Here is a 132574-nt window from a genome sequence, read left to right as displayed (position 1 = left end):
GAAAGAAAGAAAGAAAGAAAGAAAGAAAGAAAGAAAGAAAGAAAGAAAGAAAGAAAGAAAGAAAGAAAGAGAAAGAAAGAAAGAGAAAATTGCTTTCTTCAAGAAGCACATGGTGTTTGATTATCTTTCTTTTTGTGATGTTAGCATCTTTGGTTGATCAGTACCTCTGTCCATTATTCATCGGATTTGTAGAGTGATGGTATTTTGTTTGATTTTACCATTTACTAGGTTGCTCTCAAATCCATATTCAGCTTCCATTGTTATATAGATCAGGCCTACTTGCCTAGGAATGGCATCATTCACAGTGGGTTAGGCCATTTCATTTATTAACTGGAATGATTTTTTTAAGGCCACTTCATTTATTAAGCAGAATGATATTTTTCAGATTTATTTATTTTTATTTTTGTGTATTAGTATTTTATCTGCATATATGTGTGTACATCATGTGTATGACTGGTACCCTCAGAGGCCAGAAGAAGAATCAGATTCTCTAGAACTGGAGTTAGAGACGGCTGTGAGCCTCTTTGTGGGTGCTCAGATTCAAACCCAGATCCTCTAGAAAAACTGCTAGTGCTCTTAACTACTGAGCCGTTTCTCCAGTTCCTAGAATGATTCTTTAAAGATAAATATTAGATCTTTCCCTTGATTTACAAGTGCTGTTTTATTTTTTATTGTGTTTTACAGTACTGACATGGAATCCAGGGTCTCACACATGCTGACAACTGCTTTGTCATAGAGCATCTGCACCCTAGCTCAGATTTTCACTGTTGGTTTACTAGCTTTCTTCAGTGCTAACAACTGACATTTGTTTGGTTTGATACTATTTAAAAATCGTGAATCGAGCTGGTTGTAATCGTGCACACCTTTAATCTGAGCACTCTCGAGGCAGAGGCAGGTAGTTCTCTCTATGAGTTCAATTACAGCTTGGTCTACATAGTGAGTTCCAGGACAGCTGGAGCTATATATTGAGACCCTGTCCTGAAAAAATAAATGCGAATCTAGACATATTTTATGTGTGTTAAGCCTATTCTAGTTATTTTTTTCTTTATGATGTACATATTTATCCTATATTTTGGCCAACAGGAACCTCGGTTCCTAAGTTCTTTTCCTAGGTCCTTGATAACTTCATTAACTTCCTTGCTAGTAAAAGATATTGCTAAGCCTAGCTTTGCATTTTATGCCTCAGATTTGGAAACAGTAATTTCTCCAGTAATTCTTGGTTCTGTTATTTTAGATGCTACTTTCTGATTTCTAGTGGAGGAGTATTGTTATTGGTGATAAGTTTCTCTAAATTGTCAGAGCTAGGAACATAGACTTGTAATGTGAATTGGGTCATGGTGTTTTGTTTTGTTTTTTACTTAACTTTCTTTGTCTTTTTCTCTTGTTTAACGAGAATACATGCTCTCTAGGACAGCAGTAAAAGAAACTAAGAATATTAAAAGTACTCTTCTGTTTTATCACACATTGCCTATCATAGTTTCAAAATGGCAATGCTGGCACTGCATTTACAGTATGATTATGAAGCGTTCTTGGGTTCCCACAGTTCTCTTTGAGCTTTGAATGTGACTCCAAATATAGTCAATTATTGTCTTAAAATCCATGCAAGTAACTGATTGGTGTGGTTATGCTATCAGATAGATACACGCATGTTGATTTGTTTTAAGATATTGTTAAGTTTTATATTTTAAATCTATAAAAGAAGAAAGATAGAGAATGAGAGATGACTCAGTGGTTAAAGAGCAATGGCTGCTCTTCTAAAGGACCGAGGTTCAACTCCCAGAACCCACATGGCAGCTCACAAATTTACAATTCCAATTCCTGGGGTATAACACCCTCACACAGACAACAACAATGCACAGAAAAATAAAAAATAAAAATAAATTTTTAGAAAAAAGTAGCAGAAGAAGAAGAAAAGAAGAAAGGTTTATTTGATGGAGTCTGATCTCTGTTCGTCTCTGCTCCTTTTTCCCTCCATTCTTTCATAAAAATACTTTAAAGAGTTACCATTTTCTTCCTTTAAGGTTACACTAGCAATGTGGTGGTGGTGCATACCTTTAATTCCAGCACTCAGAGGCAGAGGCCAGAGGGATCTCTGAGTTCAAGGCCAACTTGGTCTACGGAGTGAATTCCAGGACAGCCAAGGCTACACAGAGAAGCCTAGTCTTGAAAAACCAAACAAATAAAAATAAACAGTAAAATTTAAATATATACTTAAAATTTTCTTTTTATAAATGTTATACAAACTTCTTATCCCCCGCCTTTTAATATTTTTATGTGACAGAGAGACAGACAGACAAAGACAGAGATTAAATGTGCAAGTATGTATATGGAGGCAAAAGGAAGATACAGGTTGTTTTGTTTTGTTTTGTTTGTTTGTTTGTTTGTTTGGGGTGTGTGTGTGTGTGTGTCACTCTCTACTTGATTCTCTTGAGAAAGGGTCTTTTACTGTACCCGGAACTGAGTTAGCAGCCAGTAAATCCTAATGATATCCTGTTCCTTCCCTGACACACTGTTGGGTGTACAACATACCCAGAAATGCCCAGGTTTTTATTTTTGTTTTAAACATGGGTGATGGAGCTATGAATCCAAGTTGTCAGGCTTGTTCAGCAAGTACTCTCACCTGATGAGCCATCCCCCACCCCCTCCTTGCCTGTCTTTTTTGGGGGGTCCAGGGATGTTTTTATATTGCCTTATCTTCTTGAAACAGGCAGGTTTGGTATTCATTATGTAGCTTATGCTAGACTTTAATTTATGGAACTCTTTCTTCAGTCTTCCAAGTGTTAATATATGTGTAAGCCACTCTGCCCGAAATACTTTGCTTGTTTTCACTTAGCAGAATATTCTGATACTTATGGTATACATGTCTTTAATCTTAGCACTCAGTACTCAGTGACAGGAGGATCTCTGTCCATTTAAGACCAGCTTTATTTGTATAGCAAATTGATGTCAACTTAAATGTTACAAGAAGTGAATATAATATATACATATATTCATCTTTATTCAGTTTCTTTTCTAGTTTATCTTTTGAAATAAGTTTCTTGGATGTGAGATTGCTTGGTCCAAAGGTAAAATAATACCACTTTATTAGGTACTTTAAATTTTTTCTTTATAGTTTGACTATTTTAACATTCCTACCAGCAGTGTCTTGAGTTTTGCCAACAAAGTATTATGTGAGCTTCTCCCTCCCCCCCCCTTCTGTTGGTAAAAAAAAAGTATCTCTGTGCTGTTTTACTTTTCAGGTTTTGGTTTTTTTTTTTTTGTTTTTTTTTTTCTTCACAAACAAGACAAGTGAGATGTTTTTGGTTTTCTGGATTATCTAGTGATTCTGTTTTTTCTATTTTTGTTTTTCAGAGTCAATACAGATTTGTATGTGAAGCTATATTGAAAGTTTATGAAGAAGGTTTTGTTAAACCCTTAACAACATCATCAAATAAATAAGAAAACAAAAAGGTTGGGCTAAGTATTGGAAAAATGTCTTTTGTTAAATTCACTGTGCCATAATACTGCTTGCAGGAAATGGCCTCATACAAAAAAGTGAAGAACTCAGAAAAACTTCGAAAACTTCAGCACTATTGCACTTTATGTTTTAAAAAGTCACTTAAAACCTATAACTCATTTGTTTAACTGTTTTGTGCTTTGCTCTGAACAAATAGTGGAAACTGAATATGTTCAGGGTTATGGAATTTTGAGGTGGTGCCATGTAGTCCCCTCTTGTAGAATTGCCACAGACAAGGCTCAGCATTCTCATCTCTTGAAAGCAAAAACTTGTACCTTGAAAGCAAAAAGAAGTAAACATGAGGAGTCTGCTCTGGTCTTTCCCAGTGGTTCGTGTACTTACTCTGCTGATGAGCAGATTTTCTTTTTCAAGCGTTAGCAATACCATTCTCAACATTAGCCAGTGCACTGCCTGTGGATGCAGCACATCTCCCTGACATCCCAGTCGGGACCTGCTGTTGAGAAGAGAAGTGGAACTTGCTGTTCCCCGGAAATGCTGCACAGTGTCCATTTACCAGCATCTTACAGAAATTATAACTATGAATCTACAGATTTTCTTGGGTTTAATAATGTGACTTATATTTATCATAAGGTTGGCTTATTCCAAATCATGTGATTTCACATTCTTGATGTAAAGGAATGCATGCATTGTGTCTTAACCCCTTAAGTGCCTTGAGATATCTTTGTCTAATGAAAAGGCACTCATTTGACCCCATAGAAGGTATGTATGTATACTGTACATTCTTATAGTTTTATGAATTTTTAATAAGTTCACAATGTAAAAAAAAAAAAACTTCTTATGTTGAGAGTTATACAGACAGAGAGGGGTAAGGAAATTTCTGTTTCTTACTCAGTGCTTGCTTGTACTTTGCCATAAAAGCCAAGATATCTGTATTCTGCTGAGAGTGCATCTGCTGCTATAGAATTGTTCACAATCTGTACATTCCTTTACTGAGGGACAGGGGTTAAAGTTCAGCAGCTTAACTTTAAAAGATGATTTATTCTTCAAATTTTATATTTACTTTATCCCTAACTTAAAAAGTGATGTTTAACATGTACACTAGAGATAAACATATTGACACTCTAAGTTACAGTTACAAAGTTAATTAGTTGGAGATATATATGTAATCTATAATTGAAGTGTTGCCCTCCAGCACTCATTCCAGTTCATATTGGGCTGTCTTCACACTGGTCTTTTCATTGGGATTCTTCAGATAAGGAATTAAGTACTATTAGCTTTTACTAAATGTGACCCCATAATAGTAAAATGCCAGTTTTCTTGTCATTTTTATACAATTACATTATCTGGTTTATAGATGCCCATTAAATGATAGGCATTACAGATGTGTTTATTTTTCTTGTCAGCTTCATTTGTTTGTAAGTCTATGAAGACATCTTTAAAATTGCCCAATTTAATGTAAGCATTTGTTCAGCTACTCAAATGTTATTTTATATGGATATGGTTAAAATACATATATTTGCTAGTGATTTCATATTATTTCTGTAGTCTTGATAAAACATAGGTTCCAATGGTAGATATTTTGGAATGCTCTTTAGTGGGGTGGGGGGATTGCATACATTTAAAAATCTTTACTAAAATCTAAATTACTGTTTAACATATTCAGAATCTATAATAGTAAAATTCAGAAGTTAAGCTCCTAAACATTAGTGGCCAGGGTACCAAATAAGTTGTCACTTATAAATATTTATTGTCTTATTTTTTAAAGAGAAAAATAAATATAATCTTTATGTCAAATAGAAGTTCTATTCTGATTTGACATGTAAGACAGTAATTTAAGCTGGCTAGTGAACTATAGTTTCACTCAAACATTCCATTCTCTACCCAGAGGCAAATGTAATATAGGTTGGTAGGATATCATTGCAAGTTAAAAAAGGAAACCAAGTTGGAGATCTATACATTATAGAGTTATTCTATTGGTGGATTTTAGCCTAAATTTTAAATCTGTCCTCGCCATGTGGATAGAATGTGGCAACCATAGACAAAAAGAGAAAAACTGTGTAGAAGTTACGAGGCAATGTCATGATTCACTTGCTTTTTAATGTAAAGCTTTGTTTATACCTCTGTAGTTAGTACTGATGTTGGCAGTGAGCATTGTTGCTTTTTAAATCATCAGTGCTTGTTTTTAAGTGACAAGTGTAGAACTAAATTTAAATTTCTCATTGCAATTTATTATCTGAAAACTATGCTCCAGGAATATTTCACATGTGAAAACAGCTCTTTTAGAACATTCATTAGGATCTTAAGCTAAAAAGGATAAATTGTTATTATGGACATGCTAATTAAACTTTCCTAGTTATCTAACATACAACACTGTCCTTTACACCTAAGCATTTAATCAGCTTATTAATTTAAATATATTTCTAGAAACAGTGCTAGTTTTCATAGCCAGGTAGTGGTATACTGCATACACATCAATGTAATATTGTGTAACAAAAAACAAATTTATTAAATTAAACTACTTTTCCATTTCACTAGCCACCCTTACACCCACACCCCCACAAACTCAAGAAAGAATGCATTTATTCTGACAAGTGAAAAAAAAAATCAGTAGTGGTGAATCAGGGGCTTTTGTACATGTTAAAGGTAAATGTGAAAAACTTCCCTCTCTGAGTTCAGATGGTTTTTCTGTGAGCATCTGGTTTCCATCAGTACCGCCTGGATGCTTGTTAGTAATATTTTGGAATAGACTTTGCCTTCACCCAAAGAATTAAGTTGTATTTGTTAAACTGATCTGTTTATTCAAAAGTGAGGCAGAATAAACAGCCCAAGAAAAGCTTTTGTGTAACTTGCTGGGTCAAGTAACTGGAAAAGGGCAATGATTGATCATTTTAACTTAAGAATAAAGGTAACATTGTGTGAAAATTGACTCAAATGCAGTTATGCTAAACTGTTAGGACAGTTACTTGAAGGTTTGGGGTACTACTGTACGTGCCTTCATAGAGAAACATCGGTGCATTGGTTTGCATGTGTGCTTCAGAGACATGTCCAAAGACTATATGGACTTTTAATCATGGGGCTTTATATCTCTTGATAGCTCTAACCAAGTGTAATTAGTTGTTTGAGCAAAAAAAAAAAAAAAAAAAAAAAAAATCTCTTGTCTCACTAGAAGTAGTACTACAGCTTGAAAGCTAAGAATTTGAAAGATTTTGTCCAATCTCTACATCGTTATTATTATAAGAAGGACCAGATGCCCAGCAATTAGTTTATCAGAATCTGGTCATCTTCAAGTTTTCTAATTCTTAATTTAGTGTCTCTGTATTAGACTATAACTTCGCATATTGTGAATATGATGAATGCTTGTAAATTTTATCTGTTTCTACTTAGGAAGCACGCTTAGTTTTGTCACTTTGAAACGTTGACACCTTAGAAGTTTGAAAGTAGACGTCAAAAGTGAGGCCAATTAGGACTTGGACTCAGTTTGCTAGTGCTTTCCTGACAGATGAGTTGTTGTGAAGTATTTAGGTCGATGCACATGCAGTAGGAAAACTGAGCTACAAATAGGAAAGCATTTTTAAAGCACTTAAGACATAGAACTGAGATGTAGAACTTATATCTGCTTACAAAATAATTTATATTCATAATGTGAACATGTGATAAAATTGAAGTATGGCTTGAATATCAAGAAGAGAGACGGAAACATGAACTTATAGCAATACGCTATATAATGTCTGTGTTTTGAATATTTAAAATATTCTGATGGTAAAGTTGCCAAAGTAGTTTTGAATTCGTGTAAGTTGTTTATATTACAACAATGTGGGACATGTTTACAGGCTTTTTATTGTACTTACTTTGTAGTTCTGATGAACTTGTATTTAAGTCATTTATAGTAAATATATGATGATAAATATTTGCTGGAATAAACATCTCAGTAATATAGCAAATCATACCTAAATGACCCCACAGTCTGCTTTCATACAAGGTGCTGCATCCACAAAGCAAGCACTTCGTGTTAATCTTGCTCACATCTCACATTTGCACCAACCATCCAACTGCCATTCCTGGATCCATTTGTGGTGCTTCCTCCAAGTAAAACAATGTGTTATTACAATTCAGTGGATTGAGTTTATCAAATATTAGGATTACTGATTTGTTGACAGATCTCAGTGTGATCAGCAATTGTAACAACTTTTATGAAATTCCTTGAGAATTATTATATACATGCAAAGATATTTACATAATTCTAAAACATTTTGAGGGCTCATTTGCTAATAGATAATTTCATCAATTTTAAGAGTACAAGAAGTCAATCCCAAAATTATGTTTGGGGTTCTGTTTCTTACCAAAATTCTTAGTTTGCATGGATTTCATTTACTCTTAGCAGTTACTATAATAAACTTCTCTCTGTTAACAGAAACAACATGCCATGTATTTCAGCCCATAATTATTTTATTTTTATGCCTTATTGAATTGTTTTGGTAGATGCCATAAAGTTACTTTCTGTTTTCATATATAAATTTGCTGCTACTTATTTTACGTTTTTCTACTATAGTATACTGTTGATTTCTTAAGTCATTGTTTATCTTTTTTAGTCCTTCAAAGCTAAATAGGTAGCCATTAGTCATAGCTGCATGACAGCAGTGCATCTATATTGGCTAGGTGTGGTTCAGTACATAAACAAGTAAGCCAGTGTACTTTTAATTTGCTGAAAGTGATTAGCAATATTGCAAGTTTAAAACTACACTGTTAAGGAAGAGTTCAAACATTTAACTTCCTGGAGCCTTGTAAAATTTTCAGTATAAGGATGAAAAAGAAAGCCTTGTTAAAGTCATAGAAGTTTTAATTAAATACTGTAGAGTTTTCCTATTATAATGTAAATGATATACAGAAAATATTTTTCTATGAGCAGAAAGTTAAAACTGTTAACTTTATTTCATCGCTTAAAAGGGATAAAACAATATTTGTATGTCTTTCATGCTGTAAAGAAAATGAATGTATCTTTCAAATGTTAGTTATTACTTGATTGTATGTGTTTGTTAAAAAGAGAGATCTGCAAAGGATTGAAGAGTATTACAAGTCATTATGTAAAATGCAATGTTGGAAGAAATGGAATTGCATTTCAAAGCATATTTCAGATATAGTGTATATTCGTTTTCACATTGCTTTCTTTTGGCTCTAGAAAATTTTCTTCAAAATTGTATATACTATTTTGAGTGTAAAATATTTGAATTATACACTTGTGGGGTGTAGAAGACTGTGTGTTAGGCTGTGTGTGCTGCTGCGTGCGTCTACCATGGAGGAAAGTAAGTTCCCAAGTTCTGTCAGTGTCGCAGCCACCAGTGGGGACAGCAGCATGAGATATGAAGCCAGAAACCCATGCCTGAGGGCCAGTGCAGTAACACTGCAAAGGCCTCTGTCCATGCTAAGGAGTTTCCCTCTTTCCCTTCAGTGATGTGCATAGAATACTACTGGGCCCTATTCCTGTGACTTAGAACGTGGTGGCTTGTATGCTTACAAGTTTATCCAGCTGGATGAGAACCCTTCACTTGAAACCAATGCCTATAGGCATGACTAATTTGTTCAAGAGCTCCTTTAAATCTAGCACTTATCAAGTATTAAACTTGATGAAATTGGGAATTCATTGTTTTGACAAATTTTCTAGCCTTCCATACTAATTTTAACTCATCACGATGTAGCCTGAACAACCAAAAAGTGACCCAGGGTTAGTGTCAGATTTCCTCTACCCAGCACTGCTAAATAACTGATGACTTAGAAGTTTCATTGTTACATAAAGTTACTGCCAAGGATCATGAAGAAGATAGCTTTCTTCAACATTTGGCCCAAATAGTTGCTGCTTCCCGGTTTCCCTAGATCTATATTATATCAACTATATGTTATCATATCCATTGTAGTCACAATAAGGCCTAGTTTACCTTTTTTTTTTTTTTTTTTAATATTTGTTTTCTGCTCATATAGTATTCTAGTTATTTGCCTTCCTGGGAAAGGAAGTTTCAGCCCAATTCTGTGATTCTCTGAATTCATCTTTCCCAATCCTTCAGTGAGTTAGTAAGATTCTTCATTCCTCAGTCCTGTAGAGTGGGTCATATTTCAGTGCTAGAATTAATTTCAAATAGCACTTTATTTTATGCTTACTACTGACTTAATTTATGCATTAAAAATATCTATCCTAGGAGTTTTGTAAATACAGAAAAACAGTTGATTAGTATTAGAGTTTATTAGATTGGCCCCAAGTTTAAACGCTTTATAATGATCTCTTAATAGCGTTCGTTGATATTTAAGAGATAACATGTGACTTTAGCTCTGCTGTTTTTCTGTAACTTGTATAATAACAATAGAGGCTTCCCAGCTGACTCTTGCTGGACTCAGTTCTCTCAGCTAGTATCAGCCAAGCTTGGTTTACTAAAATTGTTTTTGTGCTCTGCATTTTGTGAACATCACATGAATACTGGGAAATCTGTTTGTTTCAGTGTAGTACCTCGAGGTTAAATAGATACTGCACCACAAGTATGATGCTATAACAGTTTATATTAAGCTGTTTTCATATTCTGTCGGTACAGTATATCTGCTATACAAAATGAAAGTTGTCTATCCCAGTGCTCTTCAGCATCAGAACACACCAATTATAAACTATGCTGTGAGCTTTTCAAATAGAAAGGCTAGTGTAGGTTTAACTTTAGGACTGATAGCTTATCCTTATCAGAACTATTTTTAAACAGTAGTTTTTAAATTATTTCTATGTAGAGGATATTTTAATTTGGGAACTTTCTTTTCTTGTAATAGGTGCTATATGTAAATATGTAGTGAGAAGTTTGTTTGGTTAAAGGTCTAGTTTATTTCCTTATTAAAATATCTTTCATTTCTGTTTCCAATTCATGTTTTGTACTGAACTAATTGCAGAATGGATTTAATTCCTTAATATTGTAGACTACCTTTTCTCCCAGTTGCACAAAAATATCTCCATATGGTTTGGTCTCAGATTAAGATGCAAAGAAGCTAACAGTGAAAATTTAAAACACATAAACTTGAATTTGGTCAACACTGGACTATTTGAAATGATCACTGTGCACACGTCACTGCAGCTTGCTGTGTGTTTGAAAAGCCTTGTTTGCTTGTCTTAATTTCAGTGAAAATTAGAATTCCTGCCATTCTACACATAGCAACATTGAACAGGATAAAAATGTTGGTTTATATTGAAACTTTTAGTCTTAACATCAATTTATGTTATGTGAAACACTGTTACACATATTTTGTTGGCTATATTTTATTTTGACTGAGTAGTTGTTCAAGTACAAATGTGAAAAAAAGAACACCTCTAGCTGTTAATGTTCAATTGAAAAATAAAGGTGTGCTTTAGTAATCTCATGACTTCAGGATTATTTTAATGGGGATTTAGTGTTAGATTCTGCTGACAGTGATTTATTATTCATTAATGAGTGATCATTTAGAAGGATGGCTGAATGCTAAACATGACGTTTATTTTTATAATCAGTAGTGCCACAGGTGGCTTTTCTTAAGGGAAGGAGGAGACTCGAGATTTAAAGAGAATTTAGAAAATTAAAGAATGTGTGTGTGGGGGGGGATATGTGTGTGGGGGATATCTGCATGTATGTAGCTGCCTATGCTCATATTTGGGGAGAGCATCTGGTATTTCCTCTATCAATCTCCACCTTATTCTCTTGAGACAAGGTCTCTCACTGAACTCGATCTTACCAGCTTTTGTTTTTTTGTTTGTTTTGCTTTTTTCCTAGCTAGACTGTCTGGCTAGCAAGCCTGGGTTCTTCCAACTCTAACCCCCACAGCATAGGGTTGCAGGCACACACACCTGTGCTCAGCTTTTCACATGTGTTCTGGGAATCCCAACTAAGGTCCTCACACTTGAGCAGTAAGTATTCTTGCCAATCAAGCCATCCTTGAAGTCAGCCGGAATCTCACCTTCCCAGGTGCAGTCAAGCATGCTCTTTTGCATCTTAAAGGAAGTAAAGAAGTAAAGACTCCTAGCTCTGGTTTTGGTTGGGGTTTTTTTAGTTTGTTTTGTTTTTAGGTAGCTTTGGCTTGTCTTAAACTCAGATCTGCCTGCTTCTGCCTTTCAAGTGCTGAGATAAAAGGGCTGTACCGCCATACCCAGCACCAGTAACTTTGTTTTAGGTACATATGTGAAAACTCATTATGGCAAAGGAAGGTAAAATGACATAGTGATATATGCCTGAATATACATTTATGGTTGTAGGATTGTGTGATATAGCCTGAAACTTTGTTCTTCTTTTTTTGTTTGTTTGTTTTTTGAGACAGGGTTTTTCTGTGTGCCTTGGCTTTCCTGGACTCACTTTGTAGACCAGGTTGGCCTCTAACGCACAGCAATCCTCCCACCTCTGCTGGGAAAAAAGGCATGCACCACCATAGCTGGCTGCAACTTTGTTTTTCATAATGGGATGTTTTCTTATTAGCCTATTCCCATCTATCACATTCTTTATTTTAGGGTTGAGGGACATGAATGACTATATATATGCACAGCACTCATGTAGAAGTCAGAGGAAAACTTAACAGGGGTCAGTTTTCTCCACCATGTGAGTCCTGAGTATCAAGCTCAGGTCATCAGGTTTGGCGTTGTGTCTACCTGCAGAGCCATCTCACCAGCCCTATCTCATTCTTTTTAATCATGTCATCATATGTTGCATAATTTCATTTTACACTAATTATTTTTGTATGTGTGTACATCTGCCAGGTGAGCTAAATCCCAGGCCTACCCTACCTTTTTGAAACTAGTCTTGTTTTAAAAACCTGTACCAGATAGCAGAAATGACCCTGGTTTCCTGGTATTATTCCAATTCAGCCAGGAGTTTTTAGTCTCTCCATCCCAAAGGCCCTGCTATAGGTAGGGCTATGTGCAGTACTTAGCTGTTGCTCCTTTGGCCTGCGCTGAGGTGCCACACAGGTGATTGACAATATTCTGGCAACACCACTGGAGCAGAAAGAGCTGTTCTGCCAGGCCTGACCACAACTGGGTTGGGTTGGTGTAGGCGTGGACGGTGCCAAATTCCCAGAGACTGCCTTCTCGTTTCAGTGAGCTGGGCCCTCCCACTATACACAGTAATTTCCTGGCAAAAAAACGTGAGGCCCAGGTTCCATACCCATTCTGTTTTCCATGACACCTCCTATCTTGAGGCTTCAGTTTCACTATAGTCCTTGAACAGGTCCACAGTCCTCTGCCCTTGCTGTTTCTTCTGTTCTTCAGGGCTATCTACTGGCCTATTTCCTCACCTACTTTAGGTGAATAGTCTTAAGAGGCCTTCCTCCTTGCTTAAATTGCAACCCTTCATTCCATTTCCCCACTCCCTGCTGTTATGACAGCTTCACCGTGTAGTCTAAGCTGGCCCTGAACTCAGGCACTCCAGAGGCTTTTGACACAGTGGTTGCCTTGAGGGACTTTTGTCTTTCTTCCTTATCTTTCCTATCTCCAGGGCCTCCAGCCCAGGAGGCATTTTGATAAATTCTCTGAAGAATGAATGAATGGAATGTTGCCTTGCCACTAAGGACCTTCCTAACCACAGTACCCAAATCACAGGTCTGCTATTTCCCTTTCTTTGCTTTGTTTCCTCCAGTATACTAATCACTACTTGACACATATTTGTTTACTCTTTCTCCGTTATAGACTAAAAGTTAATTTTAACAGTAAAGGCTTAAATCAATTTTAATCTCGAAGATTTGGGGGTAGGGAGCAAGAAAATAAATATCAAATCAATTAATGAACAGTTGTGTAAGAGAAAAATAGATATACCAGACTACATTAAAAATAGAAACATCTGGGTTATCTATTTTTCCTGCGCCAGGGTTGGATCCAGGGCCTTGAATGTGCTAGTCTAACAACCCACCACTGAACTGTATCGAAACCCAACATTTGATTTAAATTATATAATCAAGAAAGTGAAAATTCAAAACATACAAGAGTCATCGAGATGCTCGGTGGGTAAAAGTGCTTGCTGCCAAGTGTGATGACCTGAGTTTAGTTCCCCACACTCACAGATAGGAGAGAACCAACTTTTGCAAGTTCTTAGACAAGTACTGTGGCATACATGCACCCTTCCTTACCTACCCCCCCCCCCAAGTCGAAAAAAGTAAATGTATTTTTTGTTTGTTTTTTAAAGACAGGATCTTAACAGTCCTGGCTGGTCTGGAACTCACTAAGACCAGGGCTGGCCTCGAACTCACCAGAGATCCTCCTGCTTCTGCCTCCCAAATTGCAGGGATTAAACATGTGCCCCAGCGTGCCAGCTGCCCTTTGTTGTCTTATTTAATTAATGAACAAATGAATCAGGATGGCAGTCACGTTTCCATGCACCTGCCTTTGGGATAGAACTAAATTTTAGACAAGCGCAGCAGGTACCCTCTTAGATTACAGGTTTTGTGTTTGTTTTGTGTCTCCCCATACCCCAGACAGGTTTTTAGCTCTGCCTGTCTAGGAACTCGCCCTGTAGACCAAGCTGGCCTCGATCTCCCAAAGATTCATCTGCCTCTGCCTCCCCAGTGCTGGCGTGCCACCAACTCCAGGTTTTAGACACCAGTTTCTTATTCCTGTCGGTCCCACCTGGCGTTGCCAGCCTAAACTCAGCCTCAGGAGGCCGATTTCCGGGGCGGCGCCATTGCCCCTTTAAGAGCAGAGCACCCCACCCCTCGGGGCGGAGCTTGGCCGGGGCTTTAAGGGGCGTGCCCGCGGGCGGCCGGGGTCCTCGGGAGATTAGTGCAGGGTGGGCTCGCGCCTCGCGCCGCCATTTCTCGGCGTCTCCGGAGACCTGTCCTCGCGTCGGGCCGCCTCGGCGTCTTTCCCCAAGAGCCGCGCGCGCCAGTCGTCGCGGTCTCCGTTGTCGCACGGTCCTCACCGCCCCCCGGTCCAGGTAAGAGTGTGGCCGCGGGTGTCCAGTGGCTCCGCTCGGCGGGCGGGGACGCTCGGCCGCGCCGGGTGGGCGGCCCGGCTCCCGAGGCGACGCCGCGGGCTGGGAGGGGAGTGGCGGCGGCGGCCAATCGGGCGGCCCGCTGAGTTTCGGTCGATACCGCGCGGCGGCCGCCGAGGGCCGGGCGCGTCGCCGGGGTCCCGCGCGGCGTGGAGAAGCCCGTCGCCGCCGACCTCCGTGGAGCCGCGAGGTTCGGGGAGGTCCCCAGGGTCACCTGGTGGGCTCGCGGGCGCACACCCGCCGGGACGAGCCCGCGCGCGGCTCTGGGAAGCTTGGGGTCGGGTGAGGCAGGTGCGTCCCCGGGCGCTCCCCGCCCCCGCGCGTGGCGCGCGGCCGTGATGCTGGGCCCTCGGGTGGGTAGGAGGTAATTGTGTCGCTCTCTGTGGCGACTGTAGTCTCCCGGGTCCGAAGTTGTTTGGCAGTAGTGTAAAGTTACTAGTAGTGTTTGTTTTTGTTTTTCTCAATAATTAGAGGCAAGCCCACCGATACGTTATTAATGTAACTCACAACTGCGCTGACCCCAGCTGAGCTTAAATTTACGCTGAGCACCACGCACCGCCGTGGGTTATTTGTATGTGTCTTGCTGAACGCTTCAGGATCGTTCTTTTTCTTTTTCTTTTTTTTTTTTTTTTTTTTTTTTTCTCCCCAAATCCACTCCCACTTCGTTCTTTTTTTTCTTCCTTTCGATACTGAGAACCTAACCCGAGTTCTGGAACGCCCTAGGCTGAGCTGAATCCTCAAACAGGGGGTTTTCTTTTGTTTTGTTTTGGTAGCACACTGTGTTTGGGAAGCGATGTGCGTAAAAAGTTATATTTTCTTTTGCGGGAGTAACTGGGATGAATGAAAAAGATACTGATAACTTTAGGAAATTTTCTATAGTTTTCAGTATTTCTGTTTTAAAAAATCAGTGCCTTAGTTGAAAAGTCCGTACGTCGTATTTGATGCCCTTGCCCCGGGTTCAATTTCCAGCACTGCAACAAGAACCAAACCGGGAGGAGGTGCAGTTGGTTTCAGTAATGCATGAACTTGGGGTGGGGGTTAAAGCATCTATCGGTTAAGTAGGAAATAGATTACTTCAGTTTGCATTTCTGTGATTGAAGAGGAACCTTGTTGAAAACTCAGAAAGTTTATTTATTTGAAAACTGTAACTCCCAACACTCATATTTTCAGTTGTTTTTAGAGACAGTCTTTCCCTATGCAGTCCAAGCTAGCTTGGGAATTTGCTATACAATATATAGGCTTGGATTCTAGGCTTGGAACCTAGAATTCTGCTTCTGCCTTCCAGGGGCTGGGGTTATTTTTCAAGTCTCTTTTAGTATTTGCTTCTTTAGTGCCAGTTTTTAATGTAACGTTTTACTTTATCGGGTTAGTTTTTTATTGATTGTCTAATATGTAGTGTGGTTTGCGGCAACCCTGCCATAGTAGCAGTTTGATCATTCATCACAGTAAGCAAGTCAGGCTCGGTCCTTGTCCTTGGGGTTGGGATGGGAGGGAGGCTAGCCATAAAAAAAAAAAAAAAAAAAAAAGTCAATTAAATATTTAATTACAGTTTCTTTCCATGTCATAAAGAAAAGCCTGTGCACTGACAGGGACATCTAATCCAGCCTCAGGATCTGAGGGTGCTTTTCTGAAGAAGTAACATTTTATGTGTAAATATAGAGCTAACTATCTGACAAGAAGAATGGGAGATAGAGCCACTAATGAAGAAAGTTCTGGAACCAGAAAGACACTTAAGTGGAGCAAAGCACTGGAGCAGAGAGAGCAGGCTGCTAGACAGAGAGGCCCAGGAGGAGGAGCCACGGCAGTTAAAGATTTAGAAAGGAATCAGATTTGTGGAGGCCAGTAATCCACTGATCCCTAGCTGCAGCACCCAGAGTGGGATTGAGGGCAGGTGGGATGAGGGAACAGAGGTAGGGCACACTTTTTAAATTTCTTTGTCTGATCCTTATTTTTTAATTTTTTTTAGTATTTAAAAACTTAAACAACACATATTCTTATGACCTCTGGATTAACTCTCTACAGAGAGAACCTCCCTTAAACCATCTGCACTTTGTAGTTTCTATGTACGCGTATATGTATATGGATTATATTTCAAAGTGGAATATTTTCAATTTTCTATTTGATTTTTTTTTCACTTAAATTTTATTTGATTTTCACTCTAAGACAGGTTTGGTTTGTTTAAGACAAGGTATCACTATGCAGCATGGCTGACCTGGAACTGTGTGTGTGCACACATACAGCTGATTTATGTGAGTAGGTAGGTGTGAGCGAGCATGTGGATGTCAGAGACAACCCATAGGAGCTGGTTCTCTCACCACGGTTCAGCCTTTCATGCACTACCGGACAGGCAAACAGGGAGGAGCCACTTTTCTGGACTTTGTGCAGTGCTAGAGGTCTGATGTAAATCTTTGAAACTATTAGGTGCATCTCACATATCTATCTTTTTGTTTTTGCTTTTTTGGAGGTTTATTTGTTTGTTTGCGACAGTGTCTCATGTTACCTGGCTTGGCCTACAACTTGCTATGTGGCCAGGAATGATCTTGATGTTCTGCTTCCATTTCCCCAGTGCTGGGATTACTGGGTGTGTTGCCATGCCTGGCTTTTATCTTGTTTTTTAGGTTAGATTTTCTTGGCTGCTATTGGACTCTGTTTCAGTCATGGTGCGGGGTGGGTACGCTTGCATGCCAATTGCAGAGTTCTCTCCTTCTGCCTTTATGTGGGTTCTGGGATCAAGTTAGGCTTTACATCAAGGACCTTTACTCACTTTAAACCATCTTATCTTTTTTGTGTTTTTGTTGTTATTTGGTTTTGAGACAGGACTTCCATATGTAGCTCACCCTAGCATGCAACTGGCACATTTATAGACCAGGTTAGTCTAGAACTCAGAACTCTCCTGTTTTGGCCTTCTAAGTGCTAGAATTTTTTATGAGGCATCCTTACTATTCTCACTTGGGATGTCCTTTTCCATGTCACCCATTTTCTTCTATTTGGCTGTTTATCTCTCTGCTGGAATTCTGCTGCCTCCTCTCCCAGGCAGTGCCTTCCTGTGTTCCTAATGCTGCTTTTCACTCTAAGCTATTTGATGAACTGCTGTGTGGTGATTGAGAACCGCTCTCTTCCGCACTTGTCCTGTCTCTGGCGTAGGTACTGTAGAGCTGTGCTGGAGTATGAGGACAACTTGAGCTATTTGCTGCGGAGCCCGTGTATGCTGTGGCTGTTCTTCATTTTCTACACTTTTTTTCCCCTGGAATTAATAATTGTCTTTATGTGTACCTAGTTGATGTTTACTTTTCTTGGAGTCTCTTAGTTGTAAAACTAAGATTTATGAAGGAACCTGGTGTAGCTTTTGCATTGTTTCCATTCTTGTATTTAGTGTTTTTAATCATAATGTACAATATTTTAAATAACTAGTAGCTATTTTAACTTTAATGTTCTTGGTAGAACATTAAGCAGTAAAACAGTTCAATTGTATTTGTACTTTGCTGAAATAGTAGTTATTTTTATTTTGAATGCTCAGTTTAGGAAAAAAAACAAAGCTCAGAGTCGACCTCAGTGGTGTCTGGCACTGTTACGTAATATCTGTAAGGCTATCAGCTTCCTTAGGTACCACTTACTGATTCAGAACACTTGGGGAACGGCATGAATTGTTGCTTTCTCCTGTCAGATCAGCTCCTTATAAAATAAGACAGTAAGTTTAACAGGTTGCAAGCAGTGCTCTATTTTAATGTGTTTTAAATTTTTATGTTAAAAATCTAGCTTTAAAGATGGTTTTTGAAATGAAAATTGAACGTATATGCACCATTTTGAATTATGTTTAAAAAGCAGTATTTCAACTTTTTCAAATTAACATCTATAAGCCTTTACTAAATACTACCATTAATTTGACTACAAGTTGTTGGGAGTTTCTTTTCCTTGCTGTCATTTTCACCACTGGTTTTGTAAAGGCAGAAATGCTGAGTTTCCTGCGGAGAACGCTTGGCCGCCGGTCTATGCGCAAACATGCTGAGAAGGAGCGACTCCGAGAGGCACAGCGTGCTGCCACACACATTCCTGCAGCTGGGGATGCCAAGTCCGTTATCACATGCAGGGTGTCCCTTCTGGATGGCACAGACGTTAGTGTGGATTTGCCGGTAAGTACGCCTTCCTCAGCTGCCAGTCTGTACTTCCTGGGCTCAGTGAGGTGGGTGAGTATGGATCACGCACTAGCGTATTTATGAGCATGGACGAGTACCTGTAGGCTGAGCAGACCTGGAATTGATGGCAGCTGCAGGACACATTGAATGATAGGGCAGTTATTAGTGTGAATTAACTCTGTTTGTGTCTTTGCATGTAGACACCAGTGTGTTTGTAGACAGGATCACACTGAAGCTCAGGTTGGCCTTGTATTTGTAGCCATCCTGCTTTGACTGCAGAGTGTGTGTATGTGTGTGTGTGTGTGTGTGTGAGTGCGCGCGTGCTGCCATGCCAGGTTTGAGTTTCAGAACGTTTTGTAGATACCAAAGCTCTTACATCTTTGTTCTTTTTTAGAAACTTCACGAAACTCTAAATTATGTGATTTTTAACATAAGTTTCATTGGATATTTCTTGATAGCTGCTGTTTCTATAGACATTTTTTTTTATTTTTTATATTAATTATAGTTTATTTACTTTGTATCCCATCTATAGCTCCTTCCTTCATTCCCTCCCAGTCCCATCCTCCCTCCCTCATCTCCTCCCTGCCCCTCTCTAAGTCCACTGATAGGGGAGGTCCTCCTCCCCTTCCATCTAACCCTAGTTTATCAGATCTCATCAGAACTGGCTGCAGTGTCCTCCTCTGTGGCCTAGCAAGGCTGCTCATCCCTCAGGGGTTTGGGGAAGCTCAAAGAGCCCACCACTGAGTTCATGTCAGAGACAGTCTCTGTTCCCCTTACTAGGGAATCCACTTGGATGCTGAGCTGCCATGGGCTACATCAGAGCAGAGGTTCTAGGTTATATCCATGTATGGTCCTTGGTTGGAGAATCAGTCTCAGAAAAGACCCTTGTGCCCAGATATATTTGGTCCTGTGGCACTTTCTGTCCTCTCCAGGTCTTACTAACTCCGCCTTCTTTCATGTGATTCCCTGCACTCTGCCTAAGATGTCCCTCAACGGAGGAATGGATACAGAAACATTTATACAATGGAATACTACTCAGCAATTAAAAACAAGGAAATCATGAAATTTGCAGGCAAATGGTGGGATCTAGAACAGAACATCCTGAGTGAGGTATCCCAGGAGCAGAAAGACACACATGGTATATACTCACTTATAAGTAGGATAAACATACTAAAATCTGTACACCTAAAGAAGCTAAACAAGAAGGAGGTCCCGGGGTAAGATGATCAACCCTCAGTTAGAAAGACAAATGGGATGGACATTGGAAGTAGAAGAAAACAAGAAACAGGACAGGAGTCTACCATAGAGGGCCTCTGAAAGACTCTGCCTAGCAGTGTATCAAAGCAGATACTAAGACTCCTATAGACATTTTACTAAAATTCATTTTGAAAAGTATGGCAGATTGATAGCTATATGTGATATATAGTTGAATAAACTCTGAAAGGCCTCAAATATATAAGTTTACTCTGAAGAATTGCATGGTTTGTTCAGGCTCAAGTTTTCTTGGTATTTATTGTTGTTGGGTTTTTTTGTTTGTTTGTTGGTTGGTTGGTTGGTTGGTTGGTTTTTTTCAAGACAGAGTTTCTCTATCTTTGGCTGTCCTGGAACTCACATTGTAGACCAGGCTGGCCTCATAAAGATTTGCCAGCCTCTGCCTCCCAAATGCTGAGATTAAAGGCATTCATCACCACCTCCCAGCTTTGTTTTATTATTATTATTTGTTTATTTTTTTGGTTTTTCAAGACAAGGTTTCTTTGTGTAGCCTTGGCTGTCCTGGACTCACTTTGTAGGCCAGGCTGGCCTCAAACTCACAGCAGTCCACCTGCCTCTGCTCCTTGAGTGCTGGGATTACAGGCTTGCACCACCATGCTCAGCTTTTGTTTTATCTATCTGTGTATTTATCTATTTTGAGGTATGCATTCCAGGCTTTCATGAAATTTCTGCCTCAGCCTCCTGAGTACTGGATAACAGCTGTGTACACCACACCCAACTCTCTAGAAGTGTTTGCAAGTCCTCATTGTATGTGCTTGTTGTCAGCATGCACATTGGACTGCACATTTTTAGAGTTTTTGATTTTGTAAACTTTAAGGCATCTAGATTTTCTGTAAGGGCTTGTTGAGGGCTTGTAGCTGTTCCAACATGAGATCCTTAGTAAGGATAATTTTCATTTTTATTTTTATTTGATAAGAATCTTGAAGAGTTTTGTGTATTAGTCCAATTAAAATATTATTAGATATGTAGTGAAAAGCATGAGATTGCCATGGGAGAGCCTGGAAAATTTTATTACCTAATGTTTGAAGTATGACATCTTAGGCTGTTGATGGGTAGGCTGATACTGAGTTTGTAGAGAAGCGCATTTAAAGGGCAGTGTGATATGGAGGAGAAAGGTCTCAGGCGCTGAAACAAGAATAGCAACAAGTGTTTAGTGACTGTTCAAAATGGTGCTGCTTTGATCAGGTTCTACATATGTTAGGAAACAGTGCAATAACACAGCACAATTTTAGATTAACTTTTTGGAACAAAAACTGTGGCCTTTAAAAATGTTTTTTTTTTTAGATTTATTTATTTTTGTATGTTTGGGTGTTTTGCCTACATTTGTGATCCAGTTGACTCTTGCTAAGGATACCAAGACTGTTCAACAGAGAATAGGGTTTTTTTGTTTTTTTTTTTCCTCTAACACATACCTACATGCAGAAGAATAAATTGGGAGGGGAGTAGAGAAATGGCTCAGAGGTTAAGAGCACTGGCTGCTCTACTAAAGGTCCTGAGTTCAATTTCCAGCAACCACATGGTGGCTCACAACCATCTATAATATGATCTGATGCTATTTTCTGGAGCACTCATGTACATAAAATAAAGAAATCTTAAAAAAAAAAAAAAAAGAATAAACTTGAGACCTTTCCTCATTCTGCATATAAAGATTAAATATAAATAAAATAAATAAATAAATAATATAAATCAAAGATATAAACATAAGAACTAAAACTATAAAATCTTTAGAAGAAAATGTAGGAATATTTTCTTAGATAATGACATCAACAAAAAAGAAAACAACAACAAAAAAGAAAAATCAGGTAAACTAATCAGAATTAAAAGTGTGTGCCCTTCAAAGGGAACCACTTAGAAAGGTAAAAGACTGTACAATATCATAACAAAAAATACTTCAAAATTCTATATCTAATGAAGGATTGTATCTAGAATATATAAAGAACTGTTGCAAACCATAAAAAGACAGCTTGATTTAAAAATAAGCAAAAGATCTAAGTACAAATTGTTAGGACATACAAAATAGATGAGGACAAATACATGAGAATTCAGAGTCAGGTTGGTCATAGTTTAGTGGTCAAGTGTGCCTGCATGTGTGAGGCCCTGGCTTTAAAATCCAGCGCGTGCGCACACACACACACACACACACACAAACCACAAAAAAGTATTCCTTCACACTCATGTGAGAAGGCTGAAAAGTCAGATAATAGCAAGTATTGGAGAGAATGTAGAGAAATCAGGATCATATTAACACTGAGATTGGAATGTAAAACAGCTACTTTGGAAAACAATCTTAGTTATTGAAAGGATAGAACACTGTTAGCTTGTGACTAAGTGTTTCCACTTTTCAAGATTTATCCAAGAAAAACAAAAATATGCTTGCATAAAATGTTCACAGCAGCATTGTTTCTAATAGCAGGAAGGTGGGAATGACTGAGGACATCAGGATGTATAGGGAAAGTCAAGTTACTACCCATGAAAGAAATTAAACACTGATACCTGTAACATAGATGATGTTAAATATGCTAGTGAAAGAAACCAGTCACTGGGCTGGAGAGATGGCTCAGTGGTTAAGAGCACTGACTGTTCTTCCAGAGAACCCTGCCTGGTTCAATTCCCAGCACTCACATGGTGGCTCATAACTGTCTTAACTTCATATCTAGGGGATCTCACACCCTCACGCAGACATACATGCAGGCAGAACACCAATGCACATTTAAAAAGTAATAAATAAGAAAAAAGAAACCAGTCACAAAGAACCACACATTTTGTTTTGTGAGAGCCTAGAACAAGAAGAGCTGTAGAAATGAAAAATAGATTAGTGATTGCTTAGGGCAGATGCCTGGGAACCTTCAGAGAAGTGGTAAAAAGTAATAGCTAAAGGATACAGAATTTCTTTTAGAGGTAATGAAAATATTCTGCAATCAACTAATGATTATCTATACCTGTTGTGTGCTAGAACCCCTTGAATTACATTTTTGTGTTGATTTTGAGGCAGTCTCTCACTGTAATGCTAGCTGGCTTGAAACCTAGCCTTGAACAGACACTGTCTGCCTCTGTGCTCCTGCATCCAGCCTTCTAATGGGTGAATGGGGTATGAGTTACATTTCAACTAAGCTTTTCTGTTGGTTTTTTTTTTTTTTTAATTTCCACCCCTTAAAAAATGAACAGAACATTTTTTTGTGTGTATATGTCACTTTTGGGGGTTTGTTGTTGCTTTTGTCTTGTTTTTGTAGCCAGGAAATATGTTTAAAATGACACTTACTTGTAGTTATAGATGGTAGACTTGATTTGGAGAAGGGGGAAATACTGGAAACCTAAAGCAATGCAGGTGCAAGGGCACGTGAGTGTGCAGAGAAGAAATGGCTAGCACCCGAATGTGGTGAGGGGAAGGAACAAGGATGAGTAATGAGCATATAGGCTTAGACTGGGCCATATCATGGTGTGGAACATTATGAAAGAAGACTTAGCTGTCACAGAGAGGGTAAATAGTGGATATGGAGGAAGGCATTGTGCTAGGCAAGTATGTTTGGTAGCCAGGTTTTAGAAAGTAAAAGTAATTTTCAGCAGTAGTTATGTTTTTCTGAATTTTCTGTAGTCCCTTGAACATAGTAGCTGCTTTTAGCATACTAGTTGTCTGAGCAATAAGTTACCATGAAGTTTAGAAGAGAAGAAATACCACAACAGCTAGAAAATGGCTGTGTAGGGAAACTCTTGAGTTTGTTTCAAGGGGTAGGAAAAATGTTCTTTGGGGATTGGCTCTACATACATAGGCAGAGGAAGAACATTCTGGGAGAGATGCGTTCTGAGGAAAAAGAGGGCTTATAAAAGATAATGCCCTGGTGGTCTTAATCTTCTGGAGTAGAATGTGAAGGGAGGACTGGTCCCACTGAGAGAGTGATCTGGGCTCATTTGTTGGGGGAAAGAAACTAAGTAGTAGGTTAAGGCTACTGGCAGCTCACATGGGATTTGCCCTGGCTAGAACTGCGTGGGCCTGTGCTTCCTGCCCTTTCTACTTGGTGCTAGCTTAGGTTTCCTATTGCTCTGATTAAAACAGCATGACCAAAAGCAGCTTGGAGAGGAAAGGGATTATTTGCCATACACCTTAGAGTCCTTCATCAGGGAAATTCAAGGCCGGAACCTGGAGGCAGAAACTGAAGCAGAGGCCTGCTTACTAACTTGCTCTTCCCGGCTTTCTCAGCTTCCTTTCTTACACAAATACAACACATCTGCCCCCAGTATTAACTGGGCCCTCCCATATTAACATTAATCTGGAGGATCAGTGCCTTGTTCAGTCCTCATCAGAGAAGCTTCTTTTTTGCAGTAGATAGAAATTAATACAGAGAATCACAACTGGACAGTGTACAGAGAGTGAAACTTTGCAGCCCTCAGTCCTACATGGGATGCCTTCACCAGACCCCTTCCCCCCAAGGCTCAGGGATCTATGCAGGAAAGAGGAGGCGGTGGAAAGAGGGGTAGTGGATGACTCCCAAGTAAACAGTATATTCCAGACACAACAGGACTGATAGGGATGCATATATGAACTCAGAGACTGTGGCAGCATGCATAAGACCTGCACTGGTTCAAGCCAGTCAGGCTCCCAGCACTGGGAGGGGCCGGTGGACATGAGGGCACACCCCTAATCAAAAAGCTATTTGAAACTGGAGACAGCTGACAAAGAGAAAATAAGGTTTTCCGATGGAATGTCATTGGGCATATCCACCACACTCCAGAGCATATCCTGCGTCCAGACATAGGGAGCCAACACCAAACTCCACAGGGTTTTGTTTCATTTTGCCTTTTTTTTTTCTCCTTGTTTGTTTGTTGACTCAGAGAGAGCTGGGTGAGGAGGGAATATTTTGGTTGTTGGTTTTGTTTTTTGCAACATGGTTTCTCTGTACAACCCCGGTTGTCCTGGAGCTTACTCTTTAGTGTTAGCCTATCTCTAACTCACAGAGATCAGTCTATCTCCACTCTTCCCCCAATCCTCCCACCAGTGCTGGGATCAAAGGCTTGCGCCATCACTACCCAGCCATCAAAATACATTGTATGAAAGTTTAAAAAATAAATAAAATGGAATTAAGAGATTTAAAAGAAAGTCCTGCAGACTTGCCTATAGGGAACATTTTCTCAATCAAGATTCCTCTTCCCAGGTATGTCTAGGTTTGTGTCAGGTTGACAGAAACCAACAGCCAGCATGAATGTATTCATTTCTGAGTAGCCAGAACCAAGAATTGATGAGGTGCAAATAAGACATTGTAAGGAGAAAGAAAGGCATGCTCTGATGTCTCAGTGTTACAGCATACTGGTCAAATTACAGACAACACTTCCTGACAAAGAAACAGTTTTAAGAGTGAGCGAGGTGTACTTAGGAAAGATTTTTTTATATAGGAATTATTTTTATTTATGTGTGTGTCTGTGTGTACCTGTTTGTGCATATGTGTATCGGGTTCACATTGGGGCCAGAAGAGGGCATTAGATCCCTGGAGCTGGAATTTGCCCTGTGAGTGGCCTGATATGGGCGCTGGAAACCAAGTCCATGACCTCTGCAAGAACAGCAGGGCTCTTACCCGCTAGGCCATCTCACCAGCCCATGAAAGATTTTTTCAAATTCCAGTTTGTACTCTAACCTGTAAATAATGACTAGTAAGGTATTTTGAAGAATGCTGATAATTCTATTTAATAAGTTACATTCCATGGGCAGCTTTGTCACTCCATCTTCTGACTCTTGCTTGTCTCCAGACTGTTTCTTTCCTCCATACCACCAAAGACTATTATGACCTTCCTCCTATCTTCATTTGTTTTCACCTAGGCTAGCAGGGCTGCATTTATTCTTTGAGGCTCAAGTTGAAACATAAAGCCAGCTTGTTGGTACTTTCAGGCAGAACTAACAAACTGTAGTCATTTCCTTTATTGCAAAAATAATACTTTGTGGCACATTTGTTCTGTTTAAACTAGTGTTCTTGGCTAAGAATCTGATTATTCTTATGAATGAAAGTTTTTAGAATGTCCGTGCTGTTCCAGCAGCCAGATTGTTTTAATAAATTCTCTTTTAGATGTAGAGATTTAGTTTGGGCATCACTAACTTAAGGAATTTGAAAATGCCATGTGTTCACTTTTGGATGGCTTAGATTGACTTCTTAGTAAAGAAGGTAAAATACAATACCTTGAAAAGACTTTTGTTCTGTCCATCTTGCAGAAGCCCATTTTCTCCTCTAGAACACAGCTACTATATTTCAGAAGGCTGGGAATGCTGCATAGGCAAGAGGAAGTGAATTTCATCTTTAAAAGGCCATGTTTGATTTTTTTTTTTGTTTGTTTCTGGAACAAATATAGAATGTTGATGGAATGTGAAATTAAATCTAGAAGTGTACCTTAGAATTAGAATTAATGTAATAGAAGTTGGATACTGGTGTATTGAAAAGTAGGGAGGGTAATCAGGAGTTGAGTATTCTGTGTTCCCTTTTTGATGATGACACTTAGCGGAATTATTACTTACCTAGCTAGCGGAATTATTACTTACCTAGCTAGATTTCCTTCCCTACTGAGCTGGGTGAGTTATAGCTAAAGCAGTATCTCCTCTGGGGAGTGAGTATTAATTGCTGTCCTTAGGAATTGTTCAAAGTATTAACTGGTTTTTGGTTCTTGGGCCTCTCTTCTCTAGGATCCTACCCAGCCCCCATGAAGCAGTCATAGACTTTAGAGTTAATTTTTTTTCTTGTTATATTTAATCTGGAAAGAGTAACTTACCTTCCTAAAATACAAAGACAAAATACAGAAGTATCTCAAAAGTCAAAGATAATAGAAACTACTACATTACAGAGAATACTTAGGCAATGGCAGATGAAATAAAAAATCGGGAAGGTTAACAGTGTGAAATAAGAATGATAGCTTGCTTGAAAGGGCCCAGTGGAAACAGGAGGTAGGGAGAGTACAATTAAATAAAAATACAGTGGATAACACTGGGATCACTTAACATCAAGAAGAAATTGATGAGGACATATTTGGGAATCTTCCCATTGGAGGAAAACAAGCATTAAAGCAAATTTAGAAATGAGCAGAAAACTAAAAGAAATAACTTTCTCCCTAAGATCAGAAATTAGGACAGTGACGCTGGTCAAGCCACTTACTAATTCATCTTATTGCTGTTTCAGAAAAAAGCCAAAGGACAAGAGCTGTTTGATCAAATTATGTATCACCTGGACTTGATTGAAAGTGACTACTTTGGTCTGAGGTTCATGGATTCAGCCCAAGTTGCAGTGAGTATCTTTTGGAGGTTCTATTATGACTACAGAAATGGCAATGTTCAGATCATGGACTAAGTGAAGGCTAAAATATACTTAATGCATTCTTTATTTTTTGTCATTTCTTGTGGCCTGAAACACTCCTTATCTTATTTCGCTTGTTGTGGGTTAAAATAAGGTCTGGCTGTAAGCCTGGGCTGGCCTGGAGCTGCCAATCTTACCTTCCCTAAACCTTAGGATTATAGTTGGGTATCACAGAAGTTGGCTGCTCTTTGCTTTACAGTCACCTGAAATACTTTTTAAAAAAATACCCACTCTTAACCTGAATTACAAAAGTAGCATTTTTAAAAATGGGGTTTAGAAATATGTTTTTAACAAATACTATCTAGGGTATTATGAACCACTATGTAACAGAAAGAATGCTAATACTAGAGTTTTATGTGCTGTTAGATAAATGATGTTAATTTCTAAACAAACACTGTCCTTGATCTATCATGCTTATTATTCATCAAATATCAATTTATTTTATTCTGGAACTGAGTGTGTCAGCTAAGCAAGTAACTGAAAGTAACTATGCTTACTGTGCTATAAAATCAAATGAAATAAAATTTAAGTTTTAAAGTATTATCTAGAGACACGAAGAGTTCTGGGGTGTGTGTGTGTGTGCACATGTGTCAGAGAGAGGGGGGCCCTCAAGATACAAGGCTCTCTCGCTCTCTCTCTGGCACGTACACATGCACACCCCAGAACTCTTCATGTATACATATTGAGATTTTCCAAAAAATAGAAAAATTATACTGAACTCTAGATAATACTTTAAAGCTTAAATTTTAACCCATGATTTCCTTATGTCCTTGTCATATTTACTGTTTTGACACACCATAATCCAAAGTAGGAGGACAAAATATAAAGGATCCAAGGTATTAACATAGTTTAGTCTTGAAAGTGTGCCATGCACATATATCTAAAACTAATGTACCAAAGTTTAATTCATTGGTCATTATCAAGTAGTTCAAAATGTGTATGATGCTTGTATTTTGTACTCATTATGGAAATAACCAAAATTAATAAGAAAATCAATTAAAATTTTATTTTTCTGTCATATGTACAGATAATCTTAGTTTGGTCTTACTATTTTTGAGGCAAAGGTTCACCTCTGTCTGTCTTGGAACTCTATGTAGACCAGGCTGGCCTTGAATTCACAGAGATGTACCTACCTCTGCCTCCTGCATGTCAGGATTAAAGGCTTATGTTTTGTATTTCATTCAGTCATTTTATAGTTGCATACATATGTAGCAATTTTATAGTTGAAACAATCTCATAAGCAAAGAACAGCCATAAGAATGGTACAAATACCTTTCTGAGTGTTAAGATGTCTCATCACTCTTAAACTCTTCAGTGTATGCTTTCTGTAAACAAGCATGGTTCACAATTTTATGCAACCAGCAAACCAGCAAATTATCATTTAGAAATCATCATCGTCTAATCTACATACTACTGAAGTCATTTTAGTTTGACTAGAGTGTCCCTAGAATGCCCCCTGTAGCCACCAAGGTGCAGTTCACAATGTGTTTTACTTAGTTGTCTTGTTTCTTTAGTTGCTTTAATCTGAGAGATTGTGGTTCTGTGGTGATTTTAAAAAATTTTCATGACTTTGAAACTTTTGAAGAAACAGGCCAGTTACTTCGTATGCTGTCCCTTTCTGTGATTTATTGTTACCTCCTGAAGTGCGTTCATTTTAAAAAGTAATCCTGTGTTCCATTCTGTACTACTAGCTGTCAATGTAACTTCATTGTACCCCTAATTAGTGTACCCTTAATGACAGTGTGACTTCCAATCCTCATTTCTAAGTTCTCTTTCCCCTTTGTATTTTTTCATATATCCAAACTTACTATGTAGCTGAGCCACCCTTGAATTGGTGATATTGTTGCCTCCATCTCTTAAGTACCCTGCTTTTTACTTTTCCTTATGTAGTTGTTTGATAAGTTTTTCTGAGACTGTTCCCTATCCAGCTATGTATAAATAAATTGATTCCTGTGTTACTCAGTATGCTGTTACTCTCATTTATTTTGATGCTCACATTTTCCCAAGTTTGGCCAAATAGTAGCTGCTTCAAAATGCTTTCATGTTCATTTAACATGAGTGTATCATTCTTTGTGCTAACTTACTTTCTGCCCAAGTAAATGTTCAGGTTTGTCTGGTATTTCCATCTTAGTCCTGGAATTAACAAATTGTTTAGTAAGCTTTGTGATAAGATTTGAGAACTTAAGCTCACAGTTATTTCTATGAATAGATATATAGTAGATGCCGAAGTTTAATTTGAGTCTGATACTACAAAGGTTATTATAGTGTTTTCATCCTACCATATTTGTGGTAATAGTTCTCATCCATAGATGTGCCTATCAATATTCCTTGACTTTAAGATGTGGTATATCTGAATAAATCTGTTGTAAATTGTAAATGCTGTAAGTTCAGAATGCATCTATCTCTAGCATATCATAACCGAGCACTGCAGTTAATGCTAGAGTCTTGGTTGTTTGTCACACAATAAACAATTCTGGGTCTTAATGGAAGCCGTGACTCACTGCCACTGTCTCTCATCACAAAAGATAATTATACTTGTATATTAGTTTGAGGAAAAATAAAAATAGAATGGTTTCTGTTAAATATGTGTTGCTTTCACAGTATTGTAAACCTAAAACATTGTGGAGATCTAACTATACCTAATCAGTCATTCCATTTCTCCTGGGCAAATGCTGACTGTATTTAAGCCACTGAATTATTCTTGGACTTTTTGGGGGGAGGAGGTGGGGCTTATAAACTGTAGTGTTTGATTATCTTATATAGTATACCACAGTGTATAGAGAACTCCTTTGAAGTTGTATACTCTGCATATGTGTTCCGACAAGGAGGATTATAGAGCAAAGAGAAGGCATGCGTAAGGAAAACAGTTGACTTCAGCTAGCCTAGCCATAGCATTTTTATTTCTTTGGAAAAAAAACTTTATTTGATTTTCATATGTGTGGGGTTTTTGTTTTTTTATATTCTTTTAATATAATTTTTTATTTACTCACTTTGTATCCCAGCTGTAGCCCTCCCTCCCTCATCCTCCCACGCCCCTTTCCCAGTCTATCTCCTCCCCTTCACCTGACCCTAGCGTATGCATTTTTATTTCAAAAAGAGACCACTTTGAAAAATCAAGATACATTTTTTTTGTACTATAAAATTTGCCACTTTAGATTATGTAATTTCTTTTAGTATATTCGGAATTTTCTAAGTATTATCACTAATTTCAGAACACTCCATCATTCCTTAAAGGAACCCTGGATATATTACCACTTGGTCCTCATTAACCCTCTCCAACATTATACTCTGACAAGTACTATATTTCTATCCATATTGATTTGCTTATTTTGAAAGTTTTATATAAATGATAATCTAATTACAGCCTTTCTTGTCAATGTTTTCAAACTTAATATTTATTGTACGTGAATTTTTCAATATTTGATTCCTTCCTGTGGCTGAATGTGACTATGCCACGTTTTGCTTATTCAGCAATTGGTGGGCATTTTGTTTAGTTTTATTTGACTGTTCTTTTTTTATATAATTTTTATTTTATTTGACTGTTCTTGATGGTGCTCTGAACATCTTTGAACTTAAGAAAGTTTCAGATCTTGGAGTACCTAGATAGAGAACAGGGTGACGTAGTAACTGATGAAATTTTACAGAATGCACAAACTTTTCTATAGCAGATACAGTATCCTACAGCTCACTAGCAGTTCGTGAGATTGTAGTGTTCCATAGTGGCCAGAGTACATCACATTCCCACAACAATGTACAAGGGTTTCTTTCTCCCCCACATTTTCCTCAGCATTTGTTGCTTTTTGTTTTCGTGCTGATAGCCATTCTAAGTGGGATGAGACGGTTTCAGTGGTAGCTTTGATGTGTCTTTTCCTGATGAGCCTCAAGAGGGTAGCTTTTCAGTTAATTACTGGCAAGCTGTACTTCATTTGAGAAGCGCATTTTCAGTTTATTTGCTTGTTTACTGTGTAGTCTGTATTCTCTCAGGAGTTCAATCTTTTATGTCCTACATACTGATCCTCTTTAAAATGGATAGTTGGCAAGATTCCCTACCATCATATAGACTGTCTTTTGACTCTGTTGATAGTTTTCTTTCACTTTACAGGAACTTTTTATTTTATTGTTATTATTTTGTTTGTTTGTTTTGTTTTTCGAGACAGGGTTTCTCTATGTAGCCTTGAGCTGTCCTGGATTCACTTTGTAGACCAAGCTGGCCTCAAACTCACAGAGATCCGCCTGCCTCTGCCTCCTGAGCGCTGGGACTCAGGCCTGTGCCGCCGCGCCTGGCTTGGTACATGTGCATGCACATGACTTGCAGCATGTACAGCGTTCAGTGGACGATTTGGGGAGTTGGTTCTTACCTTCCACCTTGTTGAAGTGGCATCTCTTTTTTTCTGCCACTGAATCTCAGACATACTTGGAGCTAGTTGGTTGGCTTTTAAGTCATCCAGTTTTCTTATCTCCCAACTCCCATTTCCCCATAGAAGTTCTAGTATTACAGATATACACAGTGGTGCACGCCTGTAATCCCAGCACTCTGGGAGGCAGAGATGGGTGGATCTCTGTGAGTTCGAGGCCAGTCTGCTCTACAAAGTGAATTCCAGGACAGCTAAGGCTGTTACACAGAGAAACCTTGTCTTTAAAAAAAAAAAAATTCAGAAATCAGAGAGATCAATAACCTAATGGTATGCCTTAAGGTCTTAAAAAACGAAAAACCCAAACCTAAACAGGGAAGATGAAAATACACAGTACAAACAAAAGCAGAGATTAATGAAATAGTAATCAAAAGAATATGAAATACTGACATAACAAAAAGATGGCTCTTGGAAAGCATAAACAATGTTGGTGAGCCATGGACCTAACTGATCATGGTCATGATAGACAAGTTATATTTATAAAACCAGAGACAAAGAAGTTACAAAAAATAATACACAAGTCCAGATGGTTGTAAGAAACCATTAGGAGAACTTAGAAGTTGTAAAAATAAGAATAAACTCCCAGACAGATAACCTACCGAAATTAAACTAAGAGAACTTAACAAGAAAAATATTGAGGGGCTGGAGAGATGGCTCAGCAGTTTTAAGAGCACTAACTGGGATTAAAGGCATGAGCCACTCCCACCCACCTCTTAAACACTTTTTTAAAAGATATATTTCATTTTATGTATCTGAGTACCTGCATTAATGTATGTGCACATGTATGCCTGGAACCCCTGGAATCCAAAAATGGGCATCAGATCTACTGCGAACTGAAGTGTAGTCCTGAACTTGCACGAAGCTGACTCAACACCTGAACCATCTCTTTAGCGCCAGTGTTGCTGTGACAAAATATCTTAGAAAAGCACCTTATGGAAGATCTGTACCCTCTTCTGACCTCCACAGGTACCAGGCATGCACACAGTGCATACACATATACAAGACAAAACACAAAAAGAATATATTGGTTTTTAATTTAACAGTAATTTACATACTTAAACTTAGATCGCCTCCGTATCAGCCATGAATTTGACCTTTTAAAAAATTTTAACAAAGATACCTTGAAAATATTTTGTAATGGTTGGTCTAAGTCTTCTTTTGAAATTACTGTTAACCTAAGGAAAGCAGTTGCTCATCTAGACTAAACAGAAGTAGTTTTGTTCGATTACAAATCCTGTGTTCTTCGAATATATTTTTTTAACAACTTCTAAAATAGTTTAAAATGTTAAAAAAATGCCTCTGCTCACAGAGATACTTGGAGAGGCTGTTTTGAAAGATAGTTAGCATTTTTGTGATTTAGGCTCTGCCCTTTGAGCAGTAGGGGTGAGTTTCTTCAGATTCTCAGAGCTGAACTCACTGAAAGGCTGTTTGCGCACTATTTGGCTGGAGGGCTTTGGATAAGGGTGTATGTGTTGATGTTTTAGAAGCTTCCTAGGTGATTCTTTGTTAGTTATGTCTGTTATGTTTGTGATTATATTTTTTCTGTTAAGATACATGAGCAAATTGTTCTTCCATAACCACTGTTGAGAGTAAAAGGAAATAACAGCTTTCTGCGTTTTGTAAAAAATATCAACTAAACTTTAAAAATAGAAAGTCAGGGGGAATTTATTTACTTTTTAAGATATAAGCTTTCAGTTTAAGCACCTAAGAATCTGTACCTGCATGCTTTCCATCTTTATCTTCTTAGCAATTTAAACATAACTGTTTGAGACCCTGATTTTAGGAAAGTACATCAGCGCCTGTCTCTGAGCTCTGAATTTTCCAGTCTCTAGTCATGGAATGTGGAGGAGATGAAAGAAAACAGACTTGAGAATCCACAAACATGAGCTCAGACCTTCCTCAAAAGAATGGTGACCCAGGACTCCCCCAGCTCCTAAATTGCACTTTAAAATGTGTTTGTTTGGGTTGTCTTACTGGAGTGGAGAAACAAGAATCTGTAAAGAAGATTGAACTTACTGCTTGGTGTCTGCCTCCAACCCCTCTGCTGGGATAACTTTGTTTTATGGTAGGGCATTGCTAAGAGTAGAAAGTGTAAGCATTCAGGGTTTTTTGTTTGTTTGTTTTTACAGTTTGTGTTTGTGTGTTTGCCTACATGGGATACATATGTGGAACTCAAGGACAGCTTGGGGGAGTCTGTTCTTTCTTCCACTCTTGGTCCCAGAGAGCTGAGTCATCAAACTTGGCTGCAAGTGCCCTCCCCTGCTGAGCCATCTTAATGGTTCCCAAACTAGTCTTGAATAGATCCAACCAGGAAGAGATTTCTTAGAGCTCAGTATGATTTTAGTAAGTACTCTATTTCCTTCTCAAATTTCCTCAAAATTTATAAGTAATTGGCCAAGTGTGGTAGTGTACTCCTTTCATTCCAGCACTCAGGAAACAGCAGGTGGATCTCTAGGAAATCTAGGACAGCCAGGGCTATACAGTGAGAGACTGTTGGAAAAAAGAGGGGGGAGGGTGGGGCCCTATAATTAGCCTATTGATTTTTCAGCTTGCTGTTAAATGCTCTTCAAATATAGACACCTAAGATGATTCTTCCATCTGAAGAAAGTTGAGAAGGAATCAAGAGAAACCATTCATATTTTGGGGAAATGCATGCAGTTTATAAGGGACAGATCTTGGTGGGGGTGACACTGTTGGCTTTTTGTGTATCTGTGTGTACATGTGTACAGGTGCCCATGGAGGATAGAGAGGGCATTGGATCCCTGGAGCTGGAGATAACAGCTACACCTCCTGACACGGGTGCTGGGAACTGAATTCAGGTTCTCTGAAAGAGAAACAAGTGCTCATTACTACCGAGTCATTGCTCTAGTCCCTGCTTTTTAACAGTACTTTTCCCAAAAACATGACTATGTTATCCATATCAAATATTATAATAAAGGATTCTGTTATTCTCTGCAACAAATTGTATTCGTTGCAGAGGAAGTTAAAATATGAGAAAAAGGTCATTAGTAACCTTCTTGTAAATATTTTTTGCAGTTCAATTTTTCAATAGTTTAAGTACTATTTTATTGTTCTCAGTCTAAAAAAACATACACATTTTCATATGTTCACATTTATATATTTTAATGAAACAATTTGTAATACTTTACAGTGTGTCCTTTAAATCAGAGCAGTGTGACCAGGTGTCCTGGCACACACCTTTAATCTTTAAGAAGGAAGACTCATAAAACAATAAATAAATTTTAAAAAAAGTAAAACAACAAGTACCAAAAGAAATTTGAAAATCTGAGTTATTTTCAGAAAATGCAGAAGTCAAAACAAGAAACAGTACCATGGATGAAGAAGGGAAATATGCCAAGAACCCAAGGGGGGAAAAATTATCTCAGAGAATTAAAGATTTTTCAGATGTTAACATCCTTACAGCTAACAGCACAGTATCAAAGTGTATGTGTCACAATCTGAAAAGCAAAGTAAAAATAAATATATCCATAAATATATCTTTCAATTACAAAAAAAAAAAAAAAAAAAAAGGGAAGAAGCGGAAGTTCAAGGTCAGCCTAAAAAACAGAGTTTCAGACAGCCAGGGCCACATAGCCCTGTGGCTTTAGACACATACACACACACCCGATGGCAGGATCTGTTTTATATCTTTAAGTATTTTCTTTCGCTTTTTAATTGCTATATTATGCTTTTGTCGTATTTAAATGTTTTGACCAGTCCATTATTGGATAGTTGTCTTGGATTTATCTAATGGAATTCCTTGTAGGGAAATCTGTTTCATTTATTTCTGAGTGAGACATGAGTTCTTAAGGCATTGGCTACTCTCCACTCATAAAGATTGCTGCCTAGGAGGAATGTGCTCATTTGTACTCAGTGTCATATATACAAGGGCTCCCTGAAACAATACCCAGGTTACCAGATAAAGCGTTTTGGGTTTGTTTGTGTGTGTGTGTGTTTTGTTTTGTTTTGTTTCTGCTTTTTGCTTTTTTCCCCTAACTATATTAAGAGTTAAAACTTGAGCAACATACAGGTCTGTCTTCTGAAAACAAACAATCTGGACACAAAAAGTATTTTTATTTCATGTTTAACATGTAATAGTATTAGGTCGTTGCAAGTCTGATTGGGTTTCTGAACCAGGGAACACTGCTTACTGTTTCAGGTAGAGGGGTTTGGGATTTGTACAACTAAGCGGTTTCCATGCTGAAAAATATTTAAAAGGGGCATGTCCAACAATTTATTAGATGAAAGATGGCTAAGTAGCCTACACGACTTGGAATCCAGAAGAAACAATTGTATAGACTGGGATGTGACTCGGCTGCCGAACTCTTGTCTGGGTTATTTGAGGTCTTGGGTTCAATTATTACCAGAAACTAGGCAGAAAACTTTGCACAGTTGCTGCCTGACATGTTTACAAAGTATCTTATTGGACAGTAGAAGGGCACTCTGCTGCCACTGAAAGAGCACTGTAAGTTTTGCTTCTGGATCTTAGGGAAGAAAGGAGAGAAGCCAGGCAAATAATTGGTAGGGAAAGCAGACAGAGCCCCCGTAACAATGCAGCCTTATTCACTCTTTTCTTAGCAGGATTGTTGAAACTGCATCTTTGGCTCTGTGGACTAGTTAACACAGAACCCTCCCTTCTTTTGGTGCTTGGGATTGAAAGCATGCTGACGTGAGCTCACCCATGTGTATTGTGGTTGAACCAGTGCAGCCTGTCGCTGAGAGGGGCTGATGGGTTTGTAAGGCAAGCTGAGCTGGGAATGCTTTGTCAGTGTGAGCATCTGGAACCATTTCAGGCTTTTGTGTTACAAGCATTTCCCAGTGAAGAGGCTATAGAAATTAAAAAGTTGTTACTGTTGAAAACAGAACTGTCAGGTGTAAACATTTTTATTTGTAAAATAGGAGAACAGTGACTGCTTCATTTGATAATTTCATAATTTGAGAAAAATCTCACTTTTTAAAACCTTTAGGCTCTTTGAGTGAGTAGTGAATAGCCACTGTTTTGCAATTTTTGGGTGATATTCTCTCCTCCTTGTTAAATTTTGCCAGTGAATCTTATAAAGGAATGGCCAGGCCTTGATACTTCTAATTTTCATCTGTTCGTGTATATATTTATAGAAATACTGGAAAGCTCTCTATAGCTGAGCTATATCTCCAGCCCTTTTCTCTCTCACATTCTTAAGAGAGCCATTTCTTTGGGAACTGGGGAAAATTAAGGTTATAGTTTAAGCTGTAAGAGCCACTCTTTCAAATTCCGTCCCCTTGCTTTTTCCTTTGTAAAATATTGCATTGTGGTTGTCAACAAAGCAGTAAGTCTTGTTAAACATGAAAGTTCTACCGTTTGCATAAGTACTCAACTTTATTTTTCTGTTTACAGCATTGGTTGGATGGTACAAAAAGCATCAAAAAGCAAGTAAAAAGTAAGTGTTGGGAAATCATTTGTGAAAATAGTCCAAATAAGACATATCAAAAACACTGATTTCTTAATAATAAGGACATTAAAAATCATGTTTCCTGTGAGTTTCCTTACCAACTGCTCTAGCATGATAGGTGAGTCTCAGTCAAGAGACTCAAGGTGTAGCCTAGGCTGGACTCATGCTCAAAAGCCTTCCGAGGACTCCTAAGTGCTGCTAGGATTTTTGATGTGTTCTACTGTGCCTGGCTAACACATCTACCTTCTAAACTTTGTTTTGTAATATACCAACTCAGTGCCTGGTTTATATAGGTTTAACATTAATCTAGACTCAAGAGTCTTATAATTTGAGTATATAGAAGAAATATTTGCAGCTTACAAATTGGATTGACTTCTTAAAATATTTGACTTTTAAGTAATTACTTGCGTTGAAGTTTTTCAGGGTGGGTGGGTTGGTTGGTTGGTTTTGGGGGGTTTTGTTGTTGTTGTTTTCCCCGAGACAGGTTATCTCCGTGTAGCCCTGCCTGTTCTGGCACTCTGTAGACCAGGCTAGCCTTGAACACAGATCCGCCTGTCTCTGCCTCTGAGTACTGGTATTAAAGGAGTGCACCACTACTGCCCAGCTGTGTTGAAGTTTCCTTGGCCTTTTGTTGTGGTTGGTTGGTTGATTTGGGGGATGCTACCTGACTCTAGAAAACATTTTTAGACCTTAATGCTGTAATAAGTTTCTCCCTTTGTCTTTCTGGGGATTCATGATACAGACTAGGCACAGTAGACTTTGTTAAGAAATACATGGTAAATTTGCTCTGTCTCCTGTTTCAGTAGTCACCTCACGTAGCCTGTGGTAAGCACCAGAGACATGTCATTCTTCTCTAAAGTTTTTTTTTTTTTTTTTTAAGTTTATTTATTTCAGGTATATGAGTGTTCTGCTTGCATGTATATGTATGGCCCATATGTATGCCTAGTGACCTGGAAGGTCAGGAAAGAGCATTGGATCTCCAGGAACTGGAGTTAAAGATTCCCACGTGGTACTGGGAATCAAAGCCAGCTTCTTTGCAAGAGCAGCAACTACTCTTAACCATTGAGCTGTCTCTAGTCCTTATCTATATATACTTCTTTTAAAAGAGGAGGAATGAAACGGTGCTGTAGTGCTCAGCAGTTAAGAGTACATAATGGTCTTGTAGAAGACCCACCTTGAATTCCTCACACCAGCATCCTCTTCACAGCTTCTTGTAACTTCAACTCAAGGGAATGCGAGCACAAGTAATTAACCGCACAAGCACACACACACAATTAAAAAATAACGTGTTAGAAATAATGACATGAGGTAATTCACATAAAATGGAGTATTATTAACTTGGCAGAACTTGGGAAAATACCAGTGTTTATTTGCCCACAGTCTGGCTTGTCAATCTAGGGTCATATTTCAGGACAGCTTAATTGCTGTCTTTATAAAATATTTTATATTAAAATATAAAATAATATAGCAGTTAGAATCCACTGGACTGAATTTGAAAGTGTGGGATGCTTGGCCTTGAGCAGTTACTCATGTTGGTGGTCCTTGGTGTTCTCTAGATGAACAGCTCAGCAGGTTTTCCAGGCTGTTTGATTGCACCACTAAGATTATGCATTTGACCCTGCACTGTTGTACTTAATATGTGACAGATGAATATAGTACTGCTGTGTCATGCTTGGTAAACTGTAAAACTCTTCTTGTTAAATCTCAGCCTATATTCTATTTTTAAGTAATGACACAATAGTCTGTCCTCTTCTTTTATACTGAAAATTATTAGTAAATCAATTAAATTAAAGCTCTTTTCTTTTTTAATGGCAGTTGGTTCACCCTATTGTCTTCATCTTCGGGTTAAGTTTTATTCCTCGGAACCAAATAATCTTCGTGAGGAGCTAACCCGGTAAGACCACTCACTATTAAGGATCGTGTCAGAGGCGCTGGGACTTCTAGAAGACCGCTTTTAGGGTTCCTCAAGCCCAGCAGTAAGGTCTCAGATAAGTTTTTATTCTAGAACAGGATGTTTAAGATGTCATATTCTAGCCAAGTAAAATAGCCTGTAATCCCAGCACTCGGAAACTAAGGCAGGAGGATTACTTTGAGTTCAAGGCTAGTTTGGACCCCAAAGTGAATTTCAGGCTAGCCCAATCTACAGTATGAGACTTTGTCTTAAAATATTAAAAATAACTGAAAGTATAAGATTCTTCACTTGTTGATTTTCATGTATCCAGTAGGGGTGACTAGTGACTCAGTTCATGGATTTTAAATAGAACTGATAATATCTTAATAAATTACAATCTTATGCTTATTGACATTCACCATAATCTGTTTTTTGCTACTGATTTCATGTAGGTTGGCTCAAGACTTCTTTACTTCTTAAAATGCCTTTGATTCATGACAGTTTTAGATCCTGAGTTGAGTAATTTGAATACAGCTTTAGGGTGTATCCATTCTTCATTTTACCCTTCCTCCTTATTGCATATGCATTGCTTTTTGGTGAGGAAGCAGGGTTGCTAATGAATTCAGTGTTCACTAAGTGAAGAAGCTGAGCTGATGGGTATCTTTGGAAGGAGTTCTCTGGCCGTGAGGTTGCTGCTGTTAGCCTTACACCCCTCATGTAGAAGGTCAAGTTGGATCACAGGGCTCATTTACACAACATGCTTCCGATACTTTCTCTGAAGGTTCCTCTGCTCTGTTCTACTCTCAGGCCTGTTCTTCTCTTAATCTTCAGGCATGCTTCCTTTCTTTCTCCTTTCAGTATCCCTTTTGTCTGTATTATTTTTCCCTTACACATTTTTTTTTTTTGCATTGAAATTCTTTATTCAAGAATGTTCTCTCAGACAGACAATGTTGGCACACACCTTTAATCCCAGCTGTCAAGAGGCAGAGGCAGATAGGTCTCAGAGTTTGAAGCTAGGCTAGTCTATAGAGCAAGTACCAAGACAGCTGGGGCTACATAGAGAGACCCTGTCTTGGAAAAAAAGAAAAAGGGGGGGGGGGAGAGTGTTCTCTCAGGGTGTGGTTGTGTGCACCTTTAATCCCAGCACTTTGGGGGCAGAGTCAAGAGGATCTCTGAGTTGCTAGGTATCCAGGGCTATATACTGAAATCCTTTCTCACAAAAAAGAAGAGTGTTCTTAAGCTAAAATGGTAAGATCTTTTTTTCTGTAGTGAATTGTTTTATTTAGTTAATTTGTGTGTTTTATTTTTCTTAGGTATTTATTTGTTCTTCAGTTAAAACAAGATATTCTCAGTGGGAAGTGAGTATTAAGTTATTTAGTACATAACTGCAAAATTCTTGGGTAACAGAAAAAATAATTTAAAAAATAGGTTCAGTGCAGGGCTGACGAGCTGATGGCTCAACAAGTACAGGACCTGAATTTGCATCACCAGCACCTGTGGGACCCAGGAGCAGTGGGAGCATCTGTGGCAACAGGGCTAGGGGCTCACTGGCAAGCACTGGAGCAAAACAGTGAACTCCAGGGTCAGTAAGAAATAGTGTGCAAAATAGTACGGTGGAGAGTAACTAAGGAAGATTCTGGATATGGCCCTTGGGCCTCCACATTCACACACACAGTCAAGTGTACTTGCACACAAATGAACACAAATAAGTTCAGAGTTGTATAAAATGCTCAGGCTGCAATATGTATGTTGTTGTTATTCATCTTAAAAGATGATGAATTGACTTAGTAAATTTGTATTTTGATCCCAGATTAGAGTGTCCCTTTGAAACAGCAGTTCAGTTGGCAGCTTATAATCTGCAAGGTAAGTGATTTTTGTGCTTGATTGTTAAAGCTGAAGCATAATTCTTTTGTGTGATGCATGTTTATGGAATTAAAAAAAAAAAATCAGATGACAGGCTAGAGAAGATTGGTTTCTTTATAAAACTGTACCAGTGTCCAACTCTTGACTTCTGCTTGATGTTAAAATGCCTCTTCAAAAAGTTATTGTCTTCATATCTTTTCCTCTCTTTCTTTGCTCTTTTTCTTTTTTAAAAAATTATTTTACTTTGCATGTATAGATATTTTGCCTGCAACTTTGTACACCATGTTTGTGCCTGGTGTCCCTGGAGAGCAGAAGAGGGCATTGATTCCCTGGAACTAGAGTTACAGACAGGTGTGAGCTGCCACTCAGGTGCAGAGAATTAAGCCCAGGTCCTGTGGGAGAGCATCATTGCTCTTAACTGATGAGCCTTCGCTCTTTTTGCCTCTGTAGTATTTTAGAACAGTTTGCAGCCTACCTGATAATTAAGTAAGTGTTAACATTCGACCCAAAACGGATTTCTTTTCCATAAAGAGAGTGCAGTTAGCATAAAAGTGAGTTATCATAGTTGTTGCATGGCTTGCTTTCTTAGGTCATCGTCTTAAAAATGAGTCAGTGAAGAATCAGAGCATGCTTAAACCACATCAAGCCAGTACATAATGAAGAGTCAGAGCATACTTAGACCAGATCAGGCCAGTACATATTTAAAAGTCCCTGCTGGGCACTTTGAAGTACTTTTTAGTAAATCAAAAACTTAAAATGTTTAAATTGCTTATTGCTACAATTAAGGATTTTCTCATAAAAGTTGACATTTTAAAGGAAAACTATGATTTGAGTCCTTGTTCATCCATTGAAAGGAAGCATTTTTCTGGAACTTATATACTGTGTGTGTGTGTGTGTGTGTGTGTGTGTGTGTGTGTGTGTGTGTGTGTGTGTATGTGTGTATGTGTGTGTGTGTTGTATATATACATATATGTATTATAACTAAAGTTATATTTAATGATGCTCAAGACTTTAGATTTTTGCCTTTCTACTGGTTGTACATATATCCCCATCATTCTAAGATCATAACTGTTTCTCACTGTGTAGATAATAAAACTACATTTGCATGTTTTATGGTAAACCTAATTTTCTGCTTATTTTTGATATTCATTATTAAAGCATATTTTCCTGGTGATGAGAATTTTTATCTATGTGATTTTTTTTTTCACTATTGTTATCTGTCTCCAGATTAAAACATGTTTTCTATCTGTGTAATGAGGGGGGAACATTAATTTGAAAATACTATCTGCATTCTGTTTGTACCCCATGACAGCCAAAGTATGTGCTTAAAAATAGGGTTTACATGGCACTGGTAGAAAGTAAGTGAGGCTCAGCATCTGCTTTGATTCCCTGCTGGGTAGAGTCTTTCAGAGGCCCTCTTTAATAGGCTCCTGTCCTGTTCCCTGTTTTTTCCCTCTTCCAATATCTGTCCTATTTGCCTTTCTGAGTGAGGGTTGATCGTCTTACCTGGGGTCCTCCTTCTTGCTTAGCTTCTTTAGGTGTACAGATTTTAGTATGAGTATCCTATGTTAATTATATGGCTAATATCCACTTATAAGTGAGTTTATACCATGTGTGTTTTTCTGCTTCTGGGATACCTCACTCAGGATGATCTTTTCTAGATCCCACCATTTGCCTGCAGATTTCATGATTTCCTTGTTTTTAATTGCTGAGTAGTATTCCATTGTGTAAATGTACCACAATTTCTATATCCATTCCTCAGCTGAAGAACATCTGGGTTGTTTCCAGGTTCTGGCTATTACGAATAAAGCTGCTATGAACATGGTTGAGCAAATGTCCTTGTTGTGTACTCGAGCATATTTTGGATGTATGCCTAGAAGTGGTATAGCTGGATCTTGAGATAGCATTATTCCCAATTATCTGAGAAAGCGCCAGATTGATTTCCAAAGTAGTTGTACAAGTTTACATTCCCACCAGCAATGGAGGAGGATTCCCTGTTCTCCACATCCTCTCCAGCATGTCCTGTCACTTGAGTTTTTGATCTTAGCCATTTTGATGGGTATAAGGTGAAATCTCAGGGTTGTTTTGATTTGCATTTCCCTGATGACTAAGGACATTGAACATTTCTTTAAGTGTGTCTCTGCCATTTGATATTCCTCTATAGAGAATTCTCTGTTTAGCTCTGTACCCCATTTTTTAATTGGATTACTTGATTTGTTGCTTTTTGACTTCTTTAGTTCTTTGTATAGTCTGGATATTAGCCCTCTGTCAGATATAGGGTTTTGAAGATCCTTTCCCAGTCTGTAGGCTGTTGTTTTGTTCTGATGACAGTATTTTTTGCATTTTCAGAAGCTTTTCAGTTTCATGAGTTCTCATTTATTGATTGTTGATCTAAGAGCCTGTGCTGTTGGTGTTCTGTTCAGTAAATTGTCTCCTGTGCCAATGAGTTCCCCACTTTTTCTTCTAATAGATTTAGTGTGTCTGGTTTTATGATGAGGTCTTTGATCCACTTGGACTTTATTTTGTACAGGGTGATAAATGTGAATCTATTTGTATTTTTCTACATGTAGACATCCAGTTAGACCAGCACCATTTGTTGAAGATACTGCCTTTTTTCCATTGTATGGTTTGGGCAGAGTGCAGGGAATCTTATGAAAGAAGGGAGATATAGAAAGACCTGGAGGGGACAGGAGCTCCACAAGAAAAGTAACAGAACCAAGAAATCTGGGCCACAGGGTCTTTTCTGAGACTGATACTCCAACCAAAGACCATGCATGGAGATAACCTAGAACCCCTGCACAGATGTAGCTCATGGCAACTCAGTATCTACGTGGGTTTCCCAGTAAGAGAAACAAGGACTGTCTCTGACATGAACTCAGTGCCTGGCTCTTTGATTACCTCCCCCTGGCACGGGGAGGGTTGGGGCGCAGCCTTACCAGGCCACAGTGGAAGACAATGCAGACAGTCCTGAATGAGACTTGATAGGCTAGGGTCAGATGGAAGGGGAGAGGACCTCCCCTCTCAGTGAACTTGGAGAGGGGGATGGGAGGAGATGAGGGAGGGAGGGTGAGGTTGGGAGGGAATGAGGGATGGGGCACAGCTGGGATACAAAGTGAATAAATTGTAATTAATATAAAAAATAAAAATTTAAATGAAAAAAAGACAGTGAGGGTTCTTGAAATATAGTATAAAGATACCAATACATGGTATCCATATAAAAATCTGGCAAACTGTTCTAGAATTTTAGAGCTGAGACAGGGAGATACAAGAACTTAATGGCCATCCAAAATTGTGACTCACCTGTATTTAAGGTTATAAGTCAGAAAGCAATAAAGGAGCCACCTGACATCCTGTTCTGGCCTCTTCATGAGCAGACATAGGTGTGTGCCCTCAACTCACCTCACACACAACACACTATGCCATGCCCCCCCCATACACACACACACACACAAATAGGATTTATGAAAATGTTTTGTGTATTTTAACACATTTGACTCACTAATGCTCAAAGCACGAGTCTAGAATAGAAACGCCAAATAGTGGTTACCATTATTATTATGGCAAAATAATTTCTCCATGTTTTTTCTCAATTATTTTATATTAATTTAGTATTAATTTAACATCACAGACAAGTAATCTTGTAATCTTCTAGTATGCTATTATTGTCTATCTTAGGTGTTTTTTTTTTTTAATAGAAAGCAAGTGATTGTCTTTTAAGAACTAAGGTCAAAGATTTTTTTTCTCTATGGAAACACAGAAATGTGTTTTCAAACGCTAAGCATTAATATGTGAATAAATTAGAAGAAAGGTCTAATTAAAAATACACCACCAACAACAAATGTGATTTATATTGTCTTAGTATTCTATTGCCATGACAAAGTACCATACCAAGGCAACTTATAAAAGAAAGCATTTAATTTGGCACTCAGAGTTAAAAAAGATTAGTCTCTGAGCATCATGGCAGGGAGCCTGGCGGTAGGTAGGCAAGCATGGCACTGGAGTAGAGCTGAGAGCTCACATCTGATCCACGAGTATGAGGCAGAGACAGGGCTTGCTGGGGATGGGATGGGAATTTTATACCTCAAAGCCTAGCCTCATTAACCTCTTCCTTCAACACAGACACCTCCTAATCTTTCCCAAACAGTTCCACCAACTTTGGACCAAGCATGTAAGATATATGAGCCTATGGGGCTATTCTCATTGAAACTACTGCATATGTGTAACAGACCAAATCCTAGATCTAAACTAGATTTATTAGGGGGGAATGGTCTAGGCATTGTGAATGGCTTAAAAAAGAATAAACATCTTAAATCTTTGTTTACAAAATGTGTTTTTTTTTTTATATTTTCTTAGTATTATTAACATGTCATAACTCTATTCACTTGTTTTGTAGCTGAACTTGGTGACTATGATCTTGCTGAACATAGTCCTGAACTTGTATCTGAGTTCAGGTTTGTGCCCATTCAGACTGAAGAGATGGAATTGGCTATTTTTGAGAAATGGAAGGAATACAGGTAGCTCATCATTTGATCACACTTTTTAAACATTACAACAGTTGTTATTTTATATTTATTTTCTTTTATTTCTATTGTTTGCTTTAAAAACTCTTTATGCTCATTATCTTATAATTACTATACTTAAATTTTCAGAGGTCAGACACCAGCACAAGCTGAAACCAATTATCTGAATAAAGCCAAATGGCTAGAAATGTATGGGGTTGATATGCATGTGGTCAAGGTAAGCCCTGTGTTGTGATAGTTGTTTTAAAAAAAAAAAATATTTCTGTGGCTAAGGAGATGGCTTAGCAGGTATGAGCATGTACTGTTCTTGTTGAAGTCCTGAGTTCAGTTATCAGCACCTGTGTTGAGCTGCATATAAATTCCTGTAACTCCAGCTCCAGGGAATCTGACACCCTCCTCTTCTGGACTCTGTAGGCACGTGTACTCAATGTGTATATACATATAATTTTAAAATAATAAAAATAAATCCTTTTTTAAAAATCCATTTCTTTGTGGTTTTTAAGGGAACTATGAATTTTATAATATGAGGGAATGCATAGAGTTTATAGAATACTTCTGAGTATTTGTGATGTGTAGTAGGGAAAAAGCAGTTGAAATTAGATATTGAAAGACTGGAATCAGATGCGCTTTTATATAACCAAAGCTTAATATTGACGAGACTTTGCTAAAACATAGTTCAGAAAACAAGGTTAACACTTTATAACTTGAAGAGGATTATTTGCTGAAAACATCTAGAATAAATATTAGCCTGTGTATAATATTTATTGTGAAAGAAGAACTAGTATGAAACCAGTTTCTTGTATACAAACACAGTGAATTTTACTTTTTCTCCTTAAATTAGGCTAGAGATGGCAATGACTATAGCTTGGGACTAACTCCAACAGGAGTCCTTGTTTTTGAAGGAGAAACCAAAATCGGCTTGTTTTTCTGGTGAGCAGTGTTAATGTTAGAGGTACTCTTGTCTTGTTTTTAATAAGTTAAAACATTTATATCAGTAATGAATAAAAGGGGTTGGAAATAGAATCATGAGAATTTTGGAAGTGAAAAGTTATTGTTTCCCATTCTTCTGTAACTTATCTGTAATCTCTCCCCAGACACAGACTCTAAGTACTGCAAGTCTGCATCCCATCGGTGTCAAAGTGTGTCAGTGCATGTCTTTGTATTCTTAGCTCCTGCTTGTGTACTTATGACATGTTCTTTACACAGTGAGCCCTCTGTGGTTCTATCATCCTAGTGTTTGCCATAGACTCAGAGAAAGGGAGGGAGATGGTAGTGCTATTCCTACTTTCAAGCTTGGCCCTTCCTGTGTCTTAATCGCAGTCTTCCATACTTAGAGATGTTGCACGGATTTCATAGCTGTAAAGCATAGAATTGGGAGATTGTTTACATTATTACATTTTTGTTAGAACTAATACAGAGTTTATGTATATGTTACATACTAGAGCTAAAGATGGCTCTGTAACATACCAAGACTGTTGGCTTTAAGCCTTTCCACCCAAACTCAGATTCACATTCAGGTGTTGCTGGTAGAAATAGAGTTGAAGATCATGACTTTGATACTTTGTTTTATGCCCTTCAAAAACACTTAATGGCTTTTGTTATATTTAATTCCTATGCTGTTTAATCCTGAAACATTTTTATGTAGGCTTGCAAAATGTATTGTGCCATATTAGGAGTGTGATATATTTCTTACTTTCTTCCTGTCTTTAATGTCTGGTACATGGGCTGATGGATTTGTCAGCTGGTTGCTTTTGAAGTGTGTGTCTGCCTCCCTGTAGAGACTTTGACAGGCAGTGCTAGCTGTCTCTACCTTCTTCCTAGTGTTGAGAGTTAGGATGAGGAACCATGCTTGGTAGAGAAAAGGATTTTTGCCCTAATCTGCCTGTTGATCTCATTGTTACAGGCCTAAGATAACCAGATTGGATTTTAAGAAGAATAAATTAACTCTAGTGGTTGTGGAAGATGATGATCAGGTAGGAACTGTACTGTATTACTTGTTTCACAGTAATTGTATGGTAACAAGGGGACTGGATCTCATTGTTCTGGAGAGCCATAGAACAAAACTTAGCATTGATTATCTGTAAATTCCTCATTCAGGCCATACCATCCTAAAAATGCACTTTAAACATAAAGCTATATAGATGTTTATCATTTATTGTCTCATTGTTGATCATGTATCTGTCGTGTACAAAGGTTCCATTTAGGTGGCTCTAGGCCTCCTTTCTCACAGGTGGGTCTCTGAGCTCTAGGCCAGCCTGGTCTACACAGTTCCAGGCCAGCTAATGCTGGCCAGTGCGACCCTGGCTCAAAGAAACAAATAAAAAAGATCTATCTGGTGGTATTCTTTACAATAAAATGTGATTTGTTTTGTTTTTGTTTTTGGGTTTTTTTTTTTATTTTGTAAATTTTCTTCTATAATTTCAGTATACTGTCATTTCAAAATTATTTTATGTATTTTTCTTAGCTTTTATCATATTCAGGCATTATTTCATGTTCCCATTCAGCTTATAATTGACTTTTTGGTTGTACTTCTGTAAGAAATGATAAATAACAGGCTAGAGTTAAGTTGTATCAATTTTCTAAAGTTTTGCAGATATTAGATTTTATAGAATCTTCGTGTTTTAACTTTGAATTTTTCTAATCGTTACAGATGAGGTAAGTAGCATATTGTATTGTTGTAGTAGTCTCCTTTTCCATGTAGTTGTTAAGGATATATGAGGACCTGGTTGAATATAATAAGTAGCCAAAAGAATAACACTATAGCTGAAGGTGAAGGCTCTTAGGCTTTACTTTTTTTTAAACATTAGACAGATCACTTTTGTAAGGACATCTCTGAGTGTTTTATATCAGTAAGGTAAATGAAATGACAGTTTATCATAACGTTGGCTAATGGGAAGCACTGCTATTCAGTTAGTACACGTTGATCTTTTTTTATTACAACTCAACATGTTCATTTATTAAAAACAATCTTTGTGGCTGATACAGTGTGATGCTTTTACTTCACTGAACGAATAAGAAACATTCATATTCTCAGGAGATTTTGAGTGTAGTGGGATGGTCCAGTGGAGAAGTTATTTTAATAATATTAGCATAGGAATACATGATATTGGCAAGTCTGCAAAGATAGCTAGACATGTGTGCTCATTATACATTTTCATGAACTAAAATGATACGTAACCAAGAAAAGTATAGAATCAACATGAAAGAACTTTATAATATAGTAGTTGAATGATTGTAGTAGTAGTTTTATATTCATATTTGGGTTTTTAAAATAAATTTTGTATTTGAGAATTTCGTATCTGCATACAGTGTGTTTCATCTACCCCACACTGCCTCCCTGCTAGTTCTCCCCTTTTCCCTTCCTCCATTTTTTTTTAATTTTTTGTTTGATAGTATTTTACACAGGTGTTCCAAGTTGTTTTTTTATTTTTTATATTAATTACAGTTTATTTACATTGTTTCCTCATTCCCTCCCAATCCCACCTTCCCTCCCTCATCTCCTCCTTGCCCCTCTCTAAGTCCACTGATAGGGGAGGTCCTCCTCCCCTTCCATCTGACATTAGCTTATTAGGTCTCTTCAGGACTGGCTGCAATGTCCTCCTCTGTGGCCTAGCTAGACTGTTCCTCCCATGGGGGTTGGGGCTCAAAGAGCTAGCCACAGAGTTCATGCCAGAGACAGTCCCTGTTCCCCTTACTAGGGAAACCCACTTAGCTACTGAGCTGCCAACTTCTGTTTTGTTTTTTTTTTTTCTTTTCCTGTTTTTAATGGTCTTTTAGATTTGTATTTTGCTTGGTTCCTAGAAGTTTACAGAGGTACGTTTTTATCTTAGTGAAGTTTGATCTTTAAGATTTCTTTTTCTTACTTGCTCACAAGCCTAATGACCTGAGTTTGATCCTTGGGACATACATGATAGAAAACAAAAACCAACTCAGGTTGATCTCTGACCTCCATGTATGTTTCAGAACTCTATTGAGATTTTTAGGCTACTTTTTAAACTGGGTTCCTTGTTTTTTACTCTTTTTTGAGTTCGTTATATATTCTGGGTACTAGTTTCAGGTATATAGTGGAAAAGGTCATCTCCCACTTTTTGAGCTTCATCTTCACAATTGGTTATTTTCTTTGATATAGAGAAGCTTTTTAGTTTTAACTTGGCAGTTGTTGGCTTAACTTACTCAGCAATGGGATCTGGTTCAAAATACTTTCCTACACCTGTATCTTGTAGGTCACTGTCAATGCTTTCTTCTAGTATTCTTGAACTCCCCATTTGCCTCGGTCTTCTGAATGCTGGCATTATAAGCATATGCCACCATACTCAGCTATAGCTAAAAGAGCTTTTTTAAGAATTACTTTACTTTATGTGTATGGGTATTTTGTCTGAATATATGTCCATGTACCACATGCAATCCTGGTGCCTGTGGAAACCAGAAGGGACCTGGGGGTCAGGAGGTCAGGTCTCCTGGAAGTGAAGTTGTGCTGTTACTGAACCACCATACCGGTGCTGGGAAGTAAACGCAGGTCATCTGGAAAAGCTGTCAGTGCCCTTAGCTAACGAGCCATCTCAGTGGCCTCAAGGGGCAGGTCCTGACTGTGGAAATAGTTGTTTGTATAAGAAAGATGTTTTCTAGTTACTGTTTTATTGCTGTGAAGAGATAGGAGCATGGCAGTTGTTATAAAGGAAAGCATTTCATTGGAGCTGGCTTACAGTTTCAGAAGTTTAGTCCACTATCATCACGGTGGGAGACATGGCTGTATGCAGGCTACATAGTGCTGGAAAGGTAGCTGAGAGATCTACATCCTGATCCTTAGGCAGCAGGAGACTGTCACCCTGGTCAGATTTAAACTGATAAGACCTTAAAGCCTGCCCCACAGTGACACACACCCTCCAACAAGCCCATACCTACTCGAGCAAAAACACAGCTCCTAATAGTGCCACTCCCTGTGGGTCAAGCATATACATGAGTGTGTGGAGGCCATTCTTATTCACACCACCACAGATGTGAACAGCCCTTTACAAAAAAGAATATATAATCATGTATTTAGGAATATGTGGTCATAATTTAATGATAACCCTTGTTTTTTGTCTCATTGTGGGTTTTTTTTGTTTTGTTTTGACTTTTGGGGTTTTAGTTTTGAGACAAGGTCTCACACTGTAGTCTTGGATGCCTCGGAACTCAATAAGTATCTCAGGCCGGCCTCTTGTGGGGATCTTTCTCCCTATCTTCTGGGTGCTGGGTGCTGTATTCATGGAACTCAACACCTGGCCTTTATCATGTACTAAAAAGCATATACTTTTTGGTTTTTAGTTTTTGGTGATAGGGTTTCTCTTTGACAGCTCTGGCTGTCCTGGAACTCAGTCTGTAGACCAGGCTGGCCTCTTACATAGAATTCTACCTGCTTCTGCCTCCCAAGTCCTGGGACTAAAAGCATGCACACTGGTGACTTAGCACATGTTTTTGTTTGTTTGTTTGTTTGTTTGTTTGTTTGTTTTGGCTTCTGGGCTTTTCATATGTGTTATATGTACTTGTCCATATGGAATTGCATATAGGTGCCCATCTGTACATGTTCATGGGGGCCAGATAGTGGGTGTCGATTGCTCCCCGCCCTGACCTTTTGCAACAGAGTCTCTCCTGAACCTGGAGCTCACATATTTGACAAGACAAGGTGGCCAGCATCATACTCACCCATCCCCCAAAAACTTTCAGAGAAAAAAGTTTGTTATTTTTTAAGGTTTATTTTATTTTTAATCATGGGGGGGGCTTTTAGTGAAGATGACCTTAGAGACCCTCAGATGTAGAGCTGTAGTTACAGGCTATTATGAGCTGTCTGGCATGGGTGCTGGGAACCAAACATGTGTCCTCAAAGAGTGGTGCCTACATTTAACCCTCTGAGCCAATCCTCCAACATCTTTATTACTTACTTTTCTGGCCAGCTGGACTGGCATTTACTTTGTATGACGTACTGTCCTTGACCTGGTGGCATTCTAGTTTCTGGGATTATAGGCATGCACCAACCACATGCTTGGCTGCCTTTTGTCACTGGTATGGATGTATTTGTATTGCAGCAGCAGAAGACATTGCTGTTTGACTTACAAACATCGCTTTGTCTTTTTCAGGGCAAAGAACAAGAGCATACCTTTGTCTTTAGGCTGGATCATCCTAAAGCCTGCAAACACTTGTGGAAATGTGCTGTGGAGCACCATGCCTTCTTCCGCCTCCGAGGACCTGTCCAAAAGAGTTCTCATCGATCAGGATTCATTCGACTAGGATCACGATTTAGATATAGGTTAATTTCTCTAAGTTTTGACATCATTCACTCTTGCAAACAGGCCAGAAAAGTTAGTCAAACTGATTTTACTGAGCAGATACCAAGCAGAAATAAAATATGTTGCCAAAGATATCCATTGGCCAAAATTTTTAAAGAAGTAATGTATATGGGGAATCAGCTATATTATTGCTATTTATAACACATTTATATATTCTAATCAAGCCGCAATTTAAATGTGTGTAACAAGGTAGAGTCTCCATCTAACAAGTTGCACTCATACAGAAAATGTATGAGGTTGTAGTACGAATAGTACTATGACTCTCTGGAAACCTGAAGACTGGGTGCTTTTACTAGCATGAGTTTGAAATACTCAGTTCATGTTACATTTGAGTAGCTGGTCAGTTTGAATCTTCAGCATACCATTGGAATCAGATGGAGAAGAGATGGTAATGCCAGTAAAGCAGCGAGTCAGCCTTAGAGAAGTCTTAAGATGGTGTCTCTTCTACCCTCATCAGAAATGCTGAAGGGTTTTCTTAGCTTAAGACCAAAGAAGTACAATAGTAGTTTTTAAAGTATTTCTAGAAATTTTTGTGGAAGTAATCACAGAAAAAGTAACTGTAGTTGGGGCTGAAGACATTGGTAGAGTTCCTGCCAGGCATGTATAAGGCCTGAAACTGAATCCGCAGGACCACAAAAGAACTAGAGATCTTATTTTGAATTACACGTTTTGCATTGATTCATGTGGATAGAAAAGGAAAGGGTGCTTCCCTGATAGCATGGGCACTTTCTGCTGGTTTAATATGTCTATATATGTGCTTAGGAGAAATCCTATATTTTTAATGTACGTATTTTACCTAAGCCTAGAGAATAAATAAAAAATTTGGATGAAGAGGAAAAAAACTGCAGGATAATCTGAATGCAGACATCTTACTCCTGTTGGTTGCCTCACATTGTCTTACTGTTGACTTGCCTGATTTATTTTAGTGGAAAAACAGAGTATCAGACCACAAAAACTAATAAAGCAAGAAGATCGACTTCCTTTGAAAGGAGGCCCAGCAAGCGGTACTCCCGACGGACCCTACAGATGAAAGGTGATGTGCCGTTCTGCTCCAGTGGCTTGTCCTTCCTTTTCCTTCATGTCCTGGTACTTCCTGTGTGCTGGAGAGGAAGCTGTCTGACTTGTCAAGTCTATTTTAGTTGACTAAATCTATCCTTGTATGAGTTTTATAACTACATTATATTGGCCCCTGAGAATGAACTTAATAGTAACCTCAGTCCACATGGCATTCTGGTCGGTGTTTTTGTTCACACTTAGTTTTTTGTGTGTATACACTGGAGCAGTATTTTCTCTCTTGTCTTTCAAATCCCATGATGAAATGCCTCTTCAACCCATTGAATATTTTTAATATCATGTAATGAATACATCTTAAACAATTTTTTTATTTGTGTATATATGTGCTTGCATGCTCAAGGGTTCATGCATATGCATATGTGTGATGTTTTATGCACCCTGTGAAGGCCAGTGCCCTGACCTGGAGTTAGAGGCTGCTGCCTGGTTTGGGTACAGAGACTTGAACTAGGTCCTCTGAAAGAGCAGCAAGTACTCTTAAACACTGAGCCACCTCTCTAGCCCCAAAGAACTTTTCAGTAAAAATGTTTCCATGTTAGGCTGGTGAGATGGCTTAGTGGATAAAGGCACTGTGCTGCCAAGTTTGATGACCTAAGTCAATCCCTGGGACCTACAAAGTGAAAGAAAACAGACTTCACAAATTATCCGTGCGCTTGTGCACACACATACACACATTTTTAAATAAAATAAATCTTTAAAAATTGGGTAGGGGGCTGAGGAGATGGCTCAGCAGTTCAGAGAGCATACTTCTCTTGCAGAAGACCTGAATTTGTTTCCAGCACCCACATCAAGAACTGGCAGGTGCCTATAACTCCAGCTCCAAGGAATCGGATGCTTTCTTCTGAGCTCCAGGAGCACCCACACTCATGTGCACATACCCACACATGCACTCAGGCCCACATAAAAATAAAATCATAAGAGAATAGGTGCTGTTCAGCATCACTGATTGCTGTTGTTGGCCTTACTGGTCTGACCTGCAGCAAAGCGTGTGTTTGGGAAGTATGTTTTTACAGAGCAGCTAGTCTAGGTTTTTCTTTGAATAATGCAGCAATTTGTCATTCAGGGTGGACTAATAAGATGTTATCTTTTCTCTTCTGTCAGCAAGCACAACAAAACCTGAAGATCTTGGGTAAGTCATGCCTTGCAACGTAAGAACTGAGATGATTTATATAGTTGTGCAGTTTATATAGCTATAGTCATTACTTAAACAGATATTTGTTGAAGACCTTGCCAGATGTCAAGTTTTTCACAGGCATTGGGAGGATAGTAGGGAACAAAGAAACACCAGACAGAATTGACAAATGAAGCTGCTTGCGGAAGTAGAATAGGGTAGGAATCAGTGTGCTACTCAGACTGAGACTGTCAGAGGAAAGAGGTGGGTCTGTAGGCGAGCAGTTTTCCGGGCTCTATCACCCTCAGTTGTATATGATTTACACTTTTATGTTACTAGATTTGGCTTGCTAATATTTATTGATCTGTCTGTCTATATTCATCAGAGGTATTGCTCTATGCTTTCCTTAGACTATTTTTATCCAGTTTTGGTATGAGGACAATTCATAACTTCACAGAATAAGTTGGTAAATAGTCCCTCCTTGTTTTTGTATTTTAAGAAGAGTTTATAAGGGCTTGATATGAATTCTTTCTTAACAGATGGCATCTATTAAAGCCATCTAACCTGGCTTATCTCTAGTTAGCTATTAAAATTCTTAATTCAGTCACCTGTTGTACAGGTATTTAGATTTTCCCCATAATCAGTCAGGTATAGTTTTGTTTTTGTTTTTGTTTTTTGTTTTGTTTGTTGTGTTTTTTTTAAGCCATCTTAATTCCTGAGAGTGTGGATTATATTTTCCCAGTGTTGTTTCTGAAAACAGTAGTACTAGTGCTGAACCTGAGCCCTTCCTAACTTAAACTGTTTTGTTGTTTCCTGTTTGCTTTAGAGACAGCCTAATTTTGCAGCCCTGGCTGGCCTAGAATTTACAGCTTACCCACCAGGCTCAGCCTGTTTCATAGTCGTTTGAAACTTTTTTTCCCCCTGAGACAGGGTTTCTCTATGTAGCCTTGGCTGTCCTGGACTCACTTTATAGACCAGGCTAGCCTCCAACTCACAAAGATCCGCCTACCTCTACCTCCCAGGGTGCTGGGATTGCAGACATGTATCAAACAAAATCTTAAAACAGCCCACACTAGCCTTGAGCTTGTGGTTTTTTTCACCTAGCTAAGCGCTGGGCATTGGAGGGATACACCGCCACACCCAACTTGCTTGTTCTTTTTATGTTACCTTAGGTCAGTTGAGAACTTCGTTGATTTTTTTTTTTTATGTTTTCTAGAAAGGGTCTCATAAGGCTCAGACTGATCTCAAACTTGCTGTGTACCCTAAACTGAATTTGGACCCCATCCTGGTGCTTCAGCCTTTCTACTGCTAGGATCCCAGACCTGAGCTAACCACACCTTACATAAGGGCTTTATATATATATATATATATATTTAAGCAGTGGCATGATGTGGAACAATTAAGGTTTTTTGGGTTTTTTTCTAGACAGGGTTTCTCCATGTAGCCTTGGCTGTTCTGGACTCACTTTGTAGATCAGGCTGGCCTTGAACTCACAGAGATCCATGTGCCTCTGCCTGCTTCGTGCTGGAATTACAGGTGTGCACCACCATGGCCAGCAGGTCTTTATTTTTTGGAAATCAAAGTTCCAGCTGTAAAGTTCCCCTTGAGCACTATTTAGTTACATTCTGTAAATCTTGGTATGTTTTGTTTGCATTTTTTTGGTTCATCCTACATTATTTTCTGATCCATGATTTCTCTTTAGAACTTTTCGTTGCTTAGGAATAAATTGCTTATTTTCCCCATATATGTGAATATTTTAAATTTTCTAGTTTTTCTTCATCATGATTAAATAGTATATTGTATATTATTTCAGTCCTTTTAAATGTATTAAGACTTAATTCTAGTAGCTTTATTAATTTCCGCAGTATGCATTATAGTGTTTTCTAAAAACAATTATGTATCATTGTCTCCCAGATGATTATTAACAGTCAGCTTCAGAGCTGGGTGTGATGGCACATAAGCCTTTAATCCAGCACTTAGGTGGCAGAGGCAGGTGGATCTGGATCTCTGTGAGTCTGAGGCCAGCCTGGTCCATATAGCAAGACCTTGTCTCAAAAAGGGTAGTAGTAATAATAATAGTAAATAACAATAATCAAATCCAGACCAGACCTGCAGACAAGACCTTTGTGTGGGATATAGGTAGCTGAGTGTGTCTCTCTATCTGAATTAGAACTTCTTCAAAAGAGGTTTGTTATTTTCAGATATTGTTTTTTCAACTTTACCTTAAAAGAAATTTTATTACATTTATTTACTTATTTGTTTGTTTAGTGTGCTTGAATTTGTATTAGTTGTGTTTAGTGTGCATGTACCATGGTACTCCTGTGGAGATGATAACAGCTTGTTAGAGCTGCACCATGTTGCCTCTAGGATTGAACTCCTGCTGAGCTAGCTTCCAGCTTCTGAATTTTCCTCTTCAGTTTTGTTCACTTGAGCTAGGTAGAGCTAGGTTGTGATTAGTGATCCATTACAGAAACACTGCTGTTGGGAACAAGGACTCTTGAAGCTATTAAAACTAAAATGAGTGTGAAGTCAGGAGGAAGTAAGGGTTTTTGCTATAAAACTTTAGATTAGAAAGTAAATTTTTGTGCCTTTCTAGGCTCTCTGCTTTTTATTTCTTTTTATCCTTAACTATTTAGAAGCTGTGCTTATAAGGAAATTGGGACGGAATGTTAGTGCTCCGTGCTTTTTAATGGTGTTTATTTAGTAGAACATGTCTTGCTTTCCTGAAACAGACTGGGACATGATATTTGACCTTTAAGATATGCCATGAGAGTAGTAGAAGTAGAGAGAAAATATTTAAGCAGTGGTATGATGTGGAACAGTTAAGGTTTTTATTTGCAAAGTAAAAAATCCTTCTCTAATATATTATAAAATACATTTTTTAATCAGAGCATAGTGAGAATAAACATGGTCTCTTTGCTAGAACTGAAGTTAAATTTCACTTCAGTGGGTAAATGTTATTATGTCTTCATTTATGATGCTTTTGACTCTAGAAGAGCATAGAAACAGGCTACTTAAGAAATGATGGCCCTTCGGAGGGAGGAAAGGGAAGGGAGAAAAGATACAATTATAATCTCAAAAGCTAAAAAAGAAAGTTGTCCTCCAAGGATACAGTCACATGTATTTATTCACACATACATGCACATACACGTGAATCTTTAAATACACATACATACATACATACATACATACATACATACATACATACATGCTTTCAGAAGTCAAGTAATGAGAGACCACGATTCCTCCTGAAGTAATTTCACATAGTGCTCTGGAAAACCTGAGCTTGGAATGGCATCCATGCCCTTCACTCTTGCCCTTGCTACTCTGTTTGCATGAATGCTCCAGTGGACCATAAGGAACAGAGCCTTTTTTAACTGGATATAAAATATTTCTTGACCTTGTCCTCTGCTGTTTTATAAAATGTACAAGTTTGAATAGCAGGTCTGTATATTGCTGGTGTCTGTCTTTTTCTGGTAATATTTTCTCTTGTGAGCTTGGACTAAAAGTATAGTAAGAAAAGGTAGTGTTTAAAGGATGGTGATGGTTTTGGTTACTAGTACAGTTTTCTCCTACTTGAGCTTCCTTCTCACTGAGTGAGGCTGTAGGCATATATCTTTGTGCCTGGGTTAGAGGCAGCCTTGACACAGGAAAGGGAAGGAGATTAAGCAGGAGCTGTCTATGTGCCAGACGTCAGTTACTGCATGTGGTACTATTGTACAGAGGCTCTTCTCTAATATGCCCTGAATATACAGAAACTAAGTTTATTATCAAGTGCCTTAAATTAACTTCAGTTGTCTCTTCTTTAATAGTTCCTTGTTTTTGTCCTTCTGGAACTAAGCCTCAAACCCAGATCATCCTGAATGCTAGACAAGCCTTCTGCCAGTGAGCTACATCCCAAACCCCACTTTTTAACTATTAAGAAAGTGTGACAAAAGTAGTGTTTTCTGTATTTCATATTATTCAAATCATATTATTCAAATCATATTATTCAAATAAGAGATGTTTTTCTCAAGTTTGAATTCACTTTTTTTCAGGGATGGGGGTTTACTACTGAAGTTATTCCCAGCTAAAAGAAATATTTCAAAGTAACAAATGAACCATAGACTTACTGTGGCTAGCTTCTGCTTCAACAGGCTTAGTGATATTTTATGTGCTTACTAGGTCATCACTTTCACCAGGAGTCTGGGAAGGGCAACCATAACTCTTTAGGTAAAAAGGGAAGAGGGAGGTAGAAATCAAATGTGGATGTCCTGGAAGTCGCCCAGCACCCTTCATTGTCAGGAGGGAATAGCAATTGAGATCACTGGTGAAGAATGCTGGCTGCTTTTCCAGAGGACCTACATTTGATTCATCACTCTCACATTGGGCAGCTCACAACTACCTGTAACTCCAGTTCCAAGGGATGCAAGCCTTCTGGCCTCTTCAGGCACCCACCTATGTGGGTACACAAATGCACACACACATTATAAACAAAAATGGAATGAGTCTTTTAAAAATGGGGGTGACGAGGTGAGTCACTGGATGAACTGCTGCAGAGTCTAATGTTCTCAGTTCAATCCTCAGGGCTCACATGCTGGAAAGAACCTCTCGCCAGATAGCTCGACCCACAAAGTAAATGTTTAAAAGAGAAGACCAAAACCTTTTAAAATTCCTAACATTTTGAGTAAGAGATGTTTTACAAAGGTGTAATGTTTTTGATGAAGCTGAAGTCCCATTGCCCTATTACTTGTACTAATTAGAATAATTCTGCACAAATTACATAAAACTGAGTATTTTTAATAAAAGTTATAAGTAAAAATAGTTATTAATTTAAAAAAAAATAACCAATAACAAGTCAGAGATAGGGTGGAAAGGTCAGTTAAGTCAGTGGTTTTCTGCCTGAAAGTTTTTACCCCTTTGGGGAATCAAACAACTCTTTCTCAGGGGTCACATATCAGATATTTATATAACAATCCTAACAGTAACAAAATTGCAGCTATGAATTAAATTGAATTTAATATATATGAAATGAAATAAATTTGTGGTTGGGTCAGCAGCATTTGGAAGGTTGAGAACCACTGTTTTAGGTTATGGACATTTTTAAACTCCTCATGGACATCTGGAAGAAAGAAGTTTGAAGGTTCCAAATATGAATGATCCTGAGATGGAAGTGCTTAGTACCCTCTTTGGCTCAATGAGAGCATGTAGTGGGAGATTACTGGATATGAGGCACGGTTAAAATGTGTGTGTACAGAAAATACAAATAGCAGTAGAAAAGCAAGTGTGGGATTGAGGAACCACAAAAACAGTTTCACTGCAACAGTGTTAAGATTGTTGGTGGTGCTTTGAATAGCATGTGTATAATCTTAGGAAGTGAAGCCACTTCCTAAGTGGTACCACACATCTTTAGTCTCAGCACTCTAGAGGCAATGGCAAGCAGATCTGAGTTTGGGGTCAGAGTAGTTAGGTGGCAAGTTCCATGTCAGCTAGTACCATATGATGATAACTGTCTCAAAAAAAAAAAAAGAAGAAGAGAAGAAAGTAATAACCTGGAATTATGTGCTTTATTTTAGTAGTAATAAAAAAAGAATTATAATTATACAAAATTAAAAGTGAATGTAAAATTGCCAGTAGACTTTATATGTGTATATATATGTCAGACTTACCAAAGGACTATGCAGTTGTGCTCTTGGATTTTATTTTCTTAATGATACAGTGATTCAGCTTCAGAGTATGAATTGGTACCTTAGAGAGATCTAAGATATTTTATACAGGTGGTGAACTCATAAACACAAGATGTTACTAATATTGGTTCCATGAAAATATTTTAAACTATGCTATAAAATAGACTTTTAATATGCAAGTTAGCCATGTAATTTCAAATTTTGAACCTATTTTACATTCATTTGAGGAAACATTTTGTAATCACATTTATTCTGATTTGAGTCTATATTCATGTTTGTTAGCATTTTTTGTATTTTTATTAACATTTCTCCCTTTACTCCAAACCCTTGAGTGTAGGTTTTTTAATTGATTTTTTTTCTTCTTTACAGTGTTCATAATGCTTCAACCCAGAATAATGACTCCCAGCAGGTAAGACAGTAGTTTCTAAAGTACTAGAACACAGTTAATTATAGTGACTGTCTGAATTAATTGGATTTTTGTAGTGTGTGATCTTTTACAAGTTTTGTATATTTTTTTACCTCTATCACTTCTTCTGTTTTACTAAGATACTATAAGAAGAGTAAATGACTAATGAAATATTTTCTGTCCCTATAAGTCTGGGACATCAGCAAGTTGTGAATGTTCACTTATTATTTAAAATTAGTGTATAAAATTCAGACATTTGATTATATACTGTATAGATGGCACTCCATTTTAATATTGTTTGTTGATGTTGGTATTTCTCTTTGTTAGTATTTGACCTTACTTATAATTTTACCCAAAGGCTTGGGGAATGAGGTCTCCTGTGCCTGTGGCTTCTTCCTCATCCTCTGGTCCTGTGCTGGTAGAGATAGAGAATCTTCCACAGAACTCTGCAGCAGACCAACACGACAGGAAATGGTTTGTTAACTTCTTGAAGCAAATACTGCTTTCATAATTGTATTCTAAAATTTAAGCTATAATCTTAAGGCACCTTGAATATGATTTAAAACAAATTATTCATATTTGTGAGCTGAAAGGAGCATTTGGAGAGATGGTGAACATAAGGTGTGTGCATGAAGCGGGGAGGACAGCTGTCTAACAGCAGAACATGAGACAGCTGCCTTTGATTTCATTGCTATAGTCTGGGAGTAGCTGACTAAAGTCTTAAAATAATTCCAGTTTGAGGAACTGGAGAAAAAATCCAGTGAGAGTAAAGATATAAACAGTAAACACACAAATATGGATACTTTGTGGCTTATTGGATTTAATCAGTTGGGTTCTTGCTTTCCTAGAAAGCTGTGTGGCTTGGGAAGGGGTTCCTTGGAAATTTTGGGGCTGAGTAGTCTTACCAGATATATCATCTGTTCAGGCTTTATGTCTGTTTATGAAATTCACTTGGATGATTCGTGGGATTTTTCTCTTTTTCTCTTCCTCTTAGTTTGTTAATACTTGAAATCTAACAAGTTTCTGTGGTGTTCTCAAGGTTTGGGTCAGTTTTTTTGTGCATCCAGTTCTTCCTTCATGGTGGTGGGTCAGCAGTGGTGGGTGATCATTTCTGGTCTGTGCTTTGTACTCTTTCCACAGTATTGTTGGCTTAACTAACTACAGGATGCTTTGCTTGAGGCGGTTGGGTATATTTTATTTCAGTTCCAGATAACTTGCACTTAAGATCAAAGAAAAGTTCCATCCTTGTTTTGTCCTTTTTAAAAATTTCCTTCCCTTTTTTGTCCTTTTGGGAATATGGCACAGGGTACTTATGATGTATGTTCATATACACCTACCAAAAGAATACCAAAGAGGCCTACAAATGTCAAGTTTTAGTCTTTATTTAAAGACATGAGAAGTTTCAATTTCTTGCTGAAGATAACAGTCCCAGTAAGCATTTATGCCCCATCTCCATAATGTGCCATTGAGGCCGATTGTCACACAAAAATAGTGACAAGACTTCAGCTGTGAAAAAGCCTGTCTTAGTGTATGCATGTCTGAGAATCTGATTAGTAAACATCCTGTGTTATGCTGCTGTCTTTATTCCATTTTAATGAGTACATGTTTAAATCTGTTTAATTTGATTCTCTAGGCACTATCAGTTTTCTTGATATAGCCTTTAGAGAGAATATTGAATTTGAGTTTCAAGAAAAATGAAATATCTTGGAGCTGTGTGTCCTTTCCCTTTAGACGGTTGTGCAGAGACCTCCTTTGCTGAAATGGAGTAGAGATGACCCTAAAAACCTGATGAGCCTCAGAGTACGTCAGCAGGGCATGGAACTGAACCTATGGCTGACATGTCTTAGAGCTGTTAATTCTCTAGCCTTTAATGTGCATTCTGCTCTCATTCTTTGTTTCTGCATGCTTAGATTTCAGAGAATATAAAACAGTCCTCCTGTAGAAAGTGTTAATAAAATTTAGAAACCAATTACTGGATTGAGCAGCACAGAGTCTGAAACATCTTATTTCTGGCAGATAATTTGGAGCCAATTTAATTTAAACTTGTTTCCTGTTCAAGTCTTTATCTTTTTTTTTTTTTTCCTGGCATCCTAAATGAAGCCATTAACTAGGTGAATGATGTGATATGTCAGTAACTTAGAATTTGTACTTCATATCACTTTATTCATAATTTTCTTACTAAAAGAAGCCAGATGACAGTGCTTGAGAGGCTGAGCCCAGAGGATCCACTGAGTCCTGGAACTTGAGTCCAGCCTGAGCAACAAGGAAGGCCTTATCTTAAAACAGAATAAAGCATGCCTGTAATCTAGTACTTGGGGAGAAGGCGCAAAGGGGTTGTGATTCCAGGCAAAGACAGAAAGAAATAGAAAGTCCTACATCTGTAAACCAGAACATAAGCCTAATTTAATTTCTAAATTTTTAGAGATTCTAAATCAAGGGATGAATTTTGCTTGTTAGGTCTGATAAGTTAGTTGAATTTCAATGGAAATGAAATAAGGCAAACAACATACATTTCATGTATGTTTTGAAAAATCCTTTGCAGTTTCCCTGAGGAAAAAAAAATGAAAAATTAATATTTTTTTGAGTTTGAAAAAGAATAATTTTTTTATCTAGATTTTAGATGTTTTTTGAATTTGAATGATCTTTCTGGTTATGTGACATATGTGCTGCCCTCGTTGTCAGATCACAAAAGTGTAGTTTTTGAGCCATGCAGATGTTCTCTTTCTCCGGAGGACTCTTGCCACTCCACCCAGAACTGCATGTGTGCATGTCTGTGCATGTCTGCCTTCTAGTTCTCCTGTGCCTGGGCCACTTCTTGTGCTGTGTCCACCCGTTGCATCTCAGTTTGTGCTCCTGTGGACTTTGATTGAAGAAGGTACAGTGATTATTCTTAATTTAGTATAAGGTGATGTCTGATTATTGCTTAATTTTGAGCACTGGTATAAACTTGCTTGATGTCTGTGGGCAGTTTTGTTTGTTTGTTTGTTTTTGTTGTTGTTTTTGATGCTTCTGACTCTTGTTTTCTGGGTTTACACTTTTTAAAAGTTGTGTAATATTGGAGATCATTTTTATAATTCTTCTTTTTTCATATATGTTTTTTTTTTTTTTTTTGGTTGGTTGGTTGGTTGATTTTTTTGTCCTTTAGTAGAATTCTTTCAAATATCTGAATAAAGCTCTACTTAGAATTTTTGGGTTTTTTTTTATCTATTTGTTTGTTTTTTGGGTTTTTTTTTTTTTTCTACTCGAATTCCAGACATTTCTACGTTAGAGTTCCCCAGAAACATCAGGAATAGATAACAGAGTGTTTTACCTTCTGTGACTTTCCTTCATTAATTAATTCACTTATCTCTTCTGTTTACATGTGTTTCCATATTGGTGTTTTCCATTGCATGTGCCGTGTAACTTTGTGGATCCCCCTCTGCTGTTCTTGAATGTTGTCATTGCATGGTACCTGCTCACTGGTGGTGCATGCTGCTCACATTGCCTTTCTCCTTTTCACATCCATGTTCTCTGTTCCTCTTGACTAACTGTACTCCCCACTCCTCAACCATCTAGGCTCTCTGCTACCAGTGACCGCTGTCAACGTGGTGGAAACCAGTGGAACACAAGGGCCTTGCCCCCAGCCCAGACTGCACATAGAAACTACACTGACTTTGTACATGAGCACAATGTGAAGAATGCAGGAGCCCTTCATGATCCTTTTGTTTCTGGCTGTGCAGCCATGACTGAGATATGAGTTGTTACACCTTTTAGGCCGTGGACCTCTGTCATCCAGGTTAATGATGTATTTTGTGGCATTTGTAATGATTGATCCTATTAGGAGTATTGGAGAGAATTACGTCATACTGAGTCACTAGTTACACACTCTGTAATTGACTTCACAGAATGAAGAGGATCTGGAGAAGCTGTAAGCTGTCACTGATGATGGCCTATGGTGCTGTGTTGAAAGGCTGTGCATACCACTATGGCCTTGGAAAGGGTTTTCATACTTTCAGCCTTTAACACATCACTTAGAACATCTCTCAGGAGGTTCGTGTTTATGACAAACTTGTCAGTTGTCATCCACATGCCATCTAATAAGTAGACTGAGTTTTAAAGAACAAGACACAAAACGTACACTCAAAGGAACCATGTTTAGTCATGCTGTATCAGCCTTTTGTGATGCTGTGGTAATACTGTTCTCATTTACTACTTTCTAAATGACCAACCTGTGCCTTAATTTTGGCTAAGTACCTGCAGTTTAATAAAAATTTACATACTTTGCTTTTTTAATAAACATTTTGTTACGACAGGTATAGAAATTGCAATAAAATGATTTTGTTCTTGGATGGTTAACTGATAGCTAATTGAATGGTTATATTACTACCAGGAGGTTATACCAAATGCAAGATGGGAAGCTTTCTTAGCTCATTACTCTTTTCTTATTGAGAATCCTTGATAATCACCCAGGTTTTAACACCCTATAATCTGACCTATACAACCTTTGAAATAAAATTCTGAAGTCAAAATGATACCATTTTGAGATGGATTGCCTGTATTTTATACTGTTAGTCCCTTTTGAACTTCACAATGTAGTTAACTCATGCTCTTTGGCTTAATTTATGGAGGCAGATCAGCTGGGAAAGCATATGACGGTGGAAACACTACTGAGGAGAAGCAATATGTCCTTTTTACATTTATTTTAAATTTTAGAAAAATTTCTAAGCTGTGTAAGGAGATGTATAAAGGTTTATATTTATAACTGCTGCTGTTTTGAAATAATGAAGCTTTATAAATTATGAATTATGTATCACTTAACCAGTCCTGCTTACCTCAGAGGTCGGCTTCATCCTACAGGTGCTCTCTGCTGGCCAATGAAGCAGACTTGGAACATGGAGTCTGTAGACAAGTCTTGATTTCTTTTGGTTTTTTGTTTTTATGAGGGGATTATTGCCTTAACTTACTATAGATGGATGTGGGATGGATATTCAAAATACTAACATTCTGGATAAGAGAATAAGTGTATCTTAAGTGGCCTGACCTTTAAGATAGCCACCATCTACTCTAAAATGGCACTAACGTATGACCCTCTGAAGAATTGGGTTTTGTTTTTTTGTTTTTGTTTTTGTTTTTTTTTTTAATATTTATTTATTTTATTGTGTATACAATGTTTTGCCTGCATGTACACCTGAATGCCAGAAGAGGGCACCAGGTTTCATTATGGATGGTTATGAGCCACCATTTGGTAGCTGGGAATTGAACTCAGGACTTCTGTGAGAGCAAGCAGTGCTCTTTTCCTCTGAGCCATCTCTCCAGCCCAGGTTTTGTTTTTTTATAGCTCAAATTATAATTACTAAGTATGCTCTATGGTGCTTTTTATTTCTAAGACATGTTTATTTTATGTGAATGGATATTTGCATATCTGTCTCTTTATCTGTACCCTACTAGTGTGTTGCCTCTAGAGGCCAGAAGAGGATATTGGATCCCCGGAAACTGTAGTTGTGGATGATTGTTGGCTGACATGTGGGTGCAGGGAATTCAACCTGGGTCCTCTGGAAGAGCAACCAGTACTATAATGCTGAACCATCATTCCAGCCTTTTTTTTTTTTTTTTCCTTAAAAGTATTTAGATCATAACGTTTTAAACACAGAAACTCTGCTTTGTGCCATGAAGATTGAGTGGTTATGAATATAATTAAAGGCACAAGTGTGGAGGGCTTGTAACCAAACAGTGGTATCTTCAGTTTATATTGGAAGTGGTAATTTTAGGGTTTGAGGTAACTAATGATTCCTTCAGAATCACATCATGACTTTTTCTAAAGGAGAAAACTGGGCTTTAGGTTAGAGACAGCGAAGGACAGAGAGCAGTAGACTCATATCTCATAAATGTCCTTTGTGCTTTAGGATCTCATATCCATAAGTTGAGCAACTCTGTGTAAAATCTTAAACCTCCAGATAGCTGATATAACAGTTTCACACTGGCCTCACATTGTACAGGTTGCACTTAAAGGTAACAGCAAGCAGACCAAAATATTCCATCTAGTTAACCATTGGGCCATGCATATGAAAAACATACATGATTCAGGTTTCATCCCATAAATACGTTATCTTTGTGTGTATATGCACGGAAATATTTGAAAGTCTAAACTGAAATGGAAAACATCTCTGGTTCCAAATATTATAGATAAGGGTTACCTAGTCTGTATTGTAAACATTTGCTCTTGTGACTGGTAGTCTCAAGATGGCAGTACATGTTCTGGAGCAGTGAGGAGTTTACAGGTAGTTCAGCCTAAGTAAATAAATTGTCTCTGATATGTTTCTGCTCTGATCTTACTTTGTCCATTGGTCAAAGTCCTAGACTTGAAGGTACAGAGTGAGATTACTCAGTAGGTAAAACCACTTCTCACTAAGCCTGATGACCTGAGTTCGATCCCAGGAATGCACGTTAGATAGAGAGAAGGGACTACCCCAAGTTACCCTCTGACATCTGTGTGCGCACATACAAATAAAAGTAATTTTTTTGAGTTTTTAAAACCAGAGCATTTATTTTATGACTGACAGAAATCCTCAAGATAAACCGAATGCCGCAACAGCTGCCCTCTTCTTCGGTTTAGGTGGTGTTCTTTCACGGAATCCATGTCTGAGTCTACAATAGACAATTTCTAGGTGCCTCATCCACCTAGTCCTGGTAGTGATTCATCTGTTAGCCTTGGCACTCCAGTTATACTTCTTTTGCGCTTGACAGGGTAGCCAGGTTTGCTACAGGTCAACTGCTGACGGTGGTAGGCCTTAGAGCCCCAGTGGTGGCACAACACACGCATCTTACTGTGACGCTTTCCAAAGGATGACACTCCTTTTCATCCAGGAGTTTGAACCCAACCTTAGCAACATAGGGAGACCCCTGTCTCAGTGAAAAATAATCTAGACTGGAGAAATACTTTTTCATGAACACCATACTGCGGCACTGTCCTTTGATTAAAAGGGTTCCTCAGCAGAGACCTTCATGCTCATGTGCTGAGTAGTATTTTGGCTAGTTTTGTTAATATAATTGTAACATTTTACTTATGTTGGTTGTGTTCTGTTGTGTTTTATAGGCAGGATGGTTGAGAGACAGTGGTCTCCAAAAATGAGCTCTGGTGATCATTCTTTTTATAGCTAAAACCATTTCTGATGACCAGGCAGTGGTGGCATACACTTTTAATCTCAGCTGGATCTCTTTCAAAGCCAGCTTAGTCCACAAAGTTCCAGGAAAGCAGAAGTACACAGAGAAAGCCTGCCTCAAAAAACAAAAACAAAACAAAATTCTGCTGGACGTGTGGTTAATGCAAAGAAGAGGATAAGGCAGGAAAATTGCCATGAGTATTAGACCCTCTGAGAAACAAAATTCATACGTTTTTTTTTTTAACCTGTCTTTATGATCTATTTTTTTTGATCTTGAAATGGTAATCAAATACACATTTTAAATGAAGTTATGAAAGAAAACTATTTTGTCTCATGTGCCTCTGCCTGTTTTTTTTCTTTTCTTTTGTTTTCATTTATGAAATGCTGGTTTACTGTAGAAGAAATTTAAAAATAACCAGTTAAATTTTTTTCCGCATGCTGCCCATTGCAACCAGAAAGCATTAAATGCTTTACATCATGAAGAAGACCACAGGAAAGAGCACAGAGAGGATGGATTCTCGGGTCTTTTGTAGTCCGCACACAGAGTCCTGTCAGGCACCAGGACTGTTAGGCATTGAGGGTACTTTAATATGCTTGTTTTTACAGACTCTAATAGGCAGTTTAATACTGTATTAGCTTAATTTACATAGTGAATTGAAAATTTCTGCACATGCCTGTAATCCCAGTACTTAGAGGCAGGAGCTAAAGCATAAGGCTTAGTTACATAGCAAGTTCCAGGCCAGACAAAATAAAACAAGTAAAAACACTTTTTGTAGGAAAATGACCTACAGACAATGTACCCCAGCGTGCACACATACAGTAAAGTGTTAGGCCAGCCACAAAACTCGTGAGTGGGCATTGGTAATTGGTAACATTGCCTGGGATGCAGACGTTACTATGTAAAATATCAGGATATGAAAGCATAACACATATAGAACATACATGGTATAAAAATATTGTAAGTGAAGGACAGTGAGACAGCTTTTTTATTTTTTATAGTAATTACAGTGTATTCACTTTGTATCCCAGCTTTAGCTCCCTCCCTCAGCCCCTCCCAATTACCCCTTCCTCCCTCATCTCCCATACCCCTCTCCAAGTCCACTGATAGGGAAGGTCTTCCTTTTCTTCCTTCTGATCCTAGTCTATCAGGTCTCATCAGGAGTGGCTGCATTGTCCTCTGTGGCCTGGTAAGGCTGCTCCCCCTCAGGGGGAGGTGATCAAAGAGCCAGCCCCTGTTCCTGTTACTAGGGAACCCACTTGGACACTGAGCTACCATGGGTTACATCTGTGCAGGGGTTCTAGGTTATCTCCATGCATGGTCCTTGATTGGCATGTCAGTCTCATTCTAAGACCCCTGCTTGTAAAAATACAGTTAATTTATATGCCCTCCCTTGCCGAGGACCGGCCCCTTCGGGTGCCCCGCGTCCTCGGGGAGAATCAGAGAATTCAGATATCAGGAAGGCACAGATAGGCAAAGTGACAGAGACCACACCACGTAATGTTGATTTGGATCTTCTGCGCTTTACTGAAGTCAAGCCAACACTTTTATAGTAATCTTACAAAGAAGCACCTTAAAGTTGACATGTCCCCCAGAACATTACAAAGTTTATATTTTAACTGAAAGAGTAACCTGGTAGAAGCAGTGTCTACAAAAAATCTTGGCCTAACAGCCTCTTAAGCAGAGCAAACATAGAAGTAGTGACTTGTTTGCCAGTTTAGCTAGTAGAGGGCCAGGGGCTTGTTAAGCTTGTGGTCTGTGTACGTAGTTTATTGTTAGTTAATTAGTGGGTTGTTAATAATCCTCCGAACTAGGTCAGCTAAAGATTTACAACCCCCCTCAGGTAAGCACTGAGGGGAATTTTTTCTGTTTGGCTTGCTAAGGATTTACAATCTTTGCTTAAGATACTTGAGCTAGCCTGTCCGTAAAACTTATAGTATAATACAAAACTTTTTGACCTCCTATGTTTGCCTATCTTCTTTCTGCCTCATCATAAATACCTGTGTTAGGTAATGGTTTTGTAGTAGCTTTACTGCAGTGGGAATATCCAGAGCATTTATCCTAACAGATCCTGATGAAACATTTTCTTTAGAAAGCCCTAAAACTCTTGTCCTTTTACTACCTACAATATTTGGTTTTTCCACAAGCAATTCCTGATGCTGAATCTGATTTATTACCTCCTCTAAAATTTTATTTTCCTTCTACTCTTATTTGCTAAAGCTTTTAGTGATCTATTAGAAATGTTTCCTTAAATAGTTAATTGTACTGTTTCAAGAATCATAGAGAAACAGCAAAACAGGAGCTCATCAATTCCAGTCTTGTAACCAAATAAGCATGGGACTTAAAATATGTCTTTTGGCTTAGATGGCCATGTTAGGGTTTTTGCTAGGGACTTCCAGGAAGCTGATTCCCGTAGGAAACGTGTCTTCTCGTCTGTTTGCATAATTTTATGCTTGTATAACATTTTTATGCTATACAAACGGTTCTGGAGTTAGTGTAGCACTCCTTCCATGCTAGGGATTGAACCTAGAGCCTTGCAGATGGTAAGTGCTCCATCACTTAGCCACATCCGTAGCTTATTTATTTTTTTGCTTTACTACATAAGTAGGTATTTAGTAGCTATTTGATTGATGTGGTAATGATTTTGATTTGTTAATGTTGCTACATTACTTTTGTATGTCCCTAAATGAATAATTTAATCTTTCTACTTTGCCAAATCAGTAGCTGGGGGAGGTTGAGAGGAGAGTCCTGATTCTTGACTTTGAAGAGAAAGAAGAGTACTTGCTGTGGAGGAGGCTGGCTTCCCAGGCTCATGACTCATCCTTCAGCTTTGGTTTTGTTCCTGCCCCCTTTGTATTCATAAATGTGAACTGAAGAGGTTGGGAAATGGTCGTTCTGTATTATCTAGCACTGATGGAGAAGCACAGATGGTGGCATTCTGACCTTGAAATCAGCAAGCTGTTCTTTCCAACCTTGATTCCCAGTGCTTTTCGATTTGTTAGACATTAGGTTTGAAAATAATACCACATTGCATAAATTTATTTTATTCTTGATATTAGAGCTTATATGAATTTGCAAAAATGTTGGTGCCAGTAACTCTTAGTGTCTCTCTACATTATAATTTTATTTATTATTGTGTGTGCATTCCACAGCATGAAGCAGTCAGGATACGTTGTACGTCATTTCTCTCCTACTTTTATGTGATTCCTAGAATTGAACTCGGGTAATCAGGCTTGCAAGGGAAGTTCCTTCTCATGCTGAGCCATTTTGCCAGTCCTTCTTACATTTTACTATAAATTATACCACAGACATTATGTCTTCTTTCCAGAATTGTTATAAGTACTCACATGTAAAATGCTTTGACATAAGGACTCAAACATTAATCTTTAAAACAGAATTTATAACACATGTTTGGCTGGGTGGCGGTGGCGCACACCTTTGATCCCGTACTTGGAAGGCAGAGACAGGCGATCTCTGTGAGTTCGAGGCCAACCTGGTCTACAGAGCAAGCCAAGGCTAAACAGAGAAACCCTGTCTCGGGGGGTTGGGGAAGAGAATGTTCTCTTAAAGGAATTTTTCTCGTGGTTTGTCATTTGCTTGCTAATTAATTTCCACTGGTTGTGTTACTCCTCAAGTGGGGTAGTAAACGTCTACCTCTCCTTTAAAGATAGGCTCAACAGCTGTAGTTCTCTCTTCATTGCTGTTGAAAGAAAAAGCTTTGGTTTGGTTTTAGCTCCTTTTAATAAAAATGTGAATGTATCAATTTGTGGTTAGGATTTGCAACAAATTGCATATTCTTTAATAATATCTTTTTATAGATGCCTAATCAATGTTATATAAGGGTTAAGAGTAAGAAGGGGATTGATAGCCTGCCTCATCCTGTGGCGTTACTGTGGTTGCATTGAGAGAGATTAAGCAATACACCCAGAGCATAATGTGTCACTCAGAAATGGGCCATTTTTATGTAACAGATATCTGCTTGTAGTTCAGCCATTGAGCTTCAGGGCTTCACATTTAATTGTAAACTCTAGGAGTTTGAAGATCTAGGTTTAACAGATTGCCTTAATCTTTTCTGGGGGTACCATTAGCAGTACTCTGGGGAGTCTTTGGAAAGACCTGAGAAGATTTGGATAATTATGAGTATCCAGGTTATCAATTAAATTTCACGATCCTGTTGGAACAGTAACATGAAGATACAGTGATGCATGGCCTTAGTGATCCCAGCACCCAGGAGATAGAAGCAGGAAAACCTAGAGTTCCAGGTCATCATCCTCCTGCTACCTACTGAGTGAGTTCAAGGCTAATCTGAGATACATGAGACCCTACCTCAAAAAACAAAACAAAATTAAAAAAAAAAACAAAAAAACAAGTAATTGAGTGAATTGGAAAGGTGGTGACTCTTGACCCAGAGAGAATGAATTGACTGAGGAGGTCTATGGAATTCATTTTGTTTCCTTTTAATTGTTTTGTTTTCTTTGTTTTTTTTTTCTGTTTGTTTGTTTTGTTTTTGTTTGTTTTTGAGACAGGGTTTCGCTGAATATCCCTGGCTGTCCTATATTCACTTTGTAGACCAGGCCTGGAACTCACAGAAATCCACCTGCCTGTGCCTCCCAAGTTCCCAAGTGCTGGAATTAGAGGTGTGCACCACCACCGGCTGGCTTCATTGTAAATGAAAGGTTTTTGGAAATTTGTGTGTGTGAGGTGGGGGTCTCTTTATAGTCTTGGCTGTCCTGGAACACACTGTTGAGTAATAGTTCTCAACCTTTGGGGTCTCATATCAGATATTTATATTACCATTCATAACAGAAGCAAAATCACAGTTACAAAGTAGCAATGAAATAATTTTATGGTTGGGGTCACCACAACATGAGGACCTGTTAAAGGGTTGCTGCATTACAAAGACTGAGAACTAGTGATGTGTACAGCAAGCTGGCTTCAAACTCTCAGACATCTGCCTGCCTCTACCAACCAAGTGTTGAGATTAAAGGCATGTAACAGCAGCCATTGATAACTTTTTAAAAAATATTCTTGTGTGCAGGTGTAGACACAAGAAATACATTCCGTAACACACATATGGAGGTCAGGACAGCTCTTGGGAGTTGGTTCTCTCCTTATACCTTTGTATAAGTTTGGTCTTTAGATATCAAACTTGGGTCGTCAGGCTTGCAAGGCAAGTGCTTTACCTTTTGAGCCATCTCTGTCCTTACTTAAAGATCAGCCAGAATGCCTCTGATTCTCCCTTCTTTATGCATACTCACTTTTTTCCTCTGTTCACATCTGGTTAAATCCAACTGTGCCTCTAGATCAGTGGTTCTTAGGGGTCTCTTGTCAAATATCCTGCATGTTAGCTATTTACATTATGATTCATAGCAGTGGCAAAATTACAGTTAGGAAGTAACAACAAAAGTAATTTTGTGGTTGGGGGTCACCACAGCATGAAGAACTGCATGTATCTGTGCCTGAGCATCTCTGCTTTGCTTTCCCGTCAGTGCGGTGGTGAACCATCTGTACTGCATTTTGGAGCATCATGTTAACCATTCGACTTTCTCTTCTATATTATCAGATTCTTCTCAGCTGGCATATTCTCATCAGCACAAAAAAAATCTCTGTGGTAGATCACTGAAAAACCCTCTCTTGAATTTAACTCTTGTCTATTGCAGTGGTTCTCACCCTGTGGGTTGTGGCCCCTTTGGGGTTGAACGACCGTTTCAAGCGTTGCTTAAGAGCATCTGTATCAGATATTTACATTATGATTCCTAACAGTAGCAAAACTACAGTTAGGAAGTAGCAACAAAAATAATCGCATAGTTGGGGCTTCCACACATGAGGAACTGTATGAAGGGTGGTGGCACTGGGAAGGCTGAGCACCACTGTCTACTGCCTCATTGCCTCATTCCACTAATAACCAGAACTCCTTGCTTCCGAGAATTGTCTGTGCTCAGTGTATTCTGAGTCTGCTAAGCCCAGCCAGACCAAAGGACTGAATCTGATTTTACAGGTTGCATACTGCGTAAGAGTACAACATTGAGGAAATTTTTGACAGTGGCTTTCCAGTAGATGGCACTGCCTTGATCACCGTGTACAAGAGATAGGAGCCTATCTTTAGGACGTTTGTTAAGTCCATATAGTGGTGTTGTGTAGTCTAGTAATAGTAATATCTCTGCCGAATTGGTTTGGTTGGTTCACAGGTGACCTTCACGTTTCTCTATCCACAATTACTTCACAGTGAGTTTATTAGTGTGCATAGCAATTGCTTTCTTCTCCACGAATGCGTTCTTCACCTAGGGACGCCACTCCTTTGTCTCCTAATCTCCCTAATGTTTTTAGTTCCCTTTGCTACTCCCCCTTCTCTGCCTAACCCCCTGCTGTAGTACCTTTGTATCAACTCACTCTGGGTAATTTCATCTAGTGTTTTGGTATTAAAAGCCATCTATATGGCTAGGGAGATGGTTCAAAGAGTACAGTGCTTGCTGTTCAAACAGGAGAGCCTTAGTTTGGATCCCCAGATCCACCTGAAATACTTCCCTAGGCTTGCTGGCCAGATAACCTAGCCAAAAAGCTAGGCTGCAGGTTATTGAGAGACCCTGTGTTAGAAACTGTAAGGTGAACAGTGACTGGGTAAGATACTGATGTTGATTTCTGGCTTCCACGTGTGCACTCATGCATTCACACATGTCCATATACCACACACAAAATGGAAAGGTCATGTATGTGCTTGCAGTTTCTCATTTACATCGTGAGCTTGAGCTTTATTTTCTGGTGTAGAATTCCTGCCTATTTGACGTTTTTACTTAATTATCTCTTATAATCGTGTCATTTTTTTTTTTTAAGTATTTAGAAGTACTACTAGGCTTACAGAGAGGTTATCAGGATGATGATGAGAGCTCCCACTACCCTCATTTTTGTTTTTCTTAATGCTAAATTCCAGCTGACACTAAATACACTAAAAACCAAAATTAGGCTTGGGGAAATCAGTTGGTAGTATTTGCCTTGCAGGCATGAAGGCAGGAGGCCAATCTCAAGAACCCATGTTTTTTAAAAATCCAGGTGTAGTGGTTTGCAGCTCTAATCCCAGTACTAGAAAAGTGAGGATGAGAAGATTCCTGGTGCTCATTGCCAGCTGGTTGAATTTGTCCACTGACCTCTACAGAAATGTGTACACACATGCACAGAAAACCCCTTAAATTAACATTGCCACTATCTAAGCTGGACAGCATTCAGGTTCCGCTAGCCTTTGCCCAAATGTTCCTGGGTCTAATCCAAGGTCCCATGTTTCTATTAGTTCCCTTGTATCAATGATGCTTTGTGGGGTTTTTTTTATTAATTTATTTTTCATTACAATTTATTCACTTTGTATCCCAACTGTAGCTTCCTGCCTCGTTCCTGCCCAATCCTACCCTCCCTCCCTCTTCTCTTCCCATGCCGTCCCCCTTCCCCCCACTAGAACCCCTGCACAGATGTAGCCCATATCAGGTCAGTGTCCAAGTGGGTTTCATAGTAAGGGGAACAAGGGTTGTCTCTTTGATCACCTCCCCCTGAGGGAGGAGTAGCCTTACCAGGTCACATAGAAAGACAGTGCTTTGTGTTTTTAATGGTACTTGAAAGGCTGCTTGCCAGTACATTACAGGATGTCCCTCCGATGAGCCTTTTGTGGTATTTGTATACAATTAGATTGAAGCTGTGGATTTTAAGGGGAAATGCTAGGCTGATATTGTGGCATCCAGATCTAATAGGTGCCAAATTAAGCAGTTGGTCTCTTGACCTCATTAGTTTTCCTGACTTTACAGATTTTCCTGACTTAATAAGTCACAGTTCTTACTTTCCTATTGTGAATATGCGTTAGTACCCTGGCTAGAGCTTTTGAATCAAACAGTGGAGTGCAGAGGGTTCCTGCAGATTCCATGTGTGCTAACAGTCACCTTTGCTCCTCTTTGTCTCATACTCACTGGGAAATTCTGAGTTCTCCAAAATGTGTTCAGAATTCACCACTTCCACTCTACTGCTGCCAACCTGTTTCAGTTTTCTGTCAGCAGTATTCCTGGTCTTCCAACCATTGTTGTTTTATTATTTGATTTTCCCTTCAGGAGTGACAGCAGCCATAACTTAGATCACACTCCACACTGCTCAAACATTCCATATTATCGCTAGTTGTAACAAGTCCTTACATTAGCAAACATTTCTCCCACTTCTGATTTTTCTGCCATTTCTGACCTTGGTCATTTGCTGCCTCCTCCTGTTACTTCCTGTTTGTACTTCAGTGCTAAACAGCACCCTGACTTTAAGACTCATATAGTTCATTTGGACACCTTAAGTTTTTTTAATATAATTTTTAATCTTTGAAATTTCCTTATGACCCCATTCCTGGATTCCCTCTTCCCATGTTTCTCTTTTTAAAAATGATAACCTACTGTGTTTAGTTGGGTTTGCTTGCATGAGTTTGTGGGGTTATCTACTGGATAATGGGATAATGAGACAATCAGAGGTTGCATCCTGAAGAGAGTGACTGCCTCCCCCAACAGATACTCAGTACCAGTAGCATCACAGCTGAAGGAGAGGATGTGCCCTCTCCCATTCATGGTGGAGTGTTGATTACAGGTGATCCCAACTCCTGTGAGTTCATGACTATCAGCTGTGTGGTGTCAGAAAACAGCATTTTACAGAACCCCTCTCCATCCTCTGGTTCTTACTTTCTCTCTGCCCTTTTCCCACAATGATGCTGAGCCTTTTATGGAATGGAAGTTGTATAGATGTTCTGTTTAAGGCCACACACTCAGCACTGATCCATTATGAATCTCTTAATTTATTTATTTTACAAATCTCTATTCTAACCACTACAAAAAATTAAGTTGTTCTGCCTGAGGTTGAAAGCAACCCTGATCTTTGGGTTTAAATAAGCATGAATGTTTAGACAGCAGTTTGTCCATTTAGCAAACTCACAGTAAGTAGGTTCTTGTCGGGATCTGTGGTAATGTTAGCTATGGACTTCTGATCAGGTTTGCAGTAGCACTCATGAAATTCTTCTATGGAGCAGGGCTCAAATCAGATGAGAAAGAGGTTGGTTATCCCCCAAACATTCATGCCACTGTTGGGCTAGTGGGCATACCTTGCGTAGTGAGTCAGTATTGTAGCTTGCAGGGTCTACACTGGGTAAAACTTGAAATTTTCTCCCCTAGTGGCGGTGGCTGCATAGCACCTCTGGCACTCTGCACGCCAGCCAGCAGAGAGGTCCCGAGGTCAGTGTAGTGTCTTCAACAAACGGGTCTAGTTCTGCTGAACGGCCAAGAGCAATGGCAAAAGCCTATATTGTTTGGAGGTCTCTGGGATCTCCCTGACCAACACTCAGTAGAGAGACATCTCACACCAAGCACCAAGACTTGCGTTTAACAACCCATGTCATCTTCAGTTTCTTATCCGTAATCTCTCCTGACCACTCTGAAATAATTGTATTCACTTTTTTTTAAATCCTCACTTCATCTTATGCAGTATGTTTATGAATTTGCATTTGCTCGTCATGTGAACATGAACTTTGTACATATTCTTTGAATAAATGAATGAATGCCATGCAGAGTATACTCACTCTGTTGTCCTAGAAATTTACAAGCTGGGGACAGGCAGCTTTACTAATTGCTGATACAAATACATGCTGTTAGAAAAGCCAGTTAGAAAATTAAGAGCTTGAAGTTACAAGGCTCTGGAGTCATTGCAGACTGAAATCTATAGTAAGAAAAAAATCATTTCTTACAACTTTGTTTCTCTATCAAAAGAAATTTTAAAGTAGCAAAATACAAGGTGTATATAGTTGAGTAATGAATCTTAGTTATCTAAATGGGTATGATGCTTCTGTACCTGCCATTGTTCTGGAGGTATAGCATAAATATTTACTTCATCAAAACATTTAATTCTTTCAGAGTGCTATATGATATTTAGGTTGGTGAGGAAATTAAAGTGCATAACATGTTATTCATTCAAAAGACACCCCCAAGACTTCTAATTCTGATAGAGAGCCTAAACAGCTTGTGTACCGTTTCATGCCAGCCTTGGTGGGGCCTAGAGTGAAGAGCATTAGAACGCAATAGAAGTTCTGCTTTAGAAAGATGGCTGTAGAAAGACTGGATGATAAAATATGCTGCTTCCATGTTACATATGACAAGTTAACAAGTAGCATAACATAAAAGCAGCACACAAGCCTGACAGCCTGAGTTCCGTTTCTGAAATCCACATAAGCCAGAAATGCACCAGGCATGGTGGCGCATGACTGAAATTTCAGCACTTGGGAGACAGTGGCAGGTGGATCTCTGTGAGTTTGAGGCCAGCCTGGCTTAGAGTGAGTCCAGGACAGCCATGACTACACAGAGAAATCTGTCTCATAAAACAAAAAGCCGGAAGTGCTAGCATCCATTTGTAATCTCAGCACTTCTTCCATGAGATGGAAGGCAGAGAGAGGAGAATCAATCGCTTGAAAACTCTAAGGCGGACTACACAACACAGCAGCAGAAATGGGATACACTCCCTCAACAAGGTGAAAGGGAAGAACTGACTCTTCAGAGTTGTTCTCCCTCCTCCTCCTCCTGTCCTCCACCTCCAACACGCACAGGCACGCGCGCGTACACATACACATACACACGCACACACGCCCGTGCTATCAACCATTTAGAAGACAAAGCTTTGTGGCTTATGCTTGTAGTGAGGGAGAAGTAGTCAAGTATCTGAGTCAAGCCATGTATGTTTGTATATAAACTCCTTTAAAACAAAACAAGAACAAACAGAAAAACTAAACTATCACCAGCTAAGACTTGCCAAGAATGGCATGCTGATTCCTATTTTGAAGGACTTCCCTACTTAGGGAAAATGGGGTAAAAGTGGATTTCCCTTCCTGAATTTCTTGGCCGTGATTCAAGCTCATGAACTTTCACATGCAGATTCTTCAGTGGGTATATTTTAGGGTAAGCTACAGTAGTCTCTCATACCCATGAGGGCAGTTACTACATAGACTCAGAAAATCGAGGAGCTGGAGAAAGGGCTCAGCAGTTAGAGTGAGGATCAGTCTTGCAGAGGACATGAGCTTGGTTCCTAGCACCCAGGTAAGCTGGGGTCACAATTGCCTGTATCTCTAGTTCCAGAGATCTGACACTCTGACCTCAGATGTACATATCCACACAGACATAAATGCACATAATTTAAAGTAATCATAAAAGATGGTAAAAGACAAAAATAAACTTGTTAGATAATAATCACTTCCACATTCTGATTTATTTTTCCTAGTGCTTTCATTTGTTTCAGCATCTTTGATCCATTCTGGATTATGTTCAGTAGTTTCTTGTGTTCCTTTGATCAATCAATATCTTAACCATACCTGTCATTTTTAATCTTTATGTTTTTGTTTTTGTTTTGAAGGTGGAGGGGGGAGTTAAGACAAGTTTTGTCTGTAACCCCGCCTGTCAACTCACTCTGCAGGACCAGGCTGGCTGGCCTCGCAGATCCACCAGCCTCTGCCTCACAAATGCTGGGATTAAAGGCGTGTGCTACCAACCTAAGCAACAGCCCTTGTGTTCTTAAGTAGTATGTTTGTTTGACGGACGGTTTGGTTTGGATTAACCTGATTGTTTCCTCATGATTCAATCCAAGTTACACAGAGCAGTAGATTACTTGGTTATAATGGTTGGTTGGTTTTGGTTTTTTGTATTTTGTTCTCTGTGTAGTCTTGGCTGTCCTGCAGGGGTTGTTTGTTTGTTTAAGATTTTATGTGCATGAGTGTTCTGTTTCCATGTGTGTGCACCACTGTGCATGCCTGGTGCCTGAAGAGTCAGAGTGTCAGATCTAGGACTGGAATTACTGATTAGTGGTTAATGAGCCACCATTTGGGTGCTGGTTTTCCAGATCCTCTGCAAGAGTAGCAAGTGACTTTAACCACTGAGCTGTCTCTCCAGCCCATATATCTATCAAGTTTTATGTTCTCAAGTTTTCAGTGTATGTAATAAACTTACCACATGCGTTTTGTGTTTTTTGTTTTTTGTTTTTAAATATTCTCTCTCCTTAAGAAATATAACCTAGGGCCAGGCGTAGTGGCACATGCCTTTAATCGAAGCACTCTGGGAGGCAGAGGCAGGTAGATTGCTGTGAGTTCAAAGCCAGCAGGGTTTACAAAGGGATTCCAGGATAACCAAGACTGTACAGAGAAACTCTGTCCGGGCGGTGGCATGGGGGGATAGGAATGAATGAAACCTAGGGGCAGCAAGATCACACAAGTAAAAGCACATGCTGCCAAATTCAACAAGCTGAGTTCCGTCCCCAGGATCCAAGCGGTGGGAGGAAGAAACTGATTCCCTCACCGGTTGTTCTCTGGCCTCCACACTTTCTCCTTGGCATACATAAGAAACTAAAAATTAATTTAAAAAGATATTTTTTTTAAATGTAACCTAATGTTAAAACTTAGGTATCATTTGTAATGGTGGCAAATCACGCTAGGCTGAGTATCACCCTAAACTGGTAAGTTGATATTCTATAGTAAGAACTAATTTAAAGTTCTGTCTACTTATACATGGGCTCATAAACTCTTTATTCAACCTATGTGTTGGTCCATGACTTACCATTTTGGCAAACTGTTTAGGTTTGGTTTGTGGGAGCCCTGTCAGACTATATCAGTACCACTAAGTTTTCCCCCAGATTTCTTACACTGGTACCAGAGTTTCTGCACTTGGCTTTGACGTCAGCCATTCTTTTAAGACACCAATTTTGGTGTAATCTTTGGAGCCACAATCTGACCAATAGTAGGTCTTGTTCATTCCTGCTGTAGATTCTAATGCTTCTGGACTCAATCAAAATGATTCTATGTTTGAGTCACAAATTTATGCTGATAAATTTAAAGCCAATACTTGTGGTTCTTGGCTTTTCTGGATTTCTTATTCCTAGTTCCCTTCTTTCTGAGAATCCAGCTCCCAACAGACTCAGCATTCATTAAGCTAGTGCAGGAATCACATACATTGGATTCTACGTCTGAGCAGTAGAGTCTGGCCTCCCACAGGTCTGAGTATAATCAGATGTTGAGGGTTTGCTGATGTGAGCATTAAGAAGGGATGTTTACTTTTTTTTACACAGTTTTATTTGAGCTGCACTGAGTGTACCATAAAGTAGTTATTTCACCTGGAGGTGTAGCCCAGCCCTGGGTTCAGCCCCCAAACACAACGACACTAGGAAATTTGACTAAATGAGCCAGGAAATTAACACTGTAGTGAAGATTCAGGGTAGTTAACCTTTAAGTTTCCCTCATGAACCATTGGTATTTGTATAGAAACCATTTGCTTTTTTGCTCCAAGTTACCTGTTCCCATCTTATCCCTTTGGAAAAATAATCTGATAGTCTTTTCTTTTTTTCTGTATATATTATTTACAAATATATTTTCAGTTCATTTGTCATTATTTTACTTTTACTGGGTTTTTTGCTGATAGAAAATTTTCATTTTCGTATTAACCTGGTCTTTTTTAATAATTTTGCTCATTTAGTAATTCTCGTTCTTGTTTAATTGTAGAGGACACTAAGCTCTGACTGGCCTCCAATTCCAAATTCACCTGTCTCTACCTCTCAAGTACTGTAATCAGGCATGCACCATCAGGCCTACTTTTTAACTTACTTTCTTTTTCCTCCAGTCTCTTGAGGCGAGTCTTATGTATGTAACCCAAGATGGCCTCTCACTGACCATCCAGCCTTAGCCTCCTGAGTACTGAGATTGCAGGTGTATGCCACCACTCTGATTAACTTTTTATGGAATTGATGGTGTTGAATCAGCTAGACATCCACATAGAATGGGATTGGAGCTGGGAGATAACTCAGTCAAGTCAATAATGTATAAATTCATTCCTCAGAACTCACAGCAAAGCTGAATATGTTGATATGCATCTGTTACCCTAGCACTGTCGTGTTGGGTATGGCTTTGGGGGGTTGTTGGGAGAAGTGGATCCTTAGAGCTCACTGGCTAGCCAGAAGAGCCAAATTGATAAAGTCCTGGTTTAGTGAGCGACCCTGTCTCAAAAAGACTAGGTGGAAAGAGATAAACATTAATCTCCACAGCTACACAAACATGCATTCACAGACGCATTTACTGTGTAATCCCAGCACTTGATGGTGAGATGGGAGGCACAGGCAGGAGAATCCCTGGAGGGCACCTGAGCCAGCTAGCCTGGCATTTACACCCAGAGGCCCTGTTACAAGGTCGAAAGTGAAGACTGGCACCAGGGATTGTCTGTCCTCCACGTGAGACTCATACATACCTGTGCCTGCTGTTCACAGTTTGGAACATGTCTGCATAACCTCAAACATGCATATGCACACACTAACTTTTTTAAACCACCAAAATAGTGAGTACACTTGTCCAGTTTATTGGAAAAAAAAAAAAAAAAAACAAAACAAAACTGTCCTCTCATTGATTTGTCTAGAACCTCAAGTCTTGAGCTATCTGTCAACTAAGCTTTCCTTTAGCTGTGGTAGTAGTCTTGAAATAACTTAATAAGAAAGATTTGGGGTTGTTGTTGTTTTTTTTTGTTTGTTTGTTTTTTTTTTTGTTTTGTTTTTTTTTTTGTTTTTTTTTTCATGGTTTCAGAGGCTTCTGTTCATTGTCCTGGCGAGGGTGTGGTAGAGTAGAACAGTTCATACTATCCACCCCAAGAACAGTAAGTGTCCAGGCATGATCTGCCCTTCAAGACCAGACCCAAGTGACCTATTCACTCAGGCCAGGCTCCCTCTTCCATTACTCCCTTCACATTTGTAGTTCATCTCCTAAGTGTTTTGGTAAAATCAAGATTAATCTTCACACTCTTTGCACTAATAAATACCATGCTTGGGCTGGAGGGATGGCTCAGAGGTTAAGAGCACTGGCTGTTTTTCCAAAGGTCTTGAGTTCAATTCCCAGAAACCACATGGTGGCTCACAACCATTCTATAATGAGATCTGGTGCCCTCTTCTGGCCTGGGCAGGCAGAATACTGTATAAATAATAAATAAATCTTTCCAAAAATAATAAAAAATTAAATACCATGCTGTCTTGATTATTGTTGCTCCAACTTATTCAATTGGAATAAGTTGTTTATTCTCCTCCGATAGTGTCATGGCTGCTACTTCTCTGTATAGCTGCCACCTACTGAGTAGTTCAACAGTCTTACTTTGTTGCTTTACCACATGAAGTCTTCTGAGGTTTGTTTTACGTTTGTTTGACCTCACTTCTGTGATGAGGTGGGTGTGCCATGCACAGTGCTCTGTGGGTTAGCGCTGCTGAACACTCAGTGCTCTGTCGCAGAAACCGACACATTGCCTAGCAACGTGACTTTCCTCTAATCTCTTCAAGAGAATCTTTTCTTAAGTCGTTTCCTTTTTTTAATTTATTTACCTTTATTTTATGTGTATCGGTGTTTTGCCTGCATATATGTCTGTCTGAGAGTGTCAGATCCTGGAGTTATGGACAGTTGTGAGCTGCTGTGTGGGTGCTGGGATTTGAACCTGGGTCCTCTGGAAGACCCCACTGAGCCATCTGTCCAACCTTCCCCTCCACCCTTTCAAGTAATTCTTTCCCAGGCCTTCAGGGTGCTTTTCTAACAAATGTCACCATTATGCCTCTCTCATGTCTCCAGGCATCTCCAGGACTCTGTATCTTTGCTCCTCTGGCACTTGGCCTTTGATCTTGTATCAGCTACTTTCTGTTTCTGTGACAGAAGCAAGTTAATGGGAGAAGGATTTATTTGGACTTGCAGTTCAAAGGAATGCAGTCCATCCTCAAGTGAAAGCTTGATGGCAGGAGTAATTTGGTCCTTGGTGCCAACTAAGAAACATAAATGTGAATGCCAGTGTTCAGCTGGCTTTCTCCATCTTCCTTTTTATTTATTTATATTTTTAATCGCTGTGCACATTTGTGTATCACTATGGTAAAAGGACAATCTCGGGTGTTGGTCCTCGTTTTGCATCATCTTTGATAGCATCGCTTGTCGATATTTGCACACATCCTAGGCTAGCTAACCATTGAGATGCTCCAGTCTCCGTTTTGCATCTTTTGGTAGGAGCCCTGAGATTATGTATTTTTGTCTGCTACTGTGTCTGTCCTTACATGGGTTCTGGGGCTCCAAACTCAGGCCCTTAAGCCTGCAAGGCCAGTACTTTACCCACTAAACCATTTATCCAATCCCCTTTTCTCCCTCTTTATTCATTCTGGGACCACAGCTGGTACTAATCAGGTATCCCTCTTCTGTTAAACTGGTCTGGAAACACTCTCAAGGACACAGCCAAGGGTATGCCTCATTAGTAACCTGGTGTTTGTTTGTTCACAAATCTCTGGCTTCCTTGATCTCCCCAGGCTGAGAAAGATTACTCATCTCATCCTGTTATCTAAGATAGTCCCTTGTTCTGCCACCTGTCCCCATTTCTGCACAGTGGCCTGAACATGTTTTCAAGGCAGCTGTAAGGTTCCCCTCTTGTTTTTTTGGTTCTCAGGATCATTCTTTTTTGTTATCTCTTGTCATTGTCTAGTGTCTTAAGAATAGCGTATTTTTCCCCTTCAGGTTATTTCAGGTAGAAAGCTATCTCATTCCCTTTTATTTCATCTTAACTGGAAAAATTATATCTGAAGATTATAAAAGGTGAATAAAGCCAGTTCAATAAAACTCTTCAATTAATTTTTTCCGACATTGTTTCTTGTTTGTATTTTAATTTACTTAAATGATAAGCATATTGGTTTAAGTAAACTTTCTGTTACTTTTACAGCTTGCCTCAGAATATTGATTTTCTAAATAGCCCAGACTTACTAGAAACAACCACTGGTGATGTAACAAGAACTTCAAATACTTCGGAAACATCCCCAGCATCAGATAACATTAATGTAGCCACCAGGTCAAATGAATTAGAGCCCAAAGTTGAATGCGAGAGTAAGTACTTGTTCTGTAATTTATCAATGATATGTAAAATGTTTTTATTGCATGTACTTATTTGATGGATTGTGCCATGTTGTGCATGTGGAGATCTGAGGCAACTTTGAGGGTCACTTCTCTTCTTCTGCCTCAAACTTAGATTGCCATCCTCAAGCTTCCAGTAAGGTACCTTTACCCAATGAGCTATCGCAACCCCAGCACCCTTTGATTACATCTCCTTTTTGAATTGAGATATTTAAACCACTTTTTCCAAAAATATTATGTCTAATCATTCCTTTTGATTTAAGAACACTGGAGAAAGTTTAAGGTAGCATAAACTCATAACACTGAGCTATGCTCTGAGCTAAGATAATATAACATTATAAGGTATGTAGTATCACAAATGTTTATACATTTATGGTTGGTCATTCTGAATTCTTACTTGTTCTTTGGCTATAAATTAAAATTATAGAAGCTCTGACCTTATAGTCTGACATGATTAGCTAAATGGTGCTAAAGGAAGGAGTGTGGTAGAGTCAAGTCTCAGGAATGTTTGGCATCTAGAGGTCAGGCAAACAGGCAAGTATGCAGTAGTTTCACAAGGTGGAGGAGGTTTGAAAAATACTAGCTCTGGCTGTTTAACTATCTTTGAAAGAAAAGACTGCACACGATGTTCTATCTGTGTCTACACCTGAACCCCAGAAAGAGGGTACCAGATCTCATTATAGGTGTCTGTGAGCCGCAGTGTGTGTGCTGGGAATTGAACCTCCTGAAGAGTAGTCAGTACTCTTAACCTCCGAGTCATCTCTCCAGCCCTCACGTTTTTGTCAAACCCACCTAGCATACACTGGCTTTCTGAAGTCCCTAGTAACAGTAAGTTATTGTTAAAGCTGACTGGACATATTAGTTGAGATCAGTCTGATGAACCTCTGGATAAGGCCCCTAACACACACTAGGAATTTGTTAGCACAGCTTTAGGTGAGCCACCTTCCTGGTAGTGGCCCTTGGCTACAAAATTGACCTGGACCAACTTGAATGTGAGGCCAGAGGTTATGTTCTTTGACTAGAAGGTTTCTTTTAATGACCTTTAACTCTTCTAACAGTATCCTCTCTGAAAAGGTAATCCTGAAGCTCTAGACTTGGCAAAGATGAAGCTACCATGAGACAAGAACATTTTTGGCTTTCAACCAAGAAACTGGTTACCTTGAGGGAGAGAGATATATTACCACCCTAAACCAACTAGCCAGTTTGCACTTCCTGTTCTCATCATTGTCTCTTCATATTCTCTAAAACTAACTGCCATTATAGAATTGGAACAATGTCCATTTTGGCTTCTTCTGGGTGATTGGGACAGTCAAGGGACCACTGCAGTGGGCCCATCTGAACAACGACAAAAGTGCACCAGTAGTTTTATTTAAATAACTGCTGAGTATGGGTGGAAAAGGGTATCCTTAGCTGTTGCCCACAAATAAATGTGAGGGGAATTAAAGGCAAACATTACTAGCATTTTAAGTCCTATGCTAGGGATTAGGAAAAACCAGAATATAGGATTTTTTTTTTAATATCCAAATCAAAATCTACTAGAATTTCTTGATGCACTCACAAGAGCATTCATCCATTTGGTTCAATCCCCCCATCCCCCTTTGGCCCCTAAGGCTGGTCTTGAGAGGCTCTGTTTTCAGGCACTTTAATAGCTATTGAAATAGCTAGTGTGACAAGGGAGTTGTCTACATGGAAATTGGTCCAGAATTTCACAAGATGGAATACTGGCCCATGGTGGGCTATTTGTCTCAGATAGAAAAGACTTTTTGCCATGGTAAGAGTAGGTAAAAATAGTGGCTAGTTTTTCTTTGGTTTTGTTTTTTGCTCATTTGTTCCGTATCTCAGGATGTTTGTCAGCCAAGCAGCTTTAGTTCAAAAACTAGAGAATACTAGTTTATCAGTACAACTTAAAACATCTGTAGTGTCAGCATCAATATTTTACATAAATATTTTATAACATAAGAAAGCCAGAAATAGAGAAATAGGAATTAAATAAATGGATAAAGAAGATTTAGTAAAGACCAGCATTGAGGCTGGGCTCAGTAGTGCATGCCTGTACTACCAGCACTTGGGAAGGCAGAGGCAGACCTCTGTGAGTTCCAGGACACCCTGGTCTACAAAGTGAGTCCAGGACAGCCAAGGTCACATAGAGAAACCGTGTCCCAAAAGAGAAAAAAAACAAAAAACAGCATCGAATTAGTGACTTGTATCTCTGTGTATTAAGATCCCACGGAGAGTTTAAGAGATATCCAGTATCAGTCTTTCCTCTAGAGCAGCCGTTCTCAACCTGTGGGTCATGACTCCTTGGGGGATCCAAGACCCTTTCACAAAGGTTGAGTATCAGATATTTACATTACAATTTATAACAGTTACAAAATTACAGTTATAAAGTAGCAACGAATATAATTTTATGTGTGGTGGTCACCCACAACATGAACTGTGTTAAAGGGCTGCAGCATTGTGAAGGTTGAGAACCACTGTTCTATAGAGTCTGATAAAATTATTCTTTACCAATGAGATAGTTCAGTGGGTAAAAATGTTTACCAAGTAAGCCTGGAGGCCTGAGTTCCATCCGCAGAACCTTTGGTGGCAAGAAAGAATTAAAAGGGTACAACCAACATCTCAGAGTTGTCCTCTGGCCTACACATGTGCACCAGAACAAAAGATTTTTTAAAAGATTATTCTTAAGACAAGTCCAGGGATCCGGAATTTCTTGAAGGCCATTGATACGGTTCTAATGTTCCGCCAGAAAGAGAATCTACTGGATTTATTGACAGGCATTTTTCAGAAGATCCATTTGACCCAAAGGACTCCCTCCCCTAATTGATTATGTAGAAAGGAGAGATACTCAATAGCAATTTTGTCAAGTGACAGTAAAAATTCAAATTCACACTAAATCCTTACAATGTAAGGTTATTCTAGGGCAGTAATAGTAATATCATTATTTACATTTACTTCTTCTCCTCCCCCTCCTGCCCCCAAGACAAGATCTCACACTATGAAGCTCTGGCTGTCCTGAAACTCACTATGTAGACCATGTTGTCCACAGACTCATGGAGATCCAACTGCCTCTGCCTCCCAAGTACTGGGATTAAAGATGTGCTCCACTGTGATTGGCAGGAGGGTAGTTATCTTAAATAGGGTTCGTTTAATTGTATTTAGGTTTGATGAGATGATTCATCAGATAAAAGTGCTTGCCAACTTCAACCAATATGTAATATGTTGAATTAGTTAGCAAGTAAGTATATGCCCTTTCGTAGTCTCTCCAGATATGTTTAGTTTGCAGTAGTGTATATATAGTCGAGCAAAAATGAAATAGTAAAGTACTGAGGCTAGACATGAATCTCAGATGAGGTTAAAAGAGAAAAGACCTTACCACAGTGATCTCTGCTTTCTCAGTGTCTTGACTGTGCAAACCCTAAGCATACAGGCAATTAAGAGCCCTTGTGTCCATGTGCTGTTGTGTTTTACCAGCCGTGTGAACACAGGACATCATACCTACTTCTTATTAACTTTTCTTTTGTGGTTTTTTTTTTTTTTTTGTGTGTGTGTGTGTGTGTGTGTGTGTGTGTGTGTGTGTGTGTGTTTTGTTGTTGTTGTTTTGTTTTTCGAGACAGTGTTTCTCTGTGTAACAGCCCTCGCTGTCCTGGAACTTGCTCTCTAGATGAGGCTGGCCTCCAACAGAGATCTTCCCCCTGAGTGCTGGGATTAAAGATGTGCACCACCACGACCCAGCTAACTTTTTATTTTGTGTGTATGGGTGTTTTGCCTGCCTGTGTGTCTGTACCTTGTGTATGCATTGGCTATAGAAGCCAAAGAGGTCATCGATCTCCTACGACTGAGTTACAGATGGCTGTGAGCTGCCAAGCTGCTGTGTGGATGTTAGCAATTGAACCTGGTACCCGAATAATAGCGGCCATTGCATTTAATCACTGAGCCATCTCTCCAGTCTCTAGTTAGCCCACCATGGTCAGTAACTCACTCTGTAGACCAGGCTAGGCTGGTCCTGACCTCATAGAGATCTTCATGACTCTGCCTACCAGGTAGAGTAAGGCTTGTGAAACCTTGCCCAGCTGTAGAATAATGCTCTCTCTGTGGTTTTGTTGTTGTTGTTATTTGTTTTGTTTTGTTTTTAAGCCAGGGTACATTATGTAGACCCTGATGGCCTTATACTCAAAGATCTGCCTGTCTCTAAAACCATGCACTGTCAAGCCCGGCCCTAAGATTAACTCTTAGAGAGTTGGTGGAAAATGTTATATTCATCTGGATATTCTACTTTTAATAGAGGAAAAACAGAACTTCAGTGTATACCTCATATAGCTGTCATGGTCAGGTAGACTAATGAGAAGCTTCACTATTTTTTTTTTTTTCAGCATTAAAAGATGACACCGAAAAGCTCAAACAGCTTGAAATGGAGCAGAATATCTTGCCATGTCCTCGACCTACCATTGACATTAATGTCAACAGCCAGGTATTGGGATCTCTCCTGTGTCTACTTGTTATACAGCAAGATAATTCCCAGAAAGACTTACTTTCCTAGACAGGCTTGCTCAGTCTGCTTTCTTCTATAACCCAGAACCACAGGGACAGTACACAATTGGCTGGGCTCTGTTATATCAATCCAGAAACTGCCCACAGGTTGCTGGCAGGCCAGTCTGATGGGGCTGTTTTCTCAGTGGAGACCCCCGTTTTCAGATAACCTCTGTCAGCCTGACAGGAAAAGGAGGCAGCACAGCAGCTCTGCCTCATTCTTGGTGGGCTCTAATCCCATTTTAAAAGATGAAATGTGTGGATATGTAGGAGGGAAGGAGGAAATTTGCATGACAACATTAAGAAATTAATGGGGCTGAAGAGGGCTGAGCTCAGTGGGTGGTGCTTCTGAAGAGCTGGCTCAGTGGCTAAGAGAGCATTTGTTCCTCTTGCAGAAGGCCCAGGTTTGATTCCATGACCCACATGGCAGCTAACAACCATCTGTAACTCCAGTTTCAGATACCCTCTTTTGAACTCTGTGGACGCCATACATGTGGTGCACATATATACACGCAGGCAAAACACTCATACACATAAAATTAAAATAAATTGCATGAAAAAATTTATATTTCAGTGAGTTCAAGGCTGGCATGGTGTACATACTGAGTTTCAGGCCAGCCAAGGCTACCTAGTAAGGCATTCTCTAAAAAATAAATAAAATTTAAGGTCTCTCATGGTATTTGTTTGCTTGGGGAGGGTTGTTGTTGGTTGTTTGTTTTTGAGGGGGATGGAAGTCCTCCAGACAGGGTTTCTGTATGTAGCCCTGACTGTCCTGGTACTCCATTTATACACTAGGCTGGCCTTGAACTCAGAGATATGCCTGCCTCCCACTCCCTGGAGCTGGGGTTAAAGGCATATGCCCAGCTCATGATGTTTTTGTTTTGTTTTGTTTTGTTTTGTTTTTGCTTTTGTTTTTGTTTTGTTTTGTTTTTAAAGACATACTGAGGGGCTGGAGAGGTAGATGGTCAGTGGTGAAGAGTACTGGCAGCTCTTCCATAGACCTGAGTTAGACCCCCAGTGCCTACATGGAGGCTCACCCAAATAGTAGCTTACAGTCACTTGTTACTGCAGTCCGGGGTATCAGATATCCTCTCCTGACCATCGTGCTTACATGCACATACAGATACGTACATACACATAATTTAAAAAAAAAATTAAGACAATTAAAAAGCAGTATTGGGCTGGCTGAAAGTCACAGATTTAAGTGGGGCTTTTTTGGCTTTTTTTTTTTTTCATTTTAGTATCTTGTGTTTCTGAGACTTTGAAATGAGGGTTGTTATAATGTGCAAATGATGATTAAGAAGTATTCAAGTCTGCAACATGGAAGTCTTCAGAAAAGTGTGAAAATGTCAGTTTTTTTTCAAGGAGCCATCATTGTAAAAGGTCGTAGAGAATTACTGTAAGCCAAGCCTGGTGATTCAAGGTCGTAATCCCAGATATCTGGGAAGCTAAAACAAAAGAATCGTAAGATCAAGGCCCACCAATGATTTTAACATCATCCTGGACAACTTAGTGAGATTCTGTCTCTAAATTAAAACTCAGAAGGGAGGTTTGCACAGAATCCTAGGTTCAGTCTCCAGTAACACAGGGACATAGAAACAGACTGACTTCTGCTACTAGCAGCCAGGAGGTTACAGGCAAGGTCAAGGTCAAATCTTTTTTTTTTTTTTTTTTTTTTTTTTTTTTTCCCCAAGACAGAGTTTTTCTGTGCAGCCTTGGCTATCCTGGACTCACTTTGTAGACCAGGCTGGCCTCAAATTCCCAGAGATCCACCTGCCTCTGCCTTCCTGACAGCTGGAATTACAGGAGTACGCCACCACACCCGACATTCAAGATCAAATCTTAAAAAGTGATTCTCAGACTTTTTTTTTTTTTTTTTTTTTTTTTTTAATATCAGAATTACATAGGAAAGCTTGTTTAAAATTTAGACTTGGTGCCATATCTGCTGGTGATGCCTCTAATCTCAGCCTTTGGGGGCCTTAGGCAAGAGGATTACTAACTCAAGGCAAGTCTAAGCTACATAGGGAAAATCTCTCAAAGAACAAAATTTTTAAGTTCAGATTCTGGGATGCTACCTAGAGGCTGAAATAGAGATTAAAAAAAAAAAAAAAAAAAAACATCAAAATTGGAATAAGGACATCATCAAATTTGTTCCAACCTGGAAAGTGGTATGGTTTCTAGACCTATGTCCAGCTGATTTAAGTTAAGCAAAATATTAAATGTAATACAGATGGCTTACATTCTTTTAAATGTATTACTCTGCTTCCCTTCATTTATTTCTAATAGCTAATTTTTAAGTAGTGTTTTGTTTTTGTTTTTTTTTAGTGGATTTGTGCATTATTTTTATCAGTGTATCTAAGAATGTTTACATATTTGCTACATTAATTGTTACATATAATTTATTACAAAAAGCCACCTCCTTCCCTGGTGACAACTCAGAGTTAGAATCATGCAGGACCTTTATCCATCTCAGGATCTGATGCCCTCTCTTTAAGCAGCTGAGTTACTGAAACCATTCATGGAGAATATGAAATACTTGCTGGCATTTATCCCAGGTGGGTTTTAGATTAGACCCGCTAGAGACCAGTCCCTTTCACTCCAAAGCTCTCGATCTATAGGTTGATGGTTACAGGGGTTAAGTTTAAGTTTGTCTTGGACAGGAGACAGCTGCTTGAGGCATGTTATTTCTTGGTTGTCTGAATATGAACTTTGAACATTCCTGTTTCCACATAACTGTGACCTGTCAAGAGTAATTATATCTTTTAACATTCAGGAAGAAGTGATAAAGTTGACTGAGAAGTATCTTAATAATGCCATTGAGAGCCCAGGATTGAATGCAGTGAGGGTTCCTCCTGACTTCAAGAGTAATATTTTGAAGGCTCAAGTAGAAGCCGTACATAAGGTCAGTTTCCTGCAATAGATATGGTTCTCACATATGCTGGCTAGTTTTATGTCTGCTGGACACAAGCTATAGTAATTAGATTAAAAGGAGTGAGGCTCAACTAAGAAAATGCCTCCAAAAGATGGTGGTACATGCCTTTAATCCCAGTACTCAGATGGCAAAGGCATCTGAGTCCCGGGCCAACCAAAGCTACATAGTAAGACCATGGCTCAAAAAACAAAACAAAAACAAAAACCTATGGCCTGACAGTGGCAATCACTGTAATAGCTGATGTGACTAACATAAATCTGACTTTTTTAATGCTCTTGGAAGAAGGCCAAGGAACTGGCTTGTCCCCTGTGAGGGCCCGAATCTTGACCTCAGACTTCCCAGGCTCTAGCACAGTGACATGAGTGCTTATTATTTGCATGCTCTCTGGTTCATGGCATCTTACAGCAGTCAGAATGAACCAAGACAACATGAACGTACATTTCAATTCTTTCAGATCTTTTTTGATTCGATAAAATGAGAAATAGTTTCTATATTTTTAAATTACTAGGATTTGATTTTATAGTGACAGGCCTCCTCATAAAAAACTTATAGAAGCAAATGCCTCCATTATAAAAATCTACTCAGATTTTTGTTATATTTATTTATTTTGAGGCATGGTCTCTTTATTGTGTAGCTCTGGCTATACATGCAGACCAGGCTGGTCTTGAACTCACAGAGTTCTGCCTGCCTCCCAAATATTGTGATTAAAGGTGTGTACTATCACACCTGGCTCTACACAGTATTTTAAAAAGAAGTAATAACAATTCTATACAAACTCTTTCAGAAAGTAGGACAGGAAGGAGAATTTCCTAATTTATTCGATTCACGTTGTCCCTGTACCAAAACCAGGGGAAAGTATTGCAAGAAAAAGATTCCAGACCAGTACTCCTCGCAAACAGGGATGGGATAGTTCTTTGAAAGTGTAATCATGTTGTGATGAACAGTATATGTGTGCAGTCATATACCGTGTTCACACAAGGCTGTGTGTCGGGAGAAAATTGGGTTTATTCAAACCCTACATACTTTAAAATTTAAAAATATGTTCACTGCTCTCCATAACCTTCAAAACCAGTACAAACTGATTGACTCTTACGTATTACCAAGTTTGGCTGTCATCAGAGGTTGGCCTTAACTCCCTCTGGACTACAACTTCTTGCTGACCCTGAGGAAACACTTGCCAGAAGATTTTGCCTCAGTGATGCTAGTCTCATGTAATTACAGCTGAGTCTTCAGCCCCAGCTGACCAGAACCACAGAGTCTTAATATAGACTAGCATACCAATAGCCCAAGAGTCTTTACTTCCCTCTCAGTAAAGGGATTTCATAAACTAGACCCCCATCAACTGCATCGTTCTCGGCTGTATCTTCTAAGTTCCCACAACAGCTCATTAAGCTGTGATCTGTGATCGCGAAACAGCTTTTCTAGCCCAAAGTGCTGAAGCCCTTCCACAGTCTGCCTCAAAGAACAGCCAGGCCTATTTCAGTAATTCCCCATGAACCTGGTACAACCTGTCTTAGGCTTCTATTGTTGCTTTTCTCTCAAAAGCAATTTGGGGAGAAAAGGTTTATTTTATCTCACTCTTATAAGCCATAGTCCATCAATAAAAAAGTCAAGACAGTAGGAACTGAAGCAGAAGCCATGAATGGGAGCTACCTACCGGCTTGGTTATAAAGTAGTCATTATATGATTGCAATTTATGTGAAATTGTATGAATGCCTCTGGGCAGGGGAATAATGAAACATTACATGTTTGTTATGCACCTAGGAATGTTTATCAGAATTCATCAGCCATGAAGTGAGTACATTTATTGTGTTAAATATTGCCTCAATGATGTTAGCTAAAACAGCTCTTTAGAAAAACTATTGGATTTCCTTTTTAAAATATTCATTTCAGTTAAGAAATAGGATCCAGACATAGAGCCAGCCATGTTCTTTTTTAATTGTGTAAATTGAAAAATGCTGTCTTTGAATCTTTGTGAATTTTGTTTGTATTGGGTAACACTGTAGCTGTGTGGTAAGAAGATGTACCATGTACATTCAATACTCTGAACTTGAGTCTTAGATTATCGATCTGGCTGTTGGATAGGACCGTACTAGAGGTGGCTGGAGAGATGGCTCAGTGGTTCAGAGCACTGTCTGCTCTTCCAAAAGACCCGAGTTCAATTCTCGGCACCCACATGGCAGCTCACAACTGTCTGTAACTCCAGTTCCAAGGGATCTGACACCTTCACACTAATGCACATAAAATTAAATAAATTATTTTTAAAAAGGAACTGTACTAGATATGCTATTGGTAAGATATATTTATCTCTTATTTGAGCGAAAGCAAGTTGATGTTTTCTAGTTTTACAGGGAAAAAAAGATAAACTTGTTACTTGAGTATCCTTTCAAAGATTCAGTGTTTTTTAACATTTTATTTTCTTAGGTTACAAGAGAAGATAGTTTATTAACTCATAAAAATGCCAGCGCTCAGGATACTGCCACAAACAGGTACAATCCTGGATAAACTGAATTAAGTTGATTTTTTTTTCCTGGCTACCTCTTCTCTGTACACCATCAACGGGTTCATTATATCTATCTGAAAGACAGCTTGAATTCACCCTTTGCTGTCCATCAGAAAGCCAGCTGGTGTCTAGATTTAGATCGTTTGAAGATATTCTCAGTCCTTCCACATTCTCATTTTTCTTTAATTGATTCAAACTATAGAGCAAAAAAAAAAAAAAAAAAAATCATGTTTAATTAGTATGTACTACTCTTGAGTTTCATAGTTAATCTCAGTTTCATCTTGTTATACCAGTAAACTGACGCCAAAGACTCTGCCATTGACTGAGCAAATATCTCTGCTGTCCCCTCCTTCTCTTCTGCCACTTTTCTTAGTATGTTGCCAGTTGTCTGTGTTGTTGGGCATTTGTTTATTCCTCGTTCTTGCCTCTGTTTGATTGTTCCTAACTGTATCCAATGAACTGGTCCTTTCCCTGCTGTCTCTGTTTTATCAGTTTTGTTTTGTTTTTTTATCAATTTTTCCGGTGTCTTAAAGGCTTTATTATACAGTACAAGTCTTTAACTTGATTGGTTAGAGTTATCCCAAGATTGAGGCTATTGTAAAAAGTATTGTTTCCCTGTTTTCTTTCTCTGTCTTTCATTTGAATATAGGAAGGTTACTGATTATTGTGTGTTAAATTTCTATCCAGCTATTTTGCTGATAGTGTGTATCAGCTGAAGAAGTTTCTAGGTGGAGTTTTTAGGGTCATTTATGTATACTGTCATATCATCTTCATCTTCAAAGATACTTTGACTTCTTTTCCTTTTTGCATCCCCTGATCTCCTTTAGTTGTCTTATTGCTCTACCTAAGAAATCAAGTACTAAATTGAGTAGGTATGGAGAGAGTGAATAATCTTGTTTTGTTCCTGATTTTAGTGGAAATGCTTTGAGTTTCTCTTCATTTATGTTGGGTAGGGGCTTGCAGTATTATCTCCTTTATCATGTTGAGATATGTTCTTTGTATCCCTGGTCTCTAGGACTTTTATCATGAGGGGCGTTAGATTTTGTCAAAGGTCTTTCTGCATCTAGTGAGATGATTATGTGAGATGATTAGTCTTTCAGTCTCTTACGTGGTAGGTTATAGTTATCAACTCACATTCGTTGAACCATCCCTGTATCTTTGGGATGAGGTGTACTTGGCCATGGCAAATAATCTTGTTCTTTTTTTCTTTATTATTTATTCCAGTTTATTCACTTTGTATCCCCGCTGTAGCCCTCCCTCATCTCCTCCCAGTCTCATCCTTCCTCCCTGTTGTGTTCGTATATTCAGTTTGCAAGTATTTTGTTGAGATTCTTTGCATCTATGTTCATAAGGGATATTTGTCTGTAATTTTCTTCTTTTTTAAATTTTTGCTCTTGGTTCTTTGTGTGGTTTAAATATCAGGGAACTTTAGCCTTATAAATGAATTTGGAAATGTTTCTTCAGTTTCTGTTTTGTAAGATAATTTGAGGAATATTGGTATTAAGTCTTCTTTCAAGTAGAATTCTGTACTGAATCCAACTGGCCTTGGACTTTGTTTTTGTTTTTTAGGTTGAGAGACTGTTCTATTTCACTAAGGGTTATGGGTTTAAGTTGCTTCTCTGATTTTGATTTAACTTTGGTAGGTCTTATATATCCAGAAATTTATCTATTTCCTTTTAGTTTTCTTGTTTGTTGAGCTGTTGGCCCACTGCAGTTGTGTTTTCTGAGCTTCTGCTGCATTATTTCCGCTTGTGAATGAGCCACAGGCTGTCATATTTCATTTGAAAAGTGGACATATTGATCTTGTTGATGTACTTGTCAAAGCTGATTCTTCTCTCTCAAGCTGTCTTGGCTCTGCCTGCTGTGTGGTTATAGAATAGTTCATAACTATTCAAAGTAACATTTTGAGATGTCTTTGTTATCTGTGGTCTCTGATGCATGCTGCCCTAGTTTAGAACTCAGCTAATGATTTGACAGATACTTCATATGACTGAAGCCAAGACCTAAAAAAAAAAAAAAGAAAAAAAGAAAAAACTGAGGAAAATGGGGCTAGAGAGCTGGCTCATCAGTTAAGAGCACTCTGTTTTGTTTTGGGTTTTTTTGTTTGTCTTTGTTTTTTTGTTTTTCAGAGAGCCTGGGTTCATTCCCAGTACCCACAAGGCAGCCCACAACCATCTGTAACTGTAGTTTCAAGAGATCCAGCACCCTTTTCTGGCCTGTGTGGGCACCAGGCACATATATGATGTACATATACATATGCAGGCAAAGATAGTAATACACATAAAATAAGGATGAGTAAGTCTTTAGGAGCCAGGGAAGTGACTCAGTGAGGAAGTGCTGTTGCCAAGCCTGACAAGCTGAGTTTAATCCATGGACCCACCTGGTAGGAGGAGAGAATTGACTCCCACTGTTTGTCTTATATAGTAAGACATGCCTTATACAATAGTGCTCACACAGATACACACACGTAAAAAAATTGTATGTGTGTATGTATGTGTGTGTATGTATATATATATATATATATATATATATATATATATATATATATACATACACCAATGCAATAAGGTGTTTTTTTAATAGAGAAAATGTTCTTTATAGTTGGCTTTGTGTTGGGACATATTTTGCAGCATTTAGAAGGTTGTCAGGTTGGGGGCCAGGGACTGGAGAAATGGCTCAGAGGTTAAGAGCACTGGTTGTTCTTCCAAAGGTCCTGAGTTCAATTCCCAGCAACCATATGGTGGCTCACAACCACCTATAGTGAGATCTGAGGCCCTCTTCTGGCCTTCTGGTAGAATACTGTATAAATAATAAATAAATCTTTGCTTAAAAAAAAAAAAAAAGAAGAAGGTTGTCAGGGCTGGGGCTGCAGGTTAGTGGTGCATGCTGACTTGCATGCTCAGGACTCTGAATTCTAGTCTGCTCTCAGGAGGAAACCCAAAATTCCACTCATTTTCATGTTTTGCAATCTAGGCTTTATCCTTTGTTTTTTCTTGGTCTTGTGAGAAACGTGTGCAGATGCTGATGTTCCCACACTCTCCGGTAATAGTGCAGATTGGATTCCAGCCTGTGCTGATGACTTGATGGGTAGTAAGCTGTAGACCTCCCTTTTCTTTCCTGGCGCTGAAGCCACGTATAGAAAAGTCTTGTTCTTATCAGGAGATAAAGACCCATCATATGCCAGGTCTGAAAGCCCCAGGAGCTCAGCATCCTCTCATCTATTGCAGAATCTGGAACGTCCTCAGTGTCGCTTCTACTTGCCTATGCCCCGCCATGCTTCCTTCTATGTCTTTATTCTTCTCTTCTATCTTGGCTATGTATCAAATTTGTGATCCACTGAACTTTCTCATTCATATAGTGCATCACAGATTAAAAAAAAAAAAAAAAAGCCAGCAGAATTAGACATGGTAGTCTCACATCTTTAGTACTAACACTTAGGAGGCAGATACAGGTGAATCTCTGTGAGTTCAAGACCAGTTGGTCTACATAGTGAGTTACAGAAAGCCAGAGCGAATAGGAAGACCCTGTCTCAAAAAACAAAAAAATTATCTTCCTCACGGCTCATCTCCTTTGGATTTGAAGCTGTAACTATTCTTTTCTAAAGTGAATCATTTTGAATTTTCTGAAGGGTTTTAACTATACGGGCAACCCTTCATTTTTAGGTCCTATGACTTTTTTTTTTTTTTCCCTAAAGAGAAATCTTTTCTATCATTTAAGTATGGCTTTGGGAAGGAAGCAAGGCAATGTCCTGTTTTACCCAGTAGCAAAGGCATCTGACTTGGATATCAAAGTTGAGTGTTCCCCTCCAGCTGCCCTTTCTTTCTGGAGGTTTCTCCAGCAATGCCACCTCTCTGCAAGTCTGCATGGTCTTGTTTTTTTTTCCTTCCAGTACTGCATTAAATGGAAATAACGTGGCCCTCTGCGAAGATCCCCTCACGATGGTGCATGCGACAGCTGCTGACAGTGGATCTGTACTAAAGGTAAGAAGACAGTATTGAAGACAGCATCGAACTGAACTGTAATGTGACCAGGGACGTCTGGCGTTGGATTTGAGGTGGAAGGAAGAGCTGAGCCTCACTTCTAGGGAAGACGGTGCTTACCAAGAGCAGCTAGAATCTGCTCCCCAGTTTCTATGCTGCTATGTCTGCTTTAGTCTGGGATAGTCTGGGTGCTGGCTGTGCTCTCACTTGTTTTTCTCTAAGGCACATTGTTATATGCAGACAGACAGGTTTAAAGTGCTTATTAGACGAAGGAGTTAAGGCTGTGTATGTCCAGCATGTCTATGATTTTACTGACATTTATAGTCCAGTTTTCCTACGAAAACATAAGTTGTGTGAGTAAACCAATTTTGTTGAGTCACAACCTTGCTGTGTAGCCCAGGCTGGCCTTGATGCTTAGTCCCTCTGCCTCACTTTCCCTAGGCTACACTTACAGTAGTATGCCAACATTCTTGGATGATCTTTTTTTTTTTCTTCAGTCCTGTATTTCTGCCGCCTCAAATGATACATGACAAGTAATAAGCACTAAGTAAGTAAGTGCAGGACTGGGCACTTCTCACTGATGTATTATAATATAACCATCTCATTCCAGCTTCTGCCCATGCATATACATTTCCTATACCCTAACCAGTTCAGAAATCACAGAAACCCAGGCTCTTTTCAATTTAACACATGCAGTTTTTTTATTGCATAATATAAATTGCTGTAGAAATTTACCAGATACCTCACAAAAGGAAAACTGTAAATCACCCTTAATCCTACTATTATATATATTATATTTTAGTTAGGGTTTAATCTTAGTTTGAGTTCATAGTACAGTGATAAAACATCATAACCAGAAGCAACTTGGGAGGGATTGAGCTTACATTTCCACATCGTAGTCCATCGCAGAGTTAAGTCAGGGTAGGAACTGAAGGAATGATGCTTACTGGGTTGCTCCTTATGGCTTGCTCAGGCTTGTTTCTTACAGAACCCGACTACCAGCCCAGGGGGGGCATCACCCACAGTGAGCTGGACTCTCTAGTTTGACCATGTGTTTAAAAAAATATTTTTAAGTATTAAAACCAAACACATATTTAAACTTCATCAGACTGAAAAATAATTGTTTTGTTTATGCAAAGATGGTGCAATTATAGCCCACAGCTTCATCTAGAATTGAACAAACAGCACTTTGCTAAACATCAGTTTTTTTAGTAGATGCTGCATAACACAAAGTATGTTTTCCTCGAGCTCTCTTGTTGTAGGTAACGATTAATATATACTATTGATATATCTTCTGGTAATGCTGCTGTTAATCCTAAAGAGTTGTATAACCAAATCACCACACAGAGACTGGGACTTATTTAATTAACCTAGAACACAATGTTGGACAATAGTTACTCCATCCTAAACCTCCAAGCCCTCAGTTTCCTAACTATGATTTCCCACATTATACTTGCTTTTAGTGATATATTAGGTCCAGTCCATCTCTCCACATCAGTCCAAGATCTCTTTTCTCCTGCTTCTGTTCTCCTAGCTCTGCCCCCTACCTTCTGCCTCCCACTCTTTTCCTGCCCTCTGGCTCCTTCCCTCTTTCCTGTCCTCTGGCCCCTCCCCTCTCCCGCCTACTCCTTCTTCTCTATTGCTCAACTTTGTGGCTATTTGTTTTATTTTGGATGTTTACACAAAGTTGAGACAGGTGATGCTTAGAATAAGTATCACAATGCAATATCCGGATTGAAACGGGCGGGGGGGGGGGGGGGAGCGTGAGAAATCAGCATTTGAATGAACAAGGGTAAGGTGTATACCTTTCAAAAGAACATTATACCAAGTGCAAACTTCCTTCTTTACATGATCGCATTCTACTGCTGAATGGGCATTAGCTTTCTGTTCCTCCATGTGTCACCACCACCTGGACGTCCTTTCCCTCTTAGAAAACTTCAGCTGGGGCACCATGGCTGTCCTATCCAAACCTGCCAGCTGCTGTCTTGACTCTGTCAGGTTTTGTGTGTCTAAATGGAATAGCTACATAGATATTTACAGAGTACTTCTTTTTATCGTATAGATCCTCCTTGAAATGGACTTTTTGATAGCTCATTTCTAAAAATCCATTTTTGCTTAAAGGAACAATACTAGCTAGGTAGGACACTATTAGAAATGCAGAAATATGAAAGAGCTTGGTGCAGTGGTGATTGTTCATGTGTTCTTTGGTGCCTTGTCTTCTGCAGGAGGCTACGGATGAACTCGATGCCTTACTTCTTTCTCTAACTGAGAATCTGATGGAGCACACAGCCACACCCCAGGTAAATATATCTCACAACAGCAAAGTCAAAAGAGATTTGTTTTGAAAATGTTCCTGCTAGGTTCCAATTTTTTCTTATTTAATAATTTAGTAAAAGTTTTTCTTTAATACAAGTTTTTAGGACTGGGAAGGTGGCTCAGTGGATAAAGTACTTGCTGCACAATCAAGAGGACCTGAGTTTGGGTCCCCAAAACTCACATAAAGCTGGACACAGCAATACACATAAAGTGAGGCAGAAATAGAATTTGCAGAAGTGCTCAGACCAGTAGCCAGGTGTCCACCCTGGAGCACCAGAACCCTGCCTCCAGAACCCTGCCTCCAGCAAATAGACTGACGCCTACAGCCTCCACCTGTGCCTGTGCCCCCCCCCCCAACACAGAAAGCCTGTATTCGCTTCTTTAGCATCGTCTTCTGTACTCTATGGAAATCACATCACTATAAACCATTCGTAATTCTACACCATATTGAATAACATGAGGGAAAACCTAGGGCCTGTACCAGTGTGAAGAGCTAAAACAAGGAGCTCTGTGGTTAAGAGCTCTTGCTGCTCCTGCAGAGGACCTACAGGACCTTCCTGGCACCCATGTAGTGGCTCACAACACCATTTAACACCAGTTCCAGAGGATCCATTGCCCTCGTCTGGTCTCTGCATTCATTGAACACCGTAACATACTTACATACACATAGATAAAACATTCGTAGACATAAAATAAATATATAATTTTTTTATAAAATGTTAAGACAATAATCTGGGCTTGGTGGCTTATGTCTGTATTCCCAGTATTCAGGAAGATTGCTGTAAGTCCAAGGCCAACCTGATCCACAAAACAGCCCAGCCAGAGCTATGACAAAAGCTATAGAAGGACATGTTATTTTTCTTTACAGAATGGTGGGAGCATAATTAATGATTAGTATTGAAAATCTCAGCCCTGTTTAACCTGGAAGGTAGTAGTACTCAGTACTACCACCATAATGCAAATAAGGTGCACAGTTCATTTCCTCAGCTGGTTAGAGAGACACAAAACAAATTGAGTGACTGTCGGACAAGAATCAGGGCCCTCTCTGAGGATTCAGGGTGCAGGTGGTACTATGTGTGGTATAGGGTGCAGTGTAAAGCATTAATGAACTAACATATCAGAATTACCTCAGAATGTGTACTAAACAGACTGTTGGCCTCACCTCCGAGTTTCAAATGTGTATATCCTGGAAAGACCCCAAAATTTGCATGTTCCCAGGTGATAGGTGATACGTAGTGATACAGACTACCAGCTTAGGTCAGTAAACAGACATTACTGAAGGACAAGTAATCCCAAATCTGATCTTGAACCATAATGAATCTTGAAATACACATAGTCTCTAAAATTAGTGCCAAAATAACCTGAAGCCCAAAGAAACAGAGTCCCTGAGACTATAACTGAGAACTTACAGCATGCTTGCTCTTTCTCTTAATGGGTGGGGAGCCTTACAAAACCAAAACAGTGACCCAGACAGAGGCAGGTGGATCTGTCACTCTTGTCTAGACTTTATGGGCTTCTGCACACATGTGGTGCACAGAAAGTCACTTGGACACGCACAAAAATAACACCAAAATAGAGGGCTGTGGCTTGGGTTAGCAGTGGCATGCTGGCCTTGGGTAAGGTTCTTATTTTGTTTTGTCTGCATTACAGCTCCTACTCTTAGGCGTTTCTAGGGAGGGTGTGTGTACTGAGTTCAGTGTTTCCCCGTAGCATAAGCTAGCCTGAAGTAACTTATGATTACTGCCTGCTGTGGAGATTACAGGTGTGAGTCTCACCACTCCTGAACTGTGCAACTCTCTTCTTTGCATGTGGGGTCAGAGAACAACTTGCAGGAGTTATTCTTTCTGTGGATCACGTGTGTCCCACACATCCAGCTCAGGTGATCAGGCTTACCCGAAAGTGGCTTTGCCCCATAAACTATCTATCTCCTTGTCTGACTTCCTAATTTTGTCCAGTTTAATGAGTTTGTCTCAGTGTTTCAATTATGTAAGTTAAAGTGGTTATCGCCCTCAGTATTGATACTAATTTAGGTTTCTTCTTCTGTAAGGCACCAGGGGTAGTGTTTGCCTGTTTTGTTTGGTCCTCTTTTTTCATAGTTCCTTCCAGAGCTGTAATTTAGATATCAACCTGAGGTTATCTACCCCAGTGGGTGACTCCAGACACTATCCATTTTCTAAGCTTCTAAGCAAAGCTCTGGTCAAGAAAGGCCTTTGACTTACCTCAGATAAATGGCACAACAACTAGCCAAAGGAGCCCCAAACCTGGTGACCTCTCAGGACCAGACCCTCAACTGCCCTTAACAGGTTTTTGTTTGTTTGTTTGTTTTGTTTGTTTGTTTGTTTTAATGTGATTAATTTTGGCCACCTGCATGGTCTCAAGCACCCTTTGTGAAAATATAACCAAAATTAAAATAATCGATAACATAAAGCAAACAACGGGCCATGCTTTACAGGTCTCTATGATAGTGACTGGCACGCTAGGTCAGCAACCATAGCCAACCAAGATGTAACCAAATTTAAAGGATCCTCCTCCTCCTCCTCCTCCTCCTCCTCCTCCTTGTATATTCCTGATTATTCTGCTAATATCTTTGCTTTATAATATCTGTAAAATCAGACTAAGATCTTGCCAGATATCACCATCTGTTGGTGAACAGCTCTAGACCTGGATCTCTGGTCCTCAGGGTAAAAAACTGGGTTGAATCTGTTAGGGTCAGTAGATCAGTAGATCAGAGGCTACTGATCTCTGGGCCTTCTGTATCCAGTGCCATCTTAATGCTCCATTCATTTACAGTCGAGCCACGTTCAAGTGTCCCTATGATAACTTAACTCCAGCGCCTGGAAGTCAGCAAGAGTAGAGATAATAAATCCTTCTAATGCCCTAGTGTTGGCCTGCAGCTTCTATGCTGTGTGTGTGCACACTCACAGACACAAATAAATTTTAAAAGATTTTAAAAATAGTAAATGAGCCAGGCAGTGGTGGAACATGCCTTTAATCGCAGCAGAGGCAGGAGCATCTTTTGAGTTCAAGTCTAGCCCGGTCTGCTGAGCCAGTTTCAGGACAGCCAGGGCTACTCAGAAAAACCGTCTCAGGAAAAAGAGAGAGAAGGGTGGGGGTCGGGGGAGAGAATAACAAATGAACTAACGGTGGCAGTAGCATTCTTGAGTTAAAGTTTTTTCTGTTAAGAAGATTCTCAAAGTCCTGACAATCTGTTGAGTAGTGTGAGTGTAGTGAAAGCCTAGGTTGAAAGTTAATGTTAGCTCAAGAGGCTCATTGAGAATTGCATTCCCTAAAGTGCATTCTACGATAGAAAAACATCATGCATGTAATTATGAAAATAAGTCAGTCTTCCCTAAAAGTAAGTGGCTGTGAAATGTGTTTTTTAGGTGTCTTCATCATCCATGATCACACCCCGGTGGATTATTCCAGTAAGTTCATATTTATGGGGGGGGGGGGTTACAGTTTCAGAATACTAAAGGATTCTCAAATTCTTGTTTTTCCTACAAATATCGGGGCCATTATCAAGGCTGTATTACGCTAATGACCTCAGATTTGTGACTTAACTTTTCTATAAATGTTAAATGATTCAGACAGAATAAAAGTGAAAAGCTGAGGTGAAAGGGACTGAAAAGCTGACTCAGTGATTAATAGCACTTACTTTTATTGTAGAGGGCTTCAGTTTGATTTCCAGTCCCAGGGGATATGACTCCCTTTTCTGGACTCCACAGGCAGGCACCAGGCACACAGGTGTCACACAAACATACATGCAGGCAACACACCCATGCAGGGAAACAGCTTCCCCAGTCAGTGAAGTTGATGTGAAGCTGCTGATGGGGCAAGTTGTCACCTCTTAGTGAAGACATGTTGTGCTTCTCCCACAGCACAGTACTGCCATCTCCAATGGGCTCACAGGACATGGAACAGCCTTGGCAGGGATAGAAGAATGTGGTGACAAAGTTGGATTCTCACTGATTTCCCCCCCAGCACCATTCTTGGTAGATGCTGTGACCAGGTGAGGATATTACTTCTCAGTTGCAGTTTGGAGAGCACCTGAGAAAAATTAGGTTGATTATATTTAAAACAATAGTGTTCTTTAAGGTCTTAATTCAGCCTGACTGAAAGTCTTTTCTATAAATACTGTTTAACATGTTTTTTTTTCTTGCTATTGGTAATTTTCCATAAAATTATTAGGATTTCTTTGTGAAGTCTTTGCTAGATAAAAATACAGTAGACTTATCTTTAAATCTCTGTGTTTGTTTTAAAATCAGTTTCTTACTCATCCTCTCCTGCTTTATTCCTGCGATTGTACCTGATCTCTTAGTGATGAATGGTGATACATGTGACAGTGTGCGGGGCGGGGTGGGGGACATGACAACATTCCCAAGGTGAGGACCCTGATGTAGCTTTTACTAGATAAGCGTGTGAGCATGGCTGAAATGAGTCTTTTGTGGCCATCCTGAAGTCTCCTCACCATAGAGGATAAGCAAAATCAGGTTCAAGGAGAAGCAGAAGGTCTGCTATTATGCTTAGTACAGTACTGTCCTACTATTCATAAGCTTGTCTCATGAAGAAAGGATTAAATGCGTGTTGTAGCCAGGGAACCAGGAGTATCGACTATGTCGAAAAACGTGTCCTGCAGAATATCTCATTGCTTGTGTGATGGCCCTGCATCGCTCTCTTCTCAGCATCTCCACATGGGCACTGGAGACATGCGTCGTCACTGACTAAGCTTCTCTCTTCCCTGCAGCTCTGCCCCTCCCTTGGTTGAAGACTCAGCCTTGAAGCAGAAGTGCTTGCTGACTACTGAGCTCTGAGGGCTGCCCGCCTGTAACTGGAATGCCCCAGCCATCCTAGTCAGCCCTGGGTACAGCTGAGTGTGTCCTTCTCTTGGGTAAAACCTTCTACCCGGATTTGACTTTAACTCCATAAAGAAGGTAGCTACATTTTCCGTCCGACTGGAAGTCTACCCCACAAAGCTGTTTAACTGAAAATACCTCCTCCTCTTCCTTTAATTTTATTCACATTGCCAATTCCTAAGTCAATGAAATTCACTACTTTCCTTCAAACTCTTGGCTCCATCTAGTGGTTGCAACTGTAAATAACTTAGGGCAAGGCTTGCTGTCAGGAGCCTTTCCCTTTCTGTTTCCCTGTACTGCCAGGGTGAGCACACCTGACCTGCTGGAAAAATGAATGCCACTTTACTGTGCGTTACCTGGAAATCAGAATTTAGGATATGGATAAAAACACTGTGTAGGTAGATCCCAAGCCAGCTCTCACATTCTAGGATTCTTAGAGAAGCTGAGAACACAGAGGGTTGAAGATGTCAGCCACACTTTAAATTCTGTGTAGTAATGATCTCACTGCTCCAAATTTGCATCAAAGACAAATTTTAGGAACTACAAAGAGATCAGTTTCTAGGTGTGGACTTTTCAGACCCATTTCCTAAGGAAGCCTCTCCATCACTCAGCTGTGTGTAACTCTGCAGCCTGAGCCAGTGGAAACTCAGCCTTAATGAGCTTACCAGTCGTGAAGGTCAGTGTGGCAGTGCTCCTCCAGTCAGTACCGGTTCAGGCAGAGCCTCCGTTTCCTTTCAGCATACACTGCATTTGTGGCTTTCCAGCTGACAAGAAAAGAAAACATCTGGCAGGCCTGGGGAATGGTGGCCGAGGGATTAGGTTCTTGGATGAGTATCACTGAAGAAGCTTGCACAGTATAACGAATGAAGTCAGCTTACATCAGGGGCTTTCTTTGTATTCATTTTTAGAGTTCTCTAGAATTTCCCATTCTCTTAGCCTGTAGCAACAGAAGTTCTGATGTTAAAGTAGTACACACTCACCGTAGAAAAGTAAATATGTATGCACCTTTAATCCCAGCACACAGAAATGACATTAAAGTAGCTTTAACTGCTTGGGCTGAAAGATGGGGACCTCAGTTACCATGAGGAATGAGGATGATATACAGGCATTGGTAAAACCATTGGAGTTCCTTGTTACCAAGCACTGGTGTTAAGCTATATCTCCCGGAGTCGAGCACACATTCTTCTCAGCTAGGAGCACATCTGGCTCTGTGGTCTTTAAAAAGCTGTGCTTTAGACTACCCTGGCTTTTCTGTGACATATCATGTACTCAGGCAAACACTGGTGTCTGTCTGGGAAGCTCGGGGGGTTACAGTTTCCAGGGGACCTGGGCAGTTGAGAAGCCACTTTTGCTAAAGGAGACAAGAGTTGCGCTTCTTGCTCGCTATCTCCCCTTGGCCAGCAGCGCAGCTTGTGCGATCATTGGCAGTGTTTTGCCAGGACTCAGTGATAATCATTTCTAACGGTATGACACCTGGAACCAGGGCCTTGACCCAGGACACACAGGACTTGGTGTCAGATTTCCAGTGTCTACAAGGCTTGGATGACCTACAAGCTTAGCTGTTCTGATAACACACACAGCTAAAAGCATGGTGGCTTAGAAGTCCTAAATGCCCCGTACTGTTTAGGAGTGAGCACCGTCCCTTCAAGATTGAATAGCTGAAAGTACCCTGTAGCATTTATGTCTTCAGGTACCTGAATTCTTGCCAGTCAAAATGTTTGCTAGGGACTTAGTGAGGATTCGCTTGGCTCTCCAGTAAAAAGAAATACTATGTCTTAGTGTCAGGTAGTAAGCGTAGATGCTAATACTTAAATGATGAGTTTGCCCAAACGGGTTAAACACTTGTCAGATGTTTCCTGTGCGATTACAGCAAGCAGTACTCTGCTCCTCTGAGAATGGTAGTGGTCTAGTGAGACAGGCCCGAGGGCACCTGTAGGTTAGGGGTGGGAGAAGTACTTGCTGATGGTGAAGCTGGAGGTGGCAACTGGCAGTGTAAGGCTGCCTTCGGGGCAGGGGAGGGAGTGTCTGGACAAGGTTCACATGTGTCTCTGGCAGGGGTAAGGACTTGGCATGGCAGTTTTCAGTAAGATGTGAAGGTATCAGTTAGGAATCCTAGGCTCCACCTCAGCACCTGGAAAGGAGTGTACCTCCGAGGGAGGATCTGGAAGCTGACAGCTTGTGTGTAGCAATCCTTTGCGCACCGGCGGCACTTTCGGTTATTTCATTGCTGTCCTCAGGAGGCCGCTGAAGAGAGCAACACACAGACTGCTTAGCCTTCTATCCGACAGTCCTGCTGACTGTACCCAGGCTTTGCACAGGCTCGCCTGGGGGTGAGAACTCTGAGCTATTAGGATCCACTGCTTGTTCTTCTCAGTTCTGGCTAAAACTTGGACTTCTCTACTCTTAACTGAGCCCCAGAAAGTTCTGCTGTCCCTTGCTAGATTGTTTGCTAGTTGCTAAACTGGCAAAAAAAAAAAGTGGGGGGGGGGGGTTTTTCTTTTTTTTTTTTTTTTTTTTTTTTTTTGAGACAGGGTTTCTCTGTGTAGCCTTGGCTGTACTGTAGACCAGGCTGATCTCGAACTCAGAGATCCTCCTGCCTCTGCCTCCCAAGTGCTAAGTTTAAAGACATGCCTGGCAACTTGGATGTTTTCTAAGTAATGGTCTTGTCTTCTCCTTCAGCAAATATATACTCATTTGTTACTTTACTTTGTTTTGAGACAGGGTCTCACCATGTAACTCAGTATGGTCTTGAAATCCTAGCAATCCTCCTGCCTCAGCTTTTCAGATGCTGGGTTGTCAGTCATGAACCACCAAGCCTAGCATATACTTGTTCTGACAAGATTTTTGTTTGATTGGCTTTGGTTTTGAGTTATTAGGGATCAGAGCCAGTACCTTGAGCTAGGAAGGTGGCAGGTGCCTTTAATCCCAGCACTCAGCAGGCAGAGGCAGGTAGATCTTTGTGAGTTTCAGGCAGCCAAGGCTACATAGTGAGGTCCTTGTCTCACTCTGCCACCAAGCCATGTCCCCAGACCCAGTAAGTTTATTCTATGGAGAGCCAGAGATAGAAAATACTTGACCTCTCAGTTCTGCTGGTGTTGTACTGCAGCATCAGAGGGCAGACTCCCATCACTGTCCGCTAGAGCTCATCCACAGCGAAGCTCTAAGTGCCGGTTCCCATCTCTGAACACAGTGGAGTGCTGCCTGGAGTTGATGCTCTGCGCACCAGCAGCCACTCGAGGCAGGCAGCACTTCAGGACTCTGCTTGTCCATGAGCTGCAAGATGAGATGGTGGAGCTGTGGAGTCTTGGTGAGATACTATTATGTACTCTGTCTCTTGGCCATTCAGTTGACTGGAAACTTGCTTACACCTGTGTAATAAAGAATGTGTGTTTATAGATTGTTTGTGCTTTTTTACTGGAAAAAAAAAACAAAAACTAAACCTGGGTTTATGGATGGTCAGGATGGACTGGAAACATTCCTGTGCTTCCAGGATGAGGAACTTGGTTTGCACTATGGACACTCGTCCTAAGCTGTGTTCTGCTGTGTGAACTTGCTGGTGAGGCTGTTTTTCTTCCTTTTTTATTGCATTGTTGGGGTGATATCCACTAATTCTCAGGATTTCTCTTTATCAGAGAGGTGAGGGTGTGAGTGTGTGTTGTGCATTTGCGTATGTGTGTGTATGTCTTTTCATGAAACCCTTACTCCTTCTGTTTTTCACATCTAGATACAGTAGATGCTTATGAGGACTCACCAACTATTTTGTGTTTACTCTTTCTACATGGTAATCTGTGCAGTAGCTATGAAACTGTAATTTATTTTTGTATCAAATGCATTATCTTCATTGAGTTCCCACTGTATGTGGCTTGTGTTAGAAGCACTACATTGAACTATGAGATGTCTGTACACTGAACAAGAACTCTAGATATGACCCATTCAAATAAAGCTTCCGTGAGACATTCCTGTCATATGAGCTGTTTCTTGAGCATGAATGGCCCTGGCTGAATGTTAAGCCAGAGTCACCATTAACAGTAACCAGATGGAGTGAATTGCAGCACTGATACAGTGTTCAGGACTTGTGTCAGTGTGGGTGTGAGGCCAGAGCCCTTATTGGTGGCTAGGGAGATGATTCAGGGCATAAAGCAGTTGCCACACCGGCATGAAGACCTGAGTTCAGAGCCCACATAAAAGCAAATGTGGTAAGATATCAATAATCCCAGCACTCACGCACTGAAATGGGACTCAAAGACAAGAGGACCACCTGAAACTCACAGGCCCCTTGCCTGGCATATGCACCCTGGCATACACAGAGATGAACGAGAGACCCTGCTTCAAGGTGGATGGCCAGGGTCTACATGTGAGGTTGTCCTCTGACCTCCACATGCATACTCCTGCACTTATATTAACGCACATACAACACATAGTCCAAAAAAAAAAAGTTGCTGGTCAGTGAGCATGATGGCACATAGCTGTAATCCCAGCACGAGGGGCTAGTGCTGGACAGTGAGTGTCAGCATAGACTATATAACAACACTTTATGAAAACAACCTCTCCTTAGTCATACACAGCTTACCCTGGAAGGCCACAGTGTCATTCTGGGGACACAGGGCAGTCTATCCACAGGCATAGACCATAGACAATGGTCATCTCAGACCATTGTCTCAGTGCTGTTACCAGAAAGGACACGTGCAGTGGGACTCATGGCCTCATGCTGACAATAGTCAGGCCTCATCCTTTTGTTCCCCAGCCCCCTTGATGTGGTTTTCTGTGAACAGCTTGACTGTCATTTGGCAGGCTTCTTCTGAGCCAGGACACAGCAGCACACAAAGTAACAAGGCTTCTGGGAAAGTCACACTGCCTTCCCATCCCCTCCTTTCCCTGGAGAAAGGCAGACTTCATTAGGCCCTTCAGTTGTGCCTGGAGAGCAGGAACCTGGGCTCGCTCACCTGTGATGGAAACTCTAAAGAAAATGCCTGACAGTAACAAAAGCCTTGCCAACTTACACAGGACAATCCCTGGGAAAAGTGGATTGTGCTCCATAGCCACAGGAAGCTGTCATGGACAGAAACAAAGTGGGTGTTGGATGACAGGTTTCCAGCCGCTGTGAGTCAGAGGGTGGGGCTCCTGCCCAGGCTGTCTTTCCCTGAAAGAAAAGGGACTGGGTGCTTAGCTGTAAACCACCCAAGTGCCAGATGGGCTTCTGTGGCCTGTACTGAATGGAGCCTGCAGGGGCTGTGGGTCAGGTATGGTCAGGGGCCCTGGTGGTCAGACTGAGGGAGCAGAGTGGTCTGTTCAGCAAGCACCCATCTCCCCATGCTGAGGTTCCGTATCTCCATTCTGAGGGTGAGCAGAGGGGAGAGTATTGCCCACCCTCCACAGCCAGGGACACGTTGACACGCTACATTGCTAGCTGTCTAGCTCGTGGGCCCAGGCTAGCAAGATGTCAGGGAGAAAGAGACTGTGACGTTGCCTGTCCTGGCTCCTCAGGCCTGAGACTAGCGGAAGGAGTTGAGGACTTACCTAACACAAAGTCCAGAATTCCATGCCCAGCAGCACAGAAATCCAGCAATGGTAGTGCACGAGGTGTTAAACTTAATCCCAACACATGGAATATAGGGGAAGAAGGGTCAGGAACTCAAGCCACCCTTGACTGCATAATGACTTTAAGGCCAGCTTAGGCTACATGAGAGTGATGATAATAAAAAAGATGATGATGCTGACCTGTCCTGGACCCTCAGTGTATAGCTAGGAAACAACTCCAAAGAGGGAACAGGGACTTGTCTCAGGCTTATGGCCCGGATCTTGAGTCTCTGGGACATCGATTCACTGCTCTCTTGTCTACTTCCATGTACTGCTTGTTGCCTTGAAGCAGACCTGCAGCAAAGAGTCATGCTGCTCAGTTGCTCCTCTACACAGTCCCTTCCTATGGATCCAGAATCCACATGAGGAGCTTATTGTCAGAGCAATCCCTTTCCAAAGCAAACATCCACATAGAGATCTGGAGGGTGTGTGTCCATGTGCCTTCCTTTTCGATTCCTCCTTTTCCTTCCCTGGGATGCAGCCTGCACTCCCCACCGTGCTATGTCCTGTCTGTTCCTGTCATATACTCCCAAATCCCCAAATGTGCTGTTTCTTTAAGAGCTCTGGGTAGTCCTAGTGCTTTAATCCCAGCACTCAGGAGGCAGAGGCAGGTCGGGTCTCTTGAGTTGGAGGCCAGCCTGGTCTGCATAACAAGTTCCAGAGCAGCCAGAACTATATACAGATAACCTATATAAAAAAACAAGGGGGGGGGGAGGTGTGGACAGAGAGAGAGTAATCCAGCTTATTGAAAAGCCCCACGCTCTCCTTAGAACTTTTCTTGATTTGAAGCTAACTATTCTGTTCTGTTTTGGACACAGGGTCTCATGTTCAAGGCCAGCCAGGAACTCACTGGCTCACTGTGATGATCTTGACTTCCCAATTGCCCTGTCTCCCATCTCTCAAGCACTGGGATTATAGGCAGGCACCTTCTTGCCCATTTTATGTAGTGCCTGGGATCTAACCCAGGGCTTCACATATGCTAGGCAAGCACTCTACCAACAGCCTGTTCCTGACTAGAAATCTTGTTTCAGGTCACAGACCTGCAAATCTGGACATACGGGAGATTTACAGATAATTTTACACACTTACTGAGCTCTAAGGGACCTCAAGTGGGCAGCTTTGTTCATTGGGTAAAACTGTCAGGCAGGCCAGAGAACCAGTAGGCAGAGGGGTCTGATCAGGGAAATCCAGAATAAAAAACCTGGCTTCCACTGGTAGAAAGCACTGAGAGGCTGAAGAAATGCAGGCAGATGCAGGGTTACAGAGTGTGATTTTATTTGAGCTCTCAGAAACCTGGCCCAGAGCGGCAACTGGACCAGTGGATCCTTAAAACTCAAGTCAGAGGAAGGAGCTGGAATGTACGCAGTTTATCTCCAGCTGGCATCAAGGGTTCCAGGCACATTCCTGATGCCGTCAACACTGGAGTCTGGTTAGAGTTACACTTACCACTTCAAGGGATTTGTTTATCTACAACAGTGGTCTTAACCCATGGGTCATGGCCCCTTTGGGGGTCACATCTGATATCCTGCATACCAGATACTTAAGATTCATAACAGTAGCAAGTGACAGTTTCGAAGTAGCAGTGAAGTGATTTTATGGTTGGTGGTCATTAGAAAGGTTGAGAATCACTGCTCTGTAGTATGCTGAGAGACTACAGGGAGGAGGGGACCACAGGATAACTCAGAAGCCAGCCTGACATTTCACCATGGCTGCAGTCAGGTCCAACACGGTTTTCAGAGTATTAAGATCCACGGCCAAGAGCAGTTTGTCCTCTGAAGAAGGGGAACTCAGCTGCTGGACCAGCAGTCTCACGGGCCTTGCTCTCTTAAGATCAAGCAGTTTCTGGAGTATGCCCAGAACCGGAGGGACTTCAAACTCTGTAAAGGCTTCAACAAGGTTCTGTGGCAGTGCAGAATTGCAAATGGCTTAATCTAATCAAGAAATTCAAACTAAAGAAATGTAAATTGGCAGTACATAATTGGTAGTGCTAGTGTGGACTCTCATTTCTAATGTTGCATTGCTTCAGAATGACCATGAAAGAATTCTAACTACGGGTGTTCGCAAAGGCTTGTAGTGTTGGTGGCTGGGCAAGTGTTGGGCCTCCTTAAACTAACTGTGTTGTGGTTTGTGAGTTAATAAACTCATGGCCAAGAATATGAAGTCACCTGCCGCTTGGAAGCCACCCAGTTTTGAGTGTTAGTGAATTACAGAGCACAAATAGACCCTGCTGGAAACTGTCAGCATTCCCTTCTGCCTGGTCCTTGTAAAATGGGGTGTTTGTAAAGACACCTGCCTCGCAGTGTGTTAAAGATTAAGTGTGTACTGCAGAAAGGGCTGCCCACAAATGGGAGGTGCTGCACAAGCGTGAGGACCAGCAGCCACTTAGGTGGGTGTAGCGGTGTCTGCATGTAACTCCAACACTGGGGAGGTGTGAACCAGACCCCCGGGGCTTGCTGCCCCGCCAGTCTAGCTGAAGTGACAAGCTTTGGGTTCAGTGACAAACCCTCTGACAACGAATAAGGAATAAGTTGCCTTCTGTCCTCCACACACAGGCAAGTACATCCACGTAAAACCACACTGTGGTGGCTTGAATGAGGTGTCCCCTGTAGTCTCAAGCACTTAACTACTTGGCCCCCAGCTAGAAGTACTGTGTGGAGGCTTGGGAGGTATGCCCTTGCTGGAGGAAGTACGTCACTAGGGCCAGGTGTGACGTTTTAAACACCTGACCGTGTTTGAATTTGCTCTCTGTGCCTGCTTGCTGCTTGGGATTTGAGGTGTGAGCCCCCCATTGTTCCTGCCACCATGCTGTCACAATTCGATGCCGTGGCAGACTCAGCCCTCTGGAACTGCCTTGGTCTTGATTGGTTTTTGTTATTGTTGATTTTGTTTGGTTGGTTGGTTTTGTTTGATTTTCAAGACAGGGTTTCCCTGTGTAGCCTTGGGTGTCCTGGACTCATTTTGTAGACCAGGCTGGCCTCAGACTCACAGAGATCTGCCTGCCTCTGTCTCCCTGAGTGCTGGGATTAAAAGCATGGGCCACCATGCCAATCTGGTCATGGTGTCTTAATACAGCAGCAGGAGTTGGTACCTGAGAATGAGCTGCTGCTGTAACAGATCCGACTATGCTGGGTTGTTTTGTTTTGTTTTTGTTTTTGAGAAGTGTAGAAAGGGTTTGGACCTTGGAACTGAAAAGTGGTAGTGCTCTGAAAGCAGTGCTTAAAGGGCCATGTGAGCAGGCGCTTGGGAGACAGTGCTGAGAGCAACCTGAACCTGCTGCCAGGATGCCCTTATCTTTCTGGAACTGTAAGCTCAAATAAACCCTGAAGGGCTCTAGCAGGCCTGGGTTTGGCAAACATGGTTCTGACAGGCCTTGCCTTTCCCCCCCATTCCCTTTGCCTTGCTAAAAACTGTTAGATTAGATTCCTAAGTCTAGTCACCTAGGTTTACTCCTTAGTTGGTCCCTGCCTCTTCCTGAGGCTGACTACCAAGGTCCAGCTATCAAAGTATTGAAGTCCAGCAATCAAAAGCCCCTTTGGATCACTTAATTAACATGCCCAATTAAATACTTCATTCTAACACAGAGATTCCCTCTTTTACCTTTATAAACTGCCTTTTTCCTATGGGTGGTGTCTGTCTCCTTTCCATCCTTTGTCTCCCTCAAGGACAAATACCCCTTCTCTCTCTCCCTTGTTCCTTTCCCCTTCCCCTCATCCCTTCTCTCTCTCCTGTCTTTGTCTCTTATTCCTTGCCCTCTGATTCTCTGGGCCAAATAAATCTCCTTTGTGCTAAGAACTTGATCTTGGGGGTCCTAGGGCCTTTCAAACACTTCCTTCTCTAATTTGCCTTGATTTTGTTTTATCACAGCAGTAGAAAAGTAACTAATATACACATAATTATACAGTAAATACTTTTATGTTAATTACATTTCTTTACAGGAGGTGGAGACATGTCCTATGACATTCATATGTCAGCTCTCTCCATCCATCATGTGTATCCCAAAGCTCAAACTCAGGTCAGGCATGGTGGCTAGTGCTTTTACCTACAGAGCCATCGCATGGCTTTCCCTAGCCTGCCTTCATTCCCCTACTCATCCCAATAATATGGTGACTTCCATATTATTGGATGGATCCATGAGGGCCTGACCTCACCTGCAGAGAACTGGCTGAGCCACCTCCTCACATTCCTGACTCTCCCCTCGGGGGTTCCTTACTCTGAGTACATGATCTCATACCTCCGTGAAAAAAGCAGAGTGTCTCAGTCAGGAGCCTCCTCAGCAGTCCTTCCCGTAGCCATGCCTGCTGTTCCTTCCTGTTGAAACAGCAGTGGAGTGCTGACGTCCGTCCTGCAGTCCTGCCTTCTCCATACTTCTCTCAATACTGTTTCACTTTGGCACTGAAGCCCTTCCACCTGTTTCTGATGTAATAAGCACAAGCCGAGCTCTTCCTGCCATGTCTTCCAGCTCTCCATCATACACACAGCTCTTGAGAGAACTGCTCTCTGTGTCCTGACTCCAGCAGCCTGGCCCACCTTGCCTACCCTCATGGTAGCATTTGTTGTTCTCTGCCTTCCTTCTGAGGAGCAATGCTTGGGCTTGTCCCATATCTGCCTGAAAGTGACACCCATCCCTGCTGTTGTGCAGAACGAATCACAAAGGTGTGTCTGTGTTCAGAAAGGTGGGGTAAGGGCAGAGCCCCAGCTGACTGCACTGTGTGCCTCGCCAGCTGCACGGCACTCCACCCCTGTTCTCCTGTCTGCCTGGTGCTATTCGGCTTCCTTCCTTAACTCCCTCCTCCAAGACAAGGGCCTAAACCCTGTGGTCCTGAGGTGTGATAGGCCTCTCAGATAGCTGCACAGTCTCCAGTCTGCATCTCCCCCTGTCCTGCCTCTGGTGCTTGTTTGGGTTTTACATGAACAAGTCAGTGTCAAGAGGCGCTGTCTTCCGCTCTGTGCTGATTGTCAGTTGCTTTAGATCGGAACATTGAGTTCCCACCAATGAGATGAGACTCAGTCACCATCTCCATTGGGGATATAAAACAGAGGCCGTTTTAAATGGTGAGTATGCTTGATAGTCTGGCTTGGGTGCCTTGACAAATTGCTTTCACTTTGTTCATGCGTTCCTTAGTGCAACACCATGATGATTCTTTTGCCAGTGGTATGTCTTAAGCAAATCCCATGGCAACACAAAAACAGCTCTCACGTCTGTGAACAGTTCCCCAGGAGCTGCACCTTCTGCTGGACCTTCTGCGGGCTTCCAAGGTTTGCAATGCTGCACATCCAAAGCCCAGTTACAGTTTAACTTGGGCTGTATTTTTAGTCACCTAAATAGCTATTCCTCACCCACCTCTTTTCTGGGCCTAACATCCTGCAACAGATAACACACCTTTAATCCCAGCTCTGTGGAGGCAGAGCAAGTGGGCCAGCCTAGTCTACATTGTGAGCTTCAGGCTGGCCAAGGCTACATGGAGACCTTGTCTCAGTAAAAGGGGGTGAGGAGGATTTGCCTCAGTGGTAGAATGGAAAGAAGGAAAACAACAAACTTCTGAGATACATTAACAAAACCATAGTTTTCATTAACCCAAAGGCTAAGGGTCATGAGCCAGCAGCTCAGACCTACAGCTGAGCATCCTCCACTTTGCTGTAATGGACTGCCTAGTGTTTCCACCAGGGTATGTGAGAAGTGTTTTGATCATAAGACTTTCTTTGTTCTGTTGCCCTAAAATCTTCACAAAACTGATTCCACATAGGAACGTGGAATTTGGGTTGGCCTTATTAATCCATGTTCCTGGGCACGGTCACTCATATTTGGCTCTAAAATAAACTGTTCCTTTGAGGTAAGGGTTGAAGTTTTGTGTCACCACTTCAAAGAGAATGAGAACTGATGCTTCAGTGAAAATGAGAGACCATGGCCTGCGAACACAGACTCATGATACACCCAAATCCATGTTCCAACATGGTAACAGTTCTGTGGACTTTTACAGTAACCGAGCAAAGTTTAAAAATCAAGGCATTTTTGAAAATCATGTTTCTGCCAGGCAGATGGGTTACAGCAAAGGGGAGAGGCCAGATGCCACCAGCTGACATTCTTAGGCTTCGGGTTGATGAAAGCAAGGGATCTATTTGTACATTCCAAAGGATTTACCTAATAAGCACAGGATATTAGGTCAGACACAGAGGTGGACAATGAACAGCGATTGGAGCTTAACACTAGCACAAGAGAAGAGCTCCCAACCAGTTACAGTCCAGTTCTCGACAACATACCATTCAGCTTTGTTGAACATCTAACAGGCTTTGCTGCCTCCCAGAGCTTCAGGTAGCATTGCTTTTGTTCTATCCACCAGAGAAGACTTCTTGGACATGGCTTTAAGCCAATAGAAAGTCTTTATTAGATGCCAGCGGCTACACTGGGTATTCAGGATCATGGTGTAGCCCCTGGCCTTTCTCAGGGTGAGCTTTTAAGCATGCAAGCTATGTTCTGAATAGACATACTTCAGTTAACAAGATCAGTTGGCATGTTTGTAGCAGCTTTATTCATAATAGCCAGAACCTGGAAACAACCCAGATGTCCATCAATGGAGGAATGGATACAGAAATTGTGGTACTTTTGCACAATGGAATACTACTCAGCAATTAAAAACAAGGAAATCATGAAATCTGCAGGCAAATGGTGGGATCTAGAAAAGATCATCCTGAGTGAGGTATCCCAGAAGCAGAAAGACACACATGGTATATACTCACTTATAAGTGGCTACTAGACCTATAAGATAGGATAAACATACTGAAATCTATACACCTAAAGAAGATACACAAGAAAGAGGACCCAGGGTAAGATGATCAATCCTCATTTAGAAAGACAAATGGGAAGGACATTGGAAGTAGGAGAAAACAAGTCACAGGACAGGAGCCTATCACAGAGGGCCTCTGAAAGACTCTACCTAGCTGTGTATCAAAGCAGATACTGACACTCATAACCAAACCTTCGGCAGAGTGCAGGGAATCGTATGAAAGAAGGGGGAGTTAGTATGACCTGGAGAGGACAGAAGCTCCACAAGGACCTAATATATCTGGACACAATGTCTTTCATGAGACTATCTCCAACCAAGGACCATGTATGGATATAACCTAGAACCCCTGCTCAGATGTAGCCCATGGTAGCTCAGTATCCAAGTGGGTACCCTAGTAAGGGGAACAGGACTATTTCTGACATGAACTCAATGGCTGGCTCTTTGACCTCCCTTCCTCCCCTGAGGGAGGAGCAGCCTTGCTAGGCCACAGAGGTGGACATTGCAGCCAGTCCTGAAGAAACCTCATAAGCTAGGGTCAGATGGAAGGGGAAGAGACCACCCCTATCTAAGTGGACTTGGAAAGGGGCAAGGAGGAAAGGTGGGATTGGGAGGGAATGAGGGAGCAGGCTACGGCTGGGATGCAAAGTTAATAAACTGTAACTAATGTTTAAAAAATAAACAAACAAAAGATCGGTTGGCTAGAAGCAGAACTACAGAGGCCAAAAAGCAAGGTTAAAACAGTTAGAGACTTTCCCAGAATTACGGGCCTTGATGGATTGAGCCTTTGTTTTAGTTTTGGCAGGTGGTGCTGTCTACATACTGAGTTTTACAGCCTAAATGGTACTTTCATCATGGACTCAGTTGGGCTAAGGTCTGGGGCCCTGTTCTAGATTAGTCGTAATTCTCGTTTCTCTTCCTCTGCCTATCGGTCTTCAGTGCCTGCTACAGCTCTCCAGAATCCTTTTAAATTACTCTCATGTAATGTGCACATGCATGGGGTTTTAGGTGCATACACGAGTGCATGCCACCGCATACAAGAAGGTCAGAGGACAAGTTGCTGGAGTTGGTTCTTTCCCTCTATTATGTGGGCCCCAAGAATCAGGTCATCAGCCCTCTGAAGTCTGCTTTACCCGAACGGGTACCAATGACAGACTAAAATACAATTTTTACCGAAGTCTACCTTGGTGAGACCAGTGAGTTTATTGGGCTTGCTTACAGAGCACAGCGGACCCCAGAACAGCTTCATCATACCATTAGTCCCACCTCATCATGGGTAGTGAGGGGCTCTAGCAGCCAGGCACAGCAAACAGACCAGAGCGTGACAAACATGGCCAACAGGTTTTGCCTTTTCCCCTTCTCCTCCTTACTAAAAACCTTTAGATGGCATTCCTAAAGCCAGCCCCCAAGGTCCATTCCCTTATTTTGCCACTGACTCATTATTTGGCTAACATGTCCAGTCAGGATTTACCAACTCACCCGAGCACAGACTCCCCCTTTTTCTCCTTAAAAACGCACTCCTGGAAAGAAAAAAAAAAAAACTGCTTGGTCCTGCTGCTGCTGCTGCTGCTGCTGCTATCTGCCTTTGCAACCTCCAGCCCCTGCCCCTCCGGGGTGATAAATCTCTTTTGTGCTGTGTCTGGGTGTGTTCTGTATCTATTGAGGTAGGGGACAGGACCTCCCTTACATATAGTGACCTCATTGTTAAAGGTTTTTTTTTTTTCTTTCTATGCTCATATTTTCTTTTATTTGAGGATTTCATATGTGAGTATACTGTATAATTTCACCTCCTGGAATTTCTTAATTAACCTTTTAACGTTGTCTAGCCTCTCATGGTCACTGATATGGGGTGGTGAAGACCAGTCTCAGGTGAGGATCTTCCTCCTTTATTTATTAAGGGGTGTTAATAGTTTGTAACCATTACCATGGGTCTCTGTCTTATCTGCTCTTTTATTGCTGTGATAAGCACCGCCAAAGGCAGCTTAGGGAGGAAAGAGTTGATGTCACCTTATAGTTTGTAACCCTTCATTAGGGGAAGTCAAGGCCAGAACCTGGAGACAGGAGCTGAAGCAGAGGCCATGGAGGGATGCTGCTTGCTGGCTTGCTCCCATGGCTTAACCTACTTTCTTAAACACCCCAGCCTCACTGACTGGGATGGGCAGCACCGCTTACAATGGGGTAGGCCCTCACACATCAGTCATTCAGCAAGAGAAAGCGGTACAGACTTGCCAACGGGCCCATCTCATGGAGGCATTTCTCAATTAAGTTTCTCTTCCAAATGACTCTAGCTTGTGCCAAGGTAACCACGACAGTTATCCGGGTACAGCCAAGATGACATCTTATGGGCAGAGGAAGAGTTGCTAGACACACCAAAAGTAACTCATTACCAGGACTTTTAATTACTCATTGATCCAGTGAAATGAGTACCTCACATTTAATCGATATATCTATATCTTTATCTATATATCTAGATATCTAGATAGATATCTAGATAGATATCTAGATATCTAGATAGATAGATAGATAGATAGATAGATAGATAGATAGATAGATGGATGGATAGATAGATAGATTTGGGGGTGGTGCAAGACAGGGTTTCTCTGTGTAGCCCTGGCTGTCCTGGACTAGGTTTGTAGGTCAGTCTGGTTTTGAATTTACAGAGATCCGCCTGCCTCTGCCTCCCCCCGTGCTGGGATTACAGGCATGCACCGCAATGCCCAGCTCAATCGCCACAGTTTTTAAACACTAAAATTTTATTTAATGCATATGAGTGTTTTGCCTACATGGAAGTCTTCATACTACATGTCTTCCTGGTGCCCAAGGAGGCCAGAACAGAGACTCACATTCGCTAGAACTGGAATTATTGCCAAAAATTGAACCTAGGTTCTCTAGAAGAGCAGCCAGTGCTCTTAACAGCTGAGCCATCTCTCTGGCCTCCAACTTTGCCATACTTTTGGTATGCTTACAAACAGCCAGCAAGTGTCAGTGGTAGGGTTGGACTAGGATTTGTTTCAGTTGTTGTGTTTTGAAGCAAACTGTCATGTAGCCCAGGTTTATTTCAGACTCATTAAATAGCAGATGTCCTTGAAAGTCTGCTCCACCTGTCTTCCCTTCCCTGATGCTAGGATTACAGGTGTGTGCCACCACACCTGGTTTCCCCAGTGCTACAGATGGAAGCCAAAGGCTTTGGGCATGCTAGGGAAGCACTCAGTCAGTTGAGCTACATCCCCAGAGTGGATGTGGGATTTCTAACCCAGTTGGTGTTCCATTAACAAAACTTTTTTTATTCTGGCGTGGTGGTGACAAGGGGAGGAGGGGAAGAAGGGAGAAGGAGCCTTTGGACTCTTGCAGTTTTTTTAAATGCATGTATGCACGAATAAGTATTTGTGCATGAATATGCGTATGTGTGTGTGTGTGTGCGCGCGCACACACAGTAGAAACAGGGCTTTTCAGCTTCAGGAATTCAACAACTGACCACAGCCCTCCACCGGTACCTAACGGTCTTGATGTAAGCAAGGCCTGACTGGGGACAGCGGATTTGCGTGGGATATTTGTAGCATGGTCCTAACAGTGTCCATTGCTGGGAGTAGTGTTTTTTCCTCAAGTCAGTTTCTCTGTGTAGCCTTGGCTGTCTTGGACTTGCTTTGTAGACCAGGCTGGCCTCAAACTCACAGAGATCCACCTGCATGCGCCACCATGCCCAGCTCTCCATAAACAGTTTTAACCAGCCCTTCATTTGCTTCAGAAACACCGGCTCTTCCATCCCTAAATATTTTCTTAAAGATTTTGTGCATGGTGTTTTGCCTACAAATATGTCTGTGTGCCACTTACGTGCCTGGTGCCTGCAAAGCCCAGAAGGAGTTGATTTCCTAGACCTGGAGTTACAGACAGTTGTGAGCAACCACCTGCACATTAAGAACTGAACCTAGGACCTCTGGCAGAGCAGTCAGTGCTCTCACCTCTGAGCGCTCTCTCCAGGCTCCACCTTTACGTCTCACCAGGGCAGAAGCTGTTCTTTTCCGATACTTTGGTGAGGGCGCAGAGATGAGAGGAGCGGGTAGAGGAGCTGCCCGAAGCTCAGGTGAAGTCTGCCCAGAAGCCAGCAGCGTTTTTTCATGCTTTTTCCTGTCTGGCTTTCTTAGCTACCTCCCTCATGGGCACCTGCTACAAGGATTCCCCGGGTAGCATTCAACCCTGCTACTCAATACAGCCTCTCCCATTCAGCCAGTTGGTGCAAAGCAACTATGTTGCAGGCACACAGAGGCCCCGGCAGCTTTTCAATGTTGTTAGCTAGCATGTAGACAGATGTTTTCACATGGTTTTGAATAATGTTAAACTAGTCAATTCATCTTGTTTGTACATATACGTAAACCAGAGGTCAACATCAGGCATCTTCCTTTATTGCTCTCTCCCTTAAAAAAAATTAATTTTATGTGTATGGGCGTTCTTTACATGCATATCTGTGCGTCACCATGCACCTGTTGCCTGCACAGACCAGCAGAGGGCACTGGATCTCCTCAGTTATACTTGGGAGCCACCCTGAGTGCTGGGAATCAATGTGTGGGTCCTCTGGAAGAACAGCCAGTGCTCCTAACCACTGAGCCATCTTCCCAGCCCCTCCACTTTATTATTATTATTAAGATTTACTTCTTTATTGTTTATACAGTATCTTGTCTGTATGTATGTCTACATGCCAGAAGAGGGCCCAGATCTCATTATAAATGGTTGTGAGCCACCATGTGGTTGCTGGGAATTGAAGGCAGGATGTTTGGAAGAACAGCCAGTGCTCTTAAAACTCTGAGCCATTTCTCCAGCCCCCACTTTATTTTCAAATTTGTGTATGATAGCTAGAAGGCAACTTGAGAGAGTTGGTTCTCTTTCACCATGTGTGTCCTAGAGATCAAACTTGGTCATCAGGCTTTATGGCACACACACCTACGGAGCCATCCTGTGGGTGTCCAGCTTGTATGTTGAGACAGGGTCTCTCAGAACCTGGAACTTTTTAGAACGTTTTCGAACGGCTAGCTGAAAGCCTCAGGGACCTGCCTCCACTGCTCCAGCACTGGACTTCATTCCACATGGATGCTGAGGACCTCGGCACACAGCGCACACTTTATGACTCCATCTCCCCAGCACCAGGTTTATCTTTCTTCAAACAGGACAAGTCTGCCTCATGGCCAGAGTGAAGGGGGCAGTTAAGTACATGGAACTCGACACAGGTAATTCTTAGTAAGCTGCTAATAAAAAGACACCCTCCCCACCCGCCAGTCTTCTCCTTGGGGATATGAGCACTCCATTTTACTTGAAATTCCATTTCCAAGTATTTCTTTCTTTCCAGTTAGAACCTTATTCTTAGAAGGTCTAGCTTTTGTCCTGATTTTGATTTCCTTGTGTGACTCCAGTACCTGAAAAAACATAGTAGTCTTTTGAAATGCCCTAAACATTTGTTTCCTTGTTACTGCCAAAAACACTGGCCCTTAAATAAGACTCATCCTGTTGGCCACTGTCAGGTTCCCACAGTACTGCTCTACACTGCAACAGACCTTAGGCATGGCCACAGCATGTGCTGCAGAATTTGGTTGTTCCTCAGATGGTACCACCTGCAAGGAAGAAGCCAAGGAGGCCAATGACAGTTAGTCTACAGCCTGCCACCATACTGGAGTGTGCCACCTCCTCTCTGAGTGGTGTCCCTTCTGGGGGTGCTATGACACACTTCAGAAATGTGCGGCACACTTATTGTGTGCCACCTAACTTGCCCTGGCATGCCAGACCTTCACTCCTAGTTCTCCAACAGGTCCCCCGTCAGGGACGTAGCAGATCTTATGCAGTCTTTAAGGATAGTTGCAGTAAATATGTATCTACACACAGAAACTTTAAAAAATACTTTAACACAATACATTGGTCCTCCAACAACTACAATTCAACACGGATAACAATGCTAACACATTCATATAAATACTAACATATGCAGGCAAATTCACTCCATTAAAAACTCCAAAAGACCTGTATCAGCAAAGCCCGAAGGAAACCACGTGACCAGTTGGAGCACTAGAACACCAGTTATGAGGGCTACGGAACAGTGGTGGCGGGGAATTTGGTACATTTGCCATTATGTCACAACGGGCACAGTCTAAAATACAATTTTTGACTAGCAGTGTATAAAAATACTTTTTAAACAATACTTTTGGTAGGCGTAAGTAGCACTTAAAAACAAACAGCTATGGAGTTTTCAGGTCTTCCAGAAACAATTCTGTTTCCCCGCCTTTGGCTAGTTTGTAAGACACGGACCTGGAAAGCAAGTTCTCTCGAACATTATGTACACACCCAAGAACACTACAGCCTCCTTCCTCTGCCGACAGTGCACACTGACCACCGCAAGAGGCGTCCATCTCACAGAGGGTGTAAAATAAGGAAGGCCCGTTTCCAATTCCAGGGCTGGATGAACACAGAAAAAAGCGAAGTGGAATTCATCAGGATAGGATTTCTATTTCACTTAAAGGCCCAGCCTGTGAGTTTAGTCTGGCATGTCAATGTTTAACTTGGGAGGTGGAGGAACGTATTTCCCAGGGCTCTGCGTTATAACTACCCGGGCCTTCTTTCCAAACATTGGAGCAATTTTTGGAGCTTCTGGCACCGAAGCGTCTTCGGCATCTTCACTGTCTTCATGATGGAGATCGTAAGAAATATTCCCGTATTCTCTTAAAAACGGGAAAACTTCAAGTAGAAACTGACAGAAATCCCTACGAATACCAAACCACCAATGATTGCCCCCTTTCCGCCTAAACGTCGTGGCCATCAGAGTCAGTAAGGACAGCCAAAGGGGGATGAAAATGGAAATGTAAGAGAGTGTATTGTGGTCATCCAGTCTGTGAACTAGCAGGACCTCAAAGGTGAGCAGGGGTACGACGATGGTGATCCAGCTGATGGCCATGGTCACGTGTGTTCTTCGCTGCTCAGCAACCACATCCAGGGAGCGCAGGAACAGGAGGGACCACACGATGTAGTAGAGAACCACGAGGCAGAGGAACGACATGAGGATCCACAGGGGCACGGAAACCACCAGCCACGGCCAGTGGATAATCCTGTCCAGCCTCAGGGCGATGAAGATGAACTGCAGAATGTTGACCGAGCACAGGATCTCCAGTTCCAATGACCTGTCGTGTCGGAAGCCCCAGACGCAGGCGGCCACCGACACCGGGGAAACGAAGAAGAGTGGCATAAAGACCAGCAGCCAGAAGTGGGTGCCCCTCTCCACCCGGTCGCAGACCAGTATCTCAAACATGAGCAGCAGCAGGTGGATGCCCACGGCGATCAGCATGGCTTTGAACTCCACGCAGGCCTCCCCTTCAGTACGGTAGCGAGGGTTTCGGGCCCACACGCCTGCACCCACTGAGGCGCCCACGATGACCAGGAGCTTCCACAGCCAGATAGGGGCGAAGACCGCCCAATAGCTCCACTGGATGATGCCGTCCAGGCGCAGGGGCAGCAGCACAGAGAAGAGCAGCAAGCAGGCATAGATGAGAAACTTACTGGGGTTGAAGTCCTGGAACAGGCCCCTGGGGTTCATGGCGAAGCTTGCACTGCCTCTAGATGGGCATCCGCCCGCTGTGCGGAGGAGGCACCCGACCACGGCTCCGAGAGGCCGGAACACGTGCGCGCAATCACGTGGCCCGGCCGGAAGCGAGCTAAGGGCACAGCGCGCGCCGGCCGGGAACGGTGCGGTGCCTACGCCGGAGGCGCAGCCCGGGCCCGGTGGCTCAGGCTTGGGTGGGTGCCCACGCCGCCGGCCTTCATCCCGCACCCACGAGGCCGACGCCTCGCTGCGAGCGGCGTCAGGTGGGACCTGGCACGCTGCGGACTCCGCAACCCGCGGGCCGCTGGCTGAGCGGGCCGAGACCTCTGGAGGACGCTTCCTGGAGGAGGCCGGAACATGGAGGAGGGAATGAGCTCACATCCTCCCGGCAGGCTAGGGGGCGGGGCCCAGGGCGGGGCGGGGTCGGAGAACGGAGCGAGCGGAGCTGAAAGGAGGGCTGGACCGGCCTGCCACCGCCGGGGCGGGAAGCGGCCGCAGGGTTCCCCTCCCACCCCCGGCGAGGGAGCAGCGAGTTGTCTGATGCGGGAACCTGGGAGTGCACGGCTAAAGGCGGGTGGCTGGCGGGCGTGGAAGTGTGGGAGAGCGCCGTAACTGTGACTGCCCCCGCACTCATGGAGTTGCTCACGAGGAGCCGTGGCTTTGACGCTGGGTCCGGTGCGAAGGTCGGGGGGTGCAGGCAGTCTACCGGTTAGGGCCGTGCCCAGGGCAAAATTCCACCTTGGCAGAGCGACTAGCGAATCTCTGGCTGCCCCCAAAAGGTTGTGCGGAGTGCCTAGGTGCTTAGGAGTGCTCTTCTGTGTTACCCGGGAGGTGGAGGCTGGGCACCTGGGAGGGAGTGAGGGAGCGGGTTTAAAAACGACCCGGAGAATGTTTGGTTAGCGACAGAATTAGGCCTTAGATTCAGGACTCCCAACCTGGAGCTCTGTTTATTAATTTGTTTGGCCTTGTGTGAGTCTGATTCTTTGGAAACTATGTTAGGAAAGGCCCAAGGATCAGGATATGTTGGCTGTACGCCAGGCTCTGCCACCCACTGACTGGGAAAGGAAGCGAATCCATCCTCCCCATCCCCTCTGATAAGCTGCAGTGGGTCTCTAGTTTGGAGTACCTTTTTTGTCCTGACCTGCTGGGCAGAATTAGAGCATTCTTCCCTCCCTCCTCCCCTGGTCCCTGCTCAGGAGAGCCCTCGTTGCTGTTGCTAGACCTCCTTGCCTCTCTGTCCCGGGCCTCGTCCTCAGGTTCCCTGAAGTGGGCACAGTGCACTGATGTGGAAATCTAGGTCATTAGAAGAAAACATGAGGATGAGGGGACGGCCGCCAATCTATGCAGTTAGGAGGAAGGGCTCCAGGGTGCCTGAGGACCTCTGCGCCCAGCCTCCCAGAGCAAAGTGGGGACTACCGTTCAGGCCCAGACTTTCCTCAGGCATGGTGGCATCAAGGAGTTGCGAATAGGTTGCTGGAGGAGACCCGTGCCAAACGGTGGAGATCTCCCCAAGCCCAGGAACCACGAGTGAACCAGTGTGAAGGTTCAAGTGAACAGATATGTCTTCAAGGCCCCTTGTTTCCATGGAGCCCACAGGAGTGATGGCCTGTCCTGGGAGTGCTGGAGTCCGGTTGTTTATTGGCTGTGTGTTTGTTTGTTTGTTTTTGGTACTCTTACCTTTCAAAAAGTATGCTAATATAGAAAACGGGTCATTTTGTGGGTGTGGTGTACATGTGTTTGCACCTTCAAGTTGTGTGTGTGTGTGTGTGTGTGTGTGTGTGTGTGTAGGTGCACCGGAAATTCACATCAAGTGTCCACCAGTTTGCTCAGGGATCCTTTGTCTCCACTTCCTAAGGACTAGATTGTTGGAAGCTGCATACCTGTTAAGCTTCCCATGGGTTCTGGGAATCCAAGCTCACCCTCACACTGCTGAGGAAGCATTTTCTCCACTGAACCGTTCCTCCCAGCACAGCTACCCTGAGGCCAGCACACAAACCGAAGCTTAAAAATCCCCCGTTTCAGGGGGATGAAATGGAGATGGCTGGAGATGGCTCATCAGTTAAGAGCACGGTCTGCTCTTCCAGAGGTCCTGAGTTCAATTCCCAGTAACCACATGGGCTCACAACCATCGCTACTGGGATCTCATGCCCTCTTCTGGCATGCAGGTGTACATGCAGATAGAACACTTGCACATAAATAAAATATTTTTAAAAAATCATCCGTTTCCTGGAATGTATGGGGTAAAATGCTCCAGGCCAACAACACAGGCTTGGCCTTTCTGAGTGTGCATGGCTGTGGGGGTGCTGAGAGCCCAGAGGGCAGGGACTAGTGTATTCTAAAGGTTGGGGAGGCCCTGAGGTGTGTCCTGCCTGGCTGTCTTCCTCCCACCAGCCCTGCTGGGCAGCCTCAGTCTGAATCCTCCATCTAGCTTGAGTCTCTCCTGCTGACGCCCAGTGTGGAGGAGAGGATGTCAGACGTCCTGTCCTGTCACTCTCTACCTTATTCCCTGGAAACAGAATCTCTCTGTGAAGCAGGAGGCAGGTTGGCCAACAAGCCCCAGCATTTGAGTCCACCCCACCCCTGACCTCCAGTGCTGCACTCACAGGAAGCCAAGTCCAGCTTTTCTTACGGAGCTGTGTGGGATTTGCCCTCAGGTCCTCATACTCCGAAGGACAAGCACTTTAAGCAGGAAGCCCTCTTCGAAGCCCCACCCCCCGGGTGACACCTGGCCATGCCTCCAGCCTTGGGCTGGAGTCTGGATCATTCCAAGGCCTCTAGACCTTGCTGAACATGCTCTGGGGTGATACTGCAAACCTAGGATGTTCCTTCTCAGACTCAAATGGTTCAGTCATATCTGCTGTGTCTCAGAGAAGCCACGGTCCACCAGGTGCTTCCTGCCAGCATCTGTCCCTAAACCAAGCACAGCCCCTCCTGTGCTTACGACAGCAGGTCCAGCTGCCTGCACCCCCTCCACATACTGTGGAGACGGAGGAGGCCCTGTGCTGCGGCGAGCTACCAAGCCTCCGCCTGCCCTATCTGACAGTGATAACCTCCTCAAAGTGAGGACAAAGGAAACAGTGTACGAAAACCCCATGTGAGCGTCCCAGCACTGGTGGCTATTGTCACTGGCTGTCTCTGCATCAAATGAGATGTCCCGTCCCCCAAGGATAGGAGCCACTGTCCTAGGGCTTCCATGGCAGTCCTGTTGTGACCTTGCCATCTGCCATCCTAATATCCACGCAGGCCTGTGTGAGGAAACAGTGGAAAGCGCTAGACGGGCTGAGGTGGCTGTCCCTCACTCCGCCCCCCCAGACTGAGCATCAGAGCTTGGCCACACACAAGTGTAAAGTCACCGGCCTGTAGTTCATCCTGACCAGGGGCTGGCGGGGTACATCATCTCAAAGTACACAGTCGCCTGTAGCCGACCTGAAAGGCTCCGCTCGACCTGAGGCTGTGGGCTTCCTCAGCTCTTCGCTGGTGTGCCCCAGCCTCTGAGTATGTCCCCAGGCACAGACTCAAGAGACTGCCGCCCCAGGGAGCCAGGCCTCATCACAACCTTTGACACTTAGTCTGGGGCCTTGAAACCTTTCCTGTGTGCATTCATTCCTTAGCTTGTGTATTAACCAGACAAATACAACCAAGCATCTGCCCCGTGACCCAGCCCTGTCCTGGACTTGGTGCAGTATGAGGCTCCTCCCAGGCTTCTCCTGGGCCGGCCCCTTCCCAGTTCTAATGTATGTCGCCTCCTGGAAGAAGCCCTGCCTGGCTGTGCCACCTGGAGTTGTCACAATGCACGCAGCACGCCATGTTTTTCCTGTTTCTCCTGTGGATGAGTGTGAGTGTCAGCACACAAGTGCCACATCATGTTTGTGGTCCGAGGACACCTTCAGGGGTCCTCACCCTCCAGCTTGTTTGAGGTGAGGTCTCTTGCTGGCTGCAGGTATACCAGGCGAGACAGCGCTGGAGTTTCCGGGGTCTCATGTCTCTGCTGTCTGTCCCTGTTGGAGTCCTGGGATTCTAGCTGTGGGCTACCGTCCAGCCTTACGTGGTCATCAGGCTTGTGTAAGGTCCTTTACCCACTGAGACATTTCTCCAGTTCTCCTCCTCCCATCTCTTACCTGCTCACTAGTCACTCCAGAAGAAGTGGGAAGTAGAGAGCGCTTGAAGAAGGATGAGGGTTTCTAGCTTTGCCACCTACAGAAAACCACATAGGCATTTGACTGTGTTTTTCCTTCCTTTGGGCCCTAAAAGGGAAGACCACCGTCCATTTGCTTCTCCTGTTGTCATAGCATTGACATGACAGCTCACTTATTTTTGTTTGGCCTCTCTGAATCTTTCAACAGACAGTGGAGGGAGGACAGGCCTGTTTACTTTGACTGTTTCCTAGGTACTCTACCAACTGAAGCTGGCTTTTTTTTTTTTTTTTTTACATAATCCTATGCATCCCAGGCTGGCCTAGAACTAAGTATGTAGCCCAGGACGACCTTGAACTTCTGCTCTTCCTGCCCCTGGGATAAGGTGTATGCACTCCACTCAGTTTACATAGAGCATGGGGTAGAAGCCAGGGATTTGTATGTGCTAAGATAAGCAGGGTTCCAGCCAGGGGACAGAGGGACAGAGGCCCACCTGAGGCATCTTTAAGTTAAACTCACTGACAGAATTGGCTTGAGGTGTTTCCAGTACCTGGGACACAGAGGCAAGCTGTGAGCTGGCTCGAAGCACCGCTTGGGCAGGTCTGTCCACTCTCCGCAGAGGTAGTCCAGACTGTGCCCTTCTTGTCTTTCTGTCTCTGTGATGAGGCAGAGCATTGTTCTCCTACACCAAAGATGCCGTCTTTGGGCCCTGCTCCTCTTAGGGGCCATTATTGAATGATCCAGCTTAGGCAGCTTTTCCTTCTTTCACAGTATGTGCCATGTAAGTGGAATTTCCCCTGAGAATGAAGAGCCACACCTGCTAAGGATCCCACAAGGCCAGATGACTGAACTCACCGCTGACGGAGAGTCAGAACGTTGCAGACCTGAGCCAAATGATCCTGGCTCTTTTCCTCTCTCTTTGCATACTCCCGTGTGTGTGACCTGTGACTGTCAAAGTCCTTCGCAGTATGCTCTTAGCAGATGGCTAGCTCTGCCAACCCTGAGCGTCACCAGAGCGCAGCTGCGGCCTTTGCTGGAACCGCTTGCCTGTGGTTCCCGGCAGTGTATTTGATAAATGGTTTGATTTCCTTGTTCTGTAACTAATGAAATCTCATGTGACCACTTCCACAGTGGAGCACCCGATCCGTGCTGCAGGGCCATGGGCACTCATTTGTCTCTTTGCCCCCTTGAGGTGAGAGCTGTGTTCTGCGTCAGCACATGGCCTTGTGTCTAACTTCCACCCGTGGTCTAGATCTGCATCTAGATGTGATGCATCTAGATGTGCATCTAGATGCATCTGCATCTAGATCTGCATCTAGATCTGCATCTAGATGTGATGCAGTCCCACAGCGGGGAACAGTTTTCCAGAGGACCTGGATTCAACTCCCAGCACCCACCTGGTGGCTTACAACCATCTATACCCTCTACTGCCCCTTCTGGCGTGCAGGTGCACATGCAGATACAACACTCATACACATAAAATAAATAAGTAAATTCTTAAAATATATATATGTATGTACATATATATATTAGAGCAGGTGAGCAAGCAGGGTCCCACAGTTGAGAGAGAAAGCTGACTCCTCCAAGTTGTCCTGTAACTTTCACACATTTCCTTCATGACACATGTGCCTGTACTCATGCACAGTACAATAAAAACTGAGGTGTGGGGACAGGACCCCCTGGGATGACAGGAATTGAACCCAGGTCCTCCGGAAGAGCGGTGCTCATGCGCTTAACTGCTGAGCCCTTTCTCCAGCCGTGCTCTAAAGTAGCTTGATAATCTCCACTGTTCTTTTCCTGGAATTCTTAGTGAAGGCATGCATGCTAGTTTTCCCTAAGTGGAGGTTCCCAGATCTAAGCCTGCGGATGCAGGGATGGTCCGCGGCTGTGCCTCTGTCCCTCACAGTAGCAACAGGACCCCTAAGTTCCGAGCTTTTTAGACTGTGGATCTCGATCCCATATGTGCACGTCACTGGATGTGGGAGCTGCGAAAATAATTTAGTAGTAGCAATAGGTTTTTGAACTTCGAAATCAAACAGGTAATGAATCCCAGGTATTTCTGGTGGAGCCCCACCCCCGTTCCCGTCCCCCATGTTGCAGCCTGTGATGTCATTACAGCCTTGGCTCTGAACGCGCGGCATAAATGCCTCCCACTGCACATGTGCCAGGCTGCAGCCGCTCCAGCCAGTGTTGCCTGAAGCTGTGAACTGGATTTGAGATGGGTGCCTGTTAGGAACTGCAGGGCTTTACCATTCCAACGTACCAAGTTTTCTGCTCTTCGAGAGACCTGATGGTTCAGTTGTGGAAAGCAGCAGCCTGTTTTCCCCACCGCCGCCCCTCAGCATCAAGTAGGATGTTGGCACATTGTGCTAACATGTTTGGCTTTTAAAACTGCTGTTTGAGTTGTTGACTTAGGTTTTAGAAAACATCCCTCAGTGAGTTTGGGCTTGCACAGAGAGCGGAATGTCTGTTTCTAAAATGGCCCCGCAAATGCTTCTGCCATTTGCCTGGTTCTCGGCACTCATGGTTATGAAGCATCTCTCAACTTTGAAAAACACTCTCTGAAGATGCTCCGCATCCTGCACTATCAAATATTATCAAATACCCAGGTAGGATCTAACCTTTTTTGTAAAAATAAGTACTTTCGACTCACTGGTATGTAAATTTGCTTTCATCCTTAACTGTAAAATTATGTTTCCAAAGAATTGTTTTAAAATAAATTTCGTTATGATTTCTTATCAGTGAATGTTTGATTTGTGTGTCTACTCTATGTATCTGGAGTCCTGTAAAATTCTCTGGTGAAATGGAATCAAAAGTGGGTAAGTTGTGCTTCCTGTGGCCTGAGCTCTCTCAGACTGCAGAGCCTGGTGCTGAAATGTGCAGTTGGGGAAGGGCCGAGGACCCCTCAGCATGCTGAGCACAGGGCGGCTGCAGGAGAGCTTTGCCGGTGGTTAGAGTGTGAAATGCCTCCCACTGACTCCTGGGCGTGAAAACCCGAAGCCGTGAGAGTGGCGCTGTTCCAGAGAGGTTGTGGATCCAAAAGGTGGAAGACCCCAAGAGGAAGTGGGTCCCTCGGGGAGGTCTGCTTCTTGCTCTGTAAACAAAGAATTCCACCATGCCCTCTCCCCTGTGACAGCATCCAACACGGACTCACTTGCCAGCTTTTTGATCACTTTCCCCTGGTGGCATGGTCTTGCCAGGCCACAGGGGGAGAGAACATAGCTCCAGTCCTGTTGCAAGTTGATGAAAAGGGTGGGTAAGGGAGCTCCCCTGAGGGAACGGGGAGGGGAGGGGCAGGAAGGTGGGATTGGAAGGAGAGGAGGGATTTGAGGGGGGGAATCTGCCCAAGGCTCAATTGAAGAGTTTTGGACTAATTTCATTGGCTGAAGAGATTTCCAGACAGCCTAATATTGACTCTGTTCTGTGATTATTAATGATCACTCTTTTCTTTTCCTTCCTTCCTTCCTTCCTTCCTTCCTTCCTTCCTTCCTTCCTTC

At 41.1% G+C, this 132574-nt stretch overlaps 3 protein-coding genes and 1 pseudogene across 10 annotated transcripts in view; 2 read left to right on the top strand and 2 right to left on the bottom strand.

Annotated features, from left to right (window-relative positions):
• Positions 1-10837, top strand: part of Ptpn4 (protein tyrosine phosphatase non-receptor type 4) — a 154818-nt gene extending 143981 nt beyond the window's left edge. For all 3 annotated transcript variants that reach the window (XM_055601678.1, XM_055601661.1, XM_055601669.1), the window contains one exon: positions 3352-10837. In XM_055601678.1, coding sequence (XP_055457653.1) covers positions 3352-3438 — 87 coding nt within the window. In that variant the 3' untranslated portion in view covers positions 3439-10837. The remainder of the gene's footprint in view (positions 1-3351) is intronic.
• Positions 10838-14187: 3350 nt separating this feature from the next.
• On the top strand, positions 14188-106328 carry Epb41l5 (erythrocyte membrane protein band 4.1 like 5). 6 transcript variants are annotated; one of them, XM_055601645.1, is made up of 24 exons: positions 18366-18551; positions 26975-27079; positions 36935-36977; positions 38805-38883; positions 40194-40238; positions 40691-40743; positions 45137-45257; positions 45393-45480; positions 46105-46193; positions 47167-47236; positions 51377-51546; positions 52513-52619; positions 53759-53786; positions 59804-59843; positions 60199-60314; positions 83717-83877; positions 88275-88372; positions 91205-91333; positions 93788-93852; positions 97756-97846; positions 100072-100146; positions 103546-103587; positions 104041-104171; positions 104907-106328. In XM_055601645.1, exons 1-24 carry the CDS (start codon positions 18372-18374, stop codon positions 104971-104973), a joined length of 2193 nt encoding a protein of 730 aa, XP_055457620.1. In that variant the 5' UTR covers positions 18366-18371; the 3' UTR covers positions 104974-106328. The 6 variants fall into 6 exon arrangements, with proteins under 6 accessions (XP_055457612.1, XP_055457596.1, XP_055457588.1 ...); XM_055601637.1 differs by lacking the exons at positions 83717-83877; positions 88275-88372; positions 91205-91333; ... (4 more) ...; positions 104041-104171; positions 104907-106328 and adding exons at positions 14188-14364; positions 63396-64351 and having other exon boundaries at positions 18370-18551; XM_055601621.1 differs by lacking the exons at positions 83717-83877; positions 88275-88372; positions 91205-91333; ... (4 more) ...; positions 104041-104171; positions 104907-106328 and adding exons at positions 14188-14364; positions 63396-64351.
• Positions 66386-75553, bottom strand: LOC129674892 (60S ribosomal protein L37-like; annotated as a pseudogene).
• A 16912-nt stretch (positions 106329-123240) lies between the features above and the next one.
• Positions 123241-125342, bottom strand: Tmem185b (transmembrane protein 185B). The gene has a single exon (XM_055601591.1). It carries the CDS (start codon positions 124936-124938, stop codon positions 123886-123888), a length of 1053 nt encoding a protein of 350 aa, XP_055457566.1. The 5' UTR covers positions 124939-125342; the 3' UTR covers positions 123241-123885.
• Between the last annotated feature and the right edge of the window lie 7232 nt (positions 125343-132574).

This window comes from Psammomys obesus, unplaced genomic scaffold, assembly GCF_907164565.1.
Source record: "Psammomys obesus unplaced genomic scaffold, mPsaObe1.curated_primary_1811, whole genome shotgun sequence".
Lineage (NCBI taxonomy): Eukaryota > Metazoa > Chordata > Mammalia > Rodentia > Muridae > Psammomys > Psammomys obesus.
The sequence above is the reverse complement of the archived record's forward strand: the minus strand, read 5'-3'. Positions and strand labels throughout refer to the sequence as shown.

Excerpts from the sequence above, each read along its gene's own strand:
- Epb41l5 (XM_055601645.1), top strand. The coding sequence starts at position 18,372 with ATGCTGAGTTTCCTGCGGAGAACGCTTGGCCGCCGGTCTATGCGCAAA. Across the intron at positions 59,844-60,198 it reads AGAATAATGACTCCCAGCAG|GCTTGGGGAATGAGGTCTCC; the intron begins GTAAGACAGTAG and ends TTTTACCCAAAG. Across the intron at positions 88,373-91,204 it reads ACATTAATGTCAACAGCCAG|GAAGAAGTGATAAAGTTGAC; the intron begins GTATTGGGATCT and ends TTTAACATTCAG.
- Tmem185b (XM_055601591.1), bottom strand. The coding sequence starts at position 124,938 with ATGAACCCCAGGGGCCTGTTCCAGGACTTCAACCCCAGTAAGTTTCTC.